This window comes from Cupressus sempervirens, chromosome 7 (assembly GCF_028749045.1).
Source record: "Cupressus sempervirens isolate cs-2001-9-10 chromosome 7, ASM2874904v1, whole genome shotgun sequence".
Taxonomy (NCBI): Eukaryota; Viridiplantae; Streptophyta; class Pinopsida; order Cupressales; family Cupressaceae; genus Cupressus; species Cupressus sempervirens.
Window position 1 is genome coordinate 777,627,147 of NC_143124.1, and position 144,179 is coordinate 777,771,325.

The window sequence follows — 144,179 nt, forward strand, 5'->3', positions numbered from 1 at the left end:
TTGTATCTGAAATACTGATTGGATCTTTTTCTTTTTTTAAAATTTGGAACTACTCTAGATATAGCTTGATGATACAGTTCCAGATCCCCCTTTATGAATCTAATTGGGAATGGTGGAGTCACCCACTTCTTGATTGACATTGCCATCATTTGAACTGTTCTGCTAGGTAGATTTAGGAATCCATTATTGTTTCATCTATTTTTGAATGTTATCAGATTTAGCTTTCTTTTCATCTTCAATTCTTCCTATATTCATGCAATTCTTGGCTATATGATTGAGTTCAGTGCATGTATAACATCTTACTGTTGTATCTCTTTTTCTCAAGTGATGCCTTGAGCAGTCTTTGCCAATGTGTCCATATTCTCCACAATAATGACATCTACACCAGGTATTGCAATCCCATCCAAAGATTGCCTTAACAAGTTGTTCAGCTGGATTGAATGATTTTGATCTACACTGGAATGCCTTGTGACCATGCTTCTTGCATTTGTGACAATTGCTTTCAAATTTTGGTTTCTCCTTGCATTCATTAGCTTTATGACCATGCTAACTGCAGTTGTAGCATTTTCCATTGAATTTTGCTTTTCCATTACTCCAACATTTGTTTGATGTATGACCTAACTTACCACAGTGATTGCAAGTAGGTCTTTGATTCCTTTGGGCACCTTGTTTGGAGGTTTCACCTTCTTCCTTATAACCAAGACCAACTTTACCTTTTTGTCTATGAAGATTCTGCTCACTTTATTGATTCAATTGAGTCATGTCTGCTTGAGATTTCATTATCCTTTCATTGACTTTCTTTTCAGTGATTAAGTCATTTTCCAAACTTTCATTAATTTGTCTTTCAGATCTTAAGTCACTTTGTAAGCTTTCATTGATTTGTCTTTCAGTGATTAAATTATTCCTCAAGCTTTCATTTTCAGATCTCAGATTCATAATTTCTTCATTTGCATTAGATAGTTGATCTATAAGATCTTCATGCTGATTGGATTAATTATTTCTTTCCTTCAAGTCTTGATTTGCGTTGTTTCTCTGTTCCAAAACTTCACATAGCCTAATTGATTGGATTTCTTGTTCTCTTTTGAGCTTTCTTACTTCTTCCTTCAAAGAGCCATTCTTTGCTAGGAGTTCCTTGATTGCCTCATTAGCTTCATCTGAACTACTTGATGGTAAAAGGTCTTCAATCTTTTCTTCAACATACTGATGGTCATTCATTTTTCTTGCAAGTTCCTTCCTTCTTTTCAGGGATTGGGAAAGATGCTCCTTTGCTTCTTTGAGTTGAGCCATAGCCATTTCCAAATCTAGCTTTTCATTTTCAATTGCCTTGTCAAGTCTGAATATCTCCATTTGTCCTTTATATCTTTGTTCAAGCTGTCAAACTTTATCCTAAGAATCACAAAGCTCTGATACCAATTGTTGGAAATATTCAAGATATGATAGGTTACTGAGAGGGGAGGGGTGAATCAGTAACTTCAAAACTTTTAAAACAATTCAGCACTTTAATCATATATACTATTCACCATTCATTCATCTAATCTACTGCATATATGAGAGATCAAACATCCATAACACATGTACACAGTGATTTGGTAACCCAAAAACCTTCCAAATAGAAAGTAAAACTAGGGTGGGGATGATACCCACAAAACTTCAATACTGCAATATAAAGTTGGCCTGTTAAGGCTTACATTGACCACTTTTGGTGATCTGCCCTGTTAGGAGCACAAAGGACTGCAAGGTCCACCTTGTTAGAGGATTTACAAACTTACACTAAAGTATTCACTCTATTAGGAGATTTATACAAAGACTGTTAAGTCTACCTTGTTAAAGGATTTACAAAACTGATTCACCTATTAGGATGAAATAGTGGATCTACTTACAAACTTGATTGCTGATTAGATCCTTGAAGTATAAATCACCTCTTGTGATTGATGAATCTTTACTACTCCTTGTAGACCTTGCTGAATATTTTGCTCTATTACTAATTCACATTTATTATTCTCAAAGCATTACATGTCCATTCCTTGATACTCTCATGCATACATTGCAAATGATATAATGCATTACATATATATCATTCTAATAATTATAATTGCAAGGTCGGCTAAAACACAAGTGAACAAAATATTACTGAGTCAGCCCAATAGTAAATAACTCGGGTTCACTGAACTGACTCGGTGACCTTCTGATACTCGGCATCCACTACATTACTCGACATCATCATGCACTCGGTAGAAGTGAAGGCTCGGTCCATACTAATCACTCGACATAGTTTTGAACTTAGTAACCACCGGTGACTCGGTAGATGTAGTGTTACTCGGTAGATACAATGTTACTTGGTAAGAACTGAATCCTTCGTTTACCTTGATTTCACTTGGTAGACACTACACTTTCATCACTAGATAAACATTACACTTTCATTACTTGGTAAACATTACACTTGCATCACTCGATAAAAATTACACTTTCATTACTTGGTAAACATTGCAACTTCCAATGCTTGGTTTACACTGGATTCCCATGACATAGTCTGACTGCTCGGTGTAAACTGTGAAGCTTGTTATAAACTGCTAAACACTTCTAAGCTCGGTTAACACTAGAATTCTCGGTGAGTGTAGGAAACTAAGTGCTGAGCTCAGTAGCTAAACTGATATAGATAAGTGTTGTCACTAATGGCAATAATAACTTAATGCCAACTTGTTGCTTGAAGGCAATCCTTCTCTAACAAATGTTTTATTAAGACTTTCAACTTGCTTTCCTTTTACATTTTCATTCCTTCTTACATTGTTGTTCACACTCCTTCTAAAGTTCATATTCTATGATCTCATGTTAGGTGTTCTCGTGATGTCCATTCTCCAAAATATTGTTCTATGCCCCAAGTTGTCGCAAATCTAACATGTTATAACATCATTTCTATATCTAAGTGCAAATTGATTAGTTTGTAGTCTGCAATCCTTAACTATATACCCAAAATTATTGCACTTATAACACATAATTCCATTTCTTATGACATTTGTTTCTCCCAACAGTTTACTAGTTACAAGGTTAGCATTTTCATACATTCCATCATTATTATTATATCTAGGTTTCCTACATTCATTAGATTTATGTCCATAAGCAAAACAATAATATCAATGACCAAAAAAGTGTTTAGCATACTCACCTGTGTATTCCTTCTTCATATGTCCAAGCTAATAACATGCAAAGCATCTTTCATTGAATTTTTTCTTTAATTCTTCAGGTTGTTCATGTACTTTGTTTAGATCTTCCTACTTGTTAGATTGTTCGTATACTAAATCTTGTTCCTTAGTAACTTTAGATCCTTATATGATTCTCCTTCAACATATCCAAGTCCTATTTTTTCTCCAATAGGTCTTTGTGCCATAATTTTCTCATCAAGCTTCTCAATGCTTGAATATAACTTCTAGAGATGTTTCTTTGTTTGTGTAAGTTCTCCTTTAACAATAGTATTTATTGGAGTTAGTAAGCATTGGCACAGAGATTGTTAACTAAAGTTTTTTCAATGATGTTAAAATATCTAAGGTAAAGTTACTATTGATATCACTAAGGACAAGTTACCATCAACATGGAAGGATTACTATTGGAGTGCATAAGATGTTATCAAAGAAGGATAAGTGATATTATCATAAGCTTGTGAGAGAATTTTTGAGTTGGACTAACCCTAAGATCTATGGTCAAGATTATGAATAGGGTTATCAAGAAGGGAATGATAACAAGGGAGAGAATACGAGAGGAGGGCATGTGAAAGGAAAAAAGGAAAAACAAGGAGAATAATAATAGCAGGCATTATAGTGAAAGAAAAAAAGAACAAGTTGATCTGATAAGCTTAAGGAGGAACATTGAATAGGTCAAGTTATCTTGTACAATACCTAATCAATTTTTACAAGATTTTTGAAGTCTTTATCATGACTATTGAGTTCATGTATGAACCTTTATTAAATCCTCTAACAAGGTGAATGCCTAGATATGCATGGTTAAATCTCTTAGTAGAGTAGTCTTAGTAGGTTAAAGATACAGTTGTATCACCTAATTTAGTAGTGTAAAATGAATACTAATACTAACAAAAGCATTCACAAGATTAAATAAGATAACACTTAAGATAGGACGATGTCATCACCAAAAAAGAAGGCAAACCAACAATGGTAGACTCCTTATGGTATAACCTATGATGACATTGATATGTCCCTGACGGATGGAGATGTGTGCTCACAGTGTGCTCAAGCTTCCAATTAATGGATGATGATCAAGTATGGGGGTGGATGGATGATTAAACAATGGAGGTATGGAGGGGTTTCAACATTATGATGGTATTTTGGTAGCTTTTAGGCTCTAAAAATAGCATGATAACTTTGCATGGAAGGTCGATGATATTTATGAAGGGAGAGGGTTTCATTTATAGGCCAAGGGGTAGAGAGATGGATGGTTAGGATGCAAGGATGAAAAAATGGTGAGGGAGGGTCAAGATGCACTCAAAGGGGAGCACATGGATTGTGCTTCTTCAAAGCTCTAACTTTGTGGCAAGTGTGCGAGGGGATTGGATAGGGAAGAGGGTCAAGATAGGTGGCCAGAGGGAGTTATGAGGGAGGATAGTGGAAGATGAGTGTGGAAAATAGGTTTAAAAGGCTTTAAAGAACCTTCAAGTCATGTAAGAGTCTTTAAGGCTCTTGGATAGGAATGTAAGAGGGATAGGATAGAACTTTGACTTTGGTTTGGTTTAAGACTTTCTTAACCCTTAGTTGAAGTTGTGCACATGCTTAGAAAAGGGACTAGGCTTAGCATAGGAGGGAATTAGGGTGCAAGTGGCATGTTAGAGGGATGCAAGTGGGCTAACATATATGAGGTTGGTTAATTAGTTTGTTAAGTGGGGTTTGCATGAGTCAATGGGTTGGATTTTAGCTAATGGTAGGGATTTGGGTATAGTCAGGGGTTGGGAATTGATTTAAAATGATTTATTAAATCAAGGGGGATTTTTGGGATTAAATTAAATAGTTTTATGCATTTATTTAATTTAATATGAGAATAGGGATTTAATTAATAATTAGACTTTGGAATTGTCATTTGATTTTATCAATTGGGCTATAATTGATTAATTGAATTAATTAACTAGGGATGATAGTAGATTAATTAAATATTAAGTACTTAATTAATGATACCTTAGGAGATGACTAAATAGGATTACTTAAGTGATGTAATTAGATTTAGGTGTCTACAAAAATTAATATTGTATTGGTCACTCCTTATAGAGTGAGTTTCTTGAAAGGAAACACTATTGTATGCCTAATCAAAAAATCTTTTTGACTGCAATGAAGATGTTGTGGTTACCATCCCCACCACAATTTTTCCCTCTGACCAAGGATTTTCTACAATACCAAAATCTATGTTATGTGTGTATAAATTTTCTTTCATGAATTTTTATTTACTTTTATGCATATGAATTATTAATGGTTTAAAGGCTATCATATTAGTTATATCTAGATTATCAGACTAATGCATAATCAGACTATCAATTAAATAGTGAGAAATTAAAATATTACTTAAGTATTGAATCACCCCCCTCCCCCTCTTTGTACTTAACCTTTCCTACATGTAATTAACCATTGGTATCAGAGCCTAGTTCTCTTGAGAGAAGTTTGACACCTTGAGAGTAGATTTGGAAAATAGAAAGGTACAAGAAGGAAAGTCTACTGAAAGAAGCCCTGGATGAAGCTATATCCCAAAATGGTGAACCAAAGAAGAAACTAAAGGTCTCATTTGGAAAATGGAAAGAACTTTCGGAAAGACTACAAATAAGTCTTAAGGATCTTGAAGAAATTTCTCAAAGCAATACAAGTTTAGAAGAAATAGATGTTGTAGTGGCTGATCTATTAGACATAAACACTATTTTTGAAGAAAATCCACAACAACCAAAAAGGGAGCTCAAAAGTCAAGCCTTAAGAATAATTGAATTGCTAGAAAGAATGAAAACTATCAAACATGACAAAGGAAAACTAGAAACCGAAAAGAAAAGATTGGAAAATGAATTAAAGATAAGGACAATTCATGCCTTTAACTACAACAGGAAGACAATACATTGAATGAATACATAAGTGATACAAGTGAGGAAAATTGACAAGTCATTGTTGAAAATGAGAAATTGAGAAAAGAGATAGAATATCTATCAAACAAACTAAAGGTAGAACAAGAGGTTGATTAGAAACTTACCAAATTTGATCTAAGTATGAAAAACATTGATGAATAATTGAATGGAAAAGGGAATTAGGTGACACAATTGGACTTAGTTACACCAATAATAGTAAATTTGAAATTGGTGAATCATCTAAAAAATTTGAAGAAAAGATATTTCAACCAAGAAACAATCAACACAAAAAACCTACATGTTACAACTATGGTAAACTAATGTGTGTAGAAGCAGTTTATCAAATGCACCCATTAATGGTTTATGCTACAATCGCTACAAACTTGGACATAGAGATAGAGATTGCATAATGACAACATCAAGTACGTCAATAGAAAGAAGCTTTACGAGTTACTTCTATTATTAAAACCTATTTGATTAGAAAGCTAGATATTGCCAAAATGGATTATTATCGAGAAGGAAGTCATAGAACATAAAATGCAATAACTATGGAAAATGTAGACATATGGCAAGATAATGCTAGTATACATATGGGAAAACAAACACATGACTAACTAATACATCATGTTATGTATGTCATAAGTATGGTCATACAATGCAAACTTGTAGATACTGACAAACTACAGACAAGAAATATATGAGTATTGAAAGGTCGAAGAACAATATCAAACAAGTATGGGTGAAGAAGGAAAAGAAAAGTATAACTGACAATAAATCATAAAATTCAAGTTAAGAAGGAACCTTTTCAAATTAAGAAAGTAGAAGTACTACTTAGGGATAGTTAATAATGGTAAAACTCTATTGCATTCTGGTAAAGAAGCATGACGAGAAAGAAGTACAAAACTATCGATAAGAAAAGATAAACTCTATCGATTTGAAAACTATAGAAGAAAAGCTACTGTTGCAAATGCATTGATTTTTAGAATTCTTTAGAATAATTGAGAGGGGGGGTGAATCAGTTATTCAAGGTCCAAATGCCCTATTAATACCTTTTTCTGCTTTTAATAAATCCATACCCTTTTTATCTGTTCAAACTTAAATCAATCATATAAGCAAATTACTGTAAATCAACATGCAAAAATAAAACATTCAAGATCAACACATGACACAATGATTTACGTGGAAACCCAATTTGGGAAAAACCACCAGTAACATGCTACTTGATTCTCACTCTTCTGAAGTGATGCCCTGTTAAAGGCTTACAACACACTGCTAAATGTGACCTTGTTAGAGGATTTCACCAAACTATTAGGAATGGGCCTGGTTAAAGGTCTTTAGAACATTCACTTGGAATGTCACCCTGTTAAAGGATTTTTCTAATGGCTGTTAAACCAACTTAAGTCCATAGGATTTAGACTTACAGTTACAATTGCTAGAAAGTAACAATAATGGTCTTTTGATCTGATATAACTTACAACATACTTTGCAGATTTTAGATCACACTTTTAGTTCAATCCTTATGCTTGGCTTTAATCTCTTTAGCTCTGACTGCTTGTCTTCCTCTCAAGCTTCGTCTCCTTGAGTCTTCTAACTCATTCTGCCAATGCAATTATCTTTGTGGTCGTCTATACAAATAGAATTTCTGTGCTATTTTTTCCTAGGCACATTCTTCAGCATTTCATGCTTTTATGCTTGACCACTGTCTCTCTTTCCTTTTGTCCCCTCATGGCTCTCATTAACTTATGTCTTCTTATATAGAAGTCTGATTTGCCTTTGCCGCTCAATTCTCCCTCTTCAATTTTAGAGTTTCAAAATGGATTAGGTGGGATACAATGTATCTACCCCATATCTTGTTTTCTTCTTGAAACTTCGCCAGTTGTATCTTAAAAATGTTTTACATGGTGTTCTGTGCCACCAACTCATCATTCTTATCTTCCTTTTAATTCACAGATTTCTAGATAACAACCTTGTTGGCTTAGATATAGCGAATCTTCAATTTTCAAAATAATGCAACAACTTAGCATTATTGAGTTACTGGTGCTCGACACCTCTTTGTTACTCGGCACCTATACCAGCTTGGCACTTGAACTTGCTCGGCACTTGAACTTACTCGGCACTAGAACTTGCTCGGCACCACTCGGCATTAACTAGAACTTGCTCGGCTCTTACTAGCTTGCTCGGTTCCTTCTCTCTAATGAACTTAGTTTGAGCTTTACAAAAGACTTAGCTAAAACCTTAAATATTTGATATGTTTCAGTGTGCCCATTCTTTGTAGTATGTCATCAAATACATTCTTTCATCAATGGCTTAGCTGATCCTTGTACTTCATTACAACATCATAACTTCAACCTTTCTCTAGGTACTTTAGTTACATCTTATTAATTTCCTCCACCTTGACAATCAACTAATTGATAGTATTTGGATCACTAAAGCAATTGTCATTCCTACAAGTAGCAAGTTTGACATCAATGACAAAACAATGATTGAAGACATTCTTTACTAGTTCCATATTTTATTCCAACAATCTCCCTCAACTTTTCTTATAATTATTTCAATCATTTCCAACATTGATTACACAATTAACCATTTGCTTACTTTTCAGATTATAAGTATGTGTAAAGGGTAATTTATTTGACACATTACTTTCTAAAAGTTATCACATGTAAAAAGAGAAACACTGAAGTGATTTACTTCTTGCATTACTAAGAAAAAATTGAATAGATTTATTCATGCCCTAATAGTTACAATAGGAAAATACTTCATTTTACATATATCTAGCAACAAAATTTTTAACAAGAAGAAATTTTTTAACAAAATGAAAACTATAGCCAAGACTCTTTTTTTGTATGCATTAATGAAAGACCAGAAAGTTTGAAATTTATCTAGTAGATTCAAGTGTACAAGACAATGTTGGAGCTTTGTCATCTCTACCACTAAGGTTAATACTAACTGAGGATATCACTACTTTCATTCATAACAAAATTGTAGTATTGGGTAATCCAAGAATTGAAGAAATGTACAAGAAGGTATTGTACATAGACAAAGAGTTGAAAGACAAATACAAACACTTGGAAGCACACGGCCTTACACATATGGTGGACATGCCAAAAGCTTTTGCTAATGAATGAATTAGATTTGTACTAAGAAGAGTACATGATGGAGCACTTTTTCTAGAATGGAGGAATCGATAAAGATCACAAGGAAAATTGGCAACAATGTATTGGGTCTATTGGCACAACGAAAGGATTGAGAGTTAGTAATATGAATGAGTTGAGACAAATAACTGAAAGCACGTCAAACAAAAGACCTATGGTGATAGATAAAGTAAAACATGAAGGAACAAGATTTACTTCAGTGATGATCAGGTAAAATTGAGATAAGTATAGATAGGTACAATTGTTGCTATAAGTATTGAACAAAGTGAAGCAAATACATCTAATAAGGCTACAACAAGCCAACAAGATATTATATCAATAAATAGTATAGGTCTACCATCACTTGATTTAACTACTCGATTGCTAGAATATATAAAGTACATATCAAATGTCATGAGCAGATAGGAAGAGAAAATTCCTACAATTGTTGAACAACAACATTTGACACTGACATCAACACAAGGAGCATCGAAAATTACCAAAGGTAACACCAATGAGAAAAAGGATAGTGGTGATGCAAGGAGTCAATATAAGGACTCTAGAACTACACAAGAATAAGGGAAGAGTGAGAGCACTCATACTCAAGGATCTAGTGCATCACAGTGGACAACTATTGGAGAAGAGAGGACAACTGAAAAAGGTGATGATGATGAAAATAAAGATAAAAATAAGAAGGACCATGATAAAATCATACAGTTAGTAGATGTCAAAGGGAAGAGGAAGCGAGAAGAAGAAGAAGAAGAAGAAGATAATGATCCACCAAGTGATGATCCCTAGTTTGACATATTGAAGCAACTGGTGTTAAGTTTGAAGAAGAAAGATAAATTAATATTCAAGCAAGCATTTGATTCAAAAATAGAGATTGATCAAAGAAGATAAAAGAGGATCAAAAGGCAAGTATTGAACACAAATTTATGAATGTTTGAAAACATAATGTCAAATGTTACATTGGATAAAGAGAAACTAATGCAAAGACAATTGAAAGTTTATCTGGACACAATGGAGGCAACGAGAAGTAATCTAGAAGGACAATTAGAAAGGGAAGTTGCAACCATATTATAATAGTAGAAAAGGCATAATTTGATAACAAAGCTTACAAATTTCAAAGGAAAATTGTAGGAGGACATAGTTACACTGCAAGATATTATCAACACTACATTAAGCAAATATACTACTTTGTGTAATCATGACACATTTACTTTTGAGATACACACTTGTCTTATTAGTGTCAAAAATGAAAAGCTAAGTCATATCAAATGACTGGACTCATCAATTAATATTGTACAACATTCATTGAAACTAGAGGAATTAATTACAAGATAATTAGAAATTTTAGCTGAACGTGATAAAGTGATTGCAAAAGTTTTGGAGCTATGAGGAATGAAAAGTTTACATATTGATGTAATGAAGCAGAGTCTGTTGGAAGCAAAAAACAATGTACATGCACTAGAGGAAACTACAATGAGTGGAATGGAGAATATGGTAGAAAAATTTCATAAACACATTCTCACTATTCAAGCATTGAAGAGGACATGGGAAACATTTCTATAACTTGCTAATTCCAAATATATAACTATTTTAAGTAAATTATAAGATAAATATGAACTTTTCACTACATATTTTAGTCTATTTGGTCATGTTTATTGGCATTGATTGCCATAAACAGAAAGGAGGAGTAATAATGAGAAGATAATGAGAAATGAGGAATGATAAGGAGATAGTGAAGATATTATGAGATAATTCATATGAATGGGGGAGTACAAATTACAAGTTTTTTTTTTTGTCATCAAGGCCAAAGGGGGAGATTGTTGGAGTTAGTAAGCATTGGCATGGAGATTGTTAACTAAAGTTTTTTCATTGATGTTAAAATGTCTAAGGTAAAGTTACTATTGGTATCACTAAGGATAAGTTACTATCAACATGAAAAGATTACTATCAGAGTACATAAGAAATTATTAGAGAAGGATAAATGATATTACCAAAAGCTTGTGAGAGAAGTTTTGAGTTGGACTAATTGTAATATCTATGGTCAGGATTATGACTAGGGTTACCAAATAGGAAATGATAAAAAGGGACTAAGAGATAATAGAGGAGAGGAGGACAAGTTAAAGGAAAAAAGAGCGAACAAGGAGAACAATAATAACGAGCATTACAATGAAAGGACAAAAGAACAAGTTGATTTGATAAGCTAAAGGAGAAGAAATGAACAAGTCAAGTTATCCTGCACAATACCTAATCATTTTTTACAAGATTTGTGAAGTCTTTAGCAAGATTGTTGAATTTGTGTATGAACCTTTATTAAATCCTCTAAAAAGGTGAATGCCTAGATAGACATGATTAAATCTTGTAGGGGAGTAGTCTTAGTAGGCTAAAGATACAATTAACACTATATCGGTGACTCCTTGTAGAGTGAGTTTATAGAAGGAAACATTGTTGTATGCCTACTCATAAAACCCTTTTGATTACAGTGAAAAAGTTGTGGGTACTATCCCCACTGTTGTTTTTCCCTTTGACCAAGGGTTTTTTGTGATACCAAAATCTGTGTGTTATGTGTGTAGAAATTTTATTTCATGAACTATTATTTACTTTCATGCATATGAATTATTAATGGTTAAAAGACTATGTTATCAATTAGATTTGGGTTATTGGACTAATGCAGAATCAGATTATTGGTTAAATAGTGGAAAATGAAAATGCTACTTAAGTATCAATTCACCCCCCTCCCCCTCAGTACTTAACTTTTCCTACCTTTAATTAATAGTATTTTACTTCTCAAGTTCTATATATTATAATTTTTTAGTCTTAAGTTCATATGTCACCTTGGTAAGTTTGGATTTGAGATCTACATTCTTAGATCTCAAATCTAAACAACTTTTCTTCTCATCTTCCACCATGCTCATCTTTAAGTTTGTAATTTGAAGCACATGTTTCAGAATTTTGTTCTCCTTCTTAAGGTTAGAAAACTCTTCACTACCCTTGATTTGATCATGTGTCTCTTTCTTTTTTGATTTAGATGATTCAATCTACTCTTTCAACTTTTGAATGAAATCTTGTGCATCTCTAAGTTTGATCTTCAGTTTGTTTCTTTCCTTTGTAACTGAATCAAGTTCCTTAAGGGCTTCCTCAAGATTCTTGTGTAATTGATTTGTATCTATAGAGATCTTGCTTAAGATTCTAGGCCTCCTCTGAGTAACTAAGCTTTGATACCAATTATTAGAAATAGGGAATGATTAGAGTGTTGGAAATACAAATGGGAAATGTATACTTCTGAGGGGGGGGTAAATTAGAAGCACTAATCTTTAACCAATAAAACTTTTAACTTTAAACAATGCATGCATTAACACATTAAAATAACATGTAAAGTAAATGCATCCACATAAACACTTGACACCATATATGATTGCCCAGAAACCCTCCAATGAGAAAGTAAAACTAGGGTGGGGATGACACCCATAATTCTTCACTACTACAACAATAAAGTTCACCTGTTAAGGTTACATAGTTTTACCATTCTCATGGTTTTCCCTGTGAAAGGCTTGTCTTATTAAAGGCTTACAAAGGACTATTAGATCCTACCCTGTTAAAAGTATGTCTAGCTAAAGGACTTTAGAACACTCACTTGGAATGTCACCCTGTTAAAGGATTTTACAATGACTATTAAATATACCTTAGTCCAAAGGATTTCACCCTACTGATATAGTTGTTAGAAAGTATGAGTAGAATGTTTGATCTGATACACTTACAACTCTGTCTTGCTAATTTTAGATTGCAATTCTGTCCATCTTGATCCTCTTGATATGTTATATCAATGTTGTATAGCTTCTCCTCTATTTTGCAAACTGATTCTGCAATTCTTTCACACTTCTAAGTCACCTTGTATGCTTTCTAATCAATTCACCCCTTTCAGTTCATTCAATTCTTTGCTCGTGTCACTTCCTCACATACATTCATTCCCACATACTGAATTATGGAGCTTTGTCTCCCCTTTTAAAAAGACTTTGGTGGCTTAGGGTTAGGTATGAATCTACAACTGAGATTCATTCATTTTCCTGCTTAATTCCTTCCAATTTGTTGATTGGTTGCATGTTGATCACATAGGGATTCTAAATAGATTCAATCTTATCTTCAAAGCTTTGAGATCTATCCATAAGTCAGCTCAAAAATGGTTTACATAGTTGTTTGTGCCATTGCAAACAACTAGGTCCATTCTGTGTTACTCGACACTTGAATTGCTCCACACATGAGTGACTTGATACTCATTGCAACTTGGCATCTATACATATTATACTCGGCATGAACTTAGTTAATATCGTAAGTGTGTTGACACTCAATTTTCAAAACTAATTCTAGGATCAACAATCTCCCCCTTTGACATGAGTGTCAAAAAAACTTAACTGGACATAACAAATCTAATTTCCTCGAGTATAATATACATATAGTTTGGTATATATACAAAAGACTTCAAAATTTTCAAAAACTTTGTAATAGACTCGTATACCTCAAAATTTTGTAACTCCCCCTGAGTTAATGTGCCCATTCTATATCCAAAATTTCTTCTCTTCTCTGAGTAGATTTGTTTCATGTTGGTACTCTTTTTCTTCAAAATTACTGGTACTCTGTTTCTGTCTTATATACTCTGTTTCTATTCTTTGGCTAGTTTCTCCCCCTTTGGTTGTTCTCCCCCTTTTTGGGTATTTCCCCTTTCCAATATTTCTCTCCTTTGAATATTTCTCCCCCTTTTTTTGACATGAATGTCAAAGGGTCTATACATTAATTATGTATTTGTCCAAAAAGTTCTTGTGGACTTCCATTATAATCTTCAAAGCAACATCCCAGTTGTTTAATGCAACATCTAAGGACTTGATTTGGATGGTTTTCTCTGCTACAAGATGAACTAAATCATCCATTGTTGAAGATTGGGATCTTTCTTTAATACTATCTCTACATATGCTAGTTCCTTTTGAAGTATTTCCATATGGGGGGTAAGGGAGGCTTGCATATTAATCAACTTGGCTCTTATGCTAGCCTCTTCTACTATTAACACAACTAGTTGATTTTGTGTATGAAGCGCTAAATGAAAGTGCTTCTCACTTTGAGTTGGATTTTGAGGTAGTTGCATGCTAAAATGTTCAAATTCCTTTCCAGACTCAAAATTTTGTGGCTTGTCTCGTGTTAAGAGTGTGGGGTCACACAATTTTGTGTACAATGAGAATATGTTCTCAAGTAATTTCTTCGCTTTCTCAATTTTGTTAGCCAACTCAACTTGTGATAGTGCTATCTCACCAGATATCTTCTCATTGACTTTTCCTTGAAATTTCTTTTCAGACCATTCCCTGAGTTTAACATTGGTTTCTTAGTCTTCATTTGTCACATGTTCAACAATTTCTGATAATTGTTCTAATATAGCTTTGATTCATCAAGTGTTTGCAAGCTGAAATCATCTTTAAAAATATCTTGAATCTCCTGAAGTGCTTGCCTCTGTTTATACTCTTTTTTTAGTATCTCTTGATCTTCTTTCTTTCCAATGCCTCTTGCATGATATTGATCTGATCTAAGGTCATTGTTGCATAATCATATTTTGGTATCACTATGTCTTTATTGAACAGTGCATCACCATAGTGAAATACCTTAGCAACTTTTATTAAGCTGGAGCATGGTGTTGAAATTTGCAATGGTATTGCATCAGTGCTCGACCTCTGAAGGACTTTAGTAGGAGTGCTAGATGTTGGTAAGTTTACCAATGGCTGAATGGCTTCTTGATCCTTCTCTTTGGGTATGTCCTTTTCTTCATCAGATTTTCCTTGATCAATTATAATCAATTGTGGTGCACCTTATGCTTGTGTAGTAGGTACAGAAACATCTGTCTATCTTGCTTGTTCTTTTGTTGGCTTCTTTACTTCTGCGGTCTGAACTTCATCAACTTTTGTAGCAATGTCAACCTTTGTAGATTTATCCTCTGTTTATGTTAATGGTTGAGCACTGGTACCTGTAGGGATGATAGAAGGTGTTTCTTGTGTGTTCACTTTGTCCCTTGTTATGTCAGCTATTGCGTTTTGTAGTTCATCCACACTGACCAATACATAATTTTCACATAACCTTGCTTGTAATGTGGATTGGTCAAGTATCTTTTTAAAATCCTCTGTAGTTAATGGATTAATGTTCTGATGTGATTTATCAGGAACATCTTTCACTGTTATGGTCTTTGCAGTTGTATTTGTGGAGGGCTCATGGCTGACAATTGTGAATCTTCCACATTTTGCTCTACTTTTTGCTCCTCAGCTATTACCACCTCATCTTTCTTTTTTTGTGTCTCCTCCACAATATTGTCTTCTTTCTCTTTTTTTGTTTCTTCTTCTTTGTCCTCATGTTCTTCCTCATTATTCCTTCCCTCAAAGGGATCTGCTTCTCCTTCCTTTATAGTTGTCAATCCATCTATTAGCCTCCACATTTGTCTGGATTTCTTTACAACATCTTCAATTTTATTTTGTAAAATGTTAAATGCCCATATTTCTTATTAGCTTTGGTTATTTGTCCTTTTGAAAATTTTGGCATCACTTGTGCCAATGTAGATTCTCTTATTTCCTTTTCCATGTTTAGGCAATAGTGCCATTTATTCTCAACAATTGTATATAAATCTTTGGGCATTGTGTTATCAAATTCAAGGGGGTGTTCTTGAATTTTGCCATCATGGCATATACAGATTCTTCAATCATATTCTGGTCTTCTCTACTAAGTTTACCAAAATCAACATTTTTCAAACTAGTCAAATTTGTATTATCTCTAACATTGTCACAAATGTTTTCAAGATCAGATTTGGGAGCATGACTTACCATTCTGAATTGGCTTGTGTCCTCTGACTCTGTCTTTTCATCATCTGACTCTGGTTGTGCTACATATTTTCTTCTCAGTTTCTTCTCCATAGGACCAGTCTGTTTAGTAGCCTTAGTTTTCTCTTTGGCTTGCTCCTTGGATTTTTGTGTAGTTTCCCTCGTAGTGGCTCTAGTTGCTGGAGCTGCAGGCTTTGTTGCACTAGGCTTTGCAATCTTCTTTGCCTTAGGCTGTGCAACTGGTTGTGTCTTTTCTTGAGGCTTGGCTAGTGTTTCCTCGACATCATCTCCCTTGACACCTTCTTCTTCTTGATCCTCACCCATACCCTGCGTCAAAGCAAGATGTTCTTGACCTTGTACCTTTTCTTCTTTCGTCATCTTCTTCATCGTTACCTTCTCCAAACTTGGCTTTGAGTTTCTTCACAATTTTGTCTTTCTTCTTCAAAGTTGAGGTAGTCTTTAATTCCATTTCTACCTTTGATTTAACAACATCATAGTTACCAAAATTTTTGGCAGTCTTGTCAACTTCTTCAGCAAGAAGTGCAATGATAGCAGCTGAAGCTTCATCAATATTAATTTCATAACCTAGAGGCCTTAACCATTTAACTCTAGGTATTGTAGCCTAGATGAAGGTGTAGTCAATGTCTACTAAAAAGCAGATATCATTGTAATATTTCTCCACTAGGGAAACATGAATTCTCAACCTCTATTTCATGGACTGCTTGAAATCTTCAAAATAACTAGTCGTTATTGACTCAAAATTCTCTCCCATTTTCTCAATATACTCATTTATTTGCATAGCAATCGACCTAATAGTCTTCCATCCTACTCTACCAAAAGATGGGAATTCATTTTGAAGATATACAAATATACAAATCGGTATTGAACCAAACTTACATTGAGCACTTTTAGATTTCCTTATTGCTCCTAGGTTTTCAATTATTTGCTACAACTAGAGTTCCGCAAGATCATAGGTATGATCTTTCTTGACTATCTTGTAGCCTACATCGACTGCTATACAAGGAACACTATTCAGTCTTCTTGACTGATAGAATTTATGTGAAATGATTCTAACAACAAAGTCAAGAAGTGGATTTGTAATAGTGTCAATGGTCATTCCTTGCTTGTTCCACTTAGCTCTTATATTTCGCTCAATTACCTCCTTTGAATCGCTCCTCACTATCTTAGGTCGATCTAGGGTTGGGCATCTAGTAACCCTATGTATAATTCTCTTTGAGATTTTGATGGGTCCACCTTCTAGCCATAGACAACTGTCATGTATTCTGCTTAAAACAATTTTGATCCATTTAGTTTTGAAGACCGTTGGGAAATCTAGGGCACGAGTTAAGCCCTTCCTCTCTACAATTTTGAATTCCTCCTTCAACACTCCATTTTCACATAATTTGTCATATGCCTATCTGATTTCCATGTCTCCAATCTCTCCTACCTTGCAATTATAACATTTCCTCCCATCTTGAACCATAACAACCTTGGGTGAAATAATAGATAACGTGCTTGCTAGGTCATTCTTGTATGCAACTTTTGGTATGGCCCTAAATTTTGGTTGTTTTACTTCGTTGCTAACTAATTTAACTTCAAACAGTTCCTTCTCCTTTACATTCTTAGAACTTGAGGCCATTTTGCAAGCTAGGGTTTAACAAATATGGAACTGCGTAGCTCGGTAGGTGATGAATACCTTTGAAATCAATGAATTGACACTTGATCTTCTCTATGATCTATGCAAATGCTTTGCTCTTGTTTGTAAATCGCTTCTCTGCTCTACTTGCTCTTGCTCTATGTTTGTAACGACAAAAAATGTGTGAAATTCGCCCTTATACCCTTTCAAAATATAACATTTATTGCATGGTACATGTATAGCTTACAGTTGTTAGAAAGTAACAGTAGAATGTTTGATCTGATAAACTTACAACTCTATCTTGCTGATTTCAGATCTCAATTCTGTCCATCTTGATCCTCTTGATCTATTATATCAATGTTGTATAGCTTCTCCTCTATTCTACAAACTGATTCTGCAATTCTTTCACACTTCTAAGTCACCTTGTATGCTTTCTGATCAATTCACCCTTTTCACTTCCTTCAATTCTTTGCTCACATCACTTCCTCACATACATTCATTCCCACATACTGAATTATGGAGCTTCGTCTCCCCTTTTAAAAAGACTTTGGTGACTTAGGGTTAGGTATGAATCTATGACTGATATTCATTCATTTTCCCACTTAATTCCGTCCATTTTGTTTATTGGTTGCATGTTGATTGCATAGGGATTCCAAATAGATTCGATCTTATTCTCAAAGCTTTGAGATCTATCCATAAGTCAGCTCAAAAATGGTTTACATAGTTGTTTGTGCCATCACAAACAACTAGGTCCATTCTATGTTACTTGACACTTGATAATACTGATGCTCAACACTTACTATAATTTTGTCTTGCTCGACACTTGAACTTGCTCGACATCAATTGTTCACTCGACACTTGAATTGCTCGGCACATGAGTGACTCAACACTCATTGCAACTTGACATCTATACCTATCATACTCTGCATGTGTTACTAGCTCAGCATGAACTTAGTAAATATCTTAAGTGTGTTGACACTCAATTGTCAAAAGTAATTCTAGGATCAACATAGAGGGGATGAGGAGAATTAGTGTTCCACAAACTTTTGACCAACTATGGATATTATTAACAATATTTAAAAAGTAACATATATAATCAAATCAAAAAGTAAATGATAACCATAACATAGTGCAACTCATAACACCATTATTTATTAACTAGGGAAATCCCTTGTGGGGATGGTACCCACAAAATCACACACTAATCAAAAGTATCTTGTGAAAGATATTGACTCTATTACGAGTCTATAACATATGTATAGTGCATTTGTTCTTGTTAGAGGACTAGGCCTTGTTAGAAGCCTCAACCCTATTAGGAGTTGGTATACAGTACAAAATTATGCAAAAAGAGCCCTCTGCTCAAACATGCAAATACAACTTTACAATGCTATCAATAGAGATAGATACAAAAATCCTTTACACAGTGTTGATATCTTCAATACCTGGCCTGCCTTTTGTTCCTTTTTCAAAACTGATCATGTAACCATACTGCTCTATACTAGCATCAAGTTCACGTCTGTACTGATCATACAAATTGCACATTCAAACATTATATCGTTACAATACAATGCCGCACTTTGATAAAACAAAATGTTCTTTCATCATGTTAGTCTTGCTACTGGATATTTTGCTAAATCTTTTAAATTAACTTTTTCCATGTTAGGGTTAACATCTAGGATGTTGTGCCTACATTGTCAAGTAATTATTTTGGTGAACCAAAATAATTTCTTAACCAAAATGCCTTTATTTTTCCTTTAACTCTTTTCTGTTATGTTAACTTGTACCTAGGAAAAATGCAATAACTTCATTCGTACATGGCCAAACTTTATGTGCTTTTACCCACATGTCATATACATCATGTCCTTCATCTAAAAGCGCATAAGCCTAAGTGCTTCCAGTGAACTATGCTAAACAAAATAAGTTGACTGTGCATTGTTTTGTTGATATGTACTTAGATAATTTTCTAAATAATATACTTCAACCTTATCCTTTCATTTGCCTTCTCAAAGTAAGCTATATGTTTCCATAAATGAAAACCCTAATATATCTCCTTAGAGTAATTGACAAAAAGGTTTTCCCAAGGTATATCTTATGTCAGTTTTTAATGGGTATATTTGTGATGTGGAGCCTAATCAGACTCAGAGGTTTATTCAGGTTGGTTTTCTCCCCATATTATTTCTATGACAGTTTGGGGGCAGCACCCCCAAGACGGGGTCAAGGGGCAACGCCTATCTATTATTTTCTTATGTTCTTGGTGTCTTGTGTTCTCTTTTGTGCGATCTATTATTTTTTGATATTGGTTATATTTGCATGTAACTGTTATTTTTGTCTGAGCTTAATCCTAACAATATATTGCCTATTCTCTTGTATATGGATTTTAAGTATTTATTTGTTTCATATCTATTATGGGTTATGTGGAAACAATCATATTTTTATTGCAAGTTTCCTTACAATTCCTTTTACATTTATTGTGACGCCTCCTCCTCCATGTAATCTTGCATCTTATAGAAGGAAAATGCCCAACTCTCTACATCTTTCAATCTAGTGAGGTCTCCCTAGCTCGTTCTACAAAGAAAGAAAGAAAGCACACGTTTATCATAGATGATTTCCTTGACTAGCTTCATTTGTGCAATAGATTTGTGTGTGCGTGTTTTCTTACATGTGATGTCTTTTCCCTATGATGTGTTCCTTGACATATCTTTGTGTTATGTAAAGCTCTCTTTAAATGATACTTTTTGTTTTATATGTTGTTTACATGTGTTATGATATAATTATGCTATCTTTGTAGATTTTTTTTTCTTTTTTTTTCTTGGGGCAATGAAAATTCTCTCTTTTTATCTCTAACACATTGACCCCAAAAGACTCTTGATGTCCATCTTTTGTGTTCTTCTTTCATTGTGTTCATAGCTCCACTACCTTTAAAGGACGAGGTCAATTCATTGTGATCAATCTTGATATACACGATTTATCAAATGTGCATACTAATTCTAGTTATTGGATCTTTTATGTGTTCTCTTTTTGTCTTATGCTCCATCCCTTTATTTGTCTTTTCTTGGGGGTATATTATTGTGGCAACATGCCTATTCTTTGGATATATGTATGCTACATTAAAGAATTCTCTTTGATAAGTGTACACCAACACTTTAACATGGAAAAATAGACTTTGCTCTTTTTTGCACTTTGTGCATACACTATACCATGTTTGGTGCACACTACAACTTCCATTATGTAGTCAAACTTTTACGGTTACTTTGCAAATTGGGACTTTAAGTATTTCACACCATTTCTTGCACCAATTCTCTACATAAATCATACTAAGCATAATTTTACTAAGTCAACATAGTCACGTTCTCTCTTCACTTCATATCTTGATATTAGATTGATAAGATCCCAAGTCCATGGGGGCTTAGAATTACTTGCCTCTTTAATATCTTGATGACATTTCTTCAATGTTGCTCTATGTTGTACTAAGAGGATGAACACAGGTTCACTCTCCTACTAAAATGGGGGGTTAAGTATAACATCATAAATTGTATCCTTATACAATTCCATACTAACTTAGACCTCACTTTGGCATTTTAGTCTTTTGTGCTTTGACAATGTCTAATTCTACCACACTTGCTTCAAAATTCATTATGTATTACTTGGGTTAGTGGACCCTTGTTTAGCCTAGATAGGTTGGACAATGACACCCCAAGTCCCATTTCTTTGCTTAAATGGGCCTATTTTTTAAATTTCCAACAATCAAAAGATATATGCCAAAATTCCTTTCTAATGTTTACCTGCTTCATAAGTTCATATACATTTCATTAGTTGAGATATAAGCCTTACCCTTTCATTTGAGACAGCTTGATCACACAACTCTTAAACCATATTACATCATATATCATTGAGCAAGAAATCAAGCATTATCAAGGTAGTGAAGGAGAGGCCACGTTCAAATTTCAAGCATTCAAGATGGCATTCATGATCAATTTATTATGAAGTCGACTATGCATTTCTACATGATACCATCAACCTTTTGATGCAAACTTTAACACCAAGAAAACTTATGAAGAAATAATATTTCACTTTAGTATATCAATTTCAAATCTCGTCTCTGGCCTTTTAAGACACACTTTCAATTTCAACTTTGTAGGGCTAATTCCAAACCCGAGGTCTAACCTAGACAAACCCTTATCAACTCAACAATATTTTCACTCTTTTGCATGTGTAGGTAACAAGATTTGAAGACACAAATCTAGATTCCAAAGGAGTATATATAAGTCTATAGAATCAACTTTTGGTCAGTATCTAACACTTTTCTAATGATATTGTCCACAAGGATTTAGAATAACATCTCGATCTCAACACACATCTTTTGTTTGCTTCCAAAACTTGTGTACAAGGGTATCCAAATTTGACATCATCCTCTACTTTTTAGACCGGATATTAAACACAGATCACTTTTTTCCTCTCTTTCCCAAATCTCCACATATTAAATTACAGACTCTTTGTATATATTAACAATTGTCAATTTACACTATTGACCCTAGATCTTATATTCAATTCACATATCTTCTTAACTCATTTTCAACTCAATTAGAAAGGACCAACTTAATTTTATTCCAATTGCTGAATCGAATGAATCTTCTCCTCCCTAATATAATCAAATAAAATAAACCCAATTACTCGCATGCATGAGCTTGTGAACCATATCTCTCAAGAGCAACTAACAAAATTTCTCATTAAAAAAATCATAATGAATGGATGGATGTACAGGCCTATGCTCATTGAACTCGTGTATAATACATAAATCCGTATAAGCACTAAATTATTCAAAAAAAGAAGATATGACGCAAGACACTATGATAGAGCTGTTCTCATACGTAACGGGAACATAATTCTCGAATTATTGGTTTCCTGCTAAGCGCCAAATCGAATCCTCCTGACACCGAATCCTGCAGTCCACCTCCACCAGAATTTTGCCATGAAAATTACATAAATTATAAATTATACCTTGATTCGATAATGGCAACCATTGTTAAAAGGCACAAGTCAGATGGTTTGTTCAACCCAGTCATTTTTTCTTAATCATCGCCAAAAATCTAGCTACACCTGAATTCACGCATGTCCACAACTTTCCAGTCACAGGGCCCGCAAATGTTTATTTTGGGGGTTCTTGCAATTTTTCCATACTGGATAAAAATGCTTAAGCAAACAGAAACCAGAGAATATGAATAAAGTATTTAACATTTGCTGTATCTATACATGCAAAGCTGTAAGAAATTTGTCCCCAAAAAAGAAGTGAGGGCCTGCCACACTCAATTTGATTTCAGTCTCAATTCAATTGAAGGTATGTATTTTTTCCCCTTTTTATTGTTTATGTAATTTGGAACGAGAATCTAGTGTGAATGGAATTTGTTGTAAGATCGTTGCCAGAATGTTTGTTTCGAAGTTGATGGGATTTATGAAAAGAAGAATTGGGTGCCGTTTGGAGATTTTGAAAGGTATAGATGCCGAGCATTTGAAGAAAAGTCTGTGATAGTGTTGCGCTAATAAGAGCGTATATTTGATTGGAAGACCACGAAAATGTTTGCACTGGAGATATCTGAAATTTTTAGACTATAATCTTTTTCCCTTTATGAGAGAAATTCGAACTATATTTGCTTTTCAGTAAAATGATTGAGGATCCATACATTGGGTTCAAACCCAACATCTGGATAATCTTCTAATTAAGAGCTTCTAAATCAGTATCCCTGGTTAAACAAGCTGGAAGAGAAAAGCCTGCATTTTAACTTTCTTATTATGTGATCTGAGATTCTATGACAAATAGCTTGTCTTTGAACCTCTTTCTTCTCATCTTCTTTCAACTCCTTAACTGCCCCGTCTTCCTTTGAAGTATAGGATGACAACGAATAGGATTGGCAGATTACTGCTAACAAAGACCATTGTTGGTTTTTATCAATAGTCCCTTCCTCTTCATTTGATAATTCCGTAGCAAATCCAAAATCGGAGAATTGTCGTCGAGGTCTTTTGGGTGGCTTGGGCCTTAGCACTTGTTGTAAACTATTACTTCAATATGGTTTCTTCTGCAATCCCTTTGTGTTGGTTAAATTAACCCATTATTTTTTGCTTCTCTTTTATCTCATCTGAGATTTGTTGCTGAGATGAAGTATTTTAAACTATCTCTTAGTGTTTAGTGGGTGGGGGAGGACACCCATCTGTCACTACTTTATGCTCCATATACTTAAAAGACCTCCCAACAGCCTTAGTGGCCCAAAGATGAAAGTAGTGAGGCCCTTGCCACCGTGTTGCATGCTTTTATGATATAGGTTTTCCCCTATTACGCACAGCAGCAATATGACACATCTGAAAGCACCTTCTGCAACAAAACATAAATCTGTTCAGAATCAATAACCTGCCTCATTATACAATCTTCCACTTTTAGCCATAAGCCATCCGGAAGTCCCTCTGAGATATCTTATTCTACTTGATGTTTAGTTACTATAGAAATGTATCAAATTGTTTGTATTTGTATCAATGGGTAAAAATCTCCTTACCATGTTTCCTACCCCTTGAAAACAAGCATGCACCCAACACTGTAGGGGGAGATATGGGAGCCTGATACAAACAGGCATTACCAATAATGTCTGTGTCATTGGATTAAAAGCTGGAAACTGTGGGCTTACAATCAAATTACACTCATCCCAAAATCACATCATATTTTCTATAAAATATGCTTAATCCTCTAATTTCTCACATAGCAGTAGAGAAAAACCTTGGGCACTAGGATGTCTCTAGCACCTTTAACTTTTTCTGCTTAACTCTTCCTGATCCAAGCATGAAGAGCTGCTAATCTTGGCCAGAAAGCATGAAATTTACAATGAAGATCCCTGTTGTATTCACTTTTTTCAGCACTATCCTTACCCTCTATAGATGAAGGAATCTTCTCTGATCCACCTGTCATGTGCATTTTAATGTTTTCAGCATGAGTGGGAAAGCTCATTTTGAATTGAATTAAGATATGTGCCTTTACACTTGGAAGCAGTGAATCAACAATAATATGTGACACAGAGTTGTTGGTAGTTGACTTGGATTGAGGTTGACTGAATCATGTTAGCTGTTAGATTTAGTTAGTTAGCTAGTTTTAGTTGTTAAAGGAATGCTGCAGTTGTTCCATTGGTTATGTTTATTTAAATAAGGAATCATCTTCAATTAAATAAGGATTCAGGCAGTTCATTATCTAACTTAATTCTCGGGGAGTGTTTGTCAGCTTGCAAGCACTGAATGTGGGACTATCATAATCGGCAGATCATTTAAGTTGAAGTTTATTTAGGTAGCACTGAGAAGAGGAAAGGATTGTTGATTACCACAATCACAAAAACTTCATTCTATATACGGGAATTGGACATGGCTACAACTTCTTGAGATGAAAACCTCACACTTTTCCAGTGTGATTCTTATGAGAACAAAAACCCTCTACTATATTTAGTAATAGGCACCATCAAGATTATTGTAGGGTATTCAGCAGTTCAAGGAAAGAGCAAGGCCATTATGGAGTCTTCAACAGTACCAAGCAGCAGCAGGGATGATGTTATGTCGTCTTTTTTGTAATAATCTAGGTTATGGTCCAGATTGCCTATTTCCTGTTTACCACATCTCCCTTGGTCCCATTTTGTACGTGTGTGTGCTCTTTTCTTTTTATCCTCCAGTGTTTTCACAAGATCCCTGGAGTTTTTGGGTTTTAAGACATGCTCAATCTTTCAAGTGTTTCTCAGTTGTCAGAGTTTCAGACTTCCCCATCCAAGCATGCTTTCCCATCTAAGTCCAACCTATCCTTTGATCCTCATCAAACTTTCAAACTTGTTCGCGCGATGCTTCCATCCTTGACACACTGTTAATTGTATTTGTTGGGCTTTGCAATCTACCTTTACTGGCATGGCCATTGCTTGACTCCTATAGCCCCAACCTGTGGGATAAATCTTGTGCCATCTCCAACACTCAATACCAGTATTCCTACCTTTATTCCCATTCCCTTATAACATGTCAACCCTTTTCATAATGTCATTAACAATCGGTTTTGGTGCCAAAACTTTCAAAAGTGGGATTTTTTCTATCCCATAATTGTTGATCAAATTTGGAGTTGTAAATTACATCATGGCCGACCCATTATTGTTGTCAGTGGTCACAGAAATAAAGGAGTGAATGCATATATTCACACGGCTTCATAACGCTTAATAAATTCCTTTAAGAATCTGTTTTAAGCAATAAAATCAAGTGTGGGGATCCTATTACGGAAGTCACAGTGATGTCCGAGGATCTCATATAGAGTTGTTAACTGGACGCCAAATGCATTATATTGATCTGATTTGCCATTGTTTGTTGTTATGAATTTGTTGTTGCAGTCATTGATATTGCAAAGCTATTTGAATGTAATACAATCATAATATAATAAGACACAGACCAAGATTTACATTTGTTATTTGTTATTTACAATCAAGGTATTATGCCAACATTCCCCATCTTAATACATTAATCCTAAATACATCAGATTCACCTTGCCCTAGAGACCCCACTTTTAGGCTTGCACAATTTTTATTGTTGATTACAACAATCAATACACATTAATGATGAACCAAGTGGGGCTCCATCAAGTTGTCTCTTAAACCTAAGAGTTGAAGCTTTGAGCTGTGTTCTTGAGCTCTCAATCTTAAACTCTCCAGTCATAGAGGCTTTAATTTTTCAACAATTATCCATAACAGATACAACAAATCTCTATTGTTCATTGTCTAATGCCCATCAAAGGGTCTACTTCTTGATCATATACTTTGGATTCTTAGGACAACAATCCATATTGAGGTCAACACCAAATCTTGAACTTTCTCTAGAATGAATCTTTACAACACATGCATTCTTCAAATTCATCAGCATCATAAATGAAAGCAAAATGAAAAACATAATCCAAAATATGCCAAAAACACTTTTCGTGCAGAACATCATCTCAAAATGAGATGCCAACTTGAGATGATGGAAATTCCTCCGTCCTTCGTCCTTCGGCCTTCAAAAGTGAAGGCTCGAAGTACAAATTTATGATTTAGAGGAGAATAAGAATCATCAACCACTACTCCATCACCTGATGCATCCTCATCCTCAACACAAGCCAAGTTTGCCTCATTAGATTGTTTTTTCAGTTTTCCCTTAAGAACACAACTAGCTTAAGTTATACAAGCCCATGCCATGTGACCCTTTTTCTTATAATAGAAATGTGCATCGTCTCTTTTGTTTTAACTTGACCATTCATTAGTGCTCCATGAATATAGTATGCTATCCAATTGAAGATCTTATGTATCTTTCTTGGTCCTCTTTTATTCTGCTAGAAGAGATGAAATTATTTCTAGAGTTTGTGATGCTATCTGATTGAGTGTAAAAATTGTTGAAATTTGCAGCTGCAATATAGATCTTCAGATATTTTTCTTATTATACTACAGTTATCAGTTCCATTCGAGCTCATTCATTTTGCTGCTCTCTGCTTGCAACTGGTTAAAATCCCATTTCTGTTTGTGGTTCCTTAAGTTTCTGCTGTTGTGATGTGGTCATTAAGTTCATACTTCTGCTCTTCATTCTACTCGTCAATACGACTCCTATTTTCTTTGGTTACAATTTCGTCATCCATCGTGTGAGTATTGTGGATGTTAGAGCTGACTCAGTCTTTTATACACATTACCTTGATGAATTGGCATCTCTCCTTCATGTCTCACTTGACTTGAAAACACTCTCAGCGAAAACTCAATTTAATAAATTACTTTGTCGTTAATTTTCATATGCCATTAATTAGTGCACTCATGAGACATGTTGGCTTTGTCAATCCAAGACGTCATCAGTTTCATTTGTATCTTTGCCATTTTGTATTCTGATTGGCATCAGCATCAATGTTAATCCATTTTTACTATTAATATTTTTCCATTGTTGCATCAGCGCCAATAGACGTGGTGGTTATGAGTCAAGCATAGAGACGACAATAATTCTCCTCCGTGGGTGTAAGACGTTGTCTATAGAAAAGTTGTATTTGTTATGTATGAATAGTATTCATTTTCTTTGTCATCTTCTGCAAAGGATAGTGCAACTCTTCTCTTGTGATTGTTTCACAGTTACCAACATCTGATATATTCAACTTTGTCTTTTCATGTGTGAGGAAAGAAAGTTGTCAATGAGTTGATATTAATTTTGTTGTAATTGTCGTGTATATTGAAAAGACTACAAATTGCAGAGATCTTGTAACTTTAATCAAGTATAGATAAATAAAGGGACGCTTTTTGTGGGCTGGGTTGTTTCCCTCATTGACAAGGGTTTTTCCCAGGGTTAATGTTTTGTTCTGTGCTTAATTATATTAATCTCCGATTGCATTACTTCTGGTTCATAATTTTACATGGTATCGGAGCCAGGGTTGAATTAATTCGATCCAAAACCAGAAGCATTCTTATATTTGTGCTCCTTTTTCTTTGAGTGAGTCTTCCTCAATGCATGAAAATGGTGAATGGCATGCAAGTTGTGTTAATTCCATAACTTTATAACATACTGATCTGATTACAGATCGTACTGATCTGTTCTTGCTTAATTCTTACCGAAGTCTCTATTTATATGGTCTTATCCTCCTAATAGGGATCGGCGCCAATCTTGAAGTAACTATTTGGTAACTAACTAATCTGCTTGATTAGTTTGGGGACTAAACTTTTCTTCTTGGAAAGTCGCCGATCTTTAGGAGAAGGTTTTATTTTGACTTTGGTTATGTAAGGTGTGGTTGAAGGTTAAGGACATACAAACAATTAGAAGTCTGCTCCTTGATCAACTCTGCCCTCTAGACAATTTGCAGATGCAAAAAAAATCTCCAGAATTATAAGTATTGATTTAAACAAGTCTGAACATTGAAGATTATACTCTGAAGTATAAGAATAAGGCATAAACTAACTCTGATATATTACAGAATTTGTAGAAACTTTCATGGTTCAGAGCTCTGGTAGTTGAACTTAGGCTCTGCAAATTAAATAATCAGACTTGATATATATCTAGCATTACTCTTCTATCTTCAATAACATACACAATCAGATCCAAGGACAGGTTTGATGGGAAAGAACATTTTGAGGCTTGGAAATTCAGAATCATGATGATTCTTGAAGAAAATGATATAAAACAATTTGTTGATTCAGCATCCAAGAAACCTGCTGCTGAACCTCACAAAACCATTTGGAGTAAAGGGAACAGGAAAGTCATACAGATTATATTAGATGGAGTGAAAAATGAAATAGTACCCATGCTAACGAAACATCAAGCAACATTTGATATGATGAAAGCATTATTAAATGCATACGAGGGTAACTGATGCAGGAGCATCCAGAGGTATAAGGGCAATCCTGTGTCACCCAAAAAAAATGTACTTAGACTTAGTTTCTGTTTCATGTGTTTTCATTTTTGGACACCCATTTGGGTCAAATAAAGGTTCCAACTCTCACAGTTCCACTATCAGTGTGTTAGAAAATCCCGAAAAAATAGGAGCATGTAATTGGGCCATCATTTTGGTGAACTAGAAGGTGTGAATTGGCCAGATGAATGTAATTGTAATTTAGAGCATTCCAGAAAAAGAATCAGGTCAAAAGGCCACACGGTTTGAAAGTTATTGTAGTTTTTCGGGTTTTGGAGACCTCCTAAGAATGCTTCAAAGTCAGGTTAGGGGCATTAAATGACCTCGAAAAGGGCCGAAAAATGGGGGACGAGCAAAGCTTGTCCATAGGGCTATAGAGCGCTTCGAGAGCTTTTCGAAAATGTAAACGGTTCGTCAATCGGAGCTACGGTTCAAAAGTTATGCCTCCCGGAAGTTCGGTTACCGTTTTTGGATTCTTCTAGATTTGCACCGACTTCTAACGCAGCTTCTGGAACCTTCTATTTGGTCGGTGGATGCCTACTAGCACTTTCTGGAATGTACTCCTAGTCCTTAACCCTCCAGGGTCTATTTAAGGAGATTTCTGGCATTGTAAAAGGCAGTTCGGAGTGGAGTTTGAGAGGAGGTACTGAAAGGATAAATTATCTCCACATTTATGCTATTGTAAGCCCTTAGGGCATGTTTTGAAGTTTATTTTCTCTGTACTGAATGTACTAGCTTATTTTTCAATTAATACAATTTCCCTTTTTCTTGTTGTGTCCATTCTGTTCTTGGGTCGTGTCCCCATCAAGTGGTATCAGAGCTGGTTTTCCTGAGTGTGTAGACAGAGCGCCGACTGTGAGGCAGTTTGCACCACGACTGTGTGGTTGTGGGTTTGAGTTAAGAAGATGCCTCCATGAAGAGAGCGTGGCGGAAGGGCCAGAGCTATTAATCCTGAGGAGGTTAGAGCCCTCCAAAGGCAGGTACAAGCATTGCAGGAGGAGCTCCGTAGAGGAACAATTGTGGCCGCAGGTGATGAAAGTGAAGATGACAACGAAGAAGACGAAATTGGACTAGAAGGGGAATTTGACGGGGAAGTTCTAAATCATGCAGAGGAAAGGCTTTTTAGGGCCATTACTAAGTTTGGGAAAAGACCTACAATTGAAGTGGGTGTATTTTCAGGAAATCTGAAACCAGATGAGTTGATCGATTGGATCAATGAACTGGAAGAATACTTTGAGTATGAGGATATCAGGGACCTAGGTAGGGTTAAGTTTGCAAAGGCCAAACTGAAAGGCCATGCCAAAATCTGGTGGCAAGAGGTTCAATTGGAAAGAAACAGAAGAGGAAAGGAGAAGATCACAAGGTGGGATCGCATGGTGGACAAATTGAAGAAGCAGTTCATTCCTATGGACTACGAGCTTGATTTGTTTAAGAAGATGCATGGGTTAAAGCAAGCAGGAAGATCAGTCCAAGAATACACAGAGGAGTTTTACCGACTCTTGATTAGAGCAAGGCATGCAGAAGCAAATAAGGAGAAGGTTGCCCGTTATATCAGTGGGTTGCGACCTAGCATCCAGGAGGAATTAAGTCTGGTAAGAATGACCAGCGTTGAAGAGGCATACCAGTTTGCCCTACGAGTTGAAGAGAAGCTGAATAAAAGGTTTGAAGGAAGACAAAGAGGGCGCGGTCAAGGAGGAAGGGGAAGCAGTAGATCATTTGGAGGCCGCAATGAAACCCAAAAGAAAAATGAAGATGTGGGTACTAGCAGGAACCAGAGGAATGAGGGTTTTAACCGCTCCCATGATCAAGACTTTGGAAATCAGAGAGGAAGAGGTAGAGGACGTGGACAAGGAAGAGGAGGCTTTCGTGGTACTTGTTTCCATTGCAATGAAGAAGGTCATCATGCCTTTGAATGCCCTCAACGACAAGGAAGGACAGATAGGAGAGCTGAGGGCCAAGCTAGGGTTGCTTATGTGGATGAAGATGCACAATCATCACATTCAGAGGATGCAGAAAGAGGAGAGACCTTGGTAAATGAAAGAGTCCTACTAAGTGGTGAGATTGCACTAGGACAACGGAGGAGTTTATTCCGTACCAGATGCAAGTGTGAGGATAAATGTTGTGACGTGATCATTGATGGTGGTAGCACTGATAACTTGGTATCAGAAGAGATGGTCTCTAAGCTGAAGCTCAAAAGGGAGAAACATCCCCAGCCCTATCGAATTGCTTGGGTAAAAGATGATCATAAGGTCCTAGTAAGTGAACAATATTTAGTGAAATTCAAAATTGGGAGTTACCATGATGAAGTTCTCTGTGATGTTATTTCGATGGATGTTTGCCATCTATTGTTGGGTAGACCATGGCAGTTTGATAGACATGCAGTACATGATGGACATGCAAACACATACTCTCTGACAAAGGATGGAGTTCACCACAAATTGAAGCCCATGAAAAAGGAAGGTGAAAAGGTATGTAGCAGTGCTAGGATTTGTCTTGTTGATGAAAGGAAGTTTTTAGATGGCATGAAACATCAGCATATGTGCTATGCTTTGATTCCTAGGAAAGATAAAGAAGGTAGTAGTGAAATGCCACTTGAAGTTTCAGATTTACTAGGGGAGTTTGGAGATATTATCTCTGATAATGTTCTAGATGGATTGCCACAAGTAAGGCAAATCAATCATCAGATAGATCTGATTCCAGGAGCTAGTTTGCCTAACAAGGCTGCTCACAGGATGACTCCTACTGAAACAGAGGAGCTAAATAGACAGGTTCAGGAGCTGTTGAGGAAGGGCTTGATTCGAGAGAGCCTGAGTCCATGTGCAGTACTTGCAGTACTTGCACCAAAGAAGGATGGAGAGTGGAGGATGTGTATAGATTCTCGAGCTATAAATAGGATAACCATCAAGTACCGGTTTCCTTTGCCAAGGATGGATGATCTTATGGACTGCTTGAGTGGAGCTCAGTACTTCACAAAGATAGATCTCAAGAGTGGTTATCACCAGATACGGATTCGAGAAGGAGATGAGTGGAAAACAGCCTTCAAGACCAAGGAAGGTCTTTATGAGTGGTTAGTCATGCCCTTTGGATTGACGAACGCCCCAAGCACCTTCATGCGGCTCATGAATGAGGTACTTAAGAAGTTCTTGGGAAAATTTGTTATTGTTTATTTGGATGATATTTTAATATTCAGCAAGACTTTGGAAAAATATTTATTGCATATTCGTAGTGTCCTTGAAAGGCTAAGGGAAGAGAAACTGTTAATTAATCTGAAGAAGTGTATCTTTGCAAAAAGGGAGTTAGTCTATTTGGGGTTTGTTATATCACCTGAAGGTCTCAAAATGGATCCAGAGAAGGTAAAAGCCATCTTGGAATGGCCTACTCCAAGGTCTGCTACTGAGGTAAGATCATTTCATGGTCTTGTTAGTTTTTACAGGAAGTTTATTAAGAATTTCAGTGGCATATGTGCACCCCTAATTGATACAATAAGAGGGGATAGAAAAGAGTTCAAATGGACTGCAGCAGCTGCGAGAAGTTTTGAATTGCTGAAGAAGAAGGTAACAGAACAACCTGTGTTGGCACTTCCAGATTTTAGAAAGGTTTTCCAGGTGGATTGTGATGCCAGTGGCAGCTCTATTGGGGCTGTATTAAGCCAAGAAGGTAAGCTTATTGCATATTTTAGTGAAAAATTGAATGATGCAAAGAAGAAGTATTTCGTTTATGATCAAGAATTCTATGCAATAGTTCAGGGCTTAAAGAAATGGAGGCATTATTTATTGCCAAAGGAATTTGTTTTGTATACTGATCATCAGGCATTACAGTACCTAAATAGCCAAGGTAAATTGAATCAGAGGCATATGAAGTGGGTAGAGTTCTTGTAGAGTTATACATTTGTGTTGAAGCATAGAAGTGGAAAATCTAACAGGGTTGCAGATGCACTAAGTAGGAGACAGTTGTTGCTTACAGTAATGCAGGTTGAAGTAGTTGGGTTTGATGAACTCAAGAATTTGTACCCCGAGGATCCTGATTTTGCTGAAGCATGGAAAGCTTGTAAAGAGCCCGTTGCTGTAGATAGAACCAAGTGGTTAGACTATTTGATTTAGGATGGCATGTTGTTCAAAGGTAGTCAATTGTGCATTCCAAGGAGTTCCATGAGGGAAAATCTGATTAAGGAGAAACACAGTGGAGGGATGGCAGGACATTTTAGTCGAGATAAGACCATTGCCATTCTTAGAGAACATTATTTTTGGCCTCAAATTTCACAGGATGTGAAGAAGTTTGTACAGAGTTGCCAGGTTTGTCAAGTTGCCAAGGGGTTTAGTCACAATACTGGCCTATATCAGCCATTGCCTGTTCCATCAAGGCCATGGGAGGACATAAGTATGGATTTTGTTCTTGGATTGCCAAGGACACAAAGGGGTAATGACTTAGTATTCGTGGTGGTTGATAGGTTCTCCAAAATGGCACATTTCATTCCATGCCACAAAACTCATGATGCTGTCCATATTGCAGACTTGTTTTTCAAAGAGGTGGTAAGACTACATGGACTTCCAAGGAGTATAGTTTCTGACAGAGATACTAAATTTGTGGGGTATATCTGGAGGACATTGTGGAAAAAGTTGAGAACAGACTTGAAATTCAGTTCCACGCATCACCCACAAACTGATGGCCAAACAGAAGTGGTAAACAGAAGTCTGGGCAATTTGCTGAGATGTTTAGTTAGGGATAAGCCCAAGGGATGGGATTTGATTCTACCACAAGCAGAGTTTGGTTACAATAACTCTATAAATAGAAGTACTGGAAAATCACCATTCCAAATTGTATATGGGAATAGCCCAAGGACTGCACCAGAATTGAGGAAGATAGAACAAGGGGAGAGGACAAGTGCTGAAGTTGAGGAATTTGCTAAACATATCAAGCGTCTACATGAGGAGGTTCAAGCACACATTACCAAGATGAATCAAGAGTATAAAGCTAGGGCTGATCAAAGAAGAAGACATAAGGAATTCCAAGTAGGGGATCTAGTTATGGTGCACTTACGAAAAGAAAGATTTCCAGCCGGTACTCACAACAAGCTGAAAATGAAGAAATTTGGCCCCTGCAAAATTTTGAAGAAACATGACTTAGGAAATGCATATGAAGTGGAGCTGCCAGATGGTATTCACATTTCTCTCATTTTCAACATTGCAGATTTAACAGAGAATCATGATGATGGTGCAGATGAGGAGCTGGTGTTAGAGCCATGTCCAATTCCTGCTTCTAAGAAGGAGGAGATAGAAGACATTCTAGATCATCGTGTGGGTAGGAGTACCAGAAACAGGCAGTATGAAGAGTATTTGGTCAAATGGAAAGGACGACCGATCGAGGACTCAACTTGGATTTCAGCAGCTGAGGTTTCCCATTTGGGATTTCCTCTACCATTCATAAAGTGACAGGGTCACTTTTCAATCTACCCTGGGTGTCTGATGCAGGAGCATCTAGAGGTATAAGGGCAATCCTGTGTCACCCAAAAAAAATGTACTTAGACTTAGTTTCTGTTTCATGTGTTTTCATTTTTGGACACCCATTTGGGTCAAATAAAGGTTCCAACTCTCACAGTTCCACTATCAGTGTGTTAGAAAATCTCGAAAAAATAGGAGTATGTAATTGGGCCATCATTTTGGTGAACTAGAAGGTGTGAATTGGCCAGATGAATGTAATTGTAATTTAGAGCATTCCAAAAAAAGAATCAGGTCAAAAGGCCACACGGTTTGAAGGTTATTGCAATTTTTCGGGTTTTGGAGACCTCCTAAGAATGCTTCAAAGTTAGGTTAGGGGCATTAAATGACCTCGAAAAGGGTTGAAAAACGGGGGACGAGCGAAGCTGGTCTATAGGGCTATAGAGCGCTTCGAGAGCTTTCCGAAAATGTAAACGGTTCGTCAATCGGAGCTACGGTTCAAAAGTTATGCCTCCCGGAAGTTCGGTTACCGTTTCTGGATTCTTCTAGATTTGCACCGACTTCTAACGCAGCTTCTGGAACCTTCTATTTGGTCGGTGGATGCCTACTAGCACTTTCTAGAATGTACTCCTAGTCCTTAACCCTCCGGGGTCTATTTAAGGAGATTGCTGGCATTGTAAAAGGCAGTTCGGAGTGGAGTTTGAGAGGAGGTACTGAAAGGAGAAATTATCTCCACATTTATGCTATTGTAAGCCCTTAGGGCATGTTTTGAAGTTTATTTTCTCTGTACTGAATGTACTAGCTTATTTTTCAGTTAATACAATTTCCCCTTTTTTTTTTGTGTCCATTCTGTTCTTGGGTCGTGTCCCCATTAGTAACAATGCAACTAGAGTTCTTGCACTAAAAATACAACTTAATCATATACAAATAAAGAAGGGAGAATCGATGAATTCTTACTTTCTAAGGGTTGCCAGTCTAAGAGATGAACTTGCAAGTATAGGAATCATAATTAATGACACGGAACTGACACTGATGGCTATAGATGGATTACCAGATTCCAAGGTTGCATGGGTACTCGTACCCACACCCCTGGTACTCGTACCCACGTACCCAAGTACCGGGTACACGTATCCCACGTACCGGGTACTTGGTGGAGAGCATCATAGCTAAGGACCTTGATTAAGATTCTGATTTTTTTTTTTGGTTTTTTGTTTTTGTATTAGCTGCTTGGTTATCAAACTTAATTCAATACCAAATCAGTTTGAAACTTTGATACTCATTAACAATAAACTTTATCACTGTTCAAGTCAAAAGTTTATCATTTGCAATATGTGATTGTCATATGGTTTAGGATCTTCTTGTTCATGTTTAAAGTCTGCCTTCTTTGTTATGCATCTAAGCATTTATCATGTATTATTATTTCAAACATATAGCAAATCTGAAACTGAAAACAGTACATTACATTTGCAAACTTTATCACTGTTCTTGTTTTGAAAAACCATTGTCATGACTCATAAAATCAGATTTTTTATAAATATAAAAGTGTAATTTTTAAATAAGTTTGAAATACCCAAGTACCTCCGTCCCCTATTATGAAAAATACTTTAAACATTCAGCAATAGCATATATATATATTTGACTTATGGCTCATATTTTCAAATTTCTTGTTTTGAATGCTTAATGTCATGACTCATGACAGATATTTTGATTTTTATATTTTCTATAAAATATTAATTATATAGAAAAAATTAGGCATGCACACGTACCCCCGTCCCCTATTTTGAAAAATATGCGTACCCGTACCCGCTCCCGTACCCGTTCCCGTTCCCGTACCCACGTACCCATGCAACCTTGCCAGATTCATGGGAAACATTTGCACAAGGAGTAAGTGCCAGAGACAATCGTCCTGACTTCAATAGACTTAAGGGAAATTGTCTTCAAGAAGAATCCATAAAACTTAAGAAAGGGGGAAAGTTGAAAATTGAAGATGAAGAACTTCATGTTCTTAATACAAATTCCTATAAAGGCAAGAAGAAACACTTCAAGAAGGAAAAGGGTAATCAAAAGAATGACAAACCTAAGAAAGATCTATCCAAAATAAAATGCTTCAAGTGTGAAAAGTTTGGACAACACAGATCTAGTTGCCCTGAGAATTCTAAATATCAAGTAAACTGTACTAACATTACTAAGGAAGATAACTATGATCTTGAGAACTGTGTATTGTATTCGGCACTATCAAATGAAGTTTCAAGCAAGGCATGAGTGATTGATAGTGGATCATCCAAACATAGTACCAGATACAAAGAAGCACTAGACTCTATATTTGAAAATATTGATGGCAAAGTTACCATCAGTGATAATTCCACTCATTTAGTCAAAGGAATTGGGAATTGCACCTTGAAACTAAAGACGGGTAGTTCTCTACATCTTAAAGGAGTACTCTATGTACCAGGAATAAAAAGGAATCTAATCTTGGTTACAGCACTTGAAGATGATGGACATAATGTTGCATTCATGGACGGTAAAGTAATAACCTAGTCTAAGAACTCCTCATTTAACAAAGCAAAGTTGATTGGTAAAAGAAATGGATACTTGTATGAGCTAAATACAAAATCTTGTCAACCTATTCAAGCCTTAAGTCATGAAGTTGTTGATATAAACGAAATGTGGCACAAAAGATTAGGACATCTAAATTTCAAAACCCTATCAACTATGGAGAAGATGGTCACTGGTTTACCTAAGCTGAATAAAGATCACTTAAGCATATGCAAAGGTTGTGCTTTGGGTAAGAACACTACAAGTCCATTTCATGATAGCACTAGGAAAACTAACAATGTTTTGGAATTAATCCACTTAGATTTATGTGGAACTATGTTTGTTCCTTCTCTTGGAGGATTCTTGTACTATATACTTTTCATAGATGACTTCTCTAGGAAAACTTGGATTTACTTCTTAGAGTGTAAAGAATCATGAGAAATCCTTAGGAGATTCAAAGAATTAAAAAACTTAACTAAAAACTTATTAGGACTCAAAATTAAAACTCTTCGGATTGATAATGGGGGGGAGTATACCTCAGATTTGTTTAAAGAGTTTTGTAAAGAAACAGGAATTAAGAGGGAGCTTATCATTCCTTATAACCCACAACAAAACAGGGTAGCAAAAAGGAAGAATAGGGCAATTATAGAAGCTGCAAGAGCTATGATATTTGATCAAAATCTAGAATATTATCTTTGGGCAGAAGCCTCTTGTACTATTGTCTATATTCAAAATAGAAGTCCTCACTCCTACCTAAGAGATAAAACTCTTGAAGAAGTCTTTACTAAGGTTAAGCCTAATATAAGTCACCTTAAGATTTTTGAGTGCCCAATATACATACGTGTTCCAAAAGAAAAGAGAACTAAGTTAGAACCCTCTGGGAGAAAAGGTATTTTTGTCGGGTATAGTGAAATATCTAAAGCATAGTGTTTTCATACCTGGTCAAAAATATGAATTTAGTAGGGATGTATTTTTGAAGAAGATTTAGCTTTCAAAAGAGCCCTAAGTTCTGGAGAGCCCTCTCTTTTACCTAGTTCTGCAGAAAATACTGAATTTGAGTCTTAGAGGGAGAACAGTGAAGAAATTGAAGATGAAATTCCAAATCTCAATCTTGAAGAAACTCTAAATTCTAGGAAAAGACCACTTGGGGCCATTAAGACAATAGAGGAAGCACAAGACTTCGCTGCACCATCTGGAACAGTCAGAGAAAGCAAAAGACCCAAAAGATTTTCTAGTTATGCAACAAATATGAATGATTTGTCTAAATCAGAACCAACCAATGTTTCATATGCTATTAAACATACAACTTGGAAAGATGCTATGACAAAAGAATATCAATCTATTGTGAAGAATGATGTTTGGAAAATTGTTCCAAGACCTGAAGGAAAATCTGTTGTTTCTTCCAAGTGGAGATTTAAAATAAAGCATGCTGTTAACGGTAGCATTGAAAAATATAAAGCTAGATTTGTAGCCCGAGGATTCTCGTAGAAAGAGGGGATTGATTATGATGAAACCTTTGCTCTTATTTCCGGATAAACCTCTATAAGAGTAGTCCTAGCCATTGCAATATTGAAGGGATGGAAAGTACATTAGATGGATGTAAAAACAACACTTTTGAATGGAAAGAATATAAAAGAGGGATATTTGGAGCAACCTGAAGGATTTGAAACTCATGACCATAAAGTTTTTGTTTGTAGGCTCAAGAAATCTCTCTATGGGCGTAAACAGGCTTCAAGGGCTTGGTATGAAAGAATTGATAAGTATCTCACCGACTTAGGATTCTCCAAGAACAAAGTTGATCCAAACCTATATTATAAAGGGGATAAAGATGATATGGTAATTTTGATACTGTATGTTGATGATTTACTAATAATAGGTGATGATCATCTCATTGATCAATGCAAGAAAGATCTAATCAGGGAATTCGAGATGAAAGATTTGAGACTCCTTCATTACTTCCTAGGACTAGAAGTACGGAAGAATTCTGATAGCATTATACTTAATCAAGGAAAGTATACATTAGATATCTTGAAGAGATTTGGAATGTGGAACTGCAAGTCTATGTCCTCTCCAATGGAGACGAATCTACATAAACTTAAAGAAGCAGCAACAAAATCATCTTCCATAGATTCTCTCTACAGACAGATGATTGGGTCTCTTATGTACTTGGTAAATACAAGACCTGATATTTGCTATCCTGTTAATGCCTTAAGTCAGTTTATGTGTGAGCCAAAGGAGATTCACCTAGTTGTAGTTAAACACATTATGAGATACTTACAAGGCACTTTTAACCTTGGCCTCAAATATGAGAAAGTTGACTTAGATTTACATGGATTAACAGACTCAAATTGGGGTGGAAGTGTTAAGGATATAAAAAGTACTTTAGGATGTTGTTTCAATTTAGGATCAACAATGATATCATGGATATGCAGAAAGCAATCTTCAGTAGCACAAAGTTTCATAGAAGCTGAATACATTGCAGCAGCGATGGCCTCTTGGGAAGCAGTTTGGCTTAGAAAGTTACTTGTGGGATTATTTGGTCAAGCCATGAATCCTACGATTATTCATTGTGATAATTAGAGTTTCATCAAGCTTTCTGTGAATCCAGTTTTCCATGACAGGTCCAAGCATATTGAAATTCCTTACATTATGTTAGAGATATGGTAGACAGGAATATTGTAAAATTACAATACATTTGTACTACAAATCAGACATCAAATATTGTTACCAAACCTCTCTCTTGAGTGAAGATAGATCACTTCAGGAAAAGACTTGGTATGGTTGAATTATAAAATTTTGTATTCTTTAAATTATTAATAAAATAATTTTATTGTTAGACTATTGACTGTTATGGGCTCCACCATCTGTATTCATTATTCAAGAGGTGACGATCTCTGAGATAATGAATACTTGTATAAAAGACATTATGAGAGATGATGATCTCTTAGATAATGTGTTAAACAATAGAGAACAACTGTTAGATCCTGATGAGTTCAAGATCGCGTTGTGATATAGAATTGTTATGCCTATAAGTCACAATTTGAATGAAGTAAGAATTTCATTATTCTCCAGAGTTTATCCTATGTTCTGGTAGATCTTAACTTAGGATCATGTTGTGATATAGGAATACTAGTACCTATGAGTCACAACTTGGATAAATGAAGAATTTAATTATTCTCCAAATTTATCCTATATATTGTATTCTTTGCAATATTGTTATCACTAGAATCAGTGATATGTCATATCACAGGTTTAGTAATATGACATTGTATCATGTGTTCAACGATTCCACATGCCAAGAAGATTCAGATAGATATAGAGTATCAATTCTTGCTTGTTCATCTTAATTGATGTTGCCAGATATGATATCTCTCAGTCTGATTACCAAGTTAAGAGGGAGTGTTAATTCCATAACTTTATAACATACTAATCTGTTCTTGCTTAATCCTTACTGAAGTCTCTATTTATATGGTCTTATCCTCCTAATAGGGATCGGTGCCAATCCTGAAGTAACTATTTTATAACTAACTAATCTCCTTGATTAGTTTGGGGACTAAACTATTCTTCTTGGAAAGTCGCCGATCTTTAGGAGAATGTTTTATTTTGACTTTGGAAGGGACATGTCCTTTGTAAGGACATGCCTATTGGTTCTATACTTATGTAGGGTGTGGTTGAAGATTAAGGACATACAAACAATTAGAAGTCTGCTCCTTGATCAACTCTGCCCTCTAGACAATTCGTAGATACAAAAAATATCTCCACAATTATAAGTATTGATTCGCACAAGTCTGAACATTGAAGATTATACTTTGAAGTATAAGAATAAGGCATAAACTAACTCTGATATATTACAGAATTTGTATAAACTTTCAAGTTGAAGATAGGTTGGATCTTCAAATTTCCTAGGGTTTTGATTGTTCTTGAAGAGAATGATCTTTTAGATCATATTACTTTTGATGTCGCAGAGCCTTCTAATGTAGTGGAAAGAACTTAGTGGAAGAACACGATTATGGCTATAAAGATCATGATTGACTTTATCAAGGATCATTTGATTCTTATTATTTCAAAATTTTAATCAGCCAAACAAATGTTTAAGACTCTTAAGGATTTGTATGAGCTTAATAATACCAATATAGTTTTTGCATTGAGGCATCAACTATTGCATGTAAAAATGGAAAGGGGTGTTTTTGTAGTTTCATACTTCATGAAAATTAGAGAATTGAAGGATCGACTTAGTGCAATTGGTGAGACATTCAGAGAAAGATCTTGTCTTGCTTGCTGTGAATGAACTTCCTCATTCTTGAGAATCCTTTATCTAGGGCATTAGTGGAAGAGATGAGATTCCAAAATTTCGTAGGTTAAGGGCATATTGCGTTCAAGAAGAATGTAAATTAGAAGCAAGAGGTAATGGTTGTAGAAATCATTATGAAGATGATCACATTCTTGCAGCTCATAATTCAAAATGGAAAGAGAAGAAAGAAAGCTTCAAGAGGTTCAGAGATAAAAACTTTGAATTTGCTTTAGACTCCAAGAAAGGAAAAGGGGATTTTTCAAAATTCAATGCTTCTCAGGTGTGACAAATTTGATCGCATTGCTAGAGACTGATGGTCTATACCAAAGACTCAAGGTATTGCAACAATTTTGGAAAATTGTTCCCCTCAAAAGGAGTCAGGTGAAAATTCAGAGGGTTTTTAAATTTATATCTTCTCTTTCTAGCAATATTTCTATAATCAGTGATTCTTGGCTGATTGACAGCAGTGCATCTCGTCATATTACTAGTTGCAAAGAGCATCTTCTCAATTTGAAAGAAAAATATTCTCATCTTCAAGTCATATTTGGTGATGGTGCGAGTTATTTAGTGAAGAGTGTTGGTTCTACTTTTAAATTTGTTTTTTGAAATTCCTCTTCATTTGAGTGATGTATTATTTGTACCTGGCATAAAGAGGAATCTGATTTCTATATTAGCATTAGAAAACAAAGGGTATCATGTTTCTTTTGTTGATGGTAAAGTTTTGGTGTGGATAAATAATTGCACTATTCAGTCATCTTATGAAATTGGAGTTCACCATGACAGTCTTTACAAGCATTCAACTTGTCCTTTGCATGCAATTTCTCTTAATTCTTCATACTCAAGTAAGCTTTGGCACAAGAGGTTTGGGCATTTAAATTTCAGAACTTTAGCCATTGTGGAGAAGGTTGTAGTTGGTTACCTGAAGTTGAATCAAAATCATGGAGGAGTTTGCAAGGGATGCACTCAAGGTAAGAATATTAAAAGTACCTTTCATAGTAGTGAAAGTAGAGCTAAAGATATTCTAGATTTAATTTATTTAGATTTATGTGGTCCCATGTCAATTGCTTCTCTTAGTGGTTTTTGGTATTATATTACATTCATAGATGATTATTCACTTAAGTGTTGGATATATTTTCTTAAGTCAAAAGAGTCTAATGAGGTGTTGGCCCCTTTCAAAGAATTCAAAGCACTTGTTGGAAACTTATCTAACAAAGGGATTAAGATTTTAAGGTCTGATAAGGGAGGAGGATATGTCTCTACTCTAGTTCATGATTATTGTGTTGAAGTTGGGATTAAGAGGAGCTATGTGTTCCCAATAACCCTCGACAAAACGGTGTACTAGAAAGAAACAACAAAATGATTATTGAGTCAACAAATGCAATGATTAGATTCATGACCATAGTCTTCAGACTTTTCTATGGGCTAAGGCATGCAAGACAATTATTCATATTCAAAATCGTAGTCCTCGTTAGTTTCTTGACAATATGACCCTTGAAGAAGCTATTGTAGGTATCAAACCAGGCATTAGTTCATGATTTTCGGATCTCCGGTTTATATTCATATTCCAAAAGAGAAAAGATTAAAACTAGAATCTTCAAGTTAGAAAGGTATCTTTGTTGGATATAATGATTCTTCAAAAGCTTTCAGAATTTATATTCCAAGTCAAAGAAAAATTGAACTAAGCAGGGATGTCATTTTTGATGAAAGTATAGCTTACAAGATATCTAATGAGTCTATAATAGAAAATGGTGGGGAATATTTTGAGCATCCTCAAGATTCGGTGATGGCTGATCTAGATCCACCAAGTTCAGAGGGAGAATGTAGATTTAGATGATTTAATTTATCGAGTTGATCCTATGCATCCTATTGATACTTCAACAAGTCCTAGTAATACTTCAGCCAATGAGAAAAGACCTTTGTGGACCAGAAACATTGGAGAAGAAGCTGAACAATATGCAGCCCCATGTGATACCTTCAAAGAAAGTAAAAGGTCCCATAAGTATGTTGGTTATGTAAGGTTAATGAGCCACATTATTGCATCTGAACCTTCTAGTGTTGAAGAAGCTTCTAATCAGCAAATATGGAAAGATGTCGTGATGGAAGAGTATCAATCAATCATTAAAAATGATGTATAAGATATAGTTCTGAGACCAAAAGGTAAAACAATGGTTTCGTCCAAATAGTTGTTTAAGATTAAACCTGTTGTTGATAGTAGTATAGAAAAATATATAGCCAGGTTTGTTGCTAGAGGTTTTTCACAAAAAGAAGGGATAGACTATGAAGAAACCTTTGCTTCCGTAGCTTGCTACATGTTCATCAGAGCAATCATTGCTATTGCAGCAGTAAAGGGTCAAAAACTTCACCAAATGGATGTAAAAACAACATTTATAAATGGAGTGATTGGAGAGGAAGCTTATATTGAGCAGCCATAAGGTTTTGTGATTCATAACAGGGAGCCGGAACCTCATGTTTGCAAGTTGAAAAAGGCATTATATGGTCTCAAGCAAGCTCCCTGTGCTTGGCATGAGAGAATTGATCACTATCTTCTGAGTTTGGGTTTCCATAAGAACGATGCTGATCCAAATTTACACTTCAAGGTAAATGATGACAAGGTGCTAATTCTTGTGCTTTGCATTGATGATTTGTATTGGTGATGATGATCTCATTGTTACGTGTAAGAGAGAACATTTTTCATGCATTATGTCCTTGGACTTCAGGTGTAGCAAAGATCAAATGAAATTATTTTAAGTCAAGGTAAATATTCAATAGATATTTTGAAAAGATTTAGAATTCTAGAATGTAAATCTATGGTTGCTCCTATGGACATAAATCTGAAAACGTTACATGAAGATAAGTGTTGTTTCAGCTTTAGTTGATCCTATCATGTACAAGCAACTTATTGGTTCCTTAATGTACTTGTTTAACACAAGACCTGGTATATGTTATGCAGTTAATACATTGAGTTAGTTTATGTGTGAATCGAGACATTCATCTTGTGACAACCAAACATATATTGAGATATGTTCGTGGTATAATATGGGCTCAAATATTCCCCAGGTATTGAGTTGAACTTACAAGGGTTCTCTGATTCAGATTGGGTAGGGTGTGCACTTGACAAGAAGAGTACTTCAGGATGTCTCAACCTAGGCTCAAATATGATTTTTTGTTGCAGTAGGAAGCAATCTTGTATGGCTCAGAGTACAGCTGAAGCAGAGTACGTTGCAGCATGTATGGCTGCAAAAGAAGTTGTGTGGCTTTGTAAACTACTTGCAGATCTATTTGGACAACCTTTGGAACCTTCTGTGATCATGTGTGATAACCAAAGCTTTGTGAAGCTTTTAGTTAATCCAGTGTTCCATGAAAGATCAAAATACGTGGAAACTAAATACCATTATTTAAGGGATATGGTTCAAAGGAAAACTATTGAGCTCGAATACATTTCTACAGAGGAATGGACTGGAAATATTCTTACCAAGCCTCTTCTAAGAATGAAGTTTTGCTACTTCCGGGATAAGCTTGGCATAGTGGAACATGAGTCTCTTGCTAAGAGATAATCCCATCTTTAGTGACTTTGTGCAATCCCTTGTTAATGAGTTCTTCCCTAAGAGAGTAGTTTGGGTGGAATCCCTTGTAAATGAGTTCTTCTCTGAGAGAGAAGTTCAAGGTGCAATCCCTTGTTAATGAATTCTTCTTTGAGAGAGAAGTTTGAGGTGAAATCCCTTTTTAATTCTTTTCCGAGAGAGAGGTTTGAGGTGAAATCCTTGATCCACTCTCTACAAGTAAGCATGGTGAATGTCATGAGTGTGACTACATGACTTTATTTTGTGCTTTGTGGTTCACCCTCTAGAAGTAGCTGTGGTGAATATTGGTGTTGAGATAACAATTTTTGAAAATCTATGATGAGATTTTATGTTGATATTATTTGGATTGCAGCTTCTTGCATTTGTCATGAGGTGGCAGATCGAATATCTCTCTTGTTAAGAGGGAGTGTTGAATTTGGTATCTGTGATATAGATCTTCAGATTTTTTTCTTATTATACTACAGTTATCAGTTCCATCTGAGCTCATTCATTTTGCTGGTCTTTGCTTGCAGCTATTGTTCTCCTTTTTTTATTCGTGATTTCTTATATTTCTGCTATCGTGATGTGGTCACTAAGTCCACACTTCTGCTCTTCATTCCACTCGTCAATACGACTCCTATTTTCTTTGGTTACAATTTTCTCATCCACCGTGTGAGTATCGTGGATGTTATAGCTGACTCAGTCCTTGCATACACATTACCTTGATGACTTGGCATCTCTCCTTTTTGTGTCACTTGACTTGGAAAGTCTCTCAATGAAAACTCAATTTAATAAATTACTTTTCTGTTAACTTTCACATGTCATTAATTATCACACTTATGAGACACGTTGGCTTTGCCTATCCAAGATGTCACTGGTTTCATTCCTATCTTTGTCGTTTTGTATTCTCTTTGGCATTGGCATTGGCACTGATAGTCAATTTTTATTATTTTCTGTTGTTGCATCAGTGCCAAGAGAGTGGTGGTGGTTATGAGTCGAGCATAGAGACGACAGTAATTCTTCCTCTCCATGGGTGTAAGACGTTGTCTATGGAAAAGTTGTATCTTCTGTGCATGAATATCATTCAATCTCTTTGTTGTCTTCTGCAGAGGATATTACAACTCTTCTCTTCTGATTGTTTCACAGTTATTGGCATCTGAGATATTCAACTTTGTCTTTTCATGTATGAGGCAAGAAAGTTGTCAGTGAGTTGATATTAATTTTATTGTAGTTGTCTTGTATATTGAAATAACTACAAATTGCAGAGACCTTGTAACTTTGATCAAGTATAGATAATTAAAGGGACTGTTTTTGTGGGCTGGGTTGCTTCCCTCATTGAGGATGATTTTTCCTAGGGTAATTGTTTTGTTTTGTCTGATTGTTCTGTGCTTAATTATATTAATCTCTGATTGCATTACTTCTGGTTCATAATCTAACAAAAATAACATTATTGTATTTCAAAGGCAAGTTGTTTAACATGACAGCCTTAGCGTCATCATCGTCATCCGCTAGAGTCTTAACCTCTGCTTGTTGCCTAATGAGAGATATCAAATTACTTATATGGTTTGACATCGTGATTCCATCTTCCATCTTGAACCTAAACAATTGAAGTTTTAAGGAAAAGTTAGCATTAACTGCTTTTATTCCAATTAACTTGTTCAGATTTTCCCAAATACCTATAGATGAATTTATTCAAATGTATATGATGAAGTTTAAAGACCGAAACTGCAAGACCAATAATAGCGTTGTCTTTATCATCTTTGCTGCTCTAATCCAACAAGTTACTTGCATCTTGGTTTTTCTTTTCCACTTTTTATTCTTTACAAATTCTTATTCATTAGTTGCATTTGGATTTTCATTCTCCATGATTTAAAGTTAAAACTAGGATATTTATCTAATGGAATATCCATCTTAGAAAATATTATCCTGATCACTCAACTTATTCCTAGCAGCATGTAAACTGCAAACTTAATGCCAATATGCTTTCCAACATTCAGTTTATATACCCTCATACCAAATGCAATCAATGCTAGGAGTTTGGAATTCACGCACCAATCATGTCATAACCAAATATTATTTTTCTCCCAACAACTCTACCACCTTCAGAGGCAGTACTATTAGGCATGAAGTTGTTTTCATCAGTCACTTCCTTCTTCATTACTTGAGACATTCATGACAATATATTTGTCAAAATTATGCTAAGGGCCCTCTTGACAATGTAGCACTTCTAACATATTAGAACCAGTGGGATGCAAATTATTTATAGGCTGGAATAAACAGCATCCGCACTCACCACACCAGTTGTGGACCGACCTTGATGCCTCATCATATGGCTCAGAAAATATGGTCACGAATCAACCAGAAAATATGCATTCCAGTGCTTATAACCGTAAATTGTCCAGCAAATATGATCATGCATGGCATTTTCTTCACATGCTTTGATGACACAATCATTGACATATCTACGAAACTTGGAGAAAATCCAATCCATTTCCCATAACACTCGTTTGCGTATAACTGACAAGAAATCACGATCTCACGTCTTACATCATCATTAATAGGCTTAGATCACTCACAAGTGCCCATGAGAAAAAGAAGATGTGATATGATTTGCAGAAAATTAGTGAAAGCTATCACAAACACAGACACTTTAGTCACTCTCTTACCAAATGTTAAAACAATTGTGAAAGCTTATCTGATTTATGCATAACTTGTGGAGAATTTATATGGGCAAAAACTGACAATTCAAAACAACTAACAGCACTTACAGAACGAGTACAATCAAGTTATTACACCATCATGTTCATAGAGAAATTCTCCTAGGGTGCATAATAAGGATTTAATTTATGCTGTTGTAGAAAAGATTATCAAGTATGCATACTATGAATTCAACACATAGTACAAGGAAAAAGCAATTTTGCAAGTGATAATGTTACACATGTTGCCTACAAATATTGACATTGATAGAGATAGCAGATTTATCAATTACTCTTGGCAATACTGTCCCATTTGATAAGTGCGAAATAGCCCCATCACAAGTTATTAGCTACTAGCTGCGGGACAAACAGAAATGGTGAACAATTGGGTAGCAATAATTTTGAGAGAGGATGACTCAACATAAATCAGTAGGGACGAAGGAGTTTCTCCTAGCAGAAGGTAGTAGAGTGTTGCTCATTTGGGTAATAGATGCTGCCATCGTCACAAGGAGGGGAATTTTGGGACATGAAGCCATAAAAAACCAGCTAGGTCATGGGAAGAACCTACATATAGACGGTGTTTTCTGGGAGAAGAAAGTAGTTTTGGGACATCTAAATTTGCATTGCTTGCTTGAGGGCATGCGATTTTGAAAGCAGCAGACTTATTATGTCTGCTTTTGGTATTGATCTAGGTTATGGACCAGATTGCCTATTTCCTATTTCCTGCATCTCAGCTGGTCCCAATTTATGTGTGTGTTCTTCCTCTGTAATATCCTTTGCCCAATTTGCTAAAAATTCCCTGATGTCTTGCCCAAGGAATATTATCAAACTCTTCTGATGCAAACTTCTAGTTTGCTGGTTAGATTGTTTTATTGTTTGAAATGGTTTCATATGCTAATAAATAAACCCTTTTTGACATCCAAACATGAATTGAAAAATGAAATAACAACTAATAGACCCTTACAATGCATTTAGTGGCATCAAGAAATTGGCATTTTGTCAAGTAATTTTCAAACACCCCAAAAGAAGGTTAACATTTGCAAGGGCAATATACATGTGTGAGCTCAACAAGAATAAGCAAACTGTCCTTATTTCTCTTCTATTCAGATGCTAACATATGAGAATTGAGTTTCAGACCTGAGACATTCTAACAAACAGTTTGCAGCCATACATAATCAAATCTTTCAACAAATAAAGCATTTATGATGGAATAATAACTCAAGAACCTGATAGGAGGAACCTTGACCAAGCTGTTGAATGTTGAGTGGTTGATATCTGCAGTAGTTGTCTCTGAAATCTGCTACCCTTACTGTTCACAGTCTGATAAACATACATCCCATCTTAATTTCTGATTTAACCAATATGCACAAATACTGTACCAAACGCTATTCCTGTGCACTGTGGCATGTCACTATTCACGAGTTACTGTAGCGCGGGTACTGTAGTGTCTACTGTAGCGTGGGTACTGTAGCATCTACTGTAGCAGCAAATGCATCATGAAATGACTGCTTCAGTTCTGATTTTTAATGGCTGCCAATGAAACTGTTGGTCTGCAATTGATATATATTCAAAAATCTTCAAACCCTAGATGTCTTTCCGTCTCTTTAAAGCCCGCATAGAACTCCCGAATGGAGCCCTCTTGTTGCCACAATTCGGTAGATATTTCACTACCTCAAAGCAGCTCCCAATGAAGAGTTTGCGTTCTTCAATGGCTAACTGAAATGAGAAACCCTTGGCTTCTTCTCCCTAGTTCATATCAAACAAATATTAATTCTTTGGGTGCCCAGAATGAGCTCTTAAGTCCCTCTTTTATTTTATTCTTATAAGAGCTCAGATACTTCCCTGGCCAATGTGGGATAAAAGACGTATTCGCACATTATAATATTAAAGTGACTTTATTATTATAAAGTTACTTTATAACTTTATAATAATCATTAAAATATTTAAATAAATCACTTAAGTCACTTTTAATTAAATTAATTAAATATAAAGTCATTTTTTAATTTGAATTTATTTAATGACTTTATAAGAAATTAATTTAAAAAAATTTCTTATTATTTCTCTACTTAGCCTTCGGAGAATGTAAAGGCTAAGAGCTCCACTGAGATGCTAAAATGATGGGGACATTACAGTCCGCCCTCCCTGAAATTGCTTGTCTTCAAGCAACTTCAAGTCTGGATGTTGTAAAATCTCCTCATCCTCCTATGTCGCATCCTCTATTGGCAGGTCCTTCCATTTTACCAAATACTCCCTTATAGTATGCCACCTCAAGTTCCTTTCCATGAAATCAATGATAGCCTTTGGCACCAACATTAGTTTTCCCTCATTATCCAAGGGTGGAAGCACTGTAGAAGGAACAATATGATGTCCTAGCGCCTTCTTGAGGCGTGACACATGAAAAACATTGTGCACCTTGCTCTCTTCCGACAAATCTAACTCATAAGCCACCTCTCCCACTTTCCTGATAATCCTGAATGGACCATAGTATCGTGGCTTAAGTTTCTCAGCACCACTCTTCTTGAGAGTGGATTGATGGTAAGGCTACAACATAAGATACACCATATCTCCAACCTCAAAAGTCCGCTCAGTCCTCTTCTGGTCTGTATACTAATAATGTCTTGACTCTCCTATAACAAATCACCTGCACTGGGCACTCTACTGTCACTCAAAAGTAGATCCATAAAATTGGGTGCCTCATACCCAAACAGGGCCATAAAGGGTGACATTTGAATAGACATGTGATAAGTGGTATTGTAGTGATACTCATAGAGATAAATCCACTTTACCCATGCCTTCTGTTGCCCTGCTATATAATTTCTGAGATATCCCTCCACCCATTTATTCACTATCTCCGTCTGACCATTTGTCTGAGGGTGGTAGCTAGTACTTGGAGTGAGCTCTATTGCACACAACCTGAATAGCTCTTTGCCAAAAGTGACTCATAAACCTGCTGTCTCTATCACTCACAATGTTCCAAGGTAAGCCATGTAATCTGAATATCTCCTTGAAGAACAACTTTGCCACCTGTGTAGCAGTGTATGTATTAGTGATCGGAAAGAAGTGTGAAAACTTCGTAAGGCAATCCACAACCACATATATGTAGTCTCTGCCTTGGGCTCTAGGCAGTCCTATGATGAAGTCCATAGATAAACACTCCCACTTCCTATCAGGAATCGGGAGTGGCTGAAGTAAATTGGTTGGATAGGAGTGTTCCTGCTTATTTTGTTGGCAGGTGGGACACTCCCTAACATACTAAAGTACCTCTGCTTTGAGCCATTTCCATGTGAAGCACTCTTTAATTAGTCAGTATGTCTTGTAGAAACCAGAATGTCCTGCCATAGGTGAATCATGAAAAGATTTAAGGACCATCCTCCTCATTGTTGAGCCTGGGACCAAAAATATTTGCCCTTTGTAAATGATGAGCTCATTCACAAGGGTGTGTCTGCTGTCTTGAATAGTCCCATCTATGAATCTGGCTGTCCATGCATCCTTCTCATACTCCACAAGGATCAAGTGTCTCCAATCCTCTAATATGTCTGTCAATAAGCTCAAATGGGGTCTACATGATAAGACATCGGCAACTACATTTTGTGTCCCCTTAAAATATGTAATATCAAAGTCATAGGACTGTAACTTGCTCACCCATTTCTACTGCCTATCATTGAGATCTCGCTGCCCCAAAAAGTGTTTTAGGCTATTATGGTTAGTTTTGATACAAAATTTGCTACCTACCAAATATTGCCTGAATTTAGCCAAGGCATGCATAATGGCTAACATCTCCTTATCATATATGCTGAAGCTTCGCTTTGGCCCTCTCAATTTTCTGCTCTCATAAGCAATAGGGTGCTTCTCCTGCATAGGCACCTCTCCAATACCCTCTCCGGTAGCATCACACTGTAGCTCAAAAGGTTTGTTGAAATTTGGTAACGCTAATGCTAGACAGGAAGTCATCAACTCCTTAAATTTCTCAAAATACTCCTGTGCCTCAAGAGTCCACAAGAAAGCTCCCTTTCTCATCAAATTTGTCAAGGGTGTTGCATGCCTGGAATATCCATCCACAAACCTCCTATAGAAACCACATAATTCCAGAAAGCCCCTCAACTGTGTAAGGTTCATCGGTGAAGGCCACTCCACAATGGCACTAATCTTTTCAGGATCCATGTGTACACCTTCTGCACTGATGATGTGACCCAAATACAACTCTGTCATACCCAAATCACATTTCGACTCCTTTGCATACAAGGACTCTCTGCCCAATATATCCAACACCGTGTCAAGGTGAACTAAGTGCTCCTCCCAAGATCTACAGTACATCAAAATATCATTGAAGAAGACAAGTACAAATTTCCTCAACTAAGTATGGAAAACCCTATTCATTGTTGCCTGAAAAGTAGCAGGTGCGTTACTTAGCCCAAATGGCATAACTACAAACTCAAAATGGCCACAATGACATCTAAAGGATGTCTTCTTGATGTCCAGCAACTCTGATCTAGTGATAACTTGATCTCAAATCTATCTTTGAGAAAAAACAAGCTCCATGAAGCTCATCTATCAACTCATCAATCCTGGGAATGGGGTACTTGTTTTTAATTGTCTTCCTATTAAGCACCCTGTAATCAATGCACATCCTCAATGTCCCATCCGTCTTCTTCACCAACACCACTGAAAAAGTGAAAGGAGACTTACTTGGTCTAATGTGGCCCATAGCAAGTAACTCATTTATGTTTTTCTCAATTTCATCCTTCAAACTCTTCGGATGCCTGTAAGGTGTAATCGTGATGGGCTTAGCCCCCACCTCTAACTCAATGATGTGCTTAATACCCCTGTCTGGTGCTGTACTTGGTGGAATGTCACTAAACAACTTAGAGTGTTTAACTCTAAGCTCTTGAATATCAGGAGGATATTCAGTCTTCTGTTGTCCCTCCTATGATGGCATTACCATGCACTCTGCTGCCCACTCTACCTGATCATGTCGAATCAATTTAGCCATCCTCTGGAAAGAGACCATTCTGAAATCACTATCCCTGATTGCCTTAAGAATCTGTGTCTTCCCATTCACTTTAAACCTCATCTCCATTTCCTTGAGATTAAGAGTGAACTGGCCAATATCGTGCAACCAACTCATCCCAAGGACTATATTTGTATCTCCCATAGGCACAACATAGAAATTTGCCTTAAAGGGCATAATTATTAACTTCCAAAGGGAGTCCAATGATCGTATGATCACAATTGAGGACATAGCCATCAGCTACCCTTACTCTAATTCTCCCAAACTCCTCTATTTGTATGCAATGCTTCTCCACCAACCTATGCATCAATGAAATTATGAGTGGCACCGGTATCAACCAAAGTTATAACTCGCTGTCCAACAAGTACTCCTCTCATTTCAAATGATCCTTCCTACTTAATACTAGTGAGACGAGCTTCTCTAAGTTGCCCATCTCCTTCCCCATCCTTGGACTCCATTTTAGACAAGTTTTCAGCCTTGTCTTTTTTTTTTTTAACTATCTATTTCCTCTATATCAGACTGCTGGTCTGAATCATCTGATTCTGATTCTTCATAGTATGCCCCCATAACTTTGTTAGCTTTTCCCTTTGGTCTAAGAGGACAGTCATGGTTTGCATCATAGGGTCCCTTACAGTAGAAACATAATTTTTTCTTCGTCAAATCATTTAATGTTTTCCTGTGAAAAGGTGCTGGAGTTTTATCTTTAGAATCATTTTTAAAATCAGTCCTCTCGGGTTTTTTATAAAATGGTTTGTTATCCTTACTAGAAGATGCTCCTTTGGATTGAAATTTGCTTGTTGGGACTGCATGTTCCATACTTCTTGCCTTTTTCATAGCTTCTTGTAGGGAAATGAGATCAAATGCCTTTATTCAACTTCTCAGTGGTTCGGATAGGCCCTCAATGAAAAGAACTATCAATCTACGCTCTGAAATGTTTGACACTATGACTACCAACTGCTGAAATTCACCAATGAAATACTCCAAGTTACCTATTTGTTTCAGCTATGTTAAGTCCCAGAAGTAAACCTCTAGATCTTTCTTGTTAAATCTTTCAACCAACCTATCCACAAAGTCCTGGTACTCTGTCACCTGATTATGTTGAAGTGTTACCATACCATGGTACCACCAATCATGTGTTACTCCCTCCAAATGCAAAATGGCGTATTTGATAGCTTCAATCTCTGTCATTGGCCTTAGTGCCAAGAATGTGTCAAGCTTATGAATCCAAGCTTGCGCTGTCATTCTGCCACTCCCATCAAATGTAGTCAAGGAAAGCTTCCTTGTAGCCCGCTTTAATTCATTATCCTCGCCACGAGGTCTCCTATTCTATCTGATTGCACATTAGTGTTCTCTTCTTTGGTTCACAAACCTCTCAAAAGTCATTCTCTCCTGTACCTGCAGTGTCAGTAATTCCTATTCATCATTAGCTATAAGGATATCTGCAAATGTCCCTTCCTCAACTTCCTCTGCCGGCTCCTGTATTGGTTCCTCTCTAACAAAGGTAGGACGTGTGGGCCTGTCTACTGTTATGGAATGAGTTCTATGAGCTCTAGGTGATTCCACTAGACTCCTATTATCCCCTTGTGTCTTGTGGGTTCATGTGCTCAACCATGGTGGTGAGTGCCTGTAAAGCCTAAGCCATCCGCTCTTGTTCTGTAACCATTGCTCTGAAAAATTCCCTTGTTTCTTGATCCTCATACCTATTGTCTCTTAGTGGGCTACACTCTTTCCTATCACCCATGGTGTCTGGCTGCCTATCAAAATCTTGTTCCCTGCCAAACAAAGCTTGCCTACGAGTGAAAAATTTGTGAGAGTCAACCCTAGGTGGTTGCATGTAATTGCTAAACCCTCATGATGGCAAGATTTAGCTCTGATACCAATGTAATATGCTTTGCCCAATTTGCTAATTTTTTTTTGATGTTTTGCCCAAGGAATATTGTCAAACACTTCTGATGCAAACTTCCAACTGCTTGGTTACAATGTTTGATTGTTTGAAATGGTTTCATATGCTAATAAATAAACCCTTTTTGACATCCAAACATGAATTGAAAAATGAAATGACAACTAATAGCTCTTACAATGCATTTAATGGCATCAAGAAATTGGCATTTTGTTGAGTAATTTTCAAACATCCCAAAAGTAAAGACAAGGTTAACATTTGCAAGGACAATATACATGTGTTAGCTCAACAAGAATAAGCAAACTGTCCTTATTTCTCTTTTATTCAGATGCTAACATATGAGAATTGAGTTTCAGACCTGAGACATTCTAACAATCAGTTTGCAGCCATACATAATCAAATCTTTCAACAAATAAAGCATTTATAATGCAATAATAACTCAAGAACCTGATAGGAGGAACCTTGAACAAGCTGTTGAATGCTGAGAGGTTAATATCTGCAGTAGTTGTCTCTGAAATCTGCTACCCTTACTGTTCACAGTCTGATAAATAGACATCCCATCTTAATTTCTGATTTAACCAATATGCACAAATACTGTACCAAATACTATTCCCGTGCACTGTAGTGTTTCACTATTCACGAGTTACTATAGTGCAGGTACTGTAGCGTCTACTATAGTGTAGGTACAGTAGCAGCAAATGTATCATGAAATGACTGCTTCAGTTCTGATTTTTGATGGCCGCCAAATGAAACTGTAGGTCTGCAATTGATATATATTCGAAAATCTTCAAACCCTAGATGTCTTTCCTTCTCTTTAAAGCCCAAATAGAACTCCCGAATGGAGCCCTCTTGTTGCCACAATTTGGTAGATATTTCACTACCTCAAAGCAGCTCCCAATGAAGAGTTTGTGTTCTTCAATGGCTAACTGAAATCAGAAACCCTTGGCTTCTTATCCCTAGTTCATATCAAACAAATATTAATTCTCTGGGTGCCCAGAATGAGCTCTTAAGTTCCTCTTTATTTTATTCTTATGAGAGCTCAAATACTTCCCTGGTCAATGTGGGATAAAAGACATATTCGTACATTATAATATTAAAGTGACTTTATTATTATAAAGTTACTTTATAACTTTATAATAATCATTAAAATATTTAAATAAATCACTTAAGTCACTTTTAATTAAATTAAATAAATATGAAGTCACTTTTTAATTTTAATTTATTTAATGAGTTTATAAGAAATTAATTTAAAAAAATTAATTTGAAAAAATTTCTCCATATTTCTCCACTTAGCCTTCGGAGAATGTAAAGGCTAAGAACTCCATTGAGATGCTAAAAAGATGGAGACATTACATCCTCTTCTTTACCCCAATGTCTGTATGAGACCCCCATAATCACCAAATTTCAAGGCATGCTTAGTCTTCTTGTTGGATAATCACCATTGATGTTAATCAGCATTTCATGGAACGTTTTATGGAAGTTAGGTCGTGCCAAATTTATGGCACTATTATTGAGATGTCTCTATCAAGGAGACAAAACTACATATTTAATCCCGAGTTGAAAAGTGCAAAAGATGTTATACTAATGTGGTTAATTCCCCTCTTGGAGCCGAGCCAATTATGGTAATAAAAAATGTGATCAAATTTTATTTAAATGTGGAATGACCTCTTTGAGAGGTGTGCCCTGACTTGGCTTGCAAATAAATTAAATAATATTTCTTTTGACAGGGCCAGCATCATTGAGTTGAGTGCCCACCTTGGACAAGAAAATTTAAAATAATTGTAAACTTCTTTATGCTCGCTGGCCAAACAGCATGGAGGGTTGCATCCATTGGGTGGAGGAATGCATTTGTTTGTATAATAGAAAGATCATTTGGAGCAGATTTAGAGCAGAAATTACGAGTAGAAAACGTTGAAGATTATGAAGAAGTTTTAAGATTATTCTCATCTATTATTATGAAGCAGAAATTAGGAATGCATTCAATTATTACTCACATCTAAAGCAGATTTAGAGCAGAAATATGAGCAGAAAACATTGAAGATAATGAGCATATTCTAAGGTGAATCATTACAGACATATCACCAGAAAATATTGAAGATCATGAGCAGATTTTAAGGTTCTCTATTGCAGACCTACGAGCACATACTATTGAATATTATAAGAAGGTTTAAAGAAGCATTTCAAGCACATTTGTGGAGGAGAATTAGGTCTGATTCAAGAAGAAAATCAAATACTAATTGCATCACTGTTTTGGAGGTTGGTGCCTCAATTTCAAGGAGATTTGTGGCTTTGTCTAAGTTGGTGCTCATATGCTGGGATTGGCATCTCTAGTGAGTTGGTGCCTATAAATCATCTAAAGTGGATTGGTGTCTCCCATGGGTTGTGCCTACAAAGACTGTAAGAAATTTCCAATACAAAAGCAATATCTTGCCATGGTTTTCGCTTGCAAGGTTAACACATAAATCATGTGTTTTTCTCGTGTTCCTACTTGCTAGACCTTGCATTTGTAAATGATTAAATTTTGAAGAATTGTTGTTGTGATATACTAGGCTTTGGATAAAATGTAAAAGGTTGTCGTTATATTGATTCACCATCACAACACCCCCCTTTCTCACACCTCCTCCTCCTCCCCCCTCTCCCCTTAATATAATCGAGTGTTGTTCGCTTCTAAGTGTGTATTAGTCATTGAATCTTTGGAGTTCCTCATCTAGCCATTTGTTCTTGTCTAAGTACAACGTTTCCTTGGTCCTTGTTAGACTTTCAAACTTCTTTATTGCAATAATAAAACATAGAGAATGATTAAAAGATTTTGTTGGTTCCAAAAACCGCAGATTGGAATCCTAGGAGTCTTGCCAACTTGATGCTGGGATATCCAACTAGTTATTGCCAACTTGACGAGATTGATCGATGCGATTCAAATCCCCTGCACTTTTGGCTCTGCAAAACCAAGGTGGGTGCACCTAATCTTAGATAACAACCTTAGATCCAAGATGCTTATAGCAGATAGATTTAATGCAAATGATAGTTTTGTGAAATGGCAAGAGGTTTAGGAAACTTTTGGATTGCTTAAAGTGAGAATTAATCTTTGAGAATATGATTACTTTAATAAACTTGTGAATGCTGAAATAAGATCAAGAGTAAAATATTAAGACACATAGATATTAAACCCTTAAAAGGAAAGAGACTAGATTATTGCCAGCATGTAGATTGAGAATTATGAGCAAGTTAATGATCAGTGCCACCGTTCAAATAGGCAATAGAGTCAAAACTATACATTTTCACATACAAATCTATGATATTATGTGTATTAAATCTATAAACAATTCAATCATCAAGATGCGACAAATCAATCGTGTTCATGCATATTCGAACTAGTCTATGATGTTTTAACTCTTATAGAGACAAAATAGATACGAATAAGGAAACAATTACAGTCTCTCACAATATTTGTATTTATCAGGTTCAAATAGCAACGAATGATTTAATCCACCTATCCTAATGACAAATTATTTATAGAAGATAAGAGATGATCATAAAGGACGAACTATATAGTATTATGACTCTAAAAGCTTTAAATAAAATAAAATATCTTACTGATTATGTTGTAGATAAAATTGTATTGAAGATACTCATACGTTGATGCTCCACTCAACACAATTTGATCTCAAATAACATTTAAAATTTATACCCAGTAATTTGATATCCACCAGCTTGGTTCAAAATCCAGTCTTTTGCCAATGAGGAAATCTGATAACATAAATGCTTCAGAAATATGCAGAGAGTTTTTATACAATATGGAGTTGTGTCCCATTTGAATTTCACATTCTCCTATTTATAAACAACGAAAAGGCACTATGCCTTTCCCAAAACAATGTAACTTTTCATAACAAGTAACCAATCAATAAATCCCTCAATATTTGCACAAAAGAAAACTTTAATCAGGCACGAATAAGTTATATAAGACAAAACAAGGGCTCCAATCATCTGAACTCTTCCACGTATCTAACAAATGTTGAAATCTAAATCATCGAGCATGTGATCCTTGTGCATATGCCAAACTTCCAACGGTGCCAACCTTTCTCCAGACCACACTTGAAAATCTCTGTCTTGTTCTATATCAGACATTCACTCAGGATCATAACATTTGCGTGTGTGTGGGGCGCCACAGAATGATTCTGCCGCACACGAAGTGTCTCCAAAGACAGATATGGTGCACGACAATATTCTTCCGATTTCTGACGGCTCCTCCGCCCAAACGTACACCTGCCACAACTATACAGAGCACTGTAAGTAAAATATATAGGTAATAATTGATAGGAAACAATACCAAAAAGCCCCGTGGAAAATGCTGATGCTAAGGAGAACAAATACGCTTCGATGGGTTGCGTATTTGTTTCGGGCTTCTTCAAATTGATTTCTCCCCCGAATGATCATAGCTTTAATAATTATAATAACTACAAACTTTTTCTAGTATGAGATTTGACTCCAGACATTCTGATTCATTCGATGGCACTTTGTAAAGACGTGGCAAATAGATCTCAGGCTCCTTCGTATCACCATGCATCAAAACTGCACCTGGCGACTTGTACTGCACTTAACACCTATCGTTTGGAAGTCAATCACTTAGTGTTTGCAAATCGCTATGATGGTCTTAGCATCTCCGGTAATCACTGTTCATACTTATATTTGTTAATCCATCAAAACCTGGAAACCGTGCTTAGCACTATAAGCTATTTTGAAGAAGAAACTCCTTGAATCAGTACTTCTGTCCTGATGACTTTTAGAGCGTTAGGCAAGATCTGATGCCATAACTTTTTATGTAAGCATTAGTGCCTTGCTTTGTAATCCTGTATTTCTAATCTTATATGACAAGTATTCACATCTGATCACCATATCTGAATGACAGACTTTAGAAACTTCAACAATTACTTGCCGGAAGAATTCTAATCAAGGCTCATTGGTTACTCTATTCATTTGCACTATCTCTGACTTGTATTTACATCATTATTACTTTCATATCGACTGGTAGCAAAATCCAGAAAGTATTACTGTAGGTGCTCAGGATATACAACTATCCAGAGTTAGATATGCTTCAAATCTTTCTCTCAGCAAACTTCTGTCTCTTGTTTCTATTTAAATTGTTCCCATATTGACATCATAGAGTGGATTAATGATCTAGGCAAGTTCTCCAGTCCTGACTTTGCATAACATATGTTAGAATTTCCTTTGACTAATGAACAGACTGGCTGCATCAGATTTACATTAGCACTTATCCTTTTGACTTCAATATTTGATCAAGGAACTCTCCATCTCTACAAAACTCCATCAGTTTGTGAACATGATCATCATCTTCAAATGCATTGCAGAAATGGATTTTAATCACGGAGGTTGATACTCATAAAATATGCTCAAATGGATGCCTAAAATTTTGAATTTTAGGGCTCCATCAGATTTGACATTAAAGTAAGGAGTGAAAGTCTCCTTAAACAAGAGATTACAAAGATCTTTACATGACTGATTAGTTTGACGATTTGGAAAAGTGAAGGATAAGAGCTTAACTGAAGAATACATTACTAAAAAGTATTCAAATATCATAATTGACCATTAATATACTAAATAAGACTATATTAATGCCCTCCAGTAATGGCAATCTATTACCACACCAAGTTTGTCCCAAAATTTTACACGTGTCTGGACTCAAGGACTTGGAAAGAATATCTGCAGTCAGATCTTGAGTTGGAACATACTGCAACATTTCTGATCCATCTTTTACGAGTTGGAAATAAAATGACAATGAAGCTCGACATGCATTGTCAAAACAAGGGTAAAGGATCTGCTTGAGACATTTTCATGTCTAAACTGGTCTTTCAAACTCCTCGCATATTTTAGACTGAAAATTAAAAAATACCACCACCTGTCTACCAAATTTTTACACTTGGACAATAATGCAAAAGACCTAAGTCTGCCATATCAATAGCTTGACACGAATTCCATTTGATTTATTCATACAACTGTGCCCCACTATCAATAATGATGATGCCATCTACATAAATGACAAGAAGAATGATATCATTATCTATGCAATTGACATATTAATTTGGATCTGAAGGACTTCTCTGAAACCCTTGTTCATCCAAATATCCGTCGATCTTTATGTACCATGACCTAGATGCCTGTTTTAGGCCATAAAGAGCTTCCATTAGCCTGCATACTTGATGCTTCTCTCCTGTAACCTGAAAACCTTGAGGCTAGGTAATCTATACTTCCTCCAAATCTCCATTGAGGAAAGCATTCTGGATGCCTATTTGATGGACTATCCAGCCGAATTATGAATGGTGCTCATTTTTTCAGTAGTTGCAAAGGTCTCTTTATAGTCTATTCCTTTGGATGGAGCGCAAATTTTCACAAATTAGGACCTCCATTTTGAACACTCTCTAGTTCTCTATTTCAATTTTTGTATTATCCTTTAAGGGGTATATTTTTCTGCCTTGGAACAGGATACAATGTTCTGTGCAGGTGGTTGGTTCCAATATATGGTGTTATTTATTCTCTTATTTTGAATGATATTTAACACTTAGAATATGTTGATGCTGATGTTGCATTTTGTTCTCCTAGATGGATTGATCATAGGAACTGGACTGTGAAAAGTTGCAGCAGAACATCATACATCTTTTGATAAAAAATCATACTCAAGTTACATCATCATACTTGTTTATTAATCTGTCAGTACCTGTTTGATCTGAAAGAATAAATTCATTTGCTACCTGCTATAGCCCTATATGGCCTTATTTGATTTCACAAAGTCATGCACCTATCCAATTGTCAGGATGTTCAACTCAGGAACTCATTAGTAATTATGAATATCATAGTAACGAGAATCGGAATCGGCACGGCCGAATCGAATCATGAATCGGGGGTGAATCGCCGGTGAATCGACGATGAATCGGCAAATTTGAAAAAACCCTTTAAATGTAGAGATTTTAACAATTTAAGACTTATTTCATGCACCCTTTATTGAATATAACTTAAACACACTATAACATCATCAAATAGAAGTTGAAACTTAACATATATAAACATGGAAGTTTGTGTTTACCACATGGGGTAAAGAGTTTTTATAAGACAGCTTCACATCCAACACCTACTCCAAGTGCTTCAAAGCATATCACCCCTCTCGAAAGGCTTGCTCTGTTGTTCTCTCCACCATAGACACTCCATGCCTCCAACAGCTTCAGGTCTTATCAACTGGTCAGACTTCCCACGACTGATAACCGTAGTGACTGGGGGTCTAAGGGGCAATGCCGCCAGTGGGGTTGAGGGGCAGCGCCCTCGCAGGGTCCTGGGGCAACGCCCTAGGCGCGCTCCCTGTCGCGATACAGGGCGACGTCGAGGGGCAGCGCCCCAGCCGCCAAGACCAAATTAGCACTCTGAAACCCACACAAAACTACATGGAACACAGTGTTTTTGTGATTTTCTTCTGATCCCACACTCTTTCTAGGAACCGCTAATGTTTTACTACCTGATTATGTCTTTCCCTTCCCTTGGGCATCGTCCGTTATGCATTCTAAACATTTGTTATTTGTTGTCATTTTTAAAATTTTTTTTTATAACCTATGGTTCTTCTTTTCTCTTCTCCTTTGTTCTAGTCATGCTTAACAATTAGAAGGCCCTTTAGAGTTATAACAAAGAGGAAAGGTAAAAAAGAAAGCAAAAACATAAGTGATTTTTTTATTATTTCCAACTAAACATGCTTGCTGTTGCTAGCCGATTTTTTGTGATTTCTGATGGCGATTCAAGCGTTTTTTTGAGTGAATCGCCGATACATGCGATTCAGGCGATTTACCCGATGAAATTGCCGATCATGATTTCCAACACCAAAAAAATTGGTGTGCATGAATCTGATCGCTGAATCGGCGATTCACGCGATTTCAGCACGATTCTTGATTGAATATAATACTCTGCAAAATTTTTATCATCTCCCGAATAACAAGAAACGCTGCCACATTTCTAGTTCTTCAAAATGATAGAGACAATATCAGTATGCTTAATCCTAAATGTTATGGCTTAGTCATCTTTTTCTAGAATCCTATACACATGAACCATGTATACTGCAAGTCAAGAATGAGTCCTTTAGAATTTATTATTCCTTATGATAAATATATGGATGTGATAATAACAATGTCTCAGTTGGCATAAGATTCAAGATGCGCCCCAACTTCAAGGATGAAGAATCTCTAGAGCAGAGGTTTATGGGCACTATCAGTGGTCAATATCTCGTTATGATTAGCATATCTCAAGATTCGAATCCAGCAAATGGATCACAAGTTTTTGCCTTGAACAACAAAGAGAAAGAGGCCCAAATGAAAGCCAATCAGAACGACATTTATAAGGAATACTATTGATCATAATCCAATTTTAGGACGAAGGATTGATAAGATATCCCCGTGCAAGTTCAAGTGTTTGGTTGTATTGAAACAAAAATTGCAAACATTTAGGGATTCTGCCATTGCACCAGAAGGAATTGAAGGTTTTGCGTTTTCACAATGTATCGCTCCATCAAGTTGGTTGTTTATCGAATAAAAGTATTAAGGACTAGGCAACGTTAGAGATGAATCAATACACAACGACCATCACCTGGAGGGAGATTCTACGCATAGAAAGAGCGACTTCTATGCAAAATGATGGAAGGAAGGACAGATGCGATCTAGTTAAGCAATGACGTCAAAGGAAGCAATGTTGAAGTCGTCGGGCATCATAATATTGAGATATTGTTAATGATTCATTGGTAGAGATGAAGTTATTAAAGTTGCGTCCAAACTAGTCAGTCATGTGTGCGGGATGGTTGAAAGCAATTGAGTCCTCTTCTATTTCAAAAGTGTCATTTCTAGGAATGATTATCGTGTGTTTCAAATGGAACATATTAATCAAGAATATATTATCATATTTGATATGATTTAAAATATTATTAGGTTAGTTTATTAAAAAAGAAACCCAACTCTTTCAAAGGTCACACAATATATAATGTATAAGTAAGAAATGTTTCATTTGTAAGAAGAAACAAGACATATATTCGGAAGAAAAAAGAAGACATTATAGGAGAAACATGTAAGGGATATATTCACTTGTAAAGGGAAAATTAAATTTTAAAGCGTGACTTTAATGTAATTCAAATATTATATTTTAGTAATAAGTAAAAGGCCCTTTTGTTAATATTCAAGGCAAAGAGCTTGCATTTAAAATGTGAATTCATACTTTATGATCAATAAATAGATTATTGAATTATTCTGATAGGGTTTTATTTTTGCATTGAATATTTTCCGCATTTTGTGTTCAACAAATAGGGAATAGTGTGAAACATATGAAGTTTTGACGTCTTTGGCTGATTAGACTTCCCACCTAAGAAGTTAACTTCCTTTTGGCTAGCATAGAATTGCATTTTAAAGGTATCTGTTGTAGAGCTCAGGGGTAATTGATGATATTTAAAATAAATATTGTCTCGTACAGTTGTACATAATAATCTTCATAATAGTTGACTCTGTTGCCCGAAAAAATTAAGACACTAGTCTTTTGAAATCATTGGAATATAATTATTGGAATTATTAATTGAAGTTAGGAAACTACATACTCCCTTCTTGCAAGCATCTAATCAATTATTGACAAATATTATACAAAACATTCAATCACTTCAAACGTTGAGCATTCAACTTTATTTGATAGAGTTTGAGGACCGTGCCTCATAAAGACTAAATTCACTATAGAAGAGCTTTGAACTAGGTGATTAGGTTTGAAGTAAAGGCTCACCTGCCTAGGTGTAGTGAAGCCTGAAGTGCAGGGGAATTTGAATTGTTCCGTTTGTTGGCCAGAATGGATTTGGTGATCCTATTTGAGAATTCACTCCTAGATTTCCAATCTGTGGTTTTGGGAACCTACACCTCCTCTTTGCAAGAATTGTTTAGCCACCAATTATGATTTGTGTTTGTCAAGTGTTCCATCACATTTGTGCTTGACTTTATACAACCACTTGTGGTCAATGGATTTCTTTTCTAGTGGGAGAGCTAAAAGGACCCTGAATATCATTTTCCAAAAGACTGTGATGTCCAGATTCCAAAGCCATTTCCCATTCAGGTTTTCCTTTTGCCTCTAAAAAACCCTGGGGTTCATACACACTTTGAATGATAACCATAAGAACAAAGCTGAATTGTATTTTTCTTACTCTTAGCTCAGAATAAACAACCCTCAACCAATTCATCATTTCAAACATCACCACTGATTTTTTCTCACCACTTAGGTCACATTTAGAAACACCTTCATATTAATATCAATATGGTCAGTATGACTTGGGCTGCCTTGTATTGGATGTCAATCTAGGATTTCCTAAAGAAAATCTTCTAATACTGGTACTTGCCTAGGAAATTCCACAAGTTTGGAATCATCGTAATCATCACCTTAAGGTGCAGAAAATGGAAGCTAAATGCTGAAATCTGTACCTTTCAAAGGCTGATTGTAACAACCACTTTTTCCAAGCCTTAGTTATCAACTAACATCTCAATGAAATACAATACTAATTCACATTCATAGGAAGATATATGAACATATCATATACATTTGGGCTTGACTCAACATATAAAGATTAGACTCATCGAATATCCATTCGATTGTGCAACTCAAAAGTAATGTATAGAATTTCATGGACACATTCCTTTCTGTTGTAAATTTGAAAGCAGTTTTAAAGAACATATAGCAATCTGAATATGGAAGGCTGACCACCTAACCTGGTCTGAAATAAAAGATGTGAGACTGGCTTTTTCTTTAAGCAGCCGGTTCCTTTGATGTGAGCAATCCGAATGCAAAACTCAGAGTATATATAAATTACGACTGGTCTGAAATCACTTGCAACAAAAAGGAAATAACGTAGGTGAACAAAGGTAAAATCGTGGGAAAAGAATAATGTCTTTGGACTCTCCCGACTTCCACAAATAAGGAGACATTCAAAAATATCAAAAGCTTCCAAGAAGCCGTAACTCTTGAGCAGTTTAAAAGAGAAGAAAAATGTCTTAAAAGAAAATAAATAAATATGGAAGAGGATTCGAAGGTTACTTATCAAAAAGGATATTTTATAAAGTTATATACATATATATTTACTTACACACACACACACACACATATATATTATTAAGATGGCATCATATTTAATGTTTATCCAAGGCTATGCCTATTAAGTATGTATATCTAAATACATGTTTCACCTGGAAGATTATTTTATCTTCTTTATCCACCCATGGTGTACACGCATTTAAATGTACGTATTTTAATCGATATAATATTGTGTAAAATAATACTATGGTGTCACCTTATTTTTATATCTATGTGCACGTACATAAATATATATTATAATGAAGTGATGAGAATGTCGATTATAAACCATTAAAGGTATGTACTTTGTTTAAGTTAAAATGTTAAAATGTTTTAAAGATTATTCAATAGCTCATGTGTGTCTAATGATTGTATCTTGTTATACAAGTCGCTAGGTCCTCAACCATGGTGGTTCAAGATTCATACCCATTTTCCTAGTGATGATGTTGTCCCTGTGCCTAATTCTTTTCTGACAATGCTTCCACCCCTTCGACATGCCTCCCTACAAGGAAATTCTCCATTCTTAAATGATCGTAATGGCTAACCACCTTTTCAATTCCCATGAATTCATGATAAATAACCATCTGCAATAGCCTAAAAATATCATCATAACGGTTAACTAGCATGTCATCTTCATATAAAATTATAACGATTAACTGTCTTACCATTTCACATGATTATAAAAAATTTCAACTATCAACTAACTTCATGTGAAACCTCAATGGCTATATGAACATTTTAAAATTGGGTCTAAAATTGGGATGTAACACTGATTGTCAAGACTGTTGATGTTTGAGGAGAGCTAAAAGTCTCAAGTCCATTAACTACTACATCCATGTTGTATCGTAGGCAATTAGTGTCCACACCAATTAGCCTGTTCACTTTATGATTGTCACTATACCCTTTAAGCATTAACTTTTGACTTTTGGAGTCAAGTTTGGTTCTCTTCAAGAATCCAAATATATGCAATAGAACCAAAACCATTAAGATGGTTAATTTTTGGTTTCCTCCCAAATTCCTCCCAAACCATGCTTCCTCTAGAGTCTTCTTGATTGTTTGTTTTGGAGACCTATTAAGAAGGTACACTATTGTGTAAAATGCCTCAGCCTAAAACTTCTTTGGAACATTCTTGTTCTCCAACATAGATTAGGCCATTTCATAATAGTATAGTTCCTCTTCTCAACTTCACCATTTTATTAAGGGGTATAAGGTGTTGTAAATTGACGTGTTTAGAATAGAAGTCAGTGAACTCATTGGGACAAAACTCATCCCCATTATTAGACCGAGGAGTGATGATTGGAGAACTTGACTATCTTTTAGATAATGATTTAAGCCTATGTTACCCAGGGACGCGTCCCTTCCCAAAAACTCAGAGTTTCCAGAATGGGGATGCCCCCAAGATAGGGGGACAGGTATGGGACATCCCCCACACGTCTCCAAAATCCAAAGTAACGTAGGAAACAGAAAGACGTCACAGGAAAAAATGGGGGATGTAAAAGCACATAAAAAATTAAAAATGAGGTTGTGGCCCAGATAGATGAGGATGAGACAACACCAAGATTTATTGGTGTTCCATTGGATGAGACTACACTTCCTGTAGGCATGACAGTGAGAATGAGGACTCTGATTTTGATGCCATGGTGGTAGAAGCAGAATAGGAGCAGCAATTTGCTTCATTTGTCTATATTTTTCTTTTATGTTGAACGTGAACATGATGATGAAACTTTATGGTGGCCCTCTAGTCTTTGGGCATATTTAGATTTTCAGATTTCCATAATAGTGTTCACTGCCAAACTTATTTTCTTGTTCACATATTGACAATTGAAACTGTTTTATGAATGCATCATAGAGTAGAGTTAAATTTTAATACATATTGACTATTGAATTGGTTATTGTTTCCTAGATGGCATTCAAATGGTGTATGTTAAGGGTCTATAATGTTTAAATGACATGCTTTGGCTTAGTTTCCTATAAATGACATGTATATTTGCAAATATCAAAGGATATTTTAAAATTTTCCTATATTTTTCCGTCCCGAAAACTTGTCCCGCTGTGCCCTGCCATCCCATCCCAAAAACTTGGGGTAACATAGATTTGAACTTTTGAAATTCATTAAACAGATTTGATTTGTCCATGAGGAAAAAACTCCCATATTTTACTTCCAAAATCATCAACGAATAGGAGAAAATTACCTAGGACCAGTGACTTTTACACTACTCATTGGTCCACAAACATTTGCATGAACTAGCTTAAGGACCTTTGACGCTCTCCAAGTTTGTCATTCCAAAAATGGAGTTCTATGATGCTTCCAACTTGGCAAGCTCTACGAAACCCTTGTATTGTTGTTGAATCTTAGGTAAGGCTTCTACCATTTTCTTTTGAGACAACTAGGAAGAGAAGATAGGTGAGATGCTTATAGCATTGATGCCGATGAGTACTGATAGAAGAAAAACTCCTTGTACCCAATGTCTGTTTCTAAACCTCTCTAGTGTCAGCAAGCTGATAGAACCCATGATCTTTGATGAGCGCAATGGACTTCTGGGGTCCTTGTCAACAATATGGCACTTATGTGCAGTGAACATGGCGTCCAACTTGGGACAACAACTCATAAATTGATTCATTGAGAGAAAATTAAGCTCCACACCCAAAATACAGTATACATTGAGAAAAATGAGATTTCTCCCTCCAACGGTTATCTAAACATTGCTTATAGCAACAACTATATACTCTTCACCACCACCAAAGATGACCAAATCTGAGCAAGCCTTATACTCCATGAACCAAACTTTTTTTGTTTTTAATATGTCAAGATGCTCTTGAATCAATATAACATGCAGAAGACCTTGCATGATCCGCTGGTCATTTGGCCATCAAGGCATAGAAGTCTAAATTCTTCTTTGAATACTCTTTGTGGGAGCCTTCTATTGAGACTCTCTCTGTTTGGATTTTTAATTAGCCAACCGCTTTTTGCAGTGGTTTTCATATGACATTTGATAGTCATCAGTCTCTTTGAAGAGTTGTCAGGTTTTCCATGTCCTTCCTGTTGAGTGAACTTGCCTTTGCCCTTGTCCTTGGTAGGAAAAGCCTGTGCCATCCTTACTAAATCACTACTGCTATCGAACAGCTTTTTCCATCTGTCTTGTTGCAAGAGTTTGTTGTACAAATCTTCAGGTCAACATTGGTAGACGTGATTTTGAGAGTTTCAATGAAATGTTCATAGGACAGTGGTAAGATTTTCAGTGTTATGAGGATGATATCTTCTTCCATCTTGCAACCAATGGCATCCAATTGACTATGAATGTCTTTGATTTTCATCAAGTGATCCTACAAAGACAATTTCTCATCCACCACTATTGAGAACATGTTTTAAGGAAGAATGCCCTGCTGTTATTGGATTGTTTGCACATAGATTTAGATGAGTCCAAATTTATGCAAAAGTCTTGCCGGAGGGAACTTCTGGAAGCATTTCATCATTGAAAAATAAGTTTATGGGCATAACAACTTCATAATTACGCTCATCAAATTTGTCTTGGTCTTTACTCACACTTGTTGGATGAATGGTCATACCAAGAACAATGTGGTTAAGGCACATGTACTTGAAGATTGTGAGCATCTGATGTTTATAGGCATCTGAACCTCTGGTTCCAACATGATGTCAGGCAATCAACCATCCCTCCTGCCATCTGATGTCATAGAAAATGAGGTTAACAATAGTTATGACTGAATTTTTTAGGAAAACCAAACACCTTGGATTTTTAGTGAAAACAAGACGAAAAAGTTTAGAAGCTGAAAAACTGTTGCAAAATTGAAGTCTAAAACCTTAGGGTGCACAATAGAGAAGCCCTTGCAGATGTGAAAAAGTTGCAGAAGATCCAGTACACCCTAGTTGAGTAGAAAACCCTTGTTTTTAATTAAAAAGGAAAAAGAACTTGCAGAAACAAACCTTTATGCAGCCTAAAGAAAAATAGTGTGGCCTAGAAACCCTAAAAGGGCAAAGACTGAAAACACTGTAAGTGACAGAAAGAACAGGTCACAGTGCAAAAACGCCTTAAAACACCACAATTTCAAAGTATAAATCCCCAAAAGAGAAGAAAACCCCGATGTGCAATTTTTTTGTACAGAAAATCCATTATTTTTAGACAACAGCGGTGCCGCATTTTTGCAGAAAAGAGGTGCGAATTTTCCTCAGAAAACCCACAATTTATGAGCTCCAAGGGACCTCCATTTGGCAGTTGTGACACTTTTTTTCTCAGAAAGGAAACAAGATTCTCAGCAATCAAAAGCCATGACCCACATTTTAATTAAAATGTTAAAAAAGGAAGTATGATTTTTATTAGAAAAATAATTCCCTGTATACATGTGTGCAATTCATCATTACCACGTACTGTGAAATGGACACACTTAACTGATCCTGAGGTTTTCAATCCTGAGCTTTGATAGCATGAAATTTTTAAAAGATGTGATATTAAACCCATGAGTGAAATTCTCCTTGAATAAGATATTATAGAGATCTTTCCATACGGATAACATTGACAACTCATAAAAGTGGGAAAAAAAAAGCTTAACTGAAGAATGCAAGAAAGTTACTAAAAGCTATCCTAATATCTTAATTGATCATTATAAACTAAAATAAGACTATTATTTTGATATTCATCTTATCACACCTCTCATCCTTCCGCCACTCTTTTCTTGTGTTTGTCATATTTTCAGATCTATCATTTTCTCTGTAGGATTCTTGCCCCCGTTTCCGTTCTCTTCACAGCTCTCAAACATGTGGTAATGCCGTCAATGGTTGGTTTTGGCACCATAATTTTGAGAAGTGAAACTTTTCTTACTTGTAATCATTGATCAAATTTGGACTTTCAAAGTTACATTATGGCTGACTTATTACTGTTGTGATGGATAGAAAAAGGTGAATGTCCATTCAAGGTGCATCATCTACTCTTAATAAGTTCCTTTAGGAATCCGTTTTGTGCACATGCATTTAAGTGCGAGGACCTCCAATGAAAACCTTAATGATTGTGAGGACAATCTCCTATAGAGGTCATAATTATACTCATAATTGACATTCGTCTGTTTAGTATATTTAGATTGCGTCATTGTAGTATGTGATAAAACAAAAAAACATATATTATTTAAAACAAAGAAGCTATCCAATGTTTACCATACAGAGTAAACGGTTTATTAATGCATTCAGACAATAGACAAGAACATGTAACACATAAGTATTCCTTTTATTATTCGCATGTATATAGAAGATGCTACAATATTCGATATGATTGATGCCAAATGTTTGCTTTTTGTTCAAGTACATATATCTGTTTGAAGGGGTGACTCAACTGTCACGCAACCTTTCGGTTCTAATCTACCTGTCGGCTATACAATGTTTACCGACATCATTCCCCCCAAAAAGAAAAGTCATCTCTAGACGACAATTATAAAATATCTGAGACAGATTAACAAAATAGAATACACTAACTGTGACTAACTATAATGGGATAGACTTTTTCCATCACACCGCTTTCACATTCATCCTGTGTCTGCACCAAACTGGTCTCCAAAACACGTTGCATCTGTAACCTTCGCTAACACAATACTGTCAGCTTAGCCAAGCTGACCTTGATAGCCACCCATGTCGCCTTTTCTGCTTCCAACGCCTGGGTACACTGCCAAGTGTTGCTCTACTACCTCCAACTGGATGATCAGCTCCTCCCGAGCTCTCTATGCATCCACCAAGACAACCTTCCGTCCAACACCTACTCCGAGTGCCTCAAAGCGTATCACCCCTCTTGAAAGACTTCCTCCAGTGCTCTCTCCACCTCTGGCATACAAACACTCCATGCTTGCGGCAGTTCCAAGTCTTATCAACTGGTCACACTTCCCACGACTGATAATTGAACTGACTGGGGGTTTAGGGGGCATCGCCCCTAGTGGGGCCAAGGGGCAGCGCCCTTGCAGGGTCCTGGGCCAGAGCCCCAGGCGTGCTACTTCCTGTCACCTCTTTTCTTTGTCTCCCTTTCTGTACAGTGTATCATGTACTGCCTGTGGAATTTCTATTCTTCTGTTTAGCCGTACGGTGGATCGGTTGTCATCTCCTATACAGGGTCGTATGGTCCATGTATCATCTCCTATACAGGGCCGTATGGTCCATGCGCTTTCCTTAAGGCCGTACGATGCATTAACTTGTGCTCTCCTTGAGTTCGTATGGTCCAATTTACTAGCTGGTTGTTACTTGCTTATTCCCTTCTCTTGAGCCGTACAATGTGTCATGTACAATATCTTCTCTTGTCTGGCCATACGGTGGATCACCTGTGATTTCTTGTCGTCTTTTGCCTAGCCGTACGACATCCTAGGTTGTACAACATTTTTATTTTTATTTTACTGCCTTCCTTTCTTGCTTATGCTCCTGACAAGCCGTACGGCCCTGTTTTATGGCAACCGTACTCCCTTCTATTCTCCTCCACATGTGCCCATACAGCCAAAATTCCTTTTGACGCTTGTTCGTACTATGTCTTTGTTCCTCACTTATGTCTGTGCGCTCACTTTCTTATACTCCTAGGACCGTACGGTGGTTGCTTTTCCTTCTTCCCAATCTACCTTTTTCATGCTACTATAAGGATTTCCAAAGCCATACGGTAATAATCTTGTTCTTTATACTCATTACTTTATTACTTCCAGGTCCGTACTTAGAAAATATGCTCAACTTTATATATTATCTACATTTACATATATACATTAAAATTTTAAAATTACTACTTTTATACAGTCTCTCAATTGTTCGTCCATGTAGGTGCGTTATTTCTTTCATGAGTCTTTTAGCTTCGACCCATTCACTGCATCGGCTACTTCCTTCCCGTCGAGCGTCCATAATTTTATTGCTTTCTTATTGCCCACTTCGCAAATTTTATATGGCCCGACCCACTTTATTTTTAATTTTCCTGGTCTGATCTCGTTGCACCCATTATACTTTAGCACTAGTTGTCCCAATTGAAATCTGTTCAACTTCAAGTGCTTGTCATGCCATGCTTATGCCTGTTCTATGTAACCTTCATGGCCCATACCATGAATTTCGTTAGCTGCCACTCCTTGCCATCAATAACTGTATTCTTGATTCTAGAACCTTCACGCTGTACAACTGCAGTTTATATTAAACCCTTCCTCTTTGTTTCCTGTGCAGACTGTACGATGTGTTTTCCTTGTCGTCGATCCCTTTCTACTAAATCCGTGTAGTGTTAACCTTTTCTTTCCACACAGTCTGTTCAGCGTGTACTGTACGGTGGAATCTTTCCTTTTGCTGGGTTTGCACAGTATGTTCTTCCCTTCAACTTTAGCCGTAACTGCCTTCCCTTCTTCCACTTCTTTGTATTCTTTTGGACATTCATTTTCCTCTCCCTTCTCACTTTTGTCGACCCTTAACATATTATAGCTTGAAAAGAGCTCGTAATCCTCCAGTGGAAAAGGTCGTTCACCGAGTCTAGGTTTTCATCATTTGACCCACCTTCCAACCGTAGGACTCCTTCCTCATCTGGTTCCATTTGCTTCTTACCTTTGTCCTCTCCTTCTGAATCGGATGATTCGGCTTCTTCTCCCACCATTTTTGTGTGTAAATCAATAATAAATCTCCGTCCTTTGCTCTCCATTGATAGTGTATTCTTCTTCCAGTCATGTTTAACCTTTGCTTGTATGAGCCATCCTCATCCAAGAATGGTGTCATATCCCCCTCTTTTTAGCGGGATGACTACAAAGTCGAGCAGGAACGACTATGTTGCAATCATTACTAGTTGTGCCATCAGGATCCCTAGAGGCTTAATGCCATGTTGGTCTGCAGTTAGCAATTGGAACGTGGGTGGCCACAATGTTGGCTGTCCCAACTTCTTCCAAGTATCTTTTGGTAGGACATTTACCCCGGAACCTTCGTCCACAATTGTGTCTGAGAGGATCGTTCCTAATATACCCATTTCTATGACCGTCAGATGCCTTCCTGATGTGAGGGCTAGCAGCATTTGTTCTGCTGCGCTTGTTCTGCTTCCCTTCTCCTTCCTAGGTTCTTCTGGTAGTTTAGCAACCGAGGCCATGTTTGTGAGTGCCGTTTGTAGTTGGGGCATTGTGAGGATCAGATTATTTAATTTTACTGGCACTTCAATTTGTAATATCCACCTTATGATGTTTTGTTCTGTGTAGTTCCTCATTGAGGTACCCTCAGTGTCCCCCTTCTTAGTTTGTGATTTCTCTGTCTGCATCCCCTTCTTAATTTCTACCTATGCTTCTTCTAGTCTCTTCTTTTCTTCCATTGGGTTTGGGTACAGCTTTGCTTGTTTACGTGTAATTGCTAGGACTTCCTCTTTTTCCATTCCTGATTTGATGTTGATCAAGTTCACTCTTGATTTCAATTTCGGGCACTTGGCATCTTCATGGTCTTCAGGACCACACCATTTGCATAACAACTGTGGTGTGTTCGTCATTGTACAGTTTTGTGCAAAGTGGCTCTATAAGTTGCATGCCCGACATTGAACCATTGGTCGGCTGTTCGCATCATACTGAATCCGACTGCAGCCCCCATTATTATTGTTATTATTGTTGTTGTTTTGTCCCCTTTTGTTGTTTCTGTACCCACCCAAGGTGGCATCGTCATTGTTTGTGTTTCCATTCCCTCCTAACGTGGAGGCTTCCTATGTCAAGAGTACTTGTTGATGTCCTCTTGTTTTCATATTGAACGGGCATTCCTTTGTGGAATGTCCCACAATTTGGCAAATATTACATAACTGATTCTTCGAACAGGATCCCTTAGTGTGACCTTTTGTCTTGCATCCTATACACCATAGCTCATTTTCTTTGGTCTGGCTATTCCCTTTCTGCATATTCTTAAACTCTTTCAGCATCCTGATCATATCCTTCTAGAGGGCTCGGACCTTCTTATTGCTCTTTTCATCACTATTGCTATCCTCAAAAGAGGATTCATCCGAGTCAGATGATTTGCTTTTCTTTTTCTTTTTCTTTGTTTTCTGTTCACTCTCTAGGTCCATCGCTCGATTGTACACTTTAGTGTACAATGATGGCGGTACAATTTTCATTTTCCTTTTTAACTCTAGGCATAGTCCTTCTATGAACCATCTCTTTTTCAGCCCGTCTACTGGCTTATTTTCCATTTTATTTACTAATTCTTTTAGTTTTCCAGCATATGCATAGACTATTTCATTTCTTCCTTGTTTTGTGGTGTAGATTTTTGCTACTACCTCATTGTTGTCTCGTAGTAGTTGAAACTCTGTAATAAATTCCTTCTTTATGTTTTCCCATGATGTTAGCTTTGCCGGGTCGGTGTCACAAAACCAATCGATTGCTACTCCTCGTAAGGTGGCTGGAAATTGCCTTGCCCATTCGTCATGGTCGTTTTCTCCATTCGCTGTCCAAATCATTTTGCAAGTTTTGCAATGTCTGATTGAGTCAGCCGTGCCATCCCCATCGAAATTTGGTAACTTTTCCTTTGGACCAGCCATCGATACCCTTTCTTTTGTTGTGCGTTGCTGTCGGTACCTGCGTTGTTTTGTACTCCTGTACCGCTCTGAACACCTACGTTACAAACACCTACATTTTCGAGTGGCATGAAGGCTTCCTCAAGGACTTGGTTGTTTCGACCAAACTGTATTTGCTCGTCAGGTGTATCAGGGACAAAGAGTTCACCCCCACGCTCATGTTCCTTCGACACTCCAAGCCGTGGTGGTCCTTTCCCTTCCGTTCGGATCCCCTCTTGGTGTACACCAATTTGCCAATGCTTCCTTTGTTCCTTCGATCACCCTTTGCCTTTCTCGGGCTTCTTCTATCAACCTGTCCCTCGATCAACTTGGCGACTGCACTCTGTTCGTCAGTGCTCCCGTGGTATTGTGGTCACCTCCTGTGGAGCATCTCATTTTCCCGGGTCTAATTTATGATTCAACATACTCAAGTAATACAGTTACTACTTCGTTTCATAGGAAGATAGTTATATCATTCATGTTCATGTGAATAAGATTTCCTGTTAAAAACAGTTATACAAAATTTCTTAACTAAAAACTTGAATTACCATTAAATGAAATTACTATAGAAATTGAAAACCACATACATCAGAAAACTGAGTTTGAATCAAACTAGGGATGCTTCTGCAACCACCCGGGTTAGTCCACAAATACACTATAACAATTTCATATGATGACTATCATCTACAAACCGCTATCATAAAATCAAATGATAATTTTAAATAAATACCACTATATTTTAAATTAGGGCATCACATACCACTGTATCAATTAGGGCATCATTTACCTTCGGTTCCTTTTAGGGCTTTTGATACCGCTATCTCACTTAGGGCTTCCGCTACCACGAATTCAAATAGGGCTTCCAATACCATGGATTCAATTAGGGTTCTGATACCACTATTTCCTTTAGGGTTCCAGTCATCTCTCAAATCAATTAGGGCTTCAGATTCCTTTTCCTTTGATTACTTAACTGTGATAGTATCTCAAGTTTAGAAAATATACTTATATTCATTATTTATATATATGAAAGTAAAATGATGATAACAATGAAATACTTCAAAAAAATCTTACCTCATAAATAAAAAATGATAATACCTGTTTCCGATAAACAATTGAATGTATGGCTTATCTCTGTTTGACGCATATTCGACATCTTGAAAGAGGTGAAACATTGTGAGGGACCACAACATATTCCCACAGAATCTCTAACAAGAAAGGCCCTCCCTACCCGGAATAGGCAAGGGTCATCTTGCCATCTATCGGGCTTCCAGATAATTAACTCACTATACGACTTGGCAGCAGGAAAACACAATACAAGAATTACATGAGCTATTAATTGATTCATATTAAATGATAAATATTGAAATGTCATAATTGATATGGATTCAATTATTACAGATTCCTCTTTTTCACCTCGTCACCCTTTTTCTTGGCCACACAGCCGGGTGAGTCCCAGGTATTTGGAATTTCTCAAAGGAACGACTCCATTAATTTATTTCAACCGTCATTTCACATTCTATGATTACATGTTTATGTTCTTTTAAGATCTCAAAATTGACAACATTCCTTTTGAGTGAAACATACATGATCTAATGTTATTATTTATCATTTTATTGTCTTATTCTAATGACATTCTTGTTTATTGTAGATTCTCTGCACCTCCTCACCTTTCTCAGGCCATCAAGTTGGTGACTCCTTGGTGCTATCAAATTAAATTTACTATGATACTTCGCACCTTCTTCACCATATTCTGGCATTTCACCTGGTGATTTCCTTGGTGTACTGTATTCAGTATTTCAATATCAGATGTTTGTATTATATCAGGTTGTAATTACTATCCAATTGGATGATAATCTTCTTAGTCATTGAACTTAAATGATTTAGAGAATTCTTACTTGGAAATGTATATGGATAAAGAAAAATCATCTAACTTATATTAAGCAGTGTATGTTATTACAGAAAGAGAAATCGTTACTCCTCTTATTGACTACGACAGACTGCAAGTAATTATTGTCGGATAACCCCAAAAAGATTACAACAGACTTAATAATGGAAAAACGACAGGCTATATTCAAAACGGTTTTATTTCCACTTGCTAACACCAAAGAATTCATTGTTAGAATTGCTGACTCATAGATTATATCCTACATTCTTATCATAAAAGGAAAGTAAAATGGTCATACAAGTTTATCAATAGCTTATGTGGCTCACTTTCACCAAACAATGAGATGGGCCTGTGCTTGAATTAAATTTGCCAATCTGCTCTACAACTTGCGGTAGTTGATATTGTTTCGAATTGCAAACAGGATATGATGTGTCTCTACCCGACTGTATAAAGCCTCGCGTATTGAGATGAATCCGCTAACTTTACTGGAACCCGTGGCAAGAGATCTCAGTCGGCTAGCATAGTATGCACATACGGGTTGTCTCTGCAATCAAAGGTGCTAACAGGGAGTTCGATTGCTCAGATTACATGAAGGTTGTAGGAGAAAAGAATGGATGCCGTAGGAGAAAGAATGGATTGTCGTAGGAGAAAGAATGGATGTCGGTAGTCAAATAAGGAAACTATTAAATAAAATAAGCCTATCTCTACGTCTTCCTATAGTTACAAGATTCATATTCGAAACTTGCACAAATCGAATAAGAGAATAAAAAGAAAGGAGAAGGAAAAGAAAGAAAGAAGATAAAGGTTTTAAAAGTTTATAATTATTAAAATCTAATAAGCAACATCACTTAATCAATAAATAATAAGAGCCCGACTCTATGGCTTCCATCCGTTTCAATAAACCTTATGAATTCAAACCATAAATTCGACTTAGATCCCCAAGTAATAAATCGATTACAAACATAAAAGAGAAGAGGAAACGATTAAAAAGGGAAAAGATTATAAAATAGCTCCAAATGCCAAATATTAAATTGATTCCAAACCAAGTGCTAATTGGCTTAAAGCGAGGAATAATAAAATAGAGTTATAATCCAAACATTATTAAATTATGAACATTATTATAATCTTATAGGTTCATATGAACATCATTTTATTAAATTATAATGGTGCCGAATCATTTATATATTATATGCATGTTTATAAATATTAATTAAAATAATATGATGAAAGATATATTAAAATCCTTTAAGATACATTTTATATTTTAACTCAATTATTTTGATTTAAATTATTTATTTAAATAACTCATGTAGTTCCACATATGTATCTTGTTTCAAATCACTGGGTCCTCTACCTGGCTGCCCAGTGATGGAGAAGCCCTACCTAATTCTTTTCTGACAATGCTTCCACCCCTTTGACATGCTCACTGCAAGAAATTTCTTTGTAATTAAATTATAAATTATTTAATCATAAATAACGATTAGCCTTTATCTCAATTTCATGAATTTGCAATTAGCGATCAACTAATATGTCATCTTCACTTGAAATCATAACGACTATCTTACCATTTTGCCAGATTATATCAAATTAAACTGTCAACTGACTTCATGCGAAACTCAACGGCTATATTTCAAGCTAGGTCAAAAATTGGGATGTAACATCCTGTGACACCACTGCGGTACCCTTCGGTGAGTTGTTGGAGTCTGTGCCTCCGGTCGCTTTGCTGTGTGCAGTTTAATATTTCCCATGCCACACTTATGCTGTTATCTTCTGGATTCTTATTTCTATCTTTATTCAATGTGTTCAGCATTCATAGCACCCGATCCTTATAGGCAATGGCGCCAAATGTTTACAGTATAGGGTAAACGGTTTATTAATGCATTCAGAGAATAGACAAGAACATGTAACACATAAGTATTCCTTTTATTATTCGCGTGTATACAGAAGATACTACAATATTTGATATGATTGATGCCAAATATTTGCTTTTTGTTCAAGTACATATATCTGTCCGAAGGGATGACTCAACCGTCACGCAACTTTTCAGTTCTAATCTACCCGTCGGCTATACAATGTTTACCGTCAACATCCAACAGGGAAAACCCAAACTAATAGATTTTTGTGCTGCATGTTAGCAAGTGACAAGGTTGTTATAGGATTGGCCATTGACGGGGAAATGAGGCATCAAAAGATGCCAAACAAAAGGAGAAGCAACACTTATTTGGTGTAATAAACTCTCCAGGGGATGGGCAACAACAATGCATTGAGCTCATCATTCATAATATGGAAAGTAACAAAACCGATCATACTAGTCACCTCTAGACAGTGATGCACAAGGGGCATCTTCAACTATGGACCAGAATACCTGTCAAAATCAGCTCCTAAGGCCATATTTTTCTAGAAAGAAGCAAGTATGCAGGATGAAGATAGGAACAAATAGTAGGAAAAAGACTTGGATGCACTAAATGCACAATTCATGAGTTTTTGTATGCTGAAGACAAAAACCATAACAAAAGGTGCATGTAAAACCTTTTCAAATGGGCCTCACGAAGACCTACAAAGAAAGCTAGGAAAGCTCATTGTTGACTCATTCAGTGGCTCCAAAAAATTTCAATCAGAATTGGGATCCATAAGCTCACACATACTTTTCATCGAGTTTACATATGAAGAAGAGGCAATTGATTTCACAATCCTTCACTTGGAAGGGGTTGCTCATGAATGGTGATCCCATGAGCTAGTAACTGAAGGCCAGCTCATGAATGGTGATCCCATGACATAGAAACTGAAGGGCACAACACCTACGAGGAGTTTTGTGGTAGAATGACTGATGGATTTGAGAGGCAGGACCCTAAATAGTACTGCAGGGCGCTCACACAACTATACCACCAAGGCTGAGTGGATGATTATGTGACAGAATTTCAGAGGATATAAAGAATGGCACTGGACAGATCAAAGAGACACCTACTGTTCTTTTCATTGAAGAGTTCTTTAGAGGTTTAGTTGAGTCCCTTGGCCCAGATTCATTGCAGGAAGCCATGAAAGGGCTTTTCCATTTGAACTGTCTAATTGCCTTATATTTCCTCTGAATAATTGACTGGGATAATACTGTATCTAGCCAATCCTTTCAAGAGTCTAACATCATAGATGGGAATAGGAGCCACCATAGAAGCACAGGTGACCTAACACAAATCTTTTTTTCAGAAATTGGGTATTGTACCCTCTCATCATGTAGGTCATCAGGAGGTAGGACACAACTTTAAGAGTTTTTAGCCATGTGACATGGCCCACAATGATACACAGAGGAGACAGGTATGTTTAGCTATAAAGAGTCTTAAGACTTGATACAAAGGTGATTGGGAAAGGGGCAAATGCATTTGATTGAGGTATACTTTTATGATGAGGGAGAAGGTGAGCTGGGCATGGTGGTACAGAGTGTCGAGAAGCACAAGTTATTACTAATAAGCTTGGTAAATTGGTAATACTAATATAAGATCTTCCATCACCAAAAGGAGGATGCCATTTGGGAGTGGGCTTATATCCACAATCACCTGGCTTTGTCTTGCTTGAGGACATGCAATCTCAGGAGAGGGCTTGTAATGTCTAGTTTTGTCCCACAAACACTAAGCTATTGGTAGTTGACATGATTGGGGTTGACTGGTCTGTTCAATTAATTTTTCTTTTAGTTTGTCAGCTAGTTTTAGTTGTGTCATTTAAATAAGGGGCACTTTAGTTATTCCATCAGCTTATCTTCAGTTAAGTAGGGAATCAATTTTAGTAACTTAAGGAATTAGCTTCACTAACTGAAGGATTTATACAATCATTTCCCTATATTCTTGATGAGTGTTTGTCAATTAACGACATTACATGTGAGATTAATTTCTGTATTTTACAGATCACTTGAGTTGGAAATTATATGGGTAGCACTAGGAAGAGGAAAGACATCATTCCTGCTTACAGAAATTGGATGTGGGTACAGCAACTTGACACTTTAAAATTCTCAGGATTTTTCAAATTGTCTCCCATGAGGACAGAAACCCTTTGAGTTATTCAATAGTATAGGGTGGCATCAAGGTTATTCCAGGGTATTCAGCAGTGCAAGGCAACAGCAAGGTAATTCTGAGGTCTTCAGCAATACCAGGCAGCATCAAGGATCATGTAGAGAGATTAGTTTCAGTGACTAGTATAAGTTTATTTTATTGTTTCCTAAATACATGGATTTCAATAGCAGAAATAAAAAAAAGTAGTCATTTGCTTTTAGTTTTAAATTTTTTACTGGGTTTATTTTTTATGGATTCAATTATTAGCACTTAAAGCAATGCCAAATCTAGCTTACCCATCATTTAACTCTCTTTCACCATCTGGGAAAGGTTCTTTTGAAGACTTGAAACATAGGCTTGCATCATGATTTTCACTAAAATGCTCTAGCGTTTGAGTTATTTGTGATCGTGTATTTTTATGGTAGCCAGTTCCTTTTTAAAATTTGAAGGGATCTTGTCTCTGGAAAAGTTGCTGCAACTTGCAGGTACTTATGAATAGCCTGGTTTGTTGAGATGCACTACATCCAGAATATAGGGAAAACATCATCACATCTTTCTCAAATCAAACCTGGGGCTTTGCCATGAAATCCAATGTCATTATGTCATGAATTATTCCAGTTAACACCTGTTTTTGTGTGATTATGTTGAGATTGAACACAAAATCTTCTTCATTGAATAATAGAGAATGGGTACTACTGTATCGTATGTTTTGTTGAGAAATAATGCAGTAGAGTTGGGTTCCTGATTCATATAAATAAAAGTTTGTTTTTCTAAGGCATCTTATTGATCATCTAGGCATATTTTTTATATGTTTATGTGGATCAGGGAAAGATTCCAGAGGCAGATCAAGGAAAGATTGAATGTTTTTCAGTCACCGAGGAGTTGCATGGATTCCTGTAGCTGAATTGCATTTTCAATCATTGATAGTGAGTGGCTGTAATTTTGATGGAAAAGGGTTGATACTTAATTTGAAAACACATTATTCTAATTCCATTATGTTGTAGGGATCAGAAGGCTCAAAGTCAAAGGTGGTTGTGTGCTGTAAAGGATAACCAGACACGTTGGTGAGTGTCCTAAGGAACTGAAGAAACAATTGTTATCAAGTGTTGCGAGAAGGTTTCAAGGATGACTTCAGACACTGTATCGGCGTCCGAACAGATTGACAGCAAAGCCCCTTTACTGCCTGAGAGCCAGCATAATCTAAAAGACTCTGGCTCTAAAAATGCATCATTTTCAGGAGCTGTATTTAATCTGTCAACAACTATTGTTGGAGCAGGAATCATGGGATTGCCTGCTACAATGAAGATTCTAGGACTTGTTCCAGGGATTTCTCTAATTGTGCTTGTTGGAATTCTGACAAATGTGTCCATTGAGATTCTATTGAGGTTTAGTAGAGCCTGCAAGGCTACTTCATATGGAGGTGTCATGGCAGATGCATTTGGTCCTCTTGGAAGGGTTTTACTGCAGATCTGTGTCATAATTAACAATCTTGGTGTTCTAATTGTCTACATGATCATCATTGGTATGCACAAGCAAAGATATGGATTGGCTTCTTTCTCAGTAGTCTGTTCATCCCTTAATTTGTTAGTTTCTTCTTAAAGTGGCATTTGCCTTTTCTGGACAGGTGATGTTGTCTCTGGCACATCAGCAAATGGTATGCACCATTCTGGTATCTTAGAAGAATGGTTTGGTGTCTGCTGGTGGACTGGGAGAAAGGCTACACTGTTTTTCACCACAATTTTCATTTTGGTTCCCCTAGTATCTTTTAGACGTGTAGGTAAGCGCATATCTACAACTTAAGTAATTATGAAGTCAAATCTTTCTTGAAGGCTTGTATATTTCCTCTCAATTTAATTATTTACATTGGAAGAAACTGGCATTTAGGATTACCTTGTGTTATTAACAAAGCGACAATTTATATAGAGATATATCCCAGCAGCTGGCTAACATAAGTTAAACCTGAGTTTTCTCTGAAGATAATTCAGTAAGCATTCCTGCTATGCTTTTTGTGTAACTATTAGTGGAATCTGAGTTATCTCTTTCAAACTATCCAGTGGGCATTTTTGTTATACTTTTTGTGTAACAATTAATGGGAGTCCTTGAATGCATATCTTATAAGTAGTAACAAAAAATCTGGTTAGGAGAGAATTTTTCTTTGATATTATTTTAATATCCTTTGAAACCCTTCTTAATTCTGGAAACTTGTACATTATATTTTTGGCAAAAAGTATATTTCATCTATTAGTCTTGAATCTTGATCATTGTTTTAGTTCTTGTTTCCTTGGACATGCAGATTCCTTGAAAGTTACTTCTGCAATTTCAGTGGCATTAGCTGTTCTGTTTGTTCTGATCACTGCTTGCATTGCAATTTTCAAATTGTTCAGTGGCGACATCCACGTGCCAAGGTTATTCCCAGTTATTGTCGATCAGACTTCACTGTGGAAGATTTTCACAGTCGTCCCAGTGTTGATAACTGCGTACCTCTGTCACTATAATGGTACATAAATTTTTTGTGTCAACCATTTATTGTTAGCCTACTAGACAACGTATTAAAGCAAAGCTTATAATTCATACCATCCAGATTGGATGCCCTTAAAGGTAAGCATTTGATTTTGACGCAATTTCTGGTATCTACGGCTTGTGCAGTTCATCCTATACACCGTGAATTGGAAACCTCTTCACAAATGCAATCAATTGTTCAAGCATCACTTACCTTATGTGCAGCAATATACATAACTACAAGTTTTTTTGGTTATACCCTATTTGGAGATCAAACTATGGATGATGTTCTAGCCAACTTTGACACAAATTTAGGAGTTCCTTACAGTGATATTCTGAATGATATTGTCCGTATTAGCTATGCTGTCCATCTGATGTTTGTATTTCCAGTGATACACTTCGCTTTGCGCCTTAATCTTGATGGACTTATCTTTCCATCGGCACAGCCTCTTTCTTCAGATATTTGGAGATTTGTCATAATCACTACTGGGCTAGTTGGAATTGCCTTTGTGGGTGCTGTGTTCATTCCCAGTATCTGGCTTGCATTTCAATTCACAGGTGCTACTGCAGCTGTTTGCTTGGGTTTTATCTTCCCAGGTGCAATTGTACTCAGGTAGTCACTAAATCAAAATGCTTTGATTTATTTTGATGTGTTTTATTGCTTGTTCGTGTAGAAATTTGGATTTCTCTTGTTTGTTGCTGAGTCTTGACAATCTTTTATTGCAGAGACACTCGTGGCATCTCAACAAGGAAAGATAAATTTATTGCATTTTTTATGATTATCATGGCAGTAATTTCTTGTTCAATTGCTGTATACAGTGACATCGATCAGTTACTAAAGAAAAGTAGCATAGTTCCAAGTTCTCCTACATCATGAGAATATAGAGGTTACAAAATTGTTTGTCTGCTCCTGTATATGTAGGATTCTTTATTAGGGTGTTGTGAACAGAAAGAGACTGAGAGTTAAAACAAATTGAACAAGCTCAGAGAAGCATAATGTATTATAACTTAAAAGAGTGCAACCGCAGATATTTGGCATTGACATTCTAAACCCTTAAAAAGGAAATATAGGATTATGTTATTTGTAGCTGCAAATTATGTAACATATGCATCATCCTACCTCAGTATTATGGAGGAAGCAGAGGTTATGTGAACCTATGTATATGTATTGCTCTTTTCCTGCAATTTTGTTGTTGTCAACACAATTATATTATTCATCTATGCAAAGCTGGTGATCCTGATTGTAGAGCAGTAAGGCATTGACTTGTTAGTTAATGTTAAGGTCAGAAGACTGTTTTAGAGTGCACGGATTGGGAAAATGTGATGTTTATAATTGAATAGAATTGTGGTCCTATACCACCTACATCCATATTATGTGATAACTGAATACAGTTCAATTGCAATTAAGGCAATACTTTCAAAAGTTATTACTAGCAAAGTTGAGTTGCATGTATTTGAATGAAATTGAGCTGCACCCAAGACTATGGATATCAAACGCACCCAAAAACACACCAATGCACACCAGGGAAAGTTTGTGCTTTTAACATACTTTAGATGCACCTGGTGCAGTTCAACTGATCTGCACCATGCACATTGGTACATTTTGAAGAACACATTTCTACTACTGGGAGGGTGGGCATAGGGGGAGGGGGGTGAATCAGTAGTAGATATAGATTTAATTCTTAATCAATTTAAACTTCAAACTAAACTTGAGAATTTCAATCTGAGGAAGTGAAATTGAAACTGAAATCAGAAAGGGAGGCAACCACAAGAAGAGACAATGCACAAGATTTTACATGGAAACACAAGATGGGAAAAACTATGGTGAGTAATACTGCTAGGATCTACTGTCCTAATCCAAGCCTCACGGCTAAATAATTACAATATTTTAGGGCACCAACCCCAAGGATTCACCAAATTCCCTATCAAATCATCAACTTCTCAAAACATAATTCCTCAGCCCCAGGTTAGCATTCCTAAAGCACCAACTCTAAGAATATAGGTACAAATTGTCACTGATTTCAACTTTTGGTACACTGTGTACAACAATAGAAATATATAGGCAAGCTTCTACATTCTGAAAATCAATGAATTTCAGATATTTTATGCAATGGTGTGCTTCTAAGAACAGAAGTAATTATCATTAGTAACTTGCAAACTGAAAACTGAATCATGAATCTTAACAAGGCGTATTACCAGTTTCAACATCTCTCAGTAACAGCCTTTCTTGTTTATAACAGCATTACACACCTTCAAATGAAGAACTTCCTCGACATCCTCCTTTGTGACAGCATTGAATCTTCATATATCAGTTGACATTCCCTAATGAATTCTATGTTTCTTTCCTCATATTTCTCACAGCATTCACTTCATCACAGCATGTAATCCTTCATATTCTAATGACACACACTTAACACACATCGACTTAGCACCTTATCTAACATCACCTCTTCTCTATCGGCAAGCCACAAGGACTAAAAGTTTCAACTACAGCCAATAGCTATATAAGTTGCAACCAACAGCCCGATAGTTTACTGCTAACCAATACAACCAATTCACCTACACAACCCGATGCCACCTTTTTTAAATACATACAATCGCTTTTTTTAATGCAAATTGGAGAATTTTGATAATAAGACAATAAAAAATAACTAACTGATTTTTGTTATCGCAGGCAGATTTTTCGTTGTAATGGGCCGCCATGGCGAGCAAGTCTGTAGATGTCAGTAAGACTCAAACACTGGTATTTTTCACAAGCTTTCTTTTCATAAGACTTGTTTGCAATTTTAATCCTTCAAAACACTGCCTTCAGAAACCTGACATTTTTCAAACACCCACAACATATCCAGCTCATGTATCTAAGTTAATAAGAACTGCCGCTGCGTCAAATACAACTTCTTTCTTATACATATCGTACACCATGATACTATTTAGAACATTTTCCAGTACATTTTGATGGATTGTTAGCAATCGGGCATATCATTAGATTATGAACAGCAAATGCAAACATCTCCTGATAAACATAAGCACCTCCCGATAAATCCTGTTTCACTCTCTGTCTTTCTGGATATATTGAAGACTTTGTTTAAATCGCATATTAAGGCACATAAACTTCTCCGGAGCCTCTGAAAGTCCACGTTATGCATACTCAAAGCATATATAATTGCTCCTCTGATACAGCAGCAGATAGTGTAAGCAGTTATGTGGTATGCATCGCCAAACATCATGCATTTTGAGAGTCGAATTTCTGCAAGTTACCTGATTGTTTGATATATTTTGGCATCAATGATAAGTAGTCTAACACGTTTTTCCTCATTTCAAACACCCCCCATGAGAAGATCAATTTGAAATCCAAAAAGGTTGAACAAGAACTCAAAATGCATGTCTGGTAAAAACTCACAAGTATTAAGGAACGAATGGTTCTTGAATAAAATGGATTATTTTTTTAAAAGACCAATACATTCGTTTATAAAATACAAAGGTTATATTTTAGGTCTGCGCCGAGCCAGGTGCCAATGTAATGCCAATCGTGTATTTATACCCTTATATTTCTGAGCCAACAAAGGAAAGGATCAAGTTGATTCAGCTTCATGGCTAGCTTATGTTTGAAGACCCAACTGAAAATTTCAATGCTTCAAATTTCATATTACTGTGAAGCTGTGTTTTTGGGGTCTGTAGCACTCGTATCTCTGTATTAGTGCATCTGCGTACCCAAACTTTAGGGTTTAGTACGAGGCGCTGTTCACTGCGCCATTCAAAACCCATACACCTTTGAAACTTTAAAATGATGCCTTACAAATATGGATGTATCATTTGAGGATATTAATCATATAAGCCTTCCATGGGGCATGTGGAATTTCTAGCCCTGTCAATGTGTATCTATCTAAGATCTTCCAAAAATCATGGTACAAATTTTCATTTTCCCGGTTCTTCGATTTCAAGGACTATTACTATATAATTGTTTTTAACTTCTCAAAGTTTCCCTCTTTCCTTTGAAAACCAGTTTTTTATGTCTTCGTTGATCTTACAGCATTCGGTTTTAGAACAGATCAAACTCTAAATGTATTGGTTGGCTCATAAGCTCAAGAAGGGGCGTATGGTTAGTTCTTTTCGTTGAGGTTAGATAAGTTGCCTATTAGAGTTCAGGTTCCGAAAACTGATTCATTTGTATGGTAAATGGTAAAGTTTTAAAATGAAGTTCATGTAAAAATCATATATATATATATATATATATATATATATATATATATATATATGTGGATTAATATTAGAGTGTCACATAATAGCATATAAACAATAAAAATATTAGAAATTTGTAATCATAATATTATGATCATACCATCTTAACATCTTATACTCTAGTTTAACATCAAGATATGTAAATGATAATTCAAGTTCAAGTATCATTATTTTAACTTGCAATATTTGAAACTTTATAATAAGTTTGAATTGTGTGATAGATTATTAGTTTATTAGTTCTTGTCACATATTTGTACACTATGACAATTTACTCTACCATCAACTTTATTGAAACCATTGACATTGACAAAAAAAGACTTAATTTATTAATAATAACAGTAAAATCAGATTTGATTTTCTTGTTGACCTTGTTAAAAGAGAATTTAGAATTTCAGTTGTACAATCAAAGCCTTTTTTGTTAAACTAACATTTCGAAAAGTGTTGCATACAGATAATTCCTCCACTAGCATTGCACAAGGTACTTTGTGGATGAAATAATATAAGTTATTAAACCATATACATTTTCAATATTTTTTTTTAACATAACTATTCAAAATATTTGTTAGGAGGTTATTTTATTATTAGTCTATGCCTATCTATGCCTTTCTCCCTACCTATCCAAATACACACAGGGAACTAATGTTCTCAGTGGTGGTCACAATTAGTTTTTATAATAGTTTTTGGTGAATTTTTTAAGTTTTAAAATATTTTTTTTTAAAAAAAAATTTCAAAGAGCAATTTCTAATTTTTGATTGGCCAGTTGCAACTTTGGCAGAGGTATTTTTCATTTTTTTACACAAAAATTGATGAAAAATCCATCTCTGCAATGTTCTTCTAAAATTTATAAAAAAAAAAAAAAAAATCAAAAGATTTCTCAGAAATATTCTACCACCTTGCAATAGTTGTTTCATTGTCTGGAAGGTCAGTGAATGTTGCAAATTAAGAACTGAGGACAATATTATCTGAGATCAATAACCTTGCCTGCTTGCATGTCTCCATTGAGGACCCATTGCAAGGTTTTCAGATTAAAATGAGCTCTCTAATCCATGAGTTCAATGTAGTTTGTTGCCTAATCCATAACTTTTGCCTTTTTTTTCTTCCACTAATTTTTATTGTTGGGGATGGATTGGTTTATTCATAACATGTCCATAACTCTATTTTTTCTTTGCACTTAGAAACCTTCAATTTTCTTCAACTTTGCATAAGATTGATAAACTGTGATGGACAAATTAAAATAAAAGATCAAAATATTTTCTTGTAACTTACTAATTCAGAAATAGTAGACATACCCCTTGTATCGAGAAAAAAAATCTGTGCAAAAATATCATCAGTCACGTCCTAAGAACACTATAACCCTTGTCAAGATTAAATATAGATTTGCCTCTTTGCAGGCTTCTCAGAGAGCAAGATCATTACTACCAGTCTATTATGAGCCATCTTTCAGTGTAGAAGACAAAGATACTTATTGGTTTACCCACACATGGTTTAAGACATCCTCATGCCATTTTCCAAAAATTAAACCTAGAAAAACATATTTCCCTTTCATACAATTATGTCAAATACAAGTTGTTTAAACAACAAAAAAGAAGTGCTCAACAATAATTTTTTTATCTCATGCCTTGTATTTCTCTATAAATCTGGTTATAAGTCATTTTAATGAAATTTACACTTTTCCTCTTTTTCTTATTTAATTAATATCCAAATATGTCCATCTCATATTAATATTGTTCCATGTATTAGTTTAACTACAGTTGTAAATACATTATGCTCCAAATCAACTCACTCTAGTTTACACATAAATGCTTAATAACAACCCTTTCATCCCCACTCCACAAAAAAACACCTACCACATGGTGGGAACTATGACACTTTGTGTCTCTTGTTCTTCTCCATCATCATAATCTTCTTCTTCTTATTATTCAGTGGCATTGGTTGATTCACAAATGGTGTCAAGGCCAATGGGATTAGCTACACCAATACCATTCTCATTATCCAACTCCTCCAATGCAACAACTATAAGTTGAGAAGTGGAAGCATTCAAGCCCAGATACTCTACATTTATATCTCACATCTTTGACTTTTTTGTATTCACTCAACTTGTTTGTAAGGAGACACAAATTGGAATGCACATATGGTGTAGGAGTACCTACTCATTTTGACGTGGCTTAGTGGATAAAGTTGTAATAAGACTCAAAGGGAACAAATCTAGTCAGATTGAGCATCAATGAGTTCATTTTGGTTTGCAAGTGCTAAATGTTGCACATAGACGATTAGACGGTTTTAATGCCACCAATGGTGGTCATGTGGCAATTCAGTATAGGAATGGTCAATCCTAGTTGGATTAGGTGTTTAGAATGGTTTCTATGTGATTTGGAACATCTAGCACAAGTTTGGAGTAATAGAGGTGAAAATGCAAACTTGCATAAAAAGTTGCAAAGTTTCAACTTCACAACTTTTTGCAAAATGTTGCAAGATTGCAACCAAGAACCCAAAAAATAGTTGGGCATGATCGTAATTGATCCAAGAGCACATAAAAGCCTTGAAAAAATAATTTTGAAGTGTGTTGGATCAATTAAGGTAAGAAGTTCAAGAATTTGTTTTGGTGTACACTATTTTCATTACTTTTCCATATTGCAATCTGTACTACATTGTGAGATTTTGTATAGTTGTTGATAGTAGGTCATGGTCCTTTGTTTTATCTTTCTATTGTACTTAGATTAAAGTCCTGAAGTGCCATGTGCTAAAAGAGTCATAGTTTTAAAGTTAAACAACCTATAAATCCTCACAACCTATGGTTTTGCAGAACAAATGGCTTTTTCCTAGCCTTCTATAATTAAAAATTCAAATGGCTTGGTGGGATCTTAGGCTTGGTTATATGTTTTCATTTGTTCCATTTTTGGGCTTGTCTTAGTTGTTTTCCTATTTTTACTTTGATGGCCTAGGTTGATCAGTAGGCAGTGTTGAGCTAGGAAGTGGAAAAGATGTTGTAGTAGCATGGCACAAGGGATTGAAAGATTAAAGCAAAGGATGGATTTAGACTCCTTGGACATGTATAGACCTCATCCAGGTATTGGTTCCCTTAGATGTTTGATCTGGTGAAGGGTTATAACTATTTATGAAACTGCTCACAACTACTCAATACTAAAAGTTGCTTAGTTTGGGTTATAGGCCATATGATCAAAACTCACATCTAATTTCTTGATATTGTATAAAACTCTCAAATTGGTGTCAAGAACTATGTTTAGTTCTTGGGGTTGTTTAGGTGATTGGGAAATGAAGGGCCAAATACCCATTTTGGAGGGTTAATTTAATTAGGCCTAACTAGGTTTTCAAGAGAAAGGTACAAAATCATGAAATTTTGACCACAACTCATTGTTCTAATGAATTAATCATGTCATTCTGACCTAGTGGAAGATCATGAAGGGTTGAGAAGTATAGAATCTTGGTTGGTAGAGTAATTGTGGTAAGTGTCAATTAGAAGGAGCAATTTATCTATAGTAGCATTGGATTGATATTCTTGATGAAGGTAAGACAAGACCTCAAGGCGACCTTGGGAAGGCCCCTTGGAATCTAAGCATTGCATGGTTAAGTGAATAAGATGTTTGTTAAGAGTCCACAATTTTCTCTACATCATATTAGTATCAGAGCCACATTGAAGTTAGCAATTTGGTTTATGTCGATAGCCAAGAGTCAATGTTTTAGGAGAATCTTAGGTGGGCACAATGCCTCCTAAGACTATGAATTGAGGATTCATCAAGTAGTTCGTGCAAGATATGATTACTGAAGCACAGAAGGAAGCCAAGAAAGAGAAGGGCAAAGAGAAAAGTACATTGACATAATGGGATGACGTGAATAATGATGAGGAGGAAGAAGAAGAAGAACCCTCTGAAGAAGTCACTATATCACTAGAGTTGGCTAAAGAACAAAGATGTTTCTTAATGCTTTTAGATCCATTAACAAGGATCATTCTGATGGATTGCCAAATTTTCATGTTAACCTAAATGGAGAAGAGTTGTTGGATTGGATAGATGGAATGAATGATCAATTTGATTTCAAAGAAGTGTTAGAAGACAAAAAGGTGAGTGTGGAAAAGGCCACATTGAAAGGATCAACCCTAGTATGGTGGAACGTAATGAAAGAAGGAATACAAGTTGGCAAGAAGAAAATCACTTCTTGGGAAAGAATGCAAAGAATACTAAAGACTCAATTTCTACTTGTAGTCTATGAAGTACAAATGTATAAGAAGTTACAAAACTTCAAGCAAGAGACCTAGATGTCAATGCCTACACTAAAGAGTTTCATAAACTTATTCTAAAGTCCAAGAAATAAGAAAATGAAGTGGAAAAGTTGGCAAGATACCTAAATGGATTAAGGTAGAATGTTCGAGATGAGATAAGCATCTTAGCTCACGAACCAATTCACAAGTGTTTCCATTTGGCCTTGAGGGCTAAAGGAAAAATCAAAAGAAGGGGAGAACAAAACCAAAGAAGAAGGGGTAACCAAGGTTATAAAGGAAGATAGTCCTTTGGAAGAAGTCAAGCACCTAATAGAGGTGGAGAAACCTCTTTGACAAAAAGCAGTGGAGAAAGTAGTGGTAGAGGTTCATCCTACATAAGAGGTTATAGAGGAAGAAGTAACTCTAGGGATGGGTTCCAAAACTAAAGTAGAAGTACTACAATCTTCACTAGTAAATGTTACAATTGTGGTCAAGTTGGTCATATAATGAGTAGATGTTCAAAAGAGGATTCTAGTTCTCATATGGGAGAATGGAGGACTCATCTAGTTCAAGAAGAGGATAGTTACAGTGTTACCTGAAATGTTGGCAAAATAGGATTGGTTCTCGATAGTGAAAATTCGATACTAAGTGTACTACCCCGCCAGGGAATCCAAAATAAATTAGCCTAAAGTTTCACTAAGTTTGCCAAACACTTTTTGTAATAATAACAACAAGAGATAAAATAACAAAAGAAATAACTCATAGACATACAACCATCCATAAAAAAATTACATCTCTTAAGGGTCCCATGACGTTGAATCACATATATATAAAAGTATTATGAATACTAAATATAATACATAACAATTCCACATCATAGAATAATCACAAGTATGAATCCAATGAAATAATATACAATTACTAAAGATGCCACTTGGCATAACCAAAATGCATGATCATCCATTGTACAAGTCACAGGGTATGAAAAGCTCAAAGAATATACATCATCCCATAAGACTTTTTGATAAGTCAAGTACAGTACACCAGATTATAACCATCCAATAGAAATACAAGATCAAAAGAATAGAGAAATTGTACAAGTACATCTAGCAACAACATCCAACTATTGGGATCTCAATGGTATAAGAAAGACTACCACCTGACCTCATGGAACCTAAATGGCCCACTCCCACTGTGCTAAGGAGATAATCCCAAGTCCCAAATAGAAATCAATCCCAAAAGTCAAAACCAACATCTATGTCAAGGTAAACCTGATAGCAATCTAACTCAAAGGTACCAAGACACAAATAACATCTAATCCCAGAGGCAAAAAAGACACATAGGAAATCTACTATGCAAGTGGGCAAGTAACATCACATGAGCCAACTCTAAGGTTACCCTAGTAGCCTCTCTTGACTCTGGCCCCCTAGTGTTTCTATGTGCCCCCCTAGTGTTTCTATGCAACATTAGTATCCTTTCGGACATAAAAGGTATACTAACATGGCAAGGTTGCAACCAAGCATCCTCTCTACTCCCATCCTATCGTGTATTAGCACTCAAGGCATGAACGAGGAAAAATATTGACTCTTATTAATTAATACTAAACCCACTTAATGAAATGTTATGACTTATTAAAACAACTTACAATGGGTTACATAGGCAATCTCTTTAGGGCTATGACCTCCATTGCAAGCCACTTCTCAATGTACACAATGATTACCTACCCTAAGCTCATGAAAAGTACAACACATAAAATCATAATTTTCACCTCAGTCCTATACAAGCAACTGGAAAGTACCTAAAAATAAATCACAGTATTCACCTCAGTCCTATGCACACAACTAGAAAGCACCTATAGATAAATCACAATATTCATCTCATTCCTATACAAGCAACTGGAAAGCTTCAAAAGATAACTAATCGAAATGCAAAGGTTACACAAGAAAAAAAACACACCAATCACCTCAGTTCTACACAATCATCTAGAAAGCACTGACAAACATCTGATCAAAACTCATCATAGAAATATGTGAATACATCACAATGGTCAGGTATAAAAAATCATGACCATAATATACAAAACATCATCATAGAATAAAAAATTCCTAAGCCTGTGGTAAACATCCTGACAGGTCAACATACTAAGTCAAACCCAAACCCCAAAACCAATAAACCATTCATCACATCAAGAAATTTAACAAGTGTTTTCATAGTTCATTTGGTTTGCAAATCACAAAGGTTCAATATACAAATAGGGTTTTAGTTTTCCATTTCCAAAGTGTCAAAATTACTAAGGTTTTTGAATGATCAAAAATAATAAAATTCCCCTAGTATTAGAAATCATTTTCATATAAACTAAACCATATAACCATATCCAAGCTTATTAAAAACCACCAATTCTCCCAATTAATTTTTGATTTTTGATTTACTTTATAATTATATTTTAAATAATAAAGTAATTAATAAAATCTTCAAATAAGTATGTTTAAAATTTCAACAATAAATATTAAATTATCAATAATAATAATTATTAATTGTTAAGAAAAAAATATATATATTAAATTATTAATAAAACAATTATTAAAATAATTAATAAAATAACATTAATTATTAATTAAAAATAATATTTATAATAATTAATATTTAATATATTAAAAATCATTAATATAAAATAATATATATTAATATATTCATAAATAACAAAATTAAAAAAAACTTACCTACTCCATCACGCGGGCTGCCTTTGGTAGCTGCAGACAGCTTAGGCAGTCACGATCTATTGTAGCAGCTGCAGGCCGTTGGTAAAACAAGGAGGGGGAGGTGGGGGTTGGTGGCCCACCTCCGCATTATATATATATATATAAAATAAAACAAACCAATACAAAAGCCCCCCCTACACCCGCCATATAAACAATTTCATAATTTTTTTAAATATATATTTATAATTATCACAGTAATTACTAATAGTAATTAGTAATTATTGTAGTAATTATATATATATATATAATAATAATAATAATAATAATAATTTTCTAAATATAGATCTTATATAGCAACCCAGATTAAATAGTCAAAAATAATAAAACAAATATGGTTTTCTTTCCTAAACCTCCATCTCGATTTTAATGATCTAATTACGAATCATCAAATTTCTCAAACAAGGGTTTCAAATCTTAAATTCGTTCACAAACATTTTCAAAGATTAGTCAATTTTAACACAAGGGCTTCAACCCAAATTAAATTATGAAAACAACTCCATACAAACACGGAGAAGACATAGAGATTTCAAAGAGGAAATTACTATGCAAAACTCAACAAGATCCTACCTTGATTTGATGCTAATCGATCAAATGCTTAGAGCTCACAAGAAATTCACGTCCTTTTGAAAATCTTCTTTCTCAAAAATTTGCTCCTCCAAACCTGTGTGTGGAGAAATGAGCTTTCATTTCTTAATAAAGAGGCTTCTCCCTTTAGGGTTTTGGTTTTGCAATCATGCGAACCCTTTTCTTTATTATTTATTTTATTTTAATTTCACGCAAACTTTTTTTTTTATATATTTTAATTAAAATAAACTTTATTAAATTTATTCTTTCTCTCTTTTATTAAATCACAAGATGTCTTAAGTAAAATATTTATTAATTTAACTAATAATAATATTTACAGTTTATTATAACAATGAAACTCCTAAGTAAATTATTATTAAACTAAATAAATATAATTACGCCAAAATTAGAAATTTAATTAAATATTTTAAATTTAATTCTTTTATTTAATTAATTTCTCAATTAATTAAATATAATTAAAAAATGATTTTTCTTCATAAGATTTTTGGTTAAATTAAATCATTTAAAATTCTCTTAATTTGATTTAATTATAACTAAAAATCACAATGGATCCACAATCTAAATCTAAAAACTCATAATAAAGACAAAGTGAAAAATGAAACTCAAGGGTCAAAATCATGAATTCATGTCATTTGATGAATTCAAAAAGGTAAATAACTTAGATACTTGTCCTACTTTCTAGGAAAATTGGCTTAGGGTTGGGATTTGGACTTAAGAACTATCTCCCCTCTTTACCATTGAGATACTACGATAAGGCACACTCGTCCTGACAATTCAAGGAAGTTGATGCACAGTACTTCTAATCTACATAAAAGTCAAGCATGTAAATATATATATATATATATATATATATATATATATATATATATATATATATATATATATATATATATATATATATATATATATATATATATATATATATATATATATATATGAACTAAAAAATAAATGGTGGGGAGTGGTGCATCATGTAGATCTCGACTAGCATGTGACTACGACTCCCTCTCTCAATTACATTAAAAACATCAAACATAAAGTAAAACATACAAGTACACCATACACATGCAAGTATGGGGTAGGTAACCATATAACTACATATAAATCATCCATCTAACTATCATCATCAAATAACTAAAATCACTATATCAACATACATGTATCATCATTGAAAGAATAATCATCACATGAAATAATTGATTATCAAGTAGCTCATCAAAAATTTAAATAGAGTTTAAAATAACATCCAATCAAATCTGGTAACCAAGTATTGCTAATCATAAAACATAACCATAAAATTGGCCTAAACAAATCCAAAAATTCAACATGAAAAGTAAACTATGGGGAGACATTACACTAAGAAGGACCCTATTGAAGGTGCTCCAACATAAAGCCTCCACAAAGAAATATGCTCTTTAGAACCACATATAAGTCTCATGTTAAAATTTGCATAGTTATAGTTGAGGTTCTATTGAAAATGTTGTAGCCTTAGAGATGGTAGAAAATTTGAAATTAAAGAGGCTTCCTTATGCTAATCCGTATAAGATGTCATGGTTGAATATAGTTCAACATGTCTTGATAGATGAAAAAACCTATGTAGAGTTTGAGATAGGAGATTGTAAAGACAAGATGTTATGTGTTATACTTCAAATGGATGCATGTTACTTATTACTAGGTCATCCATGATAGTATGTTGTGAAAGCCATAAATGGAGAGAAGAACTTGCTTTATGATAACCAAGTGGGACAAGATATTTTAAATGGATTAGTAGTCTGATTAGACGAAAGACAAACAAATTGGGTCTAGTGTCATGTTGCTAATTGGGGAAGAGTTCCTTAAAGCACTAAAAATAGAAGGGGATCAAGGGTATGCTATCATGGTAAAACCTAAAGAGGAAAGTAAATTGGATAATATCTCTAAAGTGCCTATAGAAGTACAAAAATTGCTAGACCGTTACAAGGACATTGTGGTCAAGGAAATAATAGATACATTACCACCTATGAGGGATTTGATTCATCAAGTAGACCTCATATCAAGGTCTACACTACCTAATAAAGCTACTTAAAAGATGACACCTACACAAAATAATAATGACTGGATAATATGATGATAAGGAAAATTTTGAGCCCTTTTGCAATCCCTACAATATTAGTGGCTAAAAAGGATAACAAGTGGAGCATGTGCATTGACTAAAGATCCATTAAAAAAATTACCATTAGGTATAGATTCCCTATGCTTAGAATATAAGACCTAATTGATTAACTAGGTGGTATATGTTACTTTTCCATGGTGGACTTTAAATGAGGGCATCATCAAATAAGAATTAGTCTTGGAGATGAGTAATTTTTTTTTTCAAGACTAATAAAGGGTTGTATGAATGGTTAGTGATGCCTTTTGGGCTCACAAATTGACCTAGCACCTTTATGAGGTTGTTGAGTGAGGCACTTGTGGATTTCATTTGTAAATTTATAATTTTTTACCTTGATGACATATTAACCTTTAGCAAGACCAAGAAGGAACACCTCAAGCATTTGGATATGGTGCTTAGGAAGCTACATAAGGAAAAGTTGATGATTAACTTGGAAAAAAGTGAGTTGCTTAAAACTGAGTTAGTTTATCTTGGTTTTGTTGTATCTCAAGGGTGTTTAAAAATGGATCCTTCCAAAGTGGAAACTATACTCATTGGACCACTCCTAGGATAGTAGGAGATGCCATAAGTTTACATAGGCTAGCTTCTTCTTGTAAGAAATTCATAAGGATATTTAGCCATTTATGTGCACCTATTTTGAATACTATTAAGGGTGGAGTTAAATGTCAATCTTCTTGGACTACTAAGGAAAATGATAGCTTTGAGTTTTTGAAAAAAAAGTAGTAGTGATAGCCTCTCCTAGGTTGTTATATTTAAATCAAGTGTTTTTAGTTGAATGTGATGCTAGTAAGTTGGCTATAGGAGAATTCCTCTCTGAAAAATTAAATGAGGCTAAAGAAAAAGTACTCTACTTGTGATCTAGAGTTATATCTTATGACTCAAGCCCTAAAGAAGTGGAGGCATTATTTATTTCCTAAGGAATTCATTGCATATACTGAAAATCATGCTCTTAGTTTAAAAAGTAGGGAAAACCTAACCAATGGAATTTGAAGTGGGTGGAATGGTTACAAGCCTATACATTTACCATTAAACATAATAAAGAGGCTACAAACAAGGTAGTAGATGTATTGAGTAGAAGAGTGCTTACCATACATGATATTTAGTTATGTAATGCAGGGTTAGATTCATTAAAGAGTTTACATTAGGGTGATAAAGATTTATCAGGGGCTTATAAGATTTGTTCAAATTTTTCTAACTCATTTGATGCTGATTATTTGTACATCTTATTGAAGTATGGTCTATTATTTAAGGGGCATTTTTTATGCATTCCTAATTCTCAGTAAGAAAAAATAATATCAGAGAGAAACACCAAGGTAGTCTTGGTGGGTATTTTGGCCTAGACAATACCTTGGAATGGGTAACTTTTGAACTAAAGTGAAAAGTGATGTAAGACATTTTGTTGAGCGATGTCCTATTTTTCAGAGAGTTAAGGGGACATCATCCAATGTAGTCTTGTATCTAACTTTTGCTATTCCCACTAGGCCTCAAGAATGCCTTAGTATGAATTTTGTGTTAGGTTTTCCTAAAACAATGAGGGGATTCAATAGTGCGTATGTGGTGGTGGATAGGTTCAACAAGATGGCACAATTTATTCCTTGCAAAAGAACCAATGATACATCCTACATTTTAGTCATATTTTTTAAAGAGATAGTAAGAATTCATGGAATTCCTATAAGCATTGTGAGTGACAGAGATTCCAATTTTGTGGGTCACTTTTGGGGAACTCTTTGGAAGAAATCAAGAACCAAATTGTCATTCTCATCTGCTTATCACCCACAGTCTAATGAGTAAACTAAATTTTTAAATAGCTTATTAGGTAACTTGTTAAGGAGCTTAACCAAACAACATAGACAAGTTTGGGGCTTGGTCATTGCATAAACTGAATGCACCTATAATGAATCAATTAAGAGGAGTATAGGTAAGAGTCCATTTGAGAAAGTTTATGTGTTGTGATGTGGAGCCTAATCAGACTCAGAGGTTTATTCGGCATAGTTTCCCTCTAGATTATTTCTATAGGGTCCTAAGGTAGCACCCCAAGTGCACTCCCCATCGTATTATGGGGTGGGGTCAAGGGGCAATGCCCTTGTGGGGGTTATCGGGGGTAGCACCCCTGAAGCCAAAAATGCCCTTATATTGTAAAAGGTGTTAGCTACTATTTTTCTATTATTCTAGCCCTAATTTTGTAAGTGGAAAAAAAGCTTGTATAAAAAGGGCTTAGGGTTAGGGATTTTCATAATGTGTGATGCAAAAATTGGTTCTTGTGATGGTATTAAGCTATAAGGGATTATATATTGTAATCAAGTTGTAATTAGTGGATAATAATAATATTGGACTTTTTGTTGGTGGACGTAGCTCAGGGATTGGGTGAACCATGTTAAATCTTGGTGTCTTTTGTTCTCTTATATGCAATCCATTATTTTTTGATATTGATTATATTTACATGCAAATGTTATTTATGTCTGAGGTTAAGTGGTATCAGGGCTAGATGGTCATCATTTTTTTTAGCCAGACCGTCATCATTTTTTTTAGAGATCATCTGCAGGAAGGTCTCATGGTGGAGTGGGAGTGTCATGGTTGAGTGAGAGCGATGGAAGACGAGGGTAAGCTGAGAGTTTACAAGTTTAATGGGCATAACTTTTAGTTATGGAAAATGCAAATGGAGGACTATCTCTATCAAAAGGATTTATGGGAGTCATTGGAAGGAAAACTAAGAATCAGAGAACTATGACAAATGAGGACTTAGAGATTTTAGATAGAAATGCAATTGGAAGCATTTGGTTATGCTTGGCACCACCAATGACATTAACATTACAAAAGCAAGGACAATGGAAGAGTTGATACAAACCCTAGTGAAATTGTATGAAAAGCCCTCCACTTCAAACAAGGTATTTCTCATGAAGCATTTATTTAATATGAAGATGACAAAAGGTGTATCTACTACAAATCATTTAAATGAGTTTTATACTATTACTAGTTAGTTATCTTCTGTGGATATTAATTTTGATGAAGAAATTAGGGCTCTCTTGATTTTATGTTCTTTGCCTGAAAGTTGGAATGGCTTGGTAATGGTTGTGAGTAATTTTTCTTCTAGATCTAATACCCTAAAATGTGATGATGTGGTCGGTGTTATTTTTAGTGAGGAAACTCTTAGGAAAACCTTAGGTGGATCTACATTAGGAAATGCTTTGAATGCATAAAGCAAAGATTGAATAAGAGAGGAAATAATTTTAGAAATCATGGGACATCAAGGGGAAAGTCAAAGGGAAAGAGGTCTCAATCTAGAGGAACAAGAGATTGCTAGTACTATGGTAAAATAGGACATAAGAAGAAAGATTGTTGGACTCAACAGAACAATGAAGGAGATAAACCATAAGGGAACAAGGAGGCAAATATTGTAAGTAACAAATATAAAGAGGATGCTTTTCTTCCATCTTTATAAAGTGTTGATGATTCATGGGTTTTAGATTCCGGTGCTTCAATTTATGCTACACCTCATAGAGGTTATTTCATTGATTATGTCCAAGGGGATTTTGGGCTTGTTTATTTGGGGGATAATGAACCCTGTCAGATTGTTAGAAAAGGAAAAGTTAAGATTAAGTTGCATAATGGGACTCATTGGCTACTACATGAGGTAAGACATGTTCCAAGGTTGAGTATGAATTTAATTTCAATAGGTCAACTTGGTGATGAGGGTTGTGTAGTTACTTTTAAAGATAAAAATTGGAAAGTTTCAAAAGGTTCCCTTGTAGTAACAAAAGGTGTGAAAGTAGACACATTATATCTTTATACAAGTCATATTGTTCCTTCTACTTTGATTTTTTTAGAGAAAAATGAATGTTCATGAACAATTGTTATAATTGAATAGGGAGAACAAATAGTTGGTGTAGATTCTGATACAATGTTGTGGCACAACAGACCTGGGCACGAGTAAGAAAGGTATGAAAGTACTTCATTCAAATAAATCTTTATAGGTCTGAAATCTGTCAATATGAATTTCTATGAAAGTTGTGTGTATGGAAAACAAAAGAGAGTGGGATTTGTGAAGACTAGGAAGGAAAATAAAAGTGAAAAATTAGAGCTTGTGCATACAGATGTATGGGGACCAACTCAGGTATCTTCCCTTGGTGGCTCTCATTATTATGATTTTTTTTTATGATGCAACTAGAAAAGTATGGGTTTATTTCCTTAGACATAAGTCTAATGTATTTCAAACTTTTAAGAAATGGAAATGCTTGGTTGAAAATGAGATTGGTAAGAAATTAAAATGTCTCAGATTTGATAATTGTGGTGAGTATTGTAGTCATGAATTTGAATATTATTGCTCCACTAATGATATTTATAGATAGAAAACTATTCTAAGGAAACCACAAGAAAATGGAGTGGTTAAACGCATGAATAGGACTATAATGGAGCATGCAAGAAGCATGAGGTTGCATGTTGGGTTTCCCTTAAAAATGTGGGTGGAGGCTATTAATATTGTTGTATATTTGATTAATAGAGGTCCCTCTAATCCTTTAGGTTGTGGTATTCCAGAGGAAGCATGGACTAGTAAGAAGGTGAGTTATTTTTTCTCAAAACCTTCAGTTGTGAAGCATTTGCTCATATAGATTCTGAAAATAGAACCAAGTTGGAAGCTAAGTTAAAGAAATGTGTATTTGTTGGATATGACATTAATGAATTTGGTTATAGGCTTTGGGATTTTGAAAATGATAAAATTGTAAGAAGCAAGGATGTCATATTCAATGAGAAAGTGTTGTAGAAAGATCTGTTACAACAACGTGAGAAGAAAGAAGATGATTATGTAGTGTTGGATGATACTCCAAAAGATGATGTTCCAACAATTCCTCATGATGTGCAACAACCACAACAACAAATACCACACACACCAATGACTATTAGATGGTAAAAAAGGCTAAGTAGACCTCTAGAAAGATTTTCTCCTTCTCTATACTCTATTTTACTAATAGATGTTGGTGAACTTGAATGTTATGATGAAGTTGTGTAGGTGGATACTAAGATTTAGTGGGAGACTGCAATGAAAGATGAAATGGACTCTTTGCTAAAAAATAAGACTTGGGATTTATGCAAGTTGCCTATAGGTAAAAGGGATTTACAAAACAAGTGGGTTTATAGGTTGAAAGAAGAGGATGGAGGTAAAAAAAATTTAAAACCAAGTTAGTTGTAAAAGGATTTGCACAAAAAAGGGTATTGATTTTGATGAGATATTTTCTCCTATTGTTAAAATGACTTTTATTTGCACTATTTTAAGTATTGTGGCTATTGAAGATTTTCATTTGGAGTAGCTTGATGTTAAAGCAACCTTCCTTCATGGTGATTTGTATGAATAGATATATATGGCACAACCACAAGGATTTGAGGTCAAAGGTAAGGAGAACTTAGTGTGCAGATTGAAGAAGAGTTTATATGGCTTGAAAAAAGCACCGCATCGATGGTATATGAAATGTGATGGGTTTATGCATGAAAATAGATATCATAGGTTTCATTTAGATCACTGTGTTTTTTTTAAGAGGTTGGATGATGACAACTACATTATTTTATGTTTATATGTTGATGATATGCTTGTAGCTAGGTCTAACATGGATCACATTAAGGGGTTAAAAAAATGGTTAGCACTGCATTTGTTATGAAGGATTTGGAGGTAACAAAAAAAATCCTTGGTATGAAGATTTGCAGAGGTAGGAAGAATAGGAAATTGACATTATCTCAGGTTGATAATATTGAGAATGTGTTACAACTTTTGTCTATGGAGAATGTTAAAGCTGTTAGCACACCTTTACCTGGTCATTTGAAGTTGACTAAGGAGATGTGTCCAAAGACATAAGAAGAGGATGATAAGATGTCTAAGGTACCTTATGCTTCAGCTATAGGAATCTTGATGTGTGCTATGGTATGTACAAGGCCAGATATTGCACATGCAATGGGAGTTATTAGCAGGTATATGAGTCATCCATGAATTGAGCATTGAAATGTAGTTAAATGGATTCTCAGATATTTGAGAGGAACATCTAGTAAGTGTTTACATTTTGGGGGCCCTACTACTAATTTATAGGGATATGTTGACTTAGATTTGGTAGGGGATATTGATACCAAGTGGAGTACTACAGGTTATGTATTTACTAGGTCTCTAGGTTATAGAAGGTTAATTATTTATCCACTATAGAGGTAGAGTATGTTGCTACTACAGAGGAAACCAAGGAGATGATATGGCTTCAATTTTTCCTAGAAGAATTGCAACAACCTTAGAAGGATAATTATTTGTTTACAAATAGTCAGAATGTTAGTTATCTTGCAAAGAATTCAGCTCTGCATTCAAAGAAAAAACACATATAGTTATGGTACCATTTCATTTAGTCAATTTTGGATGATGGATAGTTAAAGCTAGAGAAGATACATACAAATGATAATCTAGCAGATATGTTTACAAAGGTGGTGACAAGGGAGAATTTGAATTCCTCTTTAGCTTCAGTTGGTCTTCTAGACTGAACAGAAGAAAAGAACAATAAAGTCTAGGGTAGTTTGATATTCCAATGGGAGCTTCATGTTTAACAGTGCTATGATCAGTCTCCAAGTGGGAGATTGTTGTGATGTGGAGCCTAATTAGACTCAGAGTTTATTCGGTGCAGTTTCTCTCTAGATTATTTCTGCAAGGTCTTGGGGAAGCACCCCAGGTGCGCTCCTTGTCATAGTACAGGGTGGGTTTGAGGGGCAATTCCCCCATGGGGGTTTTTAGAGACAGTGTCCCCAAAGCCAAAAATTCCCTTATATTGTAAAAGGTGTCTGCTACTATTTTTCTATTATTCTAGCCTTAATCTTGTAAGTGACAAAAAAACTTGTATAAAAAGGGCTTAGGGTTAGGGATTTTAATAATGTGTGATGCAAAAATTGGTTCTTGTGGTGGTATTAATCTATATGGGATTATAGATTGTAATCATGTTGTAATCACTGGATAATAATAATATTGGACTTGTTGTTGGTGGATGTAGCCCAGGGATTGGGTGAACCACATTAAATCTTGGTGTCTTGTGTTCTCGTATGTGCAATCTATTATTTTCTGATGTTGGTTATATTTGCATGTAACTATTATCTCCATCTGAGGTTAATGCTAACATAATGGTTGTTATCCTAGAGGCATCATGGAGCTCAGAGATATAAGAGCAATAGAAAAAAGAGTGCTTTGGGAAAAATATTTTCAAAGAACATAAAAGAGATCCATGAATGGGTCAAAAAAACCTTGCAACAAAGTGTAGAGAAATACAAAGCCCAAGCTGAAAAAACTATGAGAGTACAACACTTCAAGGTAGGAGAACTTGTGATGACATATTTAAGAAAGGAAAGGTTACCTAAAGGGAAATCTACAAAACTTATCATGAAGAATATTAGGCCATTAAAAATTGTGCATAACTTTGGAAATAATGCCTATGAGGTGGAATTGCCTCCTAACCTTGGCATTGCTCCAATCATTTATGTCAGTGATCTCTGTACATCTAAAGACAACTCATCAGATACTGTCAACAAGATATTGTAGTTACAAATGACTCAGATTGGATCACATATTTTCACCTAGTTAACCATTACAATTGGAGCACATCATCGATTCTAAGGTGATAAAAATGACAAGAAAGGGGGTTTACAAGGAATATCTAGTGAAGTGGGCAACCTTACTTGAAGCTAAAGAAACCTGGATGAAAGAGGCAAACATTATTAAGCATGGAAAGATAGTTTAGGATGTAAATATTTAAGGGACTTGAGTTCTTTGTGCCCCAGAAGTGTGGTGTAGGAGCACCATGTCCTTTTGGGGTGACTTAGTTAATAAATTTGTAATAAGAATTAGAGAAAACAAATCTAGTTAGATTGAGTCTCAATAAGTCCATTTTGGTTTGTAAGTGCTAAACATAGGAAATTAGATGGCTTAATGCCATCACTTGTAGCCATGTGTAAATTTAGTGTATGGATGGTTAATCCTAGGTGGATTAGGTGTTTAGAATGTTTCCTACATGATTTGTAACATCTAGGACAAGTTTAGAGTAATAGAGGTACACAAATGCAAAGTTGCCAAGTTGTAACTTCACAACTTTTCTAACATTTTGCAAAATGTTGCAAGATTGCAACCAATAACCTAAAAAATAGTTGGGCATGAGCCTAACTAATCCAAGAGCACATAAAAGCCTTGAAAAAATTATTTTGTAAAATTACTTCAATCTGTACTACAATCTATACTACATTGTGACATGTGGTACAATTGCTGAATATAGGTTGTGGTCCTTTTCTTATCTTTCTGTTTCACTTGGTTTCAAGTCCTAAAGTGCTCTATGATAAAAGAGTCATGGTTTTAAAGTTAAACAACTTGTAAACCCTCAAAACCTAGGTTTTTTCATAAGAAATAGATTTTTTCCCAGCATTCCACGATTTTAAATTCAAATGGCTTGGTGGGATGTTAGGCATGTGTATAGTTGCTGATTATTCCATTAGCTTGTACTAGTTGTTTTTCTATTTTTACTTTGATGTCTTAGGATGATTACTCAATAGTGTTAAACTAGGAAGTGGAATGATGTTGTAGTAGTAGTGTGCAAGGGATTAAAAGTTTGAATCTAAGGGTGGATTAAGACTCATTGAAAATGTACAAACTTAATCCAAATATTGGTTCTCTCATATGTTTGTTTTGGTGAAGGGTTATAGTTCTTTGTAGAACTACTCAAAATTTCCCAATAAGCTTAAAAGTTGTTTAGTTTGGGTTATAAACCATAGGATGAAAACTCACATCTGATTTTTTGATATTGTATAGAACTCCCAAGTGGTTGTCTTTAATTATGTTTAGTCCTTGGGGATTTTTTAGGTGATTGGAAAGTTAAGGGTCAAATACGTGTTTTGGAGGGCTAATTCAATTAGGCCTAAGTCACCTAGAAAAAAGTATAGAATCATGAAAGTTTAAACATAACCCATTATTATAATGAATGAATGGTATCATTCCCACCTAGTGGAAGGGCATGAAGGGTTGACAAGCACAGAGTCCTAGTTGGTAGAGTAATTGTGATAAGTGTCAATTAGAAGGAAAAATTTGCCAATAATGTCATTGGAATGATATTCTATTTCTAGGCTTGTCATCAAGGAACCTTGAGAAGGTAAGAAAATAATTTAGGGTGACCTTGGGAATGCCTCTTGGAATATAACCATTGGATGATTAAGTGAATAAATTTTTTGTTGAAACCCTTTTAACATTTCACCATAACTTTCTCTGCATCAATGTATACGAAATTCTTCATGCATTTTTATTGCACCTTTTGCACTTTACTAAGTGAGTGAAAGAATGTGTTTCTCCAATTCCTTTATGATGTAAATTAACTAGCAATCTATGAAGATAAGACAAGATAAATGATTAAAAATAAATTGTTAAAGTTATAAGATAGTTAGCAAGTAGCAAACTATGAAAATAAAGTAAATTAAAATAGTTGAAGTAAAACTTACTTGTGATCTAATTTTTTTTATTTGGAGGGGCTGCAACAATCAGAATCCTTGGCCATGTAGGTACCACCAACTATGAGCATCCTTCTTGAATCGATGATGAATATCATGATTACTTAGACCTCTTGCATTCACAAACTCTATGAACTTATTAGTAATAAACTATCATATATCATTAGAAAAGAGTCTAATGAATATTTCCTTATACTCTTCTAACACTTCTATATCTCTATATGGTGGAAGCCTTCCTAGCATATCAAGATATTGTTTACTATAATGCGAATGCACACAAGATGTAGAGGAGTGGCCATCTTGTTCCATATTATTACTATAATTTTTTTAAGGTCTTCTCAAGAACTTGCCCTTGATCCTTTATGATTTTCTTCATCCTCTTAAGCATTGAGTCAATGTCATCATTCACCTTTACAATGGAAGGCATAGCCATTTTAGTGTAGCTAAAACAACTCAATATTCTTGCTGAATGGAGGGAGATACTCTATGTGATTCAACAATAATTAATTCAATATCCTCTGTTTAATTCTTTTTGCCCTCTCACCATTTCTTTGCCTCTGCATAGACCAATTATTATTGATCACCATATTGCGACTTTTCCACTTTACTTTCATAAGTCCTCTTAAGATGATTTTGTTAGATACTAAAATAGGTCTCAACAACCTATAATAGATTATGAAGAAAATAAGTATAACTAAATAAAGATAAACCTTTATAAGAATATATGTCACACAAAAAAATTATAAAAATAAAAAATGTAAATTACTAAATTATTTAATTGAAGTACAAACTCAAGTTCTCTTACATTCAGTAGCTCCTAAATACAAAACTATTTGAAAATTCCTTGAGCCTTATGGTGGTTGGTGATAAAAATTTGGATGTCTTGAACCTCTACATTCACCTCTTTGATCTACCCAATTTTATTACCAATCTTGTGTAGCATAAGACTTAGTGAGTGGATTGAGCAAGGTGCCCAAAAGATATGTCGATAGTGCTCTTCAACCAACTCTACAATTTTTTAAAAAAAACCTATAATGACTTGTAAAATAATTCTAGGCCACATCTTCTCAATGGAAGGGATGATACTATTATCAATAAATGGCTTATCATTTTCTTTCCCCTTACAATCAACACATTTAAAAAACATTGCCCCATTAGAGGACATGCCATGATATTTATCTAGAGGCAACTTCTTGCATCCTTCCACTCATATGAAACAAAATATAATCATTTCTCAATACAAAAATACCTTATGGAATTCAAATAATCTTCAAGCCCATTGATCTCTCTTTCCAAAAAGGTGTTGCACATGTTCTCATAAACTAGGCCCTTATACCCTATTGGAGCTTCATTGACATTATTTAACATCTTCTAGTATAAGGAGCAAGAAAAATTGAAAGGTGACTCATTTTTATATATGTGTCTTTCTATATCTTGTTTAGTGATGCCCCAACTATCATTTTGAAATGAAGTTTCCAAAGGCCAATTTATTTTTCATGGAATGGTTGCTTTAAATTACATTTCAGTATCAATTGTCGTAGTGTTAAAGGGGTGGTATTTATCACAACATTTGAATATGGGGGATATATCCCTTTGAAATTTTTTTAATAGGCATATTTGGTCTAGGTTCTTCTCTCTTTTGCTTCTTCATGCTCCATTATATATTTTAATATGGTTTCATTTCATATATATAGGTTTTTTTTCAAGGAATTTCTTGTCTTCTCTTTTAGGAAATCCATACAAATGGCCTACCACAAGATAATATGAAATATTTCTTTCTTCGTCACAATCTTATTGTTTCCAACAAAAACCCCTCACATCTTAGAAGCACTTTCACAATACCAACATGCTTCCACAAAGGAAAATAAGCATTTGGACTATTTTTTTTGTTGAGGATTGACATCACCAATGGAGGAAGAGGTAGACACTGTTGTAGTTCCCGTGGCAACAAATTTTATACAAATTCAACATAAAGAAAAGAGAATGAAAACAATAGGTACATCTTATGAACAATTAAAGATAAATAAATAAAATTTAAAAACCGTAAACAAAATTAAATTAAAGAAAAAGTTGAGCACTTTCACCCATTAGAATCTTCCAAAGTAGGAATGAAGTTTAGACACTTGATCAAGTTTCACAAAGGAATCTTCGTATTCCCTCTTGCTTAACCACCTATTTTTCTCCACCTTAAGGGCCTATTTGTTTCATGGAATAGAGATGGAATTAGAATTTTTGAATAGTTTTTAAAAATGAAAATGGAATAAAAATCTCCAAATTCTAATTTTAAACCAAAATGAGTGTTATTATTTACCACAAACATAAATAAAAATTACATGCAAATATAACCAATATTAGAAAATAATAAATCACATAGAAGAGAACACAAGACACAAGCATTTAACATGGTTGACCCAATCCCTAGGCTACATCCACCAACAACAAGTCCAATATTATTATCTAGCGATTACACTCTGCAATCCCATACAACTCAATACCACTACAAGAAGCTACAATCTCATCATACGTTATGAAATCCCTAACCTTAAGCCATTTTATACAAGCTTTTGTCACTTACAAAATTAGGGTTAGAATAGGTTATCCAATAGAAAAATAGCACCCGATGCCTTCTACAATATAAGGCCATTTTTGACTTCAAGGGCACTACCCCCAAAAACCCCTACAGGGGTGTTATCACTTGACCCCACCCTATGTAGTGATAGGGAGCGCACCTGGGGCATTACTCTAGGACCCCACAAGGAGCATTGCCCCTTGACCCCATCTTGGGGGCGTTGCCCCCAAATCCCCATAGAAATAATTTGGGGAGAAACCATATTGAATAAACCTCTGAGTTTAATTAGGCCCCACATCACAAAAATCTCCCACTTGGAGACTGATTAGATTCCACAACAATAACCTCCCACTTTGAGACTGATCATAGAACTGCTATCTCTTTATCTCCCACTAGAATATCAAACCACCCTGGACTCTGCTATTATTTTATTATACTCAATCTAGAAGATCAACCAAAGCTGAAGAGGAGTTTAACTTCTCCCTTGTTACTACCTTGGTAATCATATATGTTGGATTATCATCTATTTATCTTCTCCATATTTAACTATCCATCATCCAAAACCTAATTGAATGAAATGATACCACAACTAGATGTGTTTTATCTTTGAATGTAGAGCAAAATTCCTTGCAAGAGAAATGAAACTCTAGCTATCTATAAACAAATAATTATCCCTCTATGGGTGTCCCAATTCTTCCATGAAAAATTGAAGCCATATCATCTACTTGGATGCCTCTATGGTAGCAACATACTCTACCTTTTTAGTGGATAAAGCATTAACCTTTTGCAATTGAGAAATCCAACTCACTACTATCCCACCAATAGTCAATACATAACTTGTAGTACTCCATCTGGTATCAATATCCCCTACCAAATTTGAGTCAACATATCCTTGTAAATCAGTAGTAGAGCCCCCAAACTATAAACACCTATTGGATGTTTCTCTCAAATATCTGAGAATCCATTTAGCTACATTCTAATGCTCAAGCCCTAGATGACTCATATACCTGCTAACAACTTCCATTGTATGTATAATATCTGGCCTAGTACATACCATAGCATAATTAAGCTCCCCATAGATGAAGCATAAAGTACCTTGGACATTTTAACCACCTCTTTTGGTATCTTTGAACACATCGCCTTAGTCAATTTCAAATGGCCAATTAAAGTTGTGCTGACATCTTTAGCATTGTCCATAGAGAAATGTTGCAACACTTTCTCAATATAATCAATCTGAGATAATGTCAATTTCATGTTCTTCCTATCTCTATAAATTTTCATACCAAGGATTTTTTTTCTGCCCTTGAATCCTTCATAGAAAATGAATGTGCTAACTATTATTTTAACCCCTTAATGTGATCCATGTTAGACCTAGATACAATCATATCACCAACATATAAATATAAAACAATGTAGTTGTCATCATCCAACCTTTTAAAATAAACACAATGATCTGAATGACATCTATTGTATCCATGCTCATGCATAAAACTATCAAATTTCAAATACCATTGTTGAGGTGCTTGCTTTAAGCCATATAAACTTTTCTGCAATATGCACACTAAGTTCTTCTTAACTTTGACCTCAAATTTTTGTGGTTGTGCCATATATATCTTCATCTAAATCACCATGAAGAAAGGTTTTTTTATCATCAAGCTGCTCCAAATGTAAATGTTCACTATCCACAATACTTGAAACAATACAAATAGAAGTCATTTTTACAATAGGAGAAAATATCTCATCAAAATCAATGCCCTTTTTCTATTCAAATCCTTTTACCACTAACCTAGATTTAAATATTTTCTTTCCTCCATCCTCTTCTTTCAATCTATAAACCCATTTATTCTATAAAGCCCTTTTACTTGCATGCAACTTGCATAAATCCCATGTCTAATTTTTTTTGTAAGGAGACCATTTCTTCTTTCATTGCAGATTCCCACTAAATCTTAGTATCCACCTGCACAACTTCATCATAACATTTAGGTTCACCAAAATCTATTAATAAAATAGAGTACAAAGAGGGATAAAATCATTTTGGAGGTCTACTTACCCTTGTTGATAATCTAACATTCACTGGGTTGTATGGTATTTGTTGTTGTTGTTGCAGAGTATGAGAAACTTTTGGAACATCATCTTTTGCAGTATCATCCAACACTACATAATCATTTTCTTTCTTCTCATGCTGCTACAATATATCATTTTACACTACTTTCTCATTAAATATGACATCCTTGCTTCTTAGAATTTTATGATTTTCAAAATCCCAAAGCCTATAACCAAATTCATCAATGTCATATCCAAAAAATACACATTTCTTTGACATAGCAAAGAGTCCATTTTTAGCAAAGATTCCATTTGATCTTTCATTGTAGACTCCCACTAAATCTTAGTATCCACCTGTACAACTTCATCATAACATTCAAGTTCACCAGCATCTATTAGTAAAATAGAGTACAAAGAAGGAGAAAATCTTTTTGGAGGTCTACTTAGCTTTGTTGACCATTTAATAGTCATTGGTGTGTGTGGTATTTGTTGTTACAGTTGTTGTGCATCATGAAGAATTGCTAGAACATCATCTTTTGAAGTATCATCCAACACTACATAATCATCTTCTTTATTCTCATGTTATTGCAACAAATCTTTCTACAACACTTTCTCATTGAATATGACATCCTTGCTTCTTACAATTTTATGATTTTCAACATTCCAAAGCCTATAACCAAATTCATTAATGTCATATCCAAAAAATATACATTTCTTTGACTTAGCTTCTAGCTTGGTTCTATTTTCATAATCTATATGAGAAAATGCTTCAAAACCGAAGGTTTTGAGAAAAGAATAACTCACCTTCTTACCGGTCCATGCGTCCTCTAGAATACCACAACCCAAAGGAGTAGAGGGACCTCTATTAATCAAATATACAACAATATTAATAGCTTCCACCCACATGCTTAAGGGAAACCCAACATGCAACCTCATGCTTCTTGCATGCTCCATTATAGTTTTGTTCATGCGTTCAAACACTCTATTTTCTTGTGGAGTCCTTGGAACAGTTTTCTATCTATAACTACCATTAGTGGAGCAATAATATTCAAATTCATGACTGTAATACTCACCACCATAATCATATCTTAGAAATTTTAATTTCTTACCAGTCTCATTTCAACCAAGCATTTCCATTTCTTAAAAGTTTGAAATACATCAGATTTCTGTCTAAGGAAATAAACCCATACTTTTCTAGTTGCATCATCAAAAACAATCTCATAATAATTAGAGCCACCAAGGGAAGATACCTAAGCTTGTCCGCATACATCTGTATGCACAAGCTCTAATTTATCACTTTTATTTTCCCTCCTAGTCTTCACAAAACTCACTCTCTTTTGTTTTCCATAACAACTTTCATAGAAATCCATATTGACACACTTCACACCTAGTAAAACTTTCTTTGAATTAAGAAATTTCACACCACTCATGTGCCTAAGAATATTGTTCTATAACGTTGTATCAGAATCTAAGAATATTGTTCTATAACGTTGCATCAGAATCTACAAAAATTGTTGGTTCTCCTTGCTCAATTGCAACAACTTTTCTTGGACATTCAATTTTATATGAAATAATTAAAGTAGAAGGAAAAATATGACCTATAAAAAGATATAAGGTTCCTACTTTCACACCTTTTTCTACTATGAGGGAATCTTTTGTAACCTTCAATTTTTTTCGTTAAAAGTAACTATGCAACCATTATCACCTAGTTGCCCTACTGAAATTAAATTCCTACTAAACTTTGGAACACATCTTACCTCATGTAGTATCCAATGACTCTCATTCTATAATGTAACCTTAACTTTTTCATTTCCAACAATATGATAGGGTTCATTATGCCCCAAATAAACAAGCCCAAAATCCCCTTGGACATAATCACTAAAATAACTTCTATGGGGTGTAGCATGAAATGAAGCCCCTAAATTTAAAACCCAAGTATCATCAACACTTACTAAAGAAAGAAGTAAATATCCTCTTTGGATTTGTTACTTACCACATTTTCCTCCTTGTTTCCATCTTATTTATCTCCTTCATTGTTCTTTCGAGTCCAAAAATCTTTCTTCTTATGCTCTAACTTCCTACAGTACTAAAAATCTCTCGTTCTTCTAGATCAAGACCTCTTCCCTTTGATTTTGCTCTTGATTTCTCACAATTTCCATAATTACTTCCTCTCTTTGCCTTTTCTTTGTGTATTTAGAGAGCTTCTTGATGTAGATCCACCTGGAGTTTTCCTGTGAGTTTCCTCACTTAGAATAACACTAATCACATCATCAAATTTTAGCATATTAGATCCAAAAATAAAATTACTCACAACCATTACCAAGCCATTCCAACTTTTCGACAAAGAACACAAAATCAAGAGATCCCTAATTTCTTCATCAAAATTGACATTCATAGAAAATAATTGACTAGTAATTGTATTAAACTTATTTAAATTATTTTCAATGGATCCACCTTCTACCATATTCATATTAAATAAATGCTTCATGAGAAATACCTTATTTGAAGTGGACGGCTTTTCATACAACTTTGCTAGGGTTTGCATCAACTCTTCCATTGTCTTTTCTCTGGTAATGTTAAATGTCACTGATGGTGCCAGGAATAATTGAATACTTCTAAGTTCCTTTTTGTCTAGAATCTCTCAGTCCTCATCTGTCATAGTTCCTTGTTTCTTGGCTTTTCCTTCCAATGGCTTCCATAAATCCTTTTGATAAAGATAGTCCTTCATTTTCATTTTCCATAACTAAAAGTTCTGCCCATTAAGCTTCTCAACTATTAGCTTACCCTTATCTTCCATTGCCTCCACTCAACCATGAGACTCTCAGTCAACTATGAGACCTTCTTACAGAGGATGGCTACAACAAAAAAAAAACCAAAATGATGACAATTTGGGCTATTAAAAAATGATGATAAACTGGGCTATAAAAAAAATGACAATGGTCTGGGCTAAAAAAATGACGATAGTTTGGCTCTAATACCACTTGTTAGGGTTAACCATGTATATAAATAACAAGTACATGAAAATATAAGCAATATCAAAAAATAATAAATCGCATAGAAATGAACACAAGACACAAGGATTTAATGTGGTTCACCCAATCCCTAGACTATGCCCACCAATAACAAGTCCAATATTATTATCCAGTGATTATAATCTGCAATCCCTTACAACTCACTACCACCACAAGAATATACAATCTCATCATACATTAAGAAATACCTAACCTTAATCTATTTTATACAAGATTTTTCCACTTACAAAATAAGGGTTAGAATAAGTCATCCAATATAGAAATAGTAGTCAACACCTTTTATAATAGTGAGTCATTTTTTGGCTTTTGGGGCATTGCCCCCGAAACCCCCTTCAGGGGCATTTCCCCTTGACCCCACCCTATACTATGAGAGGGAGAGAACCTGGGGTTCTACCCTAGGACTTCGCAAGGTGCACTACCCCTTGACCTTGTCTTGGGGGTGGTGCCCCCAAGCACCTATAGAAATAATTTGGGGAGAAAGATTGCTAAATAAACCTCTGAGTCTGATTAGGCTCCACATCACAATGATGAGCATATGGATCTTCAACTCAAACCCTCAAATTGGAAAAATGATTACAATTTCACTTTTCACTAAATCAAATTTGATAAAATTCTCAAGTCCACATATTGTCTATTGATAGTCAGGCTTTATTTTTTGCAAAATAGAATGCATGGTTGCTAAATTTGTGAACTTTTGTTCAATAGTGGATGCTCTAGAAGCTATAAGGAAATCCACCTCCTTCATGGATCCTTCTCAAGATAACATCTAATGAGACTTTGGAACTCTACATATGTACTAGCATGCACAATATGAGGATCTCTAAAATAGATGACATACATTAATGTGGGTTAATTTTCCTACTCTCCAGCTACTAAAAATAGGAAATGATCTATATAGAATTATAATAGTATCAATCCAAAAATATAGATGCCCCCCCATGCATACCCATTATAATTTCTATCATAGTAATGACATTAAAAAGGTGATTCCAAGATAATCATCTAGAACATGCATTAACCATGTAAATGGCATAGAGTAGATCTTCTAATGTCATTTTTATCAAATGGGTTGAGGGAAGACCAACTAGGATCATCATGTCACCTTGAGAAATTTCTATGCATACAATTTAGTGTCCATTGAATCCCATGACGTTTATTCAACACGTTATTTTTGCATACAACTAAATTATTCATCTTTGGATGTTGGAGATGGTCTTTAAATTACATCAAGAATTCTTTATGATTTCCAAACCAAGTGATTATCCACTAATCTTGTGACCATATAATCCTTTATGAAACCAAATGCAAAAAATGCATCTTCTCACTCAACTTCTAGGTGAACCAAATAGTTCCAACCATATTCTAGATAAACAATTTCTAGATTTAAAACTTCCTAAATTGGCTAATTCCAACATTCCATAATTCCATTAAACAAATGGAACCTAAGAAAAATAACCCATTTGCACACCAGCTAAGCTATAAAATCCAACACAGGTTAGTTTAATAAAATAATTTTTAGTGTTACAAATATCAAAATTTTATTAAGTTGGGACCATAGGTAGTTTACTATCATTCACCCAAGTCTAACTTGAGTTTAAACTTGGATTGCCCAGGGAAAAGGCCCTATTTGGACCCATAGGTAGATTTCCCTAACATATGGATGTGACTTGAACTAGACTAGGGGCTAGGAGGTCTAAACTAGGTAAAATCAACATCATAATAAGCAATTGATTCTCTAGATTCAACAAATCAAAATAAAAAAACTCCAGCCTTTGTTCAATGGGATATCTTGTACCACATTTTTTTGGAAAGCTATCATACAATTCTATAAGTGTGCATATGATTTGTATATAGGCCAATTTTTCATTTGTTTGTGTTGATGTGCTCAGGTGGCCTATGGTTGTCAAATTTGAGCATTCCAAATATTTTTGGACAATAATCTTATCCAAAGACAACTTTCCAAATTATATTCTCTTTATTTTAATTGGACAATAGATATAAATTTCTTGAGAAAATATTTCTAATGAATATTTAAATTAAACTTTAGAAAGTAGAACTAAAATTCATAAAACCACAATATTGATGGACTACTAAGGTTTAATTTGATTCAAAAGAACAAGTTTGGCATTATAAACTATGATAATGTTGAACTAATTGGGCTCCAAAAATTTTTATTGATACAAATTTTCTCTACTAGCCTTTAATTGCATAAAGAGTTAGAAGATGTATCTTAAAATTATTGATGGTTAACTATAAGACTCTGAGGAACAATGTTGGACTCTGGGACTTATTTGTTACTGCCAACATGGTCCCTTTCTATATTGATATGTAAGGGTACAATGACATCCTTACCTCTAAATTCACCAATTCTTGGTTTGGTTGGAGTGTTATGATTGGTAGTCTAGAGTTTATTGTTTCTCCACAAATGATTTTGAAGGCCACATGTTTGAAGAACTTGAGGATGAGAGTTTCAAAGAAAATTTCAATTGACTACTAGATATTTAATAATAAATTTATTGAAAATAAAATAAAATTGAAAAGGTTTCAAAAATGGTTGTGACAGGTTATATTTTCATCCCTTGTATGCTCTTGTTAGCCTTCATATCATGCATTACTTTACTTTGGAGGGTAGGTTCCTTGATGTGCATGGCTGTCACTTTTCTTTGTTGAATATGTTAGACACCAAGAAAAGATTATTATTCTATTTTTATTTTCTCTTCTCCAAAAAATACCACAGAGGGTGGAGATTCTTCCTCTCTTCATCAAGACATTATAATATCCATTTACAAATATAAATCTCTCCTTCCCTACCCATGTAGGCTCATACCATGGCTCCTAGGATTCTTAATATGAGATAAACATGTGTTAACCACCTTGTTATTCATGGAAAGAAAAAGAAGAAATCTGCTAACCATCCCCCTCAACCTATCAGTGAAATCTTGATGCTTACATTGGAAAAAGAGAAACCTCTCTTGACATCTCTCACCAATCAAGGAAGAAGAAAAAAGAAATCTCTAGTAATAAGGGGGTTACTATTACTATTTTTTAGGACAATGAGGATGAGAAACATGATAGGGCTAAAAATATTAAAATTGGATAGGTGGCATTTGGGTTAGAAAATAGGCTAGCTAGACTAGACAAAAACATGGTTGATCCTCCCTCAAAGGTGAAGAATTTTATTTTTGAGCAATAAATCTCATCTAATGAAAATTTTGTTGATCAAGGTAATATTAGGGATGATTTATATGATGGGGAAGAAAAAGAAGAAGAGTAGGAACCAATATATCAGAATACTATAGTTTTTAGATGTGAAAGATTGGCAACACCATTAGTCTACATGTGAGTGTTGTATATGATCATGCAAATTTGATCAATTTGATAGTCTTTCATATGAAAGTATATTTTCTAATACTCTTATGATGATCATTCTTATTAATTTAGGTGTGGGATGGACTTAACCACCATGACGTAATTTTTTTTTCACACAACTCTTTACCTAGTTAAATTGCAATGGTTATTGAGAAGGAAAGATAGTTTTAATTTGAACTAAAAGCTTTGATATTTGGAGATCCTCACCGTGATCCTTGAGAATCAAATCAATCTTGTGTCACAAAAAAGTGATCTTTAGGTATCAACATATTGAAGTAAATAGTAAATGATAAGAAATAATTGCAATAAATTATGAAATGAATTGTAAATAAAATTTAATATTTAAAATATTAAATTTCTCAATATATTATTGTATTGAGATATTTTCATCAAAATAAATACAAAAAGTAAATAGAAAATGACATAAACAAGTCAATTTCAGCATTGGAAGTATTTAAAGTTTGGCTTCATTTATTATATAATATTTAAGCTAATAAGTTTATTATAATAGTTAGATGTTAGGAATGATATATTTATATTTTTTCATTAAAAATAAAAGTTAATTACAATGGAAAGTAGAACTCTTTAAAAGAATCTTTGCAAAATTTGCCAGTTCATGCTTTGAGTTTGTCTAGAATTGCTATCAAATTTGTTGATCTCATAGAGAAAATTCAAAAGATATTCCTCTTGTTTGGTGTGGAGGAGAAGAAGAGGCTTCTTGCTAGGGGATTTGTGGATAAGTGTAATCACCCAAAAATGGTCATCTAGACTATTAGGCCCCTTTCTAGAAATTTTGCATAATTTATTAATCACTCATTTTTTATATCAAATCCTCAAATAATAATTTACACAATTTTATCCTATAGTTTGATCACTATATCCTAAGTTATTATTTAATTAAAAGGAACTTGTCCCCCTTTAATTAAATAGAAGACCCCACTCCCCACTTATCCTAAGTTATGCACACATAAAACATTATTCCCACTTTAAATATAAAAGAAAAAACCTTTTTGTCTCAAATGGGGCACAAAAGACAACTCTTGATTATGATTGGTGGAAGTGCCTGTGCACATAGATCAATCAAATTTCATACTCCATACTTGATTATATCCATCTTGCCTCATGATCTCCATCATTCATTTTTCTTTAAAAGGGAGAGCTCTCTCCTCATCTCATAAACAATCATATTTTATGCTAATGTTATGCTACAAGATATGAGGTAATCTTTGGAGCTTTAACGAGATAGTAGACTCATTGCATCATTTAGTCTACATCTTAATAGCATACTTGCATTAGTCTAGCTTTCCTTTAATGCTTTATAGTAGCTCATGTAGCTTAATAGGAGGATTTTAACACTCTCGTTCTTGTTAGTTAGTTTCCATTTTACATTCCATTTAGCTTAGCTTCATTTGCATAATATTGCATATTGGTTCTTGGACATTTGCACTTTTTCTCTTGTTCTTGAATCTCCCATGTCATGGTGCACCTTGCAAGGGGCTATATAACCAAGCTCATTTGAGAGTCACAACATTTCTTTTACATTCTTTTCACATCATGACTAAGGATCTCTAGTAAGTCACTACTAGAGACTCTCAATCCATTATGTCTCTTGGACAGAAGGACTTAGAGAAGTATACCTATTTTTGGTATACATTTTTGGCACCCACCATGGGCTAAATGGGGAGTGGGGTCTTTTATTTAATTAAAGGGGGAAAAGTTCCTTTTAATTAAATGATGAATTAGGATATAGTGATCAAACTATAGGATGAAATAAAATAAATTATTATTTGAGAATTTGATAAAAAATGAGTGATAAATAAATTATGCAAAATTTCTAGAAACAGGCATAATAGTCTAGATGATTATTTTTGGGTGATTACTCTTATCCACAAACCCCCTATACAGAAGCCCCTTCTTCTCCTCCACACTAGACTAGAGGAATATCATTTGATTTTTCTCCATGAGATCAACAAATTTGATAGGGATTCTAGACAAACTTAAGGCATGAACTGGATAATTTGCAGAGATGCTTTGAGGAATTCTACTTTCCTACGTAATAAAATTTAATTTTTGCTATACATTTTGTATCATCTTTCCAATAATCTTGCATATCATGTTGCACCTTTTCTCTGTGTTTTAGTGCATTTAAAATTTGGTGCATCATTTTTTCTACTTTCTATAGTGGTTTTATTGCTTTCTATAACTCTTTTATTTCTTTTTGGATCTCTTTTAAGGTTTCTATGGCACTTTTATTCAGTTGTGCATTCTTAGAGACCATATTGCTTTCATTTTGATTCTTTGATATTTTTACGGGTACTAACACTGGCTTTGCAATGATTACATTTAGTTTTTAGTATCTTTTTTATACCCTAACTTGGTTGTTTTGTAGGGATTACTCATTTCTTGCAATAAAATTAAATTAAATTAAAAGAACACTTGTCAAAGACAAAAGGGATACTAACGTGTTTGCACGACTTCCGAAACAAAACAAACAAAACAAAAGATTTCTTGTGTTTGCTTTCATTTTCAAGTGTGGCATGATACTAATTGTTTACTTTCATTTTGCACATAAACATTGTGAGTAAGGTTCATTTTTGATAGGAGAGTATGCTCTTCACCTTATTGGTGAATCATAAATCTTAACCCTTTATTGGATCTTGAAAGTGAGTGGGATAATCCACTTTTTTGTGGTTTTAATTGACCTTCTTGGCATGTTAGGGGGAAGCACTAAGGAATAGGAGAGTATGATCTTCACCATCTAAGGTGAACAAAAAATATTGACCTCTTTGGTGTGGATCCTTTTTTTCCCAATCTCCTAGAGATTCATACCTTTAGAGGGTCACCTATTGGTGGAGAGATACCAATAGGAACAACCCAAAGTAGGAACGAGAAAAAATCACCTATTCTAACCCACTATAATCACAAACCCCTTGATAAGGCCAAAGCCTTCCAGAGCATAACACTTGTCTTCATCTAGGGAGAGTACTTGTGGGATTGGGACCACAAGAAAATAACTAGGTGAGAATTCTTAAGGTACTCTTGTAGCTGCAAGGTCCATTATTTATTAAATGACAAGGTATCCTATATTAGGTGTAAGAGGGGTGTTGAGAATGGGATCCTTTCTAAACACTTTAGGATTTAGAAGCCACCCTTATTATCTACTCAATATCTTGGTGCAAGGATCAATCCTAATGGACTACCTAGACCACCCAAAGTTTTTACACTCACCATTTCTGTTCCTTTGGTTATGTTAATAGAACTTGCATGACAAAGCCAATATCTATTTTTGGAAACCACATTGTGTGAGGCAAGGGGGCATCAAGTGTGGGACAAGTTGTTGAGTAATGAATCATGACTCTTAGGTAGATATTTCTTGGTGTATTATTATTTTTTGCAAGACCCATGGGAATTATTTGAACATACACAGGATGATAGTTCTAGGGATTTCTTTTCTAGACTTCACATATTATTGTATCATGCAAGGTTTCTTTGTCCCTTGATTAATTGTTTGAAGACTAATCCATGTGTCACTATCTTGATTGAAAATTTTCTTTTTGAACTTCAAACTTGCTATGTTATCAACTATTGTCAAACTTTGTCAACCAAGTCAAAACATTTTTCTTATATTACTTATTAGAAGGAGTTCCATCATTTGATTTTTCTTGCTATGCCTCTAGTGTTTGAACTTGCTTAAAATGGCTCTTTGTCTTAACACTCTTGGTATTTTCCACCTTCTCATTCTATGTTCACTTTCTTTTTTTGAAAGGTCACCTTATTCTATTGACTACACTAATTGATTGGAAGAGGTTGTTGACTTGTCTTCTCTATTACTTTATCTTCTTTTCTACTTGGGCTTCTTTCCTACCTCTTGACTTGAGTGGCTAGTGTTGTAAGCTTCTTGGACACTTTTCTTGACAAGTCACTCATTCATTGTATCTATATTTAACAAGTGAACACTAAATCTCTCTAGTTTGGACATCAAGTTATCTTATTTCACCTTATTAGCTTCCTCTAGTCTCCTTCATGCTTGATTTTGTAGCTACCACTATGAAATTCAGTCCCTGTGCTACCAAACCACAACCAAGTCTAGATAACCATGAATTATTCTATGTCATAATTAAATAGATACAAGATCTATACATTCAATACAAAGAACTAGAAGAAAAACATTATATTTCTTACCATCAACTCTCTAGGTGCATGATAGAAATGAAGTATAAATTTTAGAAAAGGTTAGAGGAAAGAATGGAATAACCACATGAGCTTCCCTTAAGCTCTCAATATACACATGAGTCATCCTCTTCAAGATAATATTCTTCCTCTTCTCCTAGGTATACACACTTTTTATCTCCAAGATATCAATTGACTTCATTTATTGGATCTAAAGACCTCCTTAGAGAGCAAGCAAGTGATACCTTCTTTTAGCCTATGTCGAGCTTTCATGATAGACCAATCTTTGACAAAGCTATTGATGTATCCTATGCACTTAGTGAACAACATGGAGATCCTAAATACACTCTTAAGATAACTTTTACTCCCTTTTAAGACTCTTATGATGTAATCTTGCAAGTACTTCTTGATAATGAGTTCATCACATTACTAGAGAACTCTAAACCCTGTGAACCTAAAATCAAAACTCTATGGTGAAGAGATAATCACTTCTATTATTATCATAGAAAAAAATGTCATAAAAATGAAGATTGCATAGAGTTGAAGCATAAATTCTAGGATCTTATTGATGACAAGGTATTTTGAACTAATAACTCTATGGACTCATGTGATGAGGATACTTCTCTTGAGCAAGATCATATTGACGAACCTATGTCTAGTGATGGTCTTCTTTACACCTCTACTTCTTCCAAAACTCATGCATCTACCAAAACTTAAAATCTCTTCAATATACCTTGATCAATCAAAGAACCTAATTTTTTCCATGTTGACTAAGTGTATCCTCAAGGATTACCTCTAAAAGAAACTCAATCTAATCTTCACTTGGCTACAAGCCTTTTCCATACTATAGACTCAAGATCCTCGATCTTCAATTGACACTATTCCTACTATGTCTACTTTAACTAGTCCTTCATAATCTCTTCAAGATCCTACCATGAAAACCCTGCATACTCCTTTTTCCTTAGAAGTGGTTCCATGTCAAGAGGATTCTCAAAAATATAAAGATCAAGATAAATAACCCTTCCATCTCCTTCAATATGTCATTCCTCCATATCCTATGTCTTTTCCATCTCCCAAATATGATGAAGGAACCACTTCCAATACTTCCATTGAGCTTACTGAAAACCACGAGAAAAGTTCTATTACTATGTTATCTAAAGAAACATGTCAAGATCAAAGTATCCCCTCTTGTTATACTTCTTCATATCCACTTCAAAACTATTCTCAAGATTAAAATACTCCTACGAAAAATGTTTCTCCATCAAAGTTACTCATGAGTCTATTGATGGCTTTGGCCATATTGCTTACTCTAAAGATGTTGATATTCCTACTCATTATCCCTTTTCATATTCAATCTTGATATTCCTACTCAAGATCATGAATCTTCAACTGATACTATTCCTACTATGTCTACTTCAACTAGTCTTTCAAGATCCTACCATGAATACTCTACATACTCATTTGTATTTAGAAGTGAATAAATGTCAAAAGGACTCTAAAAAATATAAAGATCAAGATAAATAACCCTTCCATCTCCTTAAATATGTTATTCCTCCATATCCTATGTCTTTTCCATCTTCCAAATATGACAAAGGAACCACTTCTAATACTTCCATTGAGCTTACTAAAAATCATGAGAAAAGTTTTATGCCTATGTTATATAAAGAAACATGTCAAGATCAAAGTATCACCTCTTGTTATACTTCTCCATATCCACTTCAAAACTATTCTCAAGATTAAAATGCTCCTACTGAAAATTTTTCTCCATAAAAATTACTCATGAGTCTATTTATGGCCTTGGCCATGTTTCACACTCTAAAGATGTTGATACTCCTATTCATTATCCCTTTGCATCTTCTAAGTCTATCCTTGGTCCTTATCCATCTAAGCTAAAGCCTTCAAACCTTCCATCTATAATGGGTCCTTATATTTCTCCATCTCCTACTTCCAATCCTACCTCATCATCTACTTCTCCTACTATACCTCAAGATAAAAATATATACTCATCCTTGAACTCTTCACATTCACCTTTCCATCTAAACTAGTTATATCAACCTTATTTGTCCACAAATCCCAAGTCTTTTGGAAGAAATTTGGATGATCAACTTAAGAAAAAGCACAAGAATCCATTTACAAATGAATATCACTAGGTCTCATCTAATATACATGTGATGAAAGAGAAAGTAAAAATATTCAAGAGACCACAAAGGTCCACTACACAAAGAGATAAATCAAAGCAAATACGAGTTCTTAAATCTATCATTGAATAAATATATTCTAAAGCATCAAAAGGAAAAGAAAAATCTAAAGATATATGGATTGCTAAGTCTCTCTTGATAGACTTTCACATTGAAATCAAATCAAAGTTGACATTGAAGATTCCAAAGGCTTCCACCCCATCTTCTTCCAAACATCTTCCTCAAAAGATTTTAAAGTCTTCAACTTTGTCTTCCTCCAAAACTACTCTAACACCTCATGCATCTAAATCTCATGCCATTTCATCCATGATTCCTCTATCATTCCATTATCCTTCAAGGTGTGTGTCAATGGATCTTGCCCACTTTTTCTTCTACCCTTATGAAATCATTTCGACACCCTATGTACTATCCTTCCCCTTACTATCCTCTCACGTTTTATCCTTCCATCCCATTTATCTCATCCAAAGCCTAAAACCTTGTTTTCCATATACCCTTATTTTCTCTATCATCTCCTTTCCATCACCCTATCAACATCTTTATGCATACCTCTCCATGGTCTTCACTTATCATGACTTATCCTTCCAATAGGAGCACTATACAAATTGAAAAAGATTGAACTCACTCTAAAAAATGAAGAAATAATTAAAAAGAAAAGAAAAAAGGTGCTTTGGTGAAAACCTGGTAATAGGCACCTTCGTAGAAAAAGTAAAGAGAAATAAATTCATCCTATGGTAACAACCACTTCTTATGGTACATTGGGAAAGTACCATGATGAAAACTTGATAAACCTATGTCATGCATAATTCTTCCATCATCATATATTCCCTCTTTTTCCTTTGATCTTGATAATGTTGAGCTATCCTTACATATTGGATATCTTATCCATCATCTTCCCATTTTTCTTTCTCATTTACTCGAAGCCTTCATATCTAGCTTCATTTTTATTACTCTATTCTATTGCTATCCCATTCAATTGATCCCTCGATCTTGATGAAACAAAGAAAAACTTGGCTTTCATGGGCCTCTTGACATGTCTACTCTTTTGGACTACATGCTTTTATGTTTTCTTGCTTATTGTCTTTGAATGCTTATCCTATATGCTATCTCTCTTATTAACTTCCACTTCTTATCCTATATTCTATCTTGATTATTGGCTTCCACTTATTATCCTACATGTTATCTTCTTTCGTGGCTTCCATTGCTTATTTGAAAACTATCTTTATATGGATATTTCACTCTTTCCCTAGCTTGGGTACTCTTGAGGAGACAACCCTTGAGGATTACACTCATCTCAATTCATATTCCCCTCCTATCCATCTCTTTGTATCCAGTTTCTTAATAATCTATCATGTCCTACACCTTGCTTGACATTGGGAAAAAATAATGTGATGTTGCTTGAGAGATAGTCAATCCTACCAAGTGGTGAATAAATAGAAATAAGCCCTACTTGAAACCCTTGCATCAATCTTTCTTTTCACTCATGAACATATTCACTTCATTTTTATTTTACTTTCCTAGCTTGGAATTGACTCTCATCTAGGTCTCGGGGGCACAAACTACTTGGCTTATTAGGATCTCCTTGTTCATTGGTGTTTCTTTAGCCACTCATTAATTTTTTTTTCAACACTTACCCTTGACATCAAGTGTTTCTCAACACTTACTAGATACTTTAGCTATAGTCTATGATGTTGTGATGTTTCATGCTAGTGGAAATTGAGTTCCAAGGAGACAGTCATGTGACTTACACACACAACACACACACACACACACACACACACACACACACACACACACACACACACACACACACACACACACACACACACACACACACACACACACACACACACACACACTTGAACATTAAATTGACTGAGACTTGTTGATGTTGGAAATGTTTTAGAATAATTGAGGTGGTTGGGGGGGGGGGGGGGGGGGTGAATCAGTTATCCAAGGTCTAAATGCCCTAATAATACTTTTTTACTAATTATAGTGAGCCCATTAAACTACTCATCCATCCAACCTTAAAACAACCATCTTAGCAAGTTACAACAAATCAACATGTAGGAATAAAACATGCAAGATCAACACATGACACAGTGATTTACATGGAAACCAAATTTGGGAAAAACCACCAGTAACATACTACTCAATTCTCACTCTTCTAAAGTGATGCCCTATTAAAGGCCTGCCCTGTTAAAGGCTTACAACACCTTGTTAAATGTGACCTTGTTAGAGGATTTCACCATACTGTTAGGAATGGGCCTGGTCAAAGGACTTTGGAACATTCACTTGGAATGTCACCCTATTAAAGGATTTACAACATGGCTATTAAAGCAACCTAAGTCCATAGGATTTATACTAACTATTACAATTTCTTGAGAGTAACAATAAGAGCTTTTGATTTGATACAACTCACAACATAACTTGCAGATTTTAGATCACACTTCAGTTCAATCCTTTGATTGGCTTCAATCACTGTGGCTCTGACAGCTTGTCTTACTTTCAAGCTTCGTCTCCTTGAGTCTTCTTGCTCATCATACCAATGCAATCATATCTATGGTCATCTATTGAAATAGAGTTTCTGTGCTCTCTTCCTCCTTAGCACCTTCTTCAACACTTCATGCTTTTATGCTTTTATGCTTGACCAACTCTTTTTCTTTGTGACCTTATGACTCCTTAAAAATAAATTTGGAATACTTTTCTTGCTCGATTCTCCCTCTCCAACTTTAAGGTTTCCATAGATTAGGTAGGATACAATGTATCTGTCCCATATCTCATTTTTATGTAGAAAATTCATCTAGAATCTAGTTGTATTTGCCAAAAACATTTTACATAGTGTTCTGTGCCACTAGCTCATCATTCTTATCTTCTATCTAGTTCACAAAATTCTAGATAACAACCATGTCGACTCAAATTTGGCAACTCTTCAAATTTTCAAAATAATGCAGCAACTCAACACCTTTGACTTTTTGATGCTCAGCATATGAACACAACTCGACACTTGATCTTTACTCAACACTTGATTTTTACTCGACACTTGATCTTCACTTCACACTTGATTTTTACTCGGCACTTAATTTTTACTCGGCACTTGGTTTTTTACTCGACACTTGATCTTCTCGTAATTGTCTTAACTAATCTTTGCACTTCATTCCAAAACCATAACTCAACCTTTCCCTTAGGTGCTTTTGTTACATCTTATTGATTCTTCATCAATCAACTAAGTGACAGTGCTTGGATCTTATAAGCAATTGCCATTCCAACAAATAGCAGGTTTGACATCAGTGACAAAATAATGATTGAACACATTCTGTGGCAACAATATCTTTCATACAATGATATGTTTCAGTCATATTACAACAATCTCCCTCTTTGGCATTGATGGCAAACCAAACTGATCAACCAAACCAAAACTGACTGATCAACCAAGTTAACAAAATTTTAACTAGGCTAAAATAGTAAGTCAAATGCCAGAAAGAAAACTTGTTGACTTTTGTATTTCCCTCTGATCTTATTCCTTCTGATTTGTCTTTGATTTAGTTTCCTAAGCTGTTCCTTTTGAGAGCTGATTAGTGTCTGCTATTCCTCTATTTTAGGAATTTGACAAATTGTAGCTATTTTCTCGCTCTTTCTTTGCTTTGATTAGTTTATGCTATTTCTCCCTCTTTGACAATAATGCCAAAGACACATTATTTTAGCATCTTATCATGCAACTGTAGCATTTACAAGAACTTCCAATATCTCCCTCTGTCACCTTTCTTGTGACTTGTTTGGAATGTCAGTACTTTGATTACTTCAGGCTAAACCTAAAGTAAGTACCCTTTGCATCAACTTATATCATCTGATCAATCAACTTACTTGATGCAGGGCAGTCTTGCTTTTACTTAAGAAGCCTTGGTTAGGGGTATCACCCCTAACTTACAATGCATCTTTAGGTAATGGTTTTGTGAAGATGTCAGCAATTTGTTCTTTTGTATTGATATATTCCATCTTCACTTGCTTGTCTTCCACCAATTCTCTTACATAGTGATACTTGATTGCAATATGCTTTGTTTTGGCATGCATCATAGGGTTCTTTGATATGTTGATAGCACTTGTGTTATCACAATAAAGTATCACAAGTTTAGTTATTTCTTCCTTCATTCCTTTCAACAGATGCTTGATCCACACAATATTTGTACAATTTATAGCAGCAACAACATACTCAGCTTCTGCTGTGGACTGTGATGTACAACTTTGCTTTTTACTAGTCCAAGTGACTAATCTTTTTCCTAAGAAAAGTGCTCCTCCACTGGTGCTTTTTCTATCATCTATGTTACCTCCCCAATTTGCATTAGTGTAGGCCTTTAAATCAAACTTTTTAGTCCTCTTGTAGTACAAACCAAAATCTTCTATACCTTTTAGATACCTCATTATTCTCTTGATAGCCATAAGATGATTTTCTCTCGGGTTTGCAAAAAATCTTGCCACTATTCCAACAGATAAAGCAATATCTGGTCTACTATGTACAACATATTGTAGTTTTCCAATTATGGATCTGTACATTTTTTGATTTACTTCAGCTGAATCATCATTCTTAGATAACTTATTTCGTATTGCCATTGGTGTACTTACTGGTTTTGATTCATCTAAACCAAATGTTTTGAGTATTTCCTTGATATATTTTGATTGGCTTACAAATATACCATATTTTAATTGATGTACTTGCAATCCAACAAAAAATTTGATCTCTCCAAATATTGACATCTCAAATTCATGTTTCATTTGATTAGGAAAATCTTTGCATAGAGCATCTTTTCCTCCAAATATTATATCATCAACAAAGATCTTAGATATCAAAACATCTTTACCTTTTTCTTCCTTGATATACAGATTGCTATTGTCAACTGTTTTCTCAAATCCTATCTTGATAAGATATTTGTGAAGTCTCTCGTACCATGCTCTAGGTGCTTGTTTCAAACCATAGAGTACTTTATGTAGTTTACAAACAATATCCTTGTTGTTCTCATCAAAAAATCCCTCTAGTTGTTCAATATAGACTTCCTCTTCCAATATACCATTCAGAAAAGTAGACTTTACATCCATCTGATAAACTTTAAAACCTTTAGATGAAGCATATGCAAGTAAAGTTCTTACTCCCATTCTAGCGACAGGGGAAAATGTTTCCCCATAGTCTAATCCTTCTTCTTGAGCATAACCGTTACATACTAGTTTGGCTTTGTTTCTAATAATCTCACCATTCTCATCTAGCTTGTTTCTGAATACCCACTTGGTGCCAATCACATTCTTGTCAGCTAGTTTGGGAACCAAACTCCAAGTTTTGTTCCTCCTTATTTGATCAACCTCTTCTTCCATAGCTTTATACCAGTCACCATCTTGTAATGCATCATACACTATCTTAGGTTCAAATTTTCTTAACAGACACGATTCATTTCTTAGTCTATTCTTTGTCGTTGGTCTTGCATCTTTGTCACTAATTATCCATTTAGTAGGGTGATGTATTTTCACATATTTGGATAATCTTGGTTCTGTCCTTGTTTCCATGTTTGATCTTTCAGATTCAGGGTCACTATGCACTTCGTTGTCAGGTAGTTCTACATCTCTTTCATGTGTACTGACTTCAAAATCAGAATGTGCATTTTCTTCATTCTGCAACTCGGCTTCTGAATGTAGCTTGACATTCACTAGTTGTGACTTGGATAAAAATAAAACTTGCTATTGAATACCAATTTGATTGATAGCATCCTCGTCAACAGGCATTCCTTCATAAGAATACACAAAGGTTCTATAGTCATCCATTCTCTTTGGTTCTTCAACTTGGGCTTTTGTATGCTCATCAAAGTTTACATTTTCACTTTTCACAATTTTGTTAATGTTAGTATTTAAACACTTATAAGCTTTACTATTAGTGGAGTAACCAAAGAATATGCCTTCATCATTTTTTGCATCAAATTTTCCATTTCTAGTATCTTTAAGGATAAAGAATTTGCAACCAAATACTTTGAAATGCTTTACATTGGGTGAGTGACCATACCATAATTCAAAAGGTGTTGCATTTGTACCTTTCTTTCTTGGTACTTGGTTCAGTGTATGAACAACCACACTTGCAACTTCTCTCCAATATTTTAGAGCTACAGTCTTTTCCATCATCAATGTTTTGGCGCAGTCAATCACAAATCTATTTCTTCTCTTAGCAATTTCATTATGTGGGGGAGTCCTCAGAGCTGATGTTTATCTCTTGATTCCTTTGTCATTGCAAAATGTCTTAAATTCATTTGATGTGAATTCTCCACCTCTGTCTAATCTCAGACATTTCAAACTCTTTCCTGTTTCCTTTTCAACTCTAGCCACATACCACTTAAACATTTGAAAAGCATCAGATTTTTTCTTTAAGAACATAACAGTCATCATCCTGGAATAGTCATCAACAAACAACATTATATATTTATCTCCTTTGTAGCTTTGTACTTCTATTGGACCACATAAATTAGTATGGACTAAATCAAGTACTTCTTTAGATGTATAGTTTTTACTCTTGAAACTTGACTTAGTCATCTTTCCTAGTTGACATTGTTTGCACATGATGTTGTCAGGCTTTTTCAGTTTAGGTAAACCTCTGACTTTCTTCATTTTACTGATATTGACCAGATTATCAAAGTTGACATGACATAGCCTTCTATGCCATAACCATTCATCATCAAATTTTGGAACAAAACAAGAAGCATTTTCCATATCAAGATAAAAAAAATTACTTCTTGTTTGATCTCCTTTTCCTATCAATTTTTCATTAGTACCATAGATTTTTGCAGTTTTGTTTCCAAATTCTACTTTGCACCCTACATTGCCTAACTATGAGACACTTAGAAAATTGTAGTTTAGTCCTTCAACATAGTATGCATTATCACATGAAATTTTCTCTGTAAGCTTAATGGAGCCTTTTCCTTTTATTTGACATGGAGCATCATTTCCAAATCTAAAACTATTTCCATCATACTGAGTAAAGTCAACAAACTTATTTTTGTCTCCTGTCATGTGGTGTGAGAACCCACTATCTATGATCCATCTATCATTCTTGTTCATACATGTTACCAGTGCTATAGGCTCTTCTTCATCAGACTGGTCCTTCATAGCCACATAAACAACTTCATCATCACTATCATCAAAATTCTCTTCAGCAATATAGCACTTCTTGCCTTTTTCTTTGTAATCTCTCTTATCATCTTCTCTTCTATTTTTGTACTTTTTTCCTTACTTGTAATCCTTTTTCTATGTACACCTTGCAGAAATATGTCTTACTTCATTGCAATTGAAACAAATGATAGGAAACTTACCCTTGAATTTTTCTTTGCTTCTGTGAAATCTTCTAGCTAGTAATGCTTCCAGTTGTTCCACATCTTCCTCATCAGTGCTACTGTCACTGGATACATATTTCATCTTTCTTCCCTTCTTTGATTTCACCTATTTAGTATCTTTCAGTGATAGCTTGTCCTTGAAAGCAGATTCAACATTCTCAGGTCTATAGTTTTCAAAGTTAGATAACTCAAATGCAGTGAGTCTACCCACTATACCTTCAAAACTTAGATTGTTTCCTGGCACACATCTTAGCTCTTGTATAGCTGATACTCTAATAGCATAGATAGGGAGAAAGGTTCTTAAGAACTTACTATTAATAGTATCATCATCTAATTGACCATTCAAACATCTTATTGCACTTACCACTTCTTTTATTTTAGAGGCATACTAAACAACATTCTCACTTTCCTCCATTTTCATGTCATCAAAATTTCCTCTGAGGCTTTCTCTTTTTACTCTTTGGGCATTTTGATCTCCTCCATAGATGTTTAATAGGGCTTTCCACATCTTAAATGTAGTGTCACATCCTTTGATATCATCGAATTCAATGTAGTTGAGTGCAAAAGCAATCTCCAACATTGTCTGATTGTGTTCCTGTTAGTTTTTAAAATCTTCTGTAGTAAGAGTACCAGTTGGATCAACATCTTCAGTAACAATTGAATTTTGGGCATAATCTCCCATAGATTCAAGATGTAGCTTCATCAAACTTTTCCATGCAAAAAAGTTATCTTTATTGAGCTTGGGAACTTCTCTCTTAGGCATTTTGATCTTTTCTGCTTCTAGTTCCTTTAAACTAAATCAACAGCAATGCTCTGATACCAATTGTTGGAAATGTTTTAGAATAACTTAGAGAGGGGGGGGGGGGGGGGGGTGAATTAGTTATCCAAGGTCTAAATGCCCTAATAATACTTTTTTACTAATTATAGTGAGCCCATTAAACTACTCATCCATCCAAGCTTAAAACAACCATCTTAGCAAGTTATAGCAAATCAACATGCAGGAATAAAACATGCAAGATCAACACATGACATAGTGATTTACGTGGAAACTCACTTTGAAAAAAACCACCAGTAACATGCTACTCAATTCTCACTCTTCTAAAGTGATGCCCTGTTAAAGGCCTACCCTATTAAAGGCTTACAACACACTATTAAATGTGACCTTGTTAGAGGATTTCACCATACTGTTAGGAATGGGCCTGGTCAAAGGACTTTGGAACATTCACTTGGAATGTCACCCTGTTAAAGGATTTACAATATGGCTATTAAACCAACCTAAGTCCATAGGATTTATACTAACTATTACAATTGCTAGAAAGTAACAATAAGAGCTTTTGATCTGATACAACTCACAACATAACTTGTAAATTGTAGATCACACTTCAGTTCAATCCTTTGCTTGGCTTCAATCACTATGGCTCTAATAGCTTGTCTTTTACTTTCAAGCTTCGTCTCCTTGAATCTTCTTGCTCATCATACCAATGCAATAATCTCTGTGGTCATCTATAAAAATAGAGTTTCTGTGCTCTCTTCCTCCTTAGCACCTTCTTCAGCACTTCATGCTTTTATGCTTGACCAACTCTTTTTCTTTGTGACCTTATGACTCCTTAAACAGAATCTAGAATACTTTTCCAACTTGATTCTCCCTCTCCAACTTTAGGGTTTCCATAGATTAGGTAGGATACAATGTATCTGTCCCATATCTCATTTTTATGTAGAAACTTCATCTAGAATCCAATTGTATTCACCAAAAATATTTTACATAGTGTTCTGTGCCACCAGCTCATCATTCTTATCTTCTATCTAGTTCACAAAATTCTAGATAACAACAATGTCAGCTCAGATCTGGAAAATCTTTGACTTTTCAAAATAATATAGCAGCTCGGCACCTTTGATTTTTTGATGCTAGGCATATGAACACAACTTGGCACTTGATCTTCACTCGGCACTTGATTTTTACTCTATACTTGATCTTCACTCAGCACTTGATTTTTACTTAGCAATTGATTTTTACTTGGCACTTGATTTTTTACATGGCACTTGATCTTCTCGTATATTATCAATACATCATTTTATCATTGTCTTAATTGATCTTTGCACTTCATTCGAAAACCATAACTCAACCTTTCCCTTAGGTGCTTTTGTTACATCTTATTGATTCCTCATCAATCAACTAAGTGATAGTGCTTGGATCTTATAAGTAATTACCATTCTAGCAAATAGTAGGTTTGACATCAGTGACAAAATAATGATTGAACACATTCTGTAGCAACAATATCTTTCATACAATGATCTATTTCGATCAGATTACAACAGTTGACTTTATTTCTCTTTGTGTGTTTTCTATGATGGTTTCTTTTTTTATTGTCCCTTCCCTAGTAGTCTATCAATGATATCATAGACTAGAAGATTGGGGTCATGGGGCATATTTTCTCTTATTTTCTTCTTGTGGGTATACTTTGTTGACCTTAAGTATTGTGAGAATTCATGTTTTTCTTACTTGACATTTGAGATCTATAATGTATCATCCTTATCTATTTTTATAAGAAAAAAATTATGGGTTATTGTGGTGCTTATGCCTTGATACAAGTTTATGTTGACATTACGGTCAGGTTTTTTTATTAGTAACACACACACACAAAAAAAAAAAAAAAAAAAACACAGACACACACACACACACATACACACAGACACACAGACACACACACAGACACAGACACAGACACAGACACAGACACACACACACACACACACACACACACACACACACACACACACACACACACACACACACACACACACACACACACACACACATTTAATTAGATGTTTAGTAGCTACTGAACTTATCTTGTAGTTTACAATGTTAACCAAGTAATTCAGGCTCTACTGAGTTATAAAATTGTTATTGAGGTCCATGAACAATATTCAATTCATATCGAGTAGTATCTACCAAGTTGGTGATTATCAATGTAAAATGAGTGTCATAGTGTTTACTGAGTTTCTTAGTGCAAACCGAGTTCTCCAATGTTTACCGAGTTCATAGCTTTAGTTATGTGAATCTAGTGTTGACCAAACTGTGTAGTGTCAACCAAATGATTTAGTTTATACCAAGCTCACAGTGATAGTGTTGATTGAGCTATGTAGTGTCAATAAGGTGATTCAGTTTATATGATGAGTTTCATAGTGTTCACCGAGTCACTAGTGCAAACAGAGTTCAAACGACTTGGAAGTGATTACTATGAGCCAAGCTTCTATGTCTATAGAGTGAATAATAATGTTGAGTGTTGACAATGGTTGTTGAGTGTCAAAACCTCATCGAGTTTGTCTTTAGAACTCGAGTACCAGTAGTTGGGCCAACTTTGTGTATTTTGGTGAAACTTGTATTGTAGGCAACTTTGATGAATTATAATTTGGATTTGTATATATGTAATGTATTGTATCAAACTTTAAAAAAATAGAAAATATAAAAATAAGAAGTACAAATATATGAGAAGCAGAAGTGCGAAGTGAAAAGGCTGCAAGTAGTATAAGGAATAACAAAGATTTATCTATCATAGCAAGGTGATCATTACAAAAGAATCTCATTCAACAAATCAAAGTTATAGATTAGAGATCAACCACTGGTTCATCCTAATAGGTGGAACAATTAAATCCTTGTTGGAAATGATTGAAAAGATCATGAAGAAAATTGTTGGTTTTGTCATTGATGTCAAACTTGCTACTTGCAGGAATGAAAATTTCTTAAGTGATCCAAATACTATCAATTGGTTGATTGACAAGGAGGAGGCAATCAATAAGATGTAACTAGAACACCTAGAGAAAGGTTGAAGTTATGATGTTGGAGTGAAGTAGAAGGATCAGCTCAGCCATTGATGAAAAAGTGTATTGATGACATACTCTAAGATATAGAGAATGGGCACACTGAAACATATCAAAGATGTAAGGTTTTAGCTAAGTCATTTGTAAAGCCCAACTAAGTTCATTAGAAAGAGGGAGCCCAACAAGCTAGTAGGTGCCGAACAGATTCCTAGTTGAAGCCGAGCAAGTTCAACTTCAAGTGCCGAGTGAACTTTAGTTGCCAAGTAAAATCAAGTGCCGAGCAGATACAAGTGCCAAGAAAAAATAGATGCCGAGCATCATAAAACCAATAGTGCCGAGTAACATAGAGATGCCGAGCATCAGTAAATCAATAATGTCGAGTTGCTGCATTATTTTAAAAATCAAAGATTTTGTAGATCTAAGCCGACAAGGTGGTTATCTAGAAATCTGTGAATTAAATGGAAGATAAGAATGATGAGCTGGTGGCACAGAACACCATGTAGAACATTTTTGGAGATTACAACTGGAGTCTAGATGAAGTTTCTAGATAAGAGCAAGATATAGGGTAGATACATTGTATCCTACCTAATCCATTTGAAACCCTAAAGTTGGAAAGGGAGAATCGAGCGGCAAAGGCAAACCAGATTTCTATTTAAGGAGTCATAAGGTCATGAAGCAAAGTGAGGAGAAGGTGGTCGAGCATAAAAGCATGAAGTTCTGAAGAAGGTGCTAAGGAGAAGAAAGCACAGAAACTCTATTTGGATAGATTACCACAAGGATGATTGCATTGGTATGATGAGTAAGAAGACTCAAGGAGACAAAGCTTGAGATGACAAGTTGTAAGAACTGAAGTGATTAAAAGCCAAGCAAAAGGACTGAACTGAAGAGTGATTTGAAATCTGCAAAGTATGTTGTAAGTTGTATTAGATCAAAAATCCATTATTGTTACTCTCTAGCAATTGTTACAGATAGTTTAAATCCTATGGACTTAGGTTGGTTTAATAGCCATGTTATAAATCCTTTAACAAGGTGACATTCCAAGTGAATGTTCTAAAGTCCTTTGATCAGGCCCATTCCTAACAGTTTGGTGAAATCCTCTAACAAGGTCGCATTTAACATGTGTTGTAAGCCTTTAACAGGGCATCACTTTAGAAGAGTGAAAATCAAGTAGCATGTTACTGGTGGTTATTTCCAAATTGGGTTTCCACATAAATCATTGTGTCATGTGTTAATCTTGCATGTTTTATTGCTGCATGTTGATTTTCTGTAACTTGCTAAGATGGTTGATTTAAGTTTGGATGGATGAAAAGTGTATGGATTCATTAAAAGTAGTGAAAAAATTATTATTAGAGCATTTGGACCTTGAATAACTGATTCACCCCCCCTCTGAGTTATTCTAAAGAATTCTAACAATTGGTATCAGAGCCAAACTGCTGATTCAGTTTAAAGGGACCATAAGAAAGAAAGATCAAAATGCCTAAGAGAGAAGTCCCCAAGCTCAACAAAGACAACTTTCTTGCATGGAAAAGTTTGATGAAGCTACATCTTGGATCCATAGGAGATTATGCCCAAAATTCAATTGTTACTGAACATGTTGATCCAATTGGTACTCTTACTGCAGAAGATTTAAAAAATAAACAGGAATACAATCAGACAATGCTGGAAATTGCTTCTGCACTCAACTATGCTAAATTTGATGATATCAAAGGATGTGACACTGCATTCAAAATGTGGAAAGCCCTATCAGACATCTATGGAGGAGATCAGAATGTCCAAAGAGATAAAAGAGAAAGCCTTAGAGGAAAGTTTGATGATATGAAAATAGAGGAAAATGAGAATGCTGCTTAGTATGACGCAAGAATAAAGGAAGTGGTAAGTGCAATAAGATTTTTCAATGGTCAATTGGATGAAGATACTATTAATAGTAAGTTCTTAAGAGCCTTTCTCCCTATCTATGCTATTAGAGTATCAGCAATACAAGAACTAAGATGTGTACCAGGAAATAATCTAAGTTTTGAAGGTATAGTGGGTAGACTCACTGCATTTGAGTTATCTAACTTTGACAACTACAGACTTGAGAATGTTGAATCTGCTTTCAAGGCCAAGCTATCATTGAAAGATGCTAAACAGGTAAAATCAAAAAAGGGAAGAAAGATGAAATATGTATCCAGTGACAGTAGCATTGATGAGGAAGATGTGAAACAATTGACAACTTTGCTAGCTAGAAGATTTCACAGAGGCAAAGGAAAATTCAAAGGTAAGATGCCTATCATTTGTTTCAATTGCAATGAAGTAGGACATATTGCTGCCAGATGTACATAGAAAAAGGATTACAAGGATGGAAACAAATACAAATATGGAAGAGAAGATAATAAGAGAGATTACAAAGACAAAGGTAAGAAGTGTTATATTGTTGAAGAAAATTCTGATGATAATGATGATGAAGTTGTTTATGTAGCCATGAAGGACCAATCTGATGAAGAAGAGCCTAAAACACTGATAACATGTATGAACAAGAATGATAGATGGATCATAGACAGTGGATGCTCACATCACATGACAGGAGACAAAAGTAAGTTTGTTAACTTTACTTAGTATGATGGAAATAGTGTTAGATTTGGTAATGATGCTCCATGTCAAATCAAAGGAAAAGGTTCCATTAAGCTCATAGAGAAAATTTCATGTGATAATGCATACTATGTTGAAGGGTTAAACTACAATTTGCTGAGTGTCTCACAGTTAGGCAATATAGGATGCAAAGTAGAATTTAGAAACAAAACTGCAAAAATCTATGATACTGATGGTAAACTGATAGGAAAAGGAGATCAAATAAGAAGTAATCTATTTTACCTTGATATGGATGATGTTTCTTGTTTTATTAAAAAATTTGATGATGAATGGTTATGGCACAAAAGGCTATGTCATGTCAACTTTGACAATCTGGTCAATATTAGTAAAATGAAGAAAGTTAGAGGTTTACCAAAATTGAAGAAGCCTGATAATATCATGTGCAATGTCAGCTAGGAAAGCTGACAAAGTCAAATTTCAAAAGCAAAAACTATAAATCTAAAGAAGTACTTGAGTTAGTTCATACTGACTTATGTGGTCCAATGGAAGTGCAAAGCTACAAAGGAGATAAATACATAATGTTGTTTGTTGATGACTATTCTAGGATGATGACTATTATGTTCTTAAGACAAAAATTTGATGCCTTTCAAATGTTTAAGTGGTATGTGGCTAGAGTTGAAAAGGAAATAGGAAAGAGCTTGAAATGCCTGAGATCAGATAGAGGTGGTGAATTCACATCAAAAGAATTTGAGATATTTTATAATGACAAAGGAATCAAAAGACAAACTTCAGCTCCTAGAACTCTCCCATAGAACGGAATTGCTGAAAAAAGAAATAGATCTATGATTGACTGTGACAGAACATTAATGATGGAAAAGACTATTGCTCTAAAATACTAGAGAGAAGCTGTAAGTGTAGCTATTCATACACTGAATCGAGTACAAGTCAAGAAAGGTACAAATACAACACCTTTTGAATTATGGTATGGTCACTCACCCAATGTAAAACATTTCAAAGTACTTGGTTGTAAATGCTTTATCCTTAAAGATGCTAGAAATGGAAAATTTGCTGCAAAGAGTGATGAAGGCATATTCCTTGTTACTCCACTAGAAGTAAAGCATATAAGTGTTTGAATACTAACACTAACAAAATTGTGGAAAGTGCAAATGTAAACTTTGATGAGCATACAGAGGTCCAAGCTAAAGAACCAAAGAGAATGAATGAATACAGAACCTTTGTGTATTCTCATGAAGGAATGACTATTGATGAGGATGCTGTCAATCAAATTGAAACTCAACAAAAAATTTCAGTTTCAGCCGAGTCACAACCAGTAAATGCTGAGTTGCATTCAGAAGCCGAGTTGCACAATGAAGGAAATGCACAATCTGATTCTGAAGTCAGTACACATGAAATAGATGAAGAACAACCTGACAACTTAGTACATAGTGACTATGAATCAGAAAGATCAAACATGGAAACAAGGATAGAACCAAGATTATCCAAATATGTAAAAAGACATCACCCTACTGAACAGATTATTGGTGACAAAGATGCAAGACCAATGACAAGGAACAAACTAAGACATGAATCATGTCTGATCAGCAAATCTGAACCTAAAATAGTATATGGTGCATTACAAGATGATGACTGGTATAAAGCTATGGAAGAAGAGATTGATCAAATAAAGAAGAACAAAACCTAGAGTTTAGTTCCCAGACTAGTTGACAAAAATGTGATTTCCACCAAGTGGGTATTTAGGAACAAGCTAGATGAGAATGGTGAGATTACTAGAAATAAAGCTAGACCAGTATGCAAGGGTTATGCTCAAGAAGAAGGACTAGACTACGGGGAAACATTCGCCCCTATTGCTAGAATGGAAGGAGTAAGAACTTTACTTGCATATGCTGCATATAAAGATTTCAAAGTTTATCAGATGGATGTAAAGTCTGCTTTTCTAAATGGTATACTAGAAGAAGAAGTCTACATTGAACAACTAGAGGGATTTGTTGCTGAGAACAATAGAGATATGGTTTGTAAATTACATAAAGCACTCTATGGTCTGAAACAAGCACCCTGAGCATGTTATGAGAGACTTCACAAGTATATAGTGCAAATAGGATTTGAAAGAATAGATGATAACAACAACATGTACATCAAAGTAGACGAAGGTAAGGATATTATTGTATCTGAAATCTTTGTGGATGACATAGTGTTTGGAGGAAATGAAGTGCTTTGCAAATGCTTTGCTGAAAAAATGAAACATGAGTTTGAAATGTCTATGTTTGGAGAGATCAAATTTTTTGTTGGATTGCAAGTACATCAACTAAACCATGGTATATTTGTGACACAATCAAAGTACATCAAAGAGATACTTAAAATGTTTGGATTAGAGGAGTCCAAACTAGTCAGCACACCAATGGCGATAGGAAATAAGCTAACCAAAAATGATGAATCAGCTGAAATCAATCAAACAATGTACAGATCCATGATTGGAAAACTACAATATGTTGTACATAGTAGACTAGACATAGCATTAGCAGTTGGAATAGTGGCTAGATTCTCTACTAATCCCAAAGAAAATCATCTCATAGTAGTAAAAAGAATAATGAGATATCTTAAAGGAACTAATAAATTTGGTCTATACTACAAAAAGAATGAAAAAGTTTGAACTCAATGCATAGACAGATGTAGATTGGGGAGGCAACATTGATGATAGAAAAAGCACAAGTGGAGGTGCATTATTTTTAGGTAAAAGTCTAGTTACTTGGATTAGCAAGAAACAAACCTGCACATCCCAGTCAACTGCAGAATTAGAATATGTAGCAGCTGTAGTAAATTGCACAAACATTATGTGGCTCACACATCTATTGAAAGAAATGAAAGATGAGGTAACACAACCTGTGATATTGTATTGTGATAATACAAGTGCTATAAACATATCCAAAATTCTAGTAATGCATGCAAAAACCAAGCATATTGCAATCAAGTATCATTATGTCAGAGAATTTGTAGAAGACAAACAAGTGAAGTTGGAATACATTCACACAAAAGGAACAAATTGCAGATATCTTCACCAAACCATTGCCCAAGGATACTTATGAATATCTTAGAGGCAAGTTGGGGGTAATACCCCTAACTCAAGTAGTTTAAAGTAACAAGGATGCTGCCCTACATCAACAGGAAAAAATCATTGAAATATCAGAAGAATGATGCAGAGGATGACAGTAGGAGCAGAAACTCCAAATCATTCACAAGCATGGTGACAAAGGGAGAAGACATCAAGAAGCCAAAGCTTATATTTTGCATGATGAAGATGCTACATCTTTGGCATTTATGTCAAAAAGGGAGAAATATACAAAAAATTGATCAATACAAAGCAAGAGGGAGATATATATGAAAGAGGGAGATATATGAGATCAATAGTAAAGATGCAACAGCCAAGAAAAGTAGCAGACAACATATACAATCTTGGTGGTAACTAAGTTGATCAATTGATCAGTTTGGTTTGCCATCAATGCCAAAGAGGGAGATTGTTCGAAATGATTGAAAAGATCATGAGGAAAATTGTTGGAATGATCATATGGAACTAGTAAAGAATATTCTCAATCATTGTTTTGTCATTGATGTCAAACTTGTTACTTGCAGGAATGACAATTGCTTAAGTGATCCAAATACTATCAATTGGTTGATTGACAAGGAAGAGGAAATTAATAAGATGTAACTAGAACACCTAAAGAAAGGTTGAAGTTATAATGTTGGAATGAAGTAGAAAGATCAGCTAAGCCATTGATGAAAAAGTGTATTGATGACATACTCTAAGACATAGAGAATGGGCACACTGAAACATATCAAAGATGTAAGGTTTTAGCTAAGTCATTTGTAAAGCCCAACTAAGTTCATTAGAAAGAGGGAGCCAAGCAAGCTAATAGGTGCTGAACAAATTCTTAGTTGAAGTCGAGCAAGTTCAACTTCAAGTGCCGAGTGAACTTCAGATGCTGAGTGAACTTCAAATGCTGAGTGAACTTCAAGTGCTGAGTGAACTTTAGATGCCAAGTGAACTTTAGATGCCGAGTAAAATCAAGTGCCGAGTAGATACAAGTGTCGAGCAGAAATAGATGCCGAGCATCAGAAAACCAATAGTGCCAACTAACACAGAGATGCCGAGCATCAGTAAATCAATAATGTCGAGTTGCTGCATTATTTTGAAAATTGAAGATTAGCCAGATCTAAGCCGACGAGGTGGTTATCTAGAAATTTGTGAATTAAATGGAAGATAAGAATGATGAGCTGGTGGCATAGAACACCATGTAGAACATTTTTGAAGATTACAACTGGAGTCTAGACAAAGTTTCTAGATAAGAGCAAGATATAGGGTAGATACATTGTATCCTACCTAATCCATTTGAAACCCTAAAGTTGGAAAGGGAGAATCGAGCGACAAAGGAAAACCAAATTTCTATTTAAGGAGTCATAAGGTCATGAAGAAAAGTGAGGAGAAGGTGGTCGAGCATAAAAGCATGAAGTGCTAAAGAAGGTGCTAAGGAGAAGAAAGCATAGAAACTTTGTTTGGATAGATGACCACAAGGATGATTGCATTGGTATGATGAGTAAGAAGACTCAAGGAGACAAAGCTTGAGATGAAAAGCTATAAGAACTGAAGTGATTAAAAGCCAAGCAAAAGGACTAAACTGAAGAGTGATCTGGAATCTCCAAAGTATGTTGTAAGTTGTATCAGATCAACAATCCATTATTGTTACTCTATAGCAATTGTAACAGATAGTTTAAATCCTATGGACTTAGGTTGGTTTAATAGCCATGTTATAAATCTTTTAATAGGGTGATATTCCAAGTGAATGTTCTAAAGTCCTTTGATCAGGCCCATTCCTAACAGTTTGGTGAAATCCTCTAACAAGGTCACATTTAACAGTGTGTTGTAAGCCTTCAATAGGGCATCACTTTAGAAGAGTGAAAATCAAGTAGCATGTTACTGGTGGTTTTTACCAAATTGGGTTTCCACGTAAATCATTGTGTCATGTGTTAATCTTGCATGTTTTATTGCTGCATGTTGATTTGCTGTAACTTGCTAAGATGGTTGATTTAAGTTTGGATGGATGAAAAGTGTATGGATTCATTAAAAGTAGTGAAAAAAGTATTATTAGGGCATTTGGACCTTGAATAACTGATTCACCCCCCCTCTCAATTATTCTAAAGAATTCTAACAATCCTTTCACAAGGTAGACTTAACCGTCTTTTGTAAATCTCTTTACCAAGTGCATACTTCACTATATGTTTGTAAATCATTTTGCAAGGTGGACCTAGCATTCCTTATTGCTCCTAATAAGGAAGATCATCAGAAGTGATCATTGTAAACCTTAATAGGCCAACTTTTTATAGCAGTACTAAAGCTTGTGGGTATCATCCCCACCCTAGTTTTACTTTCTATTTGGAAGGTTTTTGGGTTACCATACTATGTGTCAAAGTGTTATGAATGTTTTAATGCTTTTAGTTTTTCATGCATGCAATAAGATCATAATACATATGAAGGATTAATCAGTGAATTAAGATTAAGTTTTATTGGTTCTCGATTCACCCCTCACCTCTCAGCAACCTAGCCTATCTTATATTTCCAACAACTTGTATCAAGGCTTTGTGGTTCTCAAAGAAGAAGTTTAACAACTTCAAAAAAGATTAGAGTCAATGGAGGTATTCAAGCTTGATAAGGTTATTGACAATGAAAAGCTAGATTTGGAATTGGCTATTGGAAAACTTAAGAAAGAAAAGGAGCAACTCTCTCAATCCCTAGAAAGAAGAAAAGATCTTGCAGTACATATGAATGAAAAAATCTACACTAAAGAAAGAATTGAAGATATCCATTTAGAAAGTAATTCAGGTGAAGCTAATTATGTAATTAGAGAACTATTAGAAAAGAATGGTAAACTTCAAGAAGAAGTTAGAAAACTGAAAAGAGAACAATAAATTTAGTCAATAAGATTGTGAAGTCATGGAAGAGAA

At 35.2% G+C, this 144,179-nt stretch overlaps 1 protein-coding gene across 6 annotated transcripts; it reads left to right on the forward strand.

Moving 5' to 3' along the window:
• Positions 1-22,554: 22,554 nt before the first annotated feature.
• Positions 22,555-84,852, forward strand: LOC149549641 (amino acid transporter AVT6A-like). Of its 6 annotated transcripts, none has more exons than XM_089792948.1 (8): positions 22,555-23,050; positions 76,829-76,945; positions 81,928-82,028; positions 82,107-82,624; positions 82,727-82,879; positions 83,396-83,599; positions 83,749-84,214; positions 84,328-84,852. In XM_089792948.1, the coding sequence occupies exons 4-8, from the start codon at positions 82,228-82,230 to the stop codon at positions 84,476-84,478; spliced, it is 1,371 nt and encodes a 456-aa protein (XP_089649074.1). In that variant the 5' UTR covers positions 22,555-23,050; positions 76,829-76,945; positions 81,928-82,028; positions 82,107-82,227; the 3' UTR covers positions 84,479-84,852. The 6 variants fall into 6 exon arrangements, with proteins under 6 accessions (XP_089649074.1, XP_089649077.1, XP_089649072.1 ...); XM_089792951.1 differs by having other exon boundaries at positions 82,114-82,624; XM_089792946.1 differs by lacking the exon at positions 76,829-76,945.
• Positions 84,853-144,179: the final 59,327 nt, after the last annotated feature.

Coding starts and splice junctions, on each gene's coding strand:
- LOC149549641 (XM_089792948.1), top strand. CDS start 82,228: ATGACTTCAGACACTGTATCGGCGTCCGAACAGATTGACAGCAAAGCC. Junction 82,625..82,726: donor TGTCTACATGATCATCATTG/GTATGCACAAGC, acceptor TTTTCTGGACAG/GTGATGTTGTCTCTGGCACA. Junction 84,215..84,327: donor CCAGGTGCAATTGTACTCAG/GTAGTCACTAAA, acceptor CTTTTATTGCAG/AGACACTCGTGGCATCTCAA.